Raw genomic sequence first — 144,179 nt, forward strand, 5'->3', positions numbered from 1 at the left:
TTGAAGTCAAAAACCAAGGCATTTATCATGATATTGAACTTGGCTCTTATTTTACATTTATGTTTTTGATGGGATATGTACTACAGCCAGCAGAGGGGGGGGGGGGGGGGGGGGGGGGCACTTAAGATTCAAAAAATTAGCTCATTTTTGAAGCTTCATATTTTGTAAACAAATCACTGAATCAAAAAAATGGCCAAGAGCGTGTCGGACACGCACATGAAAGGGTTCCGTAGTAGTAAAAACTCGACCAAGTTATGACGTGCAGGTTGTCCTAACTAAATGATAATGCAGATTTGTGCAATAATAGCACCTTTATTGTAATAGGAATATAATAAATAAAATGTCTCCTTAAATTAAAATTAAATTACATATTACAATGTTTACATTTTACAAAACTAGTTTTCTCTATTCAACAGTTGTACTTTTATGCAATATCGTTGGCGACGTAGAAGCGAGTACTCGAGCGAATTACTTACAACGTTCACTAAAACTGTTAACCAACAAGTTAACTAACTAAAGTAAACAAATATGTATATAAAATGAAATAACAACGAATAAAAAGAAGTAAAGTTATCTGTACAATAAAGTAAATATTTTCACATAAATATTTTGTTAACCTTACAATTTCATAATTGTTATTTACATAAAAAACCTTGAAATAGGGCCATATACATATAAAATATATCAGTGTACAAACATAAAGGGTATTTGTAAACTATTGACAGCTTGAGCTCTATGTATAACTATGTGTAGCACTATATACAAGAGGTGAGTACTTATGTACAATATGAACCGATTGACAAGTGGTAACGCCACTGTTGACTCACTCATTGCCTCTATGGTTCGTTGATTGGATCGAGTATTTAGACAAGTAGACTTGCAGGAGGTAGGCCATACGTCGTAGGTAGGTCCGTATCCACGGTCCGGCCTGGCCTCGATCACACAGTGGAGGTAGTTAGTTGAAGGTGGTCCAGGCGGCGGGGGTGGCGGCGGGCGCGGGGGGGTCGCTCAGGCCGAACTGTGTGAAGTCGAGTCCATACTCGTGGAGCAGCGCGCTGTCGGCGCCGCGCTGGCTGGCGGGGGCGGGGGGCGCCGCGGGGGCGGGGGGCGGGGCGGGCGCCGCGGGGGGCGGGTCGTCCAGCTGGATCAGGTCCCACTGCACTGACTGCAACACACACACAACTCTAAGGCAGGTATTTTAAGATTCGCACTTAGACGTCGCAGCTGAAGCTACTTGTAAGCTTAAGCCGAGTTTATGATGACGAGTACATGATGAAACTGGGGCTAAAGGTACAAAAGGACACCAAATAACTCCTACGTTTTATCTTTGTTGAATTTGAATCAAATCGCCGACGCTGGTGATATTTTATTTTAACTGCTACAATGAGTCCTATGAATTTCCTTGAACTTTCCTATTTAATTGACAAATAAATCCCATAGAAATTCATAGAAACCAAATTCGAACTTATAAACCGACTTGCACTTTCAAGGTGACCAACTAACGCTCTGTTGAAACTTTAAACTTATGTTAACTTTACCGTCAATTTAATACTCTGATAGTACTTATACCTAAATAAAGTGAGGAAACAGTTTCATTAGTGTAAAGTACCTAATTCCATGCTGTAACTTCGTGTGAGAATTAAAATTTACCGAAGGGTTATTCTTAAATACTACTCTTGTATATCTTGTTATGTTGTTTTAGCGTTGTTAGTGTATTTATACAGGATGATTGCTATGTCGATGTATTCTTTTAATGGATAGAGGAAGTTATTTGCAGTCAATTGAACCATGTGTGATTAGTAATCACCCTGTAAGTATATCTAATTTAATTCATAATATGTATATATATTTAATAATAAACGTGCAGCATGCGAACTCTACAGTAGCATTGTTTGACTACAACTATAAAAACTAATTTAAATTAAATAAACATATTACACTGCCGGGCAATGAAATAGTTCCACTGATATAACACCAAATTACTCCTAAACGGAAAATGCTAGCTTAATGATGCCTTCTGCAATATTGCAGAATATTTAATTGCGCATCAGAATATTCCCATGTAAAAACTTAAATATTGATATAAAAATTTAAATTAAATGTTTTTAAAAAATGGGGCATTTGGCAAATAAAACAAAATCTGTAATTATGCGTTTATTAGGTGTAAACGTAGTATTTTGATAACTCAGTACTTGGTGTTTCCTCCATGTGCTCTCAATACAGCTTCTACGCGATAGGGCATGCTGAATACCAGATTCTTCAGCATATGCTGAGGAATGTTCTCCCATTCTTTGATGAGCGCGTCTTTCAAGCCACGAAGTGTAATTGGAGGTGGAACTCAGTCTCTCACAGGTCTGTCAAGCTCGTCCCAAGCATGCTTAATGGGATTCAAATCGGGGCTCCTTGCTGGCCACTCCATTTTGTGGATTCCTACGTCATGAAGAAACTCATTTACAACTTAAGTAGTGTGCGTCCGTGCATTATCGTGCATGAACATGGCATTCTCGCCCATATTGACCAAAAACGGACCAGCATGTTCATTGAGGACCTCATTGATGTATCTCACAGCAGTTCGGTTCCCGTTCTCGATTGGAACTAACGCCGTTCGACCCTCTGCAGAGATACCCGCCCACACGTGAAAGCAGCCTCCACCGTGTGCCACTTTTTCTTCAAAACATACTTGTGAAAAATGTTCTCCTGGTACAGCATACATTGTGACTCATCTGAGAACATCACTCTGCCCCATTCGTCCTCACCCCATTCTGTATGATCACAGGCGTATCGCAATCGGACAACTTTATGATGCCGTTCCAGTTTTGGGCCAATTGCTGGCCTGTAAAGCTTTAATCTTCTTTCGGCAAGACGTCTCCTGACTGTCCACTCGCTTATTGGCTCCCTTAGAACTTGTAGAAGTTGTTGTTGAACGGGTACTCCCGTCTGATGTCGATTTCTTAACATGATTTCCGCAATGAATCGATCTTTTCGGACTGTTGTGCACCTTGGCTTGCCAGTACCTGGTCTTCTCAGGTTTAATCCAGTCTCCCTAAACTTTCTAAACCTTTAGACCACTCGTCGTTCAGTAGTATGAGTCACACCCACTGTTCTGGCCGCATTTCTTTGGCTGGTTCCCATTGCCACCATGGTGATGATTCTCGCACAATCCTAGCGTGATACAGGCAAGATTTATGGGTACGAGAGCCGTAAGACTTTACAATTTTATAATTCTTTCACAACGACAAAAAAAAGAATGAAATAAAAAGCAAAACTAAAAACGAAGCAAATGTTTTCCTAAATTTTCAAACCCGAAAATTTTTCGTCTTATCTTTTTTTATACATGGCTTCGAAAAAAAACACTATTAAAAAGAGTTTGCGTTTAAAAATGTTTGCATAATAAACTATATTTCATTAAACTTTTTAATTCATGAAGCTAGGTTCTATATCTTATTCCCCATTTACACTCTCGCACGAGTGGCGAGGCGAGCGACAAGGCGAGGGGCGAGGCGCGAGTGTGAACACACGCTCGTGGCTCGCCTCCTCGCTCGCCTCGCCACTCGCGGCGCTCGCGTCCGGAGCGGTTTTTGGGGCACGAGTCAAAGGAGCTCGCGTCGAGCTCGCGTCGCACGCGAGCGGGTGTTTACACTCTCGCGTCCGCTTCATTCTGGCTTCAACATCGTGCCGCGCAGGTTGTGTTCGTCGTCGTATAATTATAACGTAGTGTTTTTTCCTCAGTTGTATAATGGATTGGTCGCAAGACGAAACATTTAATTTCATATAAGTAAATATTTCAATATTCGTGCTTGTACCTCATTACCACAATGCTTCCAGACTTCGGCGGTGATATTATCAATACCCGGACATTTATTGTTCTTTAGCCTAGTGATGGCGCCTACTACTTCATCAATGCTTGGTGGTTGTACTTCTGCTTGGTTCTCACTATCTTCACCTATGCCAAGGCTTTGATCGTTCACCGGAGGACAATTCAGTAGCTCCTGGAAATATTTAAGCCACATGTCCTTGCGATTGTCCTCATCCGTTACCAAGTTCCCTTCCGAGTCTTCAAGGAACTGTGAGGTTGGTTGATAGCCTTTTTTCACAGACCTTAGCTCTTGATAGAACTTGCGTGTGGCATTGGCGTTCATGAGTGTTTCCATGTCTTTTACTAAGTTCTCTAGGTGTTCTTTCTTAGCCTTTCGTATGGTGTTTCTCGTTGCCTTTTTCACTTCTTCATACTTCGCCTTCCATTCTTCGTCTTGTTCTGCTAGTAATCTATAATGCCGCTTTTCTTCACTTGCTCTATCACATTCGTCCGTCCACCACTTCCTTCGCTTTCTCTTCTTCCTTTTGCCGAGAACTTTCAGAGCAGTATCTTTGATCGTGGCTTTGATTACAGCCCATTCACTGTCGATGTTTTCCTCTACCTGCAAGTGTTTAAACCTGTTGCCGAGTTCTATTTTAAAAGTTGTTCTCATGTTTAGATCCTTAAGAGCTTCTGTATCAAATGGTTCTTCAGTTGGTTTCCGATGCTTCTTTGCAAGTTTTATCTTCGCCCTCATTTTGACACCTAGCATATAGTGGTCACTACCACAGTCTGGTCCCCTATATGCTCTGACATCCTCTACCACACTCTTGTGCCTTAAGTCAACTAGGATATGATCAATTTGATTGACTGTTCTTCCATCTGGTGATTTCCACGTTCCTTTGTGTATTTCCTTGTGTGGGAACATTGTACTCTTCACTACCATGGATTTAGAAGACGCAAAATTGATCAATCTAATGCCATTGTCGTTTGACTGGTCATGTTTACTATGTTTGCCAATTGTGGGTACAAACGCCTCTTCTTTGCCAATCATCGCGTTCATATCGCCCAAAACAATTTTTGTGTCATATTCGGTGATCTGATCATAGACAGATTCCAGTTCGTCGTAGAAAATGTCTTTGGCCTCTTCGCTTGCTGATTCTGTCGGTGCGTACGCGTTTACAATTGTGATATTGCTAAATCTGCTCTTTACCCTTAGAACACATATTCTCTCAGATATTGCGTCGAATCTAATAATGAAGCTGATTCTGAAGATCTGGGAGACAGAAAGACAGCCGGACGAATGGAATGTTGGCGTTATCTGCCCCATCCACAAAAAGGGATCTAGGAAAAGATACTCAAACTACCGGGGTATTGCATTGCTGCCGACTGCTTATAAGATCCTCTCCTACATACTGCTACGTAGACTGGAACCGTATGCAGAAGAGACTCTGGGAGACTACCAATGTGGATTCCGACGCAATCGTAGCACCGTTGACCAGATTTTCCTGCTTAAACAGCTAATGGAGAAGAAGTGGGAATACGCGCAAGACATTCACGCACTTTTTGTGGACTTCACGAAGGCATACGACAGTGTAGACAGGGAAATACTGTTCAAAATACTGCTAGTATTTAAAATGCCGAGGAAACTAGTGTCCATGATAAAAGGTAAAGGTGGACGGTGACCTTACTGACGCTTTTTCCGTGGTAACCGGGCTCAAGCAAGGAGACGCCCTGTCACCCGCGCTGTTTAATCTGGTGTTGGAGTATGTCATCCAAAAAGTGTTAACACATGATGGCGGGGTACAACTGAATGGACAGCACAAGGTGATCGGGTACGCCGACGACTTAGCTCTGTTGGGGGAGAGTGAACGCGAGGTCCAAGAAGCTGCCAAAATACTAGAAGAGGAAGCTCACAGGGTCGGGCTCAGAATCAGCACAGAAAAGACCGAATACCTCCACATGACACGATACCGAGGCAACCATGAGGTACGAAAAAACCTGCAAGTGGGAGAGACAGCCTATAAGGGAGTGGCCAAATTTAAATACTTAGGTTGTACGATCACTGACACAAACACAAGGGAGCAGGAGATCGACATCCGAGTACAAAACGCCCTCCGATGCAGCGCTGCTCTTCATAAAGTGCTAGTGTCAAAGCTTCTCAGCAGGAAAACCAAGATCCGAATTTATAAAACCGTAATCCGGCCGATCTTGATGTATGGCTCTGAGGCTTGGACACTCACTCTCAAGGAAGAGAATAAACTTCTGGTTGCGGAAAGAAAGGTGATGAGGAAAATGCTCGGACCAACGAGGAGGGAAGATGGTAGCTGGAGAGTACGGAGGAACCAGGAAATCGAAGACCTGATTTCCGAGCCAAACATCCTTGGTCAAATTAAATCCCAGCGACTCCGTTGGCTTGGTCATCTGCAAAGGATGGGGGAGGATCGGGCTGCCAAGAGGGCCTACCTTGGAGTACCAAGCGGTCGTAGACCAGTTGGCCGTCCCAAATATCGCTGGAGCGATGAAGTCGGCAAGGACCTGCGCCAACTACAGGCAGGCGACTGGAGAGCGACTGCGCAGGATAGAGACCAGTGGCGACTTCTTGTGTCTGAGGCCAAGATCCACTTCGGGTCGCTGAGCCAGCGGAGTAAGTAAGTAAATATTTCAATAAAATAATAATAATAAAAAAACACTAAAACGTAAGAAATAAAAGCAGTACTTACCTGCTTAGATATATTAGTATAGCTGAACACAAAAGAGTAGAGATTAATGTTTTTGGAACTAAACAGATTTAAACCTAATGCTAATGTTGTTAAAACATCAGGTCTAGATACTTTTTTACTAACCCCCGACTCAAAAAGGGTATCGATAAGTTTTACAGCTGTAGGTGTCTATGTGTGTCGGTCTCTCCGTGTTAGAGTACCTACCTATTGTAAAAATATGTAAGAGTCGGTATAAATTCCCCAGATATAATAATTTGCAAGTCACTGCTTTTCTGACCAATTAAATAATTTGTTGCAGGAAAATCGGTAAACACAGTTTTAGAAGAATTGCCGGGGCACATTTGAACTTTTTCCTGAGCAAGAAAAAACTGTAATAAAATATCGATGTGTGATACTATCACTTTTCTCCTATAGTAATTACATAATGGGATAACCAACGCGTGTTTCAGTGCAAAAAAACATTATGAAATACACAATGAAATAAAAGTTACAACTTTGATTTGATTTAATGAAATTCATTCAAGACTGCCCCGCTCTCCCCTACTAATTTCTTCTCTTAACATAAACCTCCCCAAAAAGTGGCATTTTATAATTAGTAAATATTTGAAACATTTCTCGTTTTGATTTTTTCTGCTAAAGTATCGTGATAATAGTGTGGCCACTTTCTTAGATTGCCACGCCCTCAATTATTCTCTACTCTTTTATGTTCAGCTATACTGTCACATAGAATAGGTCTAAACCATGTCTAAACCTTAAATTATTTCTTACGTTTTAGTGGTTTTTTGAAGTCGTTTTTTTTATCATTATTTTATTTTATTACTTATTTATACTTAGTTTATTTGCAATAATTGACAATCAAAATTAAGAAGCAAATGATACCTATAAGTCCTACTAGTCAGTAGTAAACACGAAGTAGTTGCTATATACCTACCGTTGAGGAGTTCCCTTGACTACCTTCCGTTTCCATCATCAGATCAGCTCAAGGTCACCATCATATTTTTTTTAATGTTAAAAATATAGGTATGTACCTATGTACTTTCTAAATTTCATTAACTACAATCGGTTAATAGGTACCCAAAATGGAAATTCATAGCCTGTTTTTAACCCTTTACCCAGTTGGAATCAAAATTTGATAAAAATGGGACCACAATCCGAACTTTATTGTAGAACAACTTATAAATAAAATAAATATTTCTGTTAATGACAATACTAAATTGATAAATATACCTAAATCAAAGCGCACCCTAAAACCATGGATGTCTCCCGGTATCCTAAGATGTATAAAAAATAGAAATAGAATGCAAAAAAATTAAAAAAAAGATAAAAATAATGAAATTTTAGATATAACATATAAAAGATACCGCAACTTTTGTAACAACCTTATTAAGAAAATTAAACGTAAATATGATAGGGATAAACTAGCGGCATCAAGTAAGTGTTCCAAAGCTCTCTGGAAAAACATAAAAAATATAACACATCTAACAAAGGATAAAAACAATAATGAACATCTTCTAAAAATTAAACAAACCCCCATTGAATCTATAAACTACGTTAACGATTTTTTCTCTAGTATAGGTAAGAGCTTGGCAGAAGACATGAACATAGGTGCTCCGTGCTATGATAACCCTTCTGTATCTCCTAACTCTCTTTCTTCATTTGTCCTTCTTGATACCTCTGTTACTGAGGTCTATAATATACTCATGAACTTGAAAAATGACTGTGCCCCAGGCTGGGACAATGTTTCTACACAGTTTCTAAAGTTTTCTAAGGATGAGGTAATCCCGGTTATTTGTCATTTAATTAATGTTTGTCTTACAAAGGGAATTTTTCCAACTAACTTAAAACAATCTATAATAACACCTGTTTTCAAGGGAGGGGATAAAGCGGACGTAAATGATTACAGACCCATTTCAGTTTTACCTACAATATCAAAAATATTAGAAAAAATAATTAATAAAAGACTAATTAACTACTTGGATAAATTTAACATAATTTCAAAATCGCAATACGGATTCAGACAGGGGAAATCAACAGAGGATGCAGTTGCAGCGTTGAGTTCTTTGATAGTAAACAAACTTGACAACGGACTGAAGTGCCTCACGGTCTTTCTAGACTTAAAGAAAGCGTTCGACACCGTGTCTATACCCATCCTTTTAAAAAAACTGGAACAGATTGGCATTAGAGGAGTACCATTGAACCTATTAACAAGCTATCTTACAGATAGAAAACAATCCGTTAAGATAGGACAATATGTAAGCAATACTACTGATGTTGAATATGGCGTGCCGCAGGGTAGTGTGCTAGGCCCTATTTTGTTCCTAATCTATATAAACGAAATCTGTAACTTAATATTAAATAATGGACAGGTCTTTTCGTATGCTGATGATACAGCTTTAGTGTTTTATGCACATTCCTGGGAAGAAGTCAAGAGAGTGAGTGAGATCGGACTGGCTCTTGTCTCTGAAAAACTTAGATCTAACCTCCTTACACTAAATATTAAAAAAACGAATTACTTGTGCTTCTCAATATACAATAACTCGCAACCGGATAATAATTTTAACTTGAAAATACACAGATGCGGAAAAATCTGTTGTAACACTTGTGATTGCCTTTATATCAACAAGGTACACTCAGTAAAATATCTTGGTGTCGTTATAGACCAACGTTTATCCTGGTATTCTCAAATAGAGGCGGTAACTGTAAGATTACGGAAGATGATCTGGATTTTTAAGAAGTTAAGGCATGTTGCCACTCAAAAATTACTAACAGATGTTTACATCTCTCTGGCACAATCAGTTACAATGTATTGTATCTCAATATGGGGAGGTACATTTAAGACAAAATTTATTGAATTGGAGCGAGCCCAACGATCATTAATCAAGGTCATGTTTTTCAAACCCTACAGGTACTCAACTGAATTGTTATATTCCAACTTTTTCAATTCAATTCAATTCAATCATTTATTGGTAATAACTTAAATAATATTACAAGTCATTTACATAGGTATAGGTAATTGGTAATTATGCACTAGGTATAATTAAGTTACTTATACAATATAACATAGACTAGCTAAAGTAGGTAGTTATATAATTTTATTCATAAAGTAGAAGCACTGATAGTTAGGTATTTCTTTATACATATAAATAATTTAGTCATTAGGTAGTACATCAATAGTTTTTAGGTATTACTATTAAGTAACAACATTTCAGCATTATTTGCATATTTGCATTGTGTTTTAGTATGATAGTATCTTATTTGAAAGCTTTATACACACTGTTTTTCATCGTTATGAGAGTTACTGTTGGTAGTAGGTACCAATAGTGCATGGGTTGGCGAGGTAAGGTCAAAGAACTCATTTATAGTATAGCATGCCGAATTAAGCAACATATTTTTAAGTTTTTTTGTAAAGGTGGCCTCATTTGTTTCGTTTTTAATGTTCTCAGGGATTACGTTATATATTTTTGGTCCTATTATATGGATGAGTTTATTAGACTTAGTTAGCCTGCAGCCGGGACAGTACAGCTTATCTTCACGGCGAGGGCAGGTGTTTGGACGAACATCCTTGTTTGTTGGGAAAAGGCTAAGATTACGCCTTACGTATTTAGCTATTTCTAATATGTATAGACACGGCAGCGTTAATATTTTGAGTTTTATGAATAGTTGCTTTGCTGGGGTGTCCCAAGGTACACCCGCCATTATGCGCAGTGCACGTTTCTGAGATCTGAAAGCACGTCCTGCATCAGTTGAGTTGGCCCAGATATCGACACCATAACTTAGTATTGAGTGGAAATATCCAAAGTAGGCTTTTTTCATGTTATCTTCAGACAATGTAGGTTTTAATCTGCTAAGAGCATAAGAGGCTGATGATAGTTTAGAACAAATATTGTCAATTTGCGGTATCCACGTCAGGCCGGAATCAAAGGTGAATCCTAGGTATTTGACTGTGTCGACTTGAGGGACTAATAAGTTGTTACAAACGATGTTCAGTTCATGGCCTCTGGTTTTTCTCATTTGGAAGTTAATTATGTTTGTTTTTTCAACGTTTAACGCCATTCCGTTGGCAGCGAACCAGTTAGATAGGTCGCTGATAGTTTTATTTAGTTTAGATTTAAGTTGTTCGTAACTTTCGGCGTTAACAATTACACAACCGTCGTCGGCAAAAAGAACATAATCTACGTTTTCAGACGCTGTAGTTAGGTCATTGATTAAGATTAGAAACAGGTTATTGCCCATTACCGATCCTTGGGGGACAGCGCAGGGGCCTATGGTTTCTAAGTTTGATTGTGCATTATTAACGCGTGTGCTCTGTTTACGCTCGTGTAAAAAAGATGCAATGGTTTCCAGAAAATAACCATTAACACCGTACAGTTTGAGTTTGTTTAGGATTAGTGAATGATCGACAAGTTCGAAGGCGCGGGATAAGTCGCAGAATATGGCGGCGACTTGTCGGCCGGCGTCCAGGTGACTCATTAGTTTGGTTAAGACATCGCGAGCCGCGTGCACAGTGGATCGCCCGGCTTGGTATGCGTATTGCTGCTTGTTTAGGAGATTATTTGTGTTGAAGAATAACATGAGTTGTTGGCTGATTAGATTCTCAAATATCTTAGATATTATTGGGATTTGTGATATTGGTCTAAAGTTTTTAAGGATATGCATGTCGCCCTTCCCTTTATAGACAGGTTGAACCTTTATTATTTTCAGAGCTTCGGGGTAAATACCGCACTGTACACACTCGTTAAATAGATAACATAGTAGTGATATTAATACAGGGGGTAAATAGTCAAGTACCAGAGTAGACATGTCGTATATGTCTTTTGATTTTTTACGTTTGATGTTTTTGACTACTTTCAATATATCAAGTAAAGTAAAACATTTAAATGAAATTGTTGGTATTTGGTCTGGTAAGTAGGTATTTAAAAATGTGATTGCCTTATTTATTTCCGGCTTAGCAGAGTTATTATTTGCTTCTATGTAGAATCGGTTTAAGGCGGCGGCGGTGGCAGCCGCGGCGTCGCGCGCGCCTTCACTGTCTACAGTATCAACCGCGGTTTTGCTAACAAGTACGTTTAGTGCATTGTTGTTACCCGTGCGGCAGGTCTCGGATGAGATCACTTGCCATACTTTCTTACTCATGTTGCTGCCGTCATATTTTGTTATCGAGTTGTTCAGAAATTGTTTTCGGGAATTGTATAACTCGGAGTTATATTTAATTTCAAGATCAAGTAATTGAACGTTAGTTTGTATGTTACAATTCGGCTTTAATAATTCATGTTTTTTTGAAGATATTTGTTTACGTAAGGATCTGGCGCGGTCGCTCACCCATGCACTAGAGGAACTCTTTGACGGATAAATTCTAATTGGAAAATGTACATCATACATGTGTTTAGTTATATTAATTACAGAGTTGAGTTGTTCACCAGGACAAAGATATTTTTTCATCAATGAATCCCAGTCATACATGCATAAGGCATTTGTGAAAGCGTTTATCTTGCATTCTGAAAATAGACGCGTTTGGGACGTAGGGTTGTTTTTTTTACAGTTATTATATAAGTTTAAAATTAGTATTACACCTAAATGGTCAGAAATGTTCAAGTTTATACTTTCATTTAATAAAATATCAGACTTTAGTACGTTAGTGTAAGCGTGATCGATACATGTTTTAGAAGTTTCAGTGATTCTTGTTGGAAAGTTAATCACAGAGATAAAACCTGATGATTTTACAATATCAATTAAACACTTAGAATGAGTTGATTTTACTAGAAGATTAATGTTTATGTCACCCATAATTATGACTTTATAGTTTTGAATAGTGTTAAGTGAAAACAATTCGTTTAATTTAGAATAAAATAATGATAAGTCACCTTTAGGTTGGCGGTAGATGCATACCACTATCAGGTCCAAACCGACACATTCAGCCGCGCAGACTTCAAAATGCATTTCAACGGAGAGTTCAGCGACCTCCTTTCGCTCGATTGTAAGCAGTGAAGGCCTGGAGTAGATGCATGCTCCCCCTCCTTCCCTGGACGGTCGGCAGTACTGGGCGCATAGCTTCAAGTTAAGTATGTTCACTTGACGTAGTTGGTAGGTTTCAAGCCAGTGTTCAGTTAGGCACAGGATATCAGCACCATCCTGCAATAAGGGCTGGAGTTGAAGTTCACATTCAAGTTTGAAGGTCTTTCTACCTAGTCTGTTTACGTTTTGGTGGATTATTGTAACGGTCATTGACTTTGAAGTCGTTATTCTTTCACTTTTGTGAGTGTGTGTCGTCTTCCGTTGTTGTGCTGGTGGTGTCTTTTGGCCTGCTGAGAAAGGGCAGCCATTCAGAGATGCTAATGTTGACTGGCCATGCTTCGGCAGTTGTGAATTTGTCGAAGATTGAAGTAGGGATTCCAATCTTAAATGACGCATATGTGTCACGTTTAGAAGCAATTAATTCGGCTGTGTACTGACCTTCTGCGTGGATTCCACGGAGGTGTTCAATTACATCCTCTGGTTTCGTCGATTTCTTGAAGAAGCAACCGTGGAGATGTTTGTGAACATCAACTCCTTTGATGGTCGTATTTTGTGCCGAGCCCTGGATGGCAGCAATTGATGGCTTCCGTTTGCGTCGGCTGACCGTAGTCCATTTTTCGTTATTATTCGGTTTTTCATTTGGAACGTTGTCGAGGTTATTTGTAATGGCAGTTATTGGTGTTGAGGGCGTCGTTGGTGGAGTGGCGATCGGTGTTTGTCGGCCGTCTTCGGACAAAGTCGTTTTACGCGAAGTGAGCGCCGGGCTAGCGCTAGCATTGGCTGTTCGGTTTCCAACACGGACAGCGGCTGCAGCGCTAATCGTGGGTGTAGCTTTTTTGCGTGTTGGGCGCGTTGTTTGCTGCGGCGGCGCTGTAGCCGCTGCTGATTGCGTGGTGCTCGATGTTTTGGAGGTACTTTGCAAAACAAGTTGGTTAATTGCGAGTGACTGGGTTTTTATTAGGGCATTTTGGTCACAAATTAATGTTTCCAATGCACTAACTTTAGTCGTAAGTGATGCTACGGTACCTACTAATCCTTGCACAACACTTTCGAGGGCTTTGTATGCCATTTTTCCACGGGTTTTGATTTAATAAATCGGAGCGTGATGTTCGCGTGTGGGTACGAGACACAGACTGAACTCACATCTACTTACAGTCAGGAAGCTCTATGTTATCAACATCATTTTAAGATTTCACAAAACGCTTCACTTTAATCCTGAGTATCTAAATAAAAGAAGAAAAGATCTTATTATACCTGCAGTATTCAAAAATACTGTTTTTGCTAGTCGCCAATATGAGACGCAATCTGCTCATATTTATAAACAGTTACAAAAAATATTAAATATACAGGGTGTCCCAAAAGTCAACGTCATCCCTTAAAGGGCTGATAGGTCAGCTCATGAGAGGCCAGAATATCACAATATGACCTTAGTAAAAACTCGATAATTTTCGAGATATTGCCACTTTTATAAATTTCCTGAAAATCGACACCTTGGATCAGTTTTTTGCGTGCGGCCGGTACAAAAATCCATATTGTTAGAATTTCTTTGGTGTTGCATCACCCTGTATAGCCCTGCTATTGATCGCAGTCAAAAAAAATATCGAGTAATGCTGTATTTTAAAAAAAACACGGTTTTCAAAGTCATAAAAGGTAATCGTATTTTTTTATAAACAACTTTGACTCTACATACTGTAAAAAAAATATACCACGCAAACCTGGCATCTTATTCGAAAAGATTGCTCATTTAATGCAGTTTCCAAAATGGTATGAAACGTTGCTATTGTTTCAATTAACAAAAAAGTTATTGCTGTTTTAGTACAAAACGACCTCGATGTAAAATTGTTTGAAGGAAATTTATCTGACTGAATTTATTAAGGGTAAGTCATGTTGGAATGAGTAAAAGTAAAATAGGTGGTGTGGTCCCGGCCACACCACCTATTTTGTGGGAAAAGAGACAACGTTGTCACAGTTAATAAAAAAAACGCATTTTGAGTATCTTTCTCGAAAAAAGTGGACTATAGCAACTCCACATTCCCCATAAATGTAGCGCATGGTAACGTACATTCCTGAGTAGTGTTAATATGTGATATTGTACAAGTAAAACGCTTACACATGTACATTGTTCACTCACAGTATCCAAAAAAGGGACAGATCAGTTTGTCATTAACATTACCTCTAATTACTTGTTATTTATTTTAAAGTTATTGTTAAACAAAACCAAACTCTCAAAATTATGATTATGACCATTAATGAGTATTATTTTTTGCTGATTATGTACTTAATATAATAATGTGGTGTTATAATTTTGAGAAATAAAAATAAAAGTCAATAAATGTTTGTTTTTTTTAAAAAAGGTGTAAAAAACGCAAATTATGTTTTATAAGAGTTTGGTAAGTTTTTTCTTAGCTATTTTTGCGTCATCTATGTTGCCACGGCTGACCCCACCACCTATTTTACTTTTACTCATTCCAACATGACTTACCCTTAATAAATTCAGTCAGATAAATTTCCTTCAAACAATTTTACATCGAGGTCGTTTTGTACTAAAATAGCAATAACTTTTTTGTTAATTGAAACAATAGCAACGTTTTATACCATTTTTGAAACTGCATTAAATGAGCAATCTTTTCAAATAAGGTGCCAGGTTTGCGTGGTATATTTTTTTTACAGTATGTAGAGTCAAAGTTGTTTATAAAAAATACGATTACCTTTTATGACTTTGAAAACCGTGTTTTTTTAAAACATACAGCATTCCTCGATATTTTTTTTGACTGCGATCAATAGCAGGGCTATACAGGGTGATGCAACACCAAACAAATTCTACCAATATGGATTTTTGTACCGGCCGCACGCAAAAAACTGATCCAAGGTGTCGATTTTCAGCAAATTTATAAAAGTGTCAATATCTCGAAAATTATCAAGTTTTTACTAAGGTCATATTGTGATATTCTGGCCTCTCATGAGCTGACCTATCAGCCCTTAAAGGGATGACGTTGACTTTTGGGACACCCTGTATATCCTGTGTCCTTACGGGAATGTAAAAAAATTATGACGTCACACTTAGATAAACTTAATTACGATGAAACAGAAGATTTGCTGCAATACAAATGCTAAAAAAAAAAAAAAACTATAATAAAAATAATATATAGGTACTTCCAGGTTTGATGGCTTAATATCTACCGATCCCAAGAATTTATTCGTAGGGTCAAACAGGGCAATGTACTAACTACACCCCCTGTTTGATGGTTTGATATTTACCGATCCCAAGATTATTATTTCTTCTTATTTCGTAGGGTCAAACCTGACAAACTACTACGTATACACCCTGTTTGATGTTTGATGACATGCCTATCCTATATTTGATGATCCTAAGACTAATACTTACTACATACCTACCTATAAACGTAGGTTCAAAAAAACCGCGTTATACCTATACTTATACTAATCTTGCCCATATTATAGGTGATATACCTACTTTATATTATGTATTACCTACCTACTTATATGCACTTTTGTCTAAAATGCAACAATCTATTATAAGCACACACACACACACACACTCACACACACACACACACACACACACACACACACACACACACACACACACTCATGTGTCAGATTCACATAAGTGTTATATTGTTTATTTATTTTACATGGGATCTCAACCCACACATAAAAGAAAGAATTTTCAAAATCGGTCCATAAACGGCGAAGTAATCGGTGATCATACATAAATTCTTTATTGTTGCGGCTAAAACTTTGACGTCCTCCATCGTTGCTAGCTCAAAGACAACTGAACTCTGCACGAGAGTGTAAACACCCACTCGCGTCACACGCGAGTGGGTGTTTACATTCGCGCCTCCGCACCAGTGACGAGGCGAGCGAGGAGGCGAGGGCCGAGGCGAGAGTGTAAATGGGGTTTTAGGAGATATTAAGGTTTGTCGGCATTTGTAGGTGGAACTATTTCATTGCCCGGCAGTGTATTATAATATTTCTTTGAGTATACCTGATATACATAAGTAGCGTTCGAATCTGTATACAGGGTGTTGCAAAAAGGGTATACTAAGCCGAAACCTACATGTGCAGCATGGTATATATAAGCCTGAAACTGAAATCAGAATTTGAAAATTCGCGAAAAAAAATTTTCATTTTCCATAGAAACTTTGTTGGCACGTGACTTTTTACTATGGGAAAATAATTTTTTTTTTCGCGAATTTCCAATTTCTGATTTCAGATTCGGGCTTAGATATACCATGCTGCACATGTAGGTTTCGGCTTAGTATACCAATTTTGCAACACACTGTATAGTACAACAAAGGTGATACATTATAATTTATTACAAAGCTATATTTCTTACATTGGATAAGTTACCAACAAAGCCCCACATTCATACAACGTCATATTGTGTTTTTAAGCGCCGATTTACAAACCTCAACTTTGGTTAGTTTTATTTATACCTGCGGGAGTATAGAATAGTATAGACAGCTACTTAAGATATTCAGGCATTTAGTAGTACCATACTTACTTACATGTCCCTGGATAGATCGAGAGTCGAGACACAGCAACAGTATGTGAACACCCCGTACTCTGCTATATAATAATATGTAGCTAATGTTAGTATTATTATGGCCCATATCAAATAACCTCATAACTAACATGCAAATATGCCCGTTTTTGATTTGTTTGTGGCGTTGTTTCGGGCGCACTAGTGGTACTGTAGTGGCGGGTTACCTCGTTGTCGGGCGGGCGGGGCGCGGGCGGGCGGGGCGCGGGGGGCGCGGGCAGCGTGACGGTGAGGCGGCCCTCGCGCTGGAAGGCGAGGCGCGCGCGGGGGGGGCGCGGCGCGGGCGCGGGGTCGCGCAGCAGGCGCGCGGGGAGGCGCGGGCGCGGGGGGGGCGCGGGCGCCGCCAGCTCCACCAGTCGCCGCGTGGCCACGATGGCGTAGCGCCGCGCCGGCACCAGCTAGCCGCCACACAACGTGCCACGTTATACGCTGTCACCTCCACTGAACCACGGGCACGGCTCTCCAGTCCATCCACGAGCGTTGTACTCATTGTCAAGCGACATTATTATATGTATACCTTGTCTCAAATGCTAAGTCCCCAAAAATATATTTTACTGTACTATAGTACATATAAAATAAATCAATTGCGTATTGTTTGCGACTTCATCAATGAAATAAGGTATACAAGACTGAGAGATGGCAACCTGGCGCATTGTCAAGCTGTCAGACGTAAACCTGAGTGCCATTGCTAAACCTCTAGATAAATAGTAGCGCAACTTTATCACAGTACAGACATTTATTTCATTAGGTACGTAAAATTTTAAAATTCGGTGTAAAAGTCAATACTTACCATATAGTTATCGCTGTGCTACTCTTTATCTGTCGGTGTCATCTATCGGAACTGTCGCGATTTTATGTGTACCTAGGTATAGTTCTGTTCCAACTATTTCTAAGTAATCATAATTATCAATAAATAAAAGAAATACTATTTTTCATACTATAAGTATTTATAGCGCCACGGGGCAGCTTAGAAATCAATTGCTATACATGACAACAATAATTACCTACGAGTCTATAAACACCATAGCCAGTCGATGAGCAAGGGGAATGTCTAAACATGCACAGAACAAAACTAAGTACATCTCAACTATTCTCAACCAGTCGCAGATTTAGTTGAAAGCTGGTTACAATAAAGTTGTGGGAAGAAAATCATGGCAATTTCAAAGTCCTTCACTTACGCCAAGTTTGCAAAACTGTTTCCGTAATTGCGTTTCAATTAATTCTGCGACTACTCTACTCAAGAGTAAATAGACTGTTACTATATTATATACAATGAAACTATTTCATTACTACTTGATTTCCGGTGTCAAAAAAATATTTCCAGGCGAGAATTTAAATTATGAAAGATAAACCTACTACCTACTTATTATTTCATTGAGCATGCTGCCACAAAAGTTCGCTAGTTTTGTTTAGTGTATGTTTGTGTAAGCGTGTATACATGCGTGATGTGTATGTGAGTGCACACATCTAAACATTTTCGTATACATCTAACACATACGTAGAAATATAGTTTTAGTATTTGTGTCATCACGCATGAAGCGCACAGAAGCGCTAGTTTGCATGTCAGAATAAACTTGAAGTTTTCGCTGGCGTAATGTAATGTATGATTCGATATCATACATTGCACTTTGTTTTTATGAACACTAAGACGTATGTATATTTTAGATGTAGAAGGTGATGTTCGGTGGTGTGTCCGTGTGTGTTGGTGGCGTGGTACTGACCGGCGGGTCGGCGGCGGGCGGCGGGGCGAACAGGAACTCCATCTCCGTGAGCAGGTCCACGCAGGGCGGGGGCGAGGCGGGGGGCGAGGGCGGGGGCGAGGCGGGGGGCGAGGGCGGGGGGGACGACGCGGGCGTCGACACCGGCGTGGCCGACCCACACGACGCTCTGTCATCAATTCAATAAATGAGAAATGAGTGCTAGCTATAATGATAATAAGAGATTATTATACACTCACGGACAATGAAAAAGTACCACTCACAAAATACCGACACCAAATGACCCCATTGAATTTTTTCAAGCATTTCATTTAGAACAAAACATTACCGTTTTTACTCAATTATATCCTGATGCTCTGTTAAATGCACTTCAATGTTGCAGAAGGCGTCATTAAGCTAGCTTTTTTCCGTTTAGGAGTAATTTGATGCTTTTCTCAGTAAATAAATAAATAAATAAATAAAAAATATATGTGGGGACATCTCACACACGGCCATCCGACCCCAAGCTAGGCAGATCCTGTGTTATGGGTGTCGGACAGCTGATATATCTACACAAATACATAGATAGATAGATACTAAATATAAATATCAACACCCAAGACCCGAGTACAAATATCTGTCTTTAAACAAATATCTGCCCCAGCCGGGAATCGAACCCGGGATCTTCGGCATAGCAGTCAGGGCCACTACTACTACGAAATTCGACCGTCTAAACATTGCCGTAGCGTGGGAGTACATGCCTGCTGTGGTTGGCGTTGTCGCGGGAGCCCTGGGAGCGCGGGGCGTGCGGGCCCCAGCCGCGCACGCGCCGCGTCACGCGCCGCCCGCCCGCGCGCATCTACGAACACACGCTCACTCAACATACTACACCACTAGTATAGTAAACATCAAATAAAGCTTACAGACCTGGCCAACGAACGCCAACGGTTATCCCAACGATGGATATTTATCATACATAATACAGCGCAGATTGCAGCAACGAAGGTCAACGAAAACCGTTCGTTGGCGTTTGTTGGGCCGGTCTGTACGCGGCTTAAAGCAATAATTGTAAAATATACCATGAGCCCTCAACCCTCATCATGGTATATTTTACAGAGTATAACGGCGAGACTAACTACGACTGATATTTTATCATCATCATCATCATCATCATCGTAACATTGAGAATCAATGCATAAAGGCCAATCAGGAGGGTCTGAAGTATATTCTATTCCTCATACACGTCAGGCGCGCCTGCCTGGGCTGTTAGCAACTGACGCTTATCTTAGTGGACAATCCTTTCAGCGTTGTGACGAACCCTAGTAGAGCTCTAGTCATTGGCACCGATACGATATGGAGAACAAAGCTATGCCTTACAAATAATGATCTATCTTACAGGCGATTTAATCAGTGCCCGGGAAACGAGTCTCCGTCGTGCCCAGGACACTCATGACATGTCTGTGATGATGATGATAATGATGATCATAGACCAACCGTAGTTCAGTAAGTCTGAGGCATCGATCCGCCTTCATACAACTTAGGGTCTAGTGAATAATATAAGACTTCGTGTTTTTACATTATTACGTTCATTATAAAAATACCTTGAAAAGAATCACGCTATTTTAACATTATTCTCTAGATCCCTGATATAGTACATTTACAATAGAAAACATAAATAATTATAGTCGTGGACATAATAATATAGCACGCACGCGGACATAGCTTGTAGAGGACAGAAAGGTGTAAAAGTTGGAGTGTATAGTGCCATGTGCAGTAACTAGCATGGGATCATACTAAACATTTTAACAATAATAATTAATAGGGTTCACTCTTGCTTCACGAAAACGGTATTACAGCAGCCTTACTCCCAGCGATTAATAGTTGCTATCCAAAAAAGCCAATTAAAACTCAGTTGAAAAATTTAGGCCGATTCAGTTGGTACCACCACCTCGGTTTTGACTGAGCCGCGGACCAGGGACAACGTAGAAAATATATCAAGAGACGACTAGTGATTATTTTTGAAACGGTAGCCGAAGTAAGCCGATATCAGGCCGATGTTGCGATCGTATTTCAATAGAGGTGAAAGAAAGAGATGTCGCTCTATAAAATTGTATAAGATCTTGTGTTTTTTCTCGCTCTGACAAGGAAAAAATTGGTGTGCGTTCGAAGTACTAGCGAAGCTTGAAATAAGAAATCCGGTAATCATCAGTCCATATTATGTTTTTATTTTTTCAATGTTAGTAAAATATTAATTAAAATACTTATTAAACACTAGTTTAAAGTCATCACTCATGCCATTTTTTACTTATTATTCACAAAAACTTAACGTTGTAGACGTTAAAATATGAAATTAGGGGCTTTTGAACGCATTCAAACTAAAAATCAAAATACTCTGTGAACCTGTGAAAACACTCCCTCCACTTCATTCATACAACATACAATAACAATGATAAAACAAAATTACAAATGGAATTTCCTTATTTAAATAGATATTTGTGCACTAAATACATAATAATATGATGTAAGTATAGTATTCTGATGGAGTGGTTAAGTTGCAGACTCAGATCGACTCGATTTATAAAATAGACCGATAAAATATTACGATAATTTGTTACAAAGTTATAGATATTAAACTATCAATCATTGTTTACAGAAATAAGAAGAAGACGTTGCGTGTCACCGTATAGCCAAGGAAATATCTTGTGAAAGTTTTAACTCAAGGCGGAAATTTATTGAAAAAATACTCAACATAACCTACAATTACAGTGAAATACTGACAATATCGTACCGTGATAATATTTCTGAATAATAAGTGCAAACCCATACTCTAAGATCGTGCTTTCAACCACATACTTAATACAATTCCATAATCATATCGAAATCCAAAAGTTCGTAAGTCGTAAGTGATCATAGTTTAGGTATGTACTTATTAGACTCATGCATTGTAAACTCTATAAACGATTACTCGTAATGTATTAATCATATTAAAAGTTGAATGCGGCTGTTTTATTTTTTATTCTTTATGTTTAAAGCAGTTCTAAGAAAAAGCAGTAATAACTAGTAATAAGAGTTGTAACATTATGCATGGACCAAGTGTCTGCTTATGTTAAAAACACAATGTTATCATGTAAGTAAACCCTGCTTTAAACATAAAAAATGTATCTACCTAATCTTCATAAAGCAGATAATGCTAACACCCTGATTACACCACCAAGTAGAGCGGCCCGAGACAGTGTCCTCCGCTGAGCACTCTGTTAACCTCCTGACCCCGAGAGGTATAAATGCATACACTGATATTAAATTTTAAAAAAATAACTTCTGAACTGTTTTGTCACTTTGTCAAAGAACAAATTGTTTAAGGGATAGGTACTTTATAAAACTTTAAAGGAATAACAGGGATACTCCATAAAACTTATAGGTATTTTTAAACTATATATTATATTTTTTTTCAATGTCCTACTCATAGCACGCCAGGTGTCAGGAGGATAAATTGTGATCCACGGAATGGTTTAAGATCGGCCAAGAATACTGTCTTGCCACTCTACTCAGTAGGTGATTACAAGGGTATTACATTGCAACAGGTAAAAGTTTGTATACAGGGCCTCAAGTCTGCTAACGAATGAGGAGGATATGGTAGGTATCCATATATTAAAAGTACAACTTACAATGTTACTTATACAATTTCTTCCATGTTGCAATGTTATCATTGCCGGACTCTTAAGAAGGAATACTTCCTATCAAGCCTTTATAAAGCAATAGTATCATGAATGACCTCTTAATCAAGTGCAACATCAACAGGTAAATAATGAAATGAAACATGGTTTTTGCTGTATTTTGTGTTTATTAAGTATCATATATTAAATCACATCACAATTATTATCAGTGTTCTGAAATATCAAGCATAAGCTTCTCTTCTATTAGCTAAAAAACTGCTCTCTGATTATCTGAAATAAGATAGAAATATAGATTAATAGTAATTCTATAGGTTAGGATATAATAATAATATATTGTACAGTCAGCCAAAGAGATATGTATGCCACCCCAACGCAAGCCCTTAGATATTATGACAATTGATAGGTAATATTTATGTAACATGAAAAATAAGGATAACTAATATTAAGGTAAGTAATACTTAAGTTAGTAAGTATTGATAAAATATTATTATTCCACCCATGAGGATTAAATTTTTGTTGCTGTGGTGGCATAAATATCTATTGCTGACTGTACTATCAAGGTATTGATACAACTTTATTTAGTAGATTTTCTATTCTATTCTATTCTGAGAGGTGGCGAAGCTCCTGTACGTGGCTCTCTTGAGTGGAACCTTTGTACATATCTCCTTAATTTTAGCTCAGCCAGCCTAGCTCTCGAGTAAAATGGAGCAGCAAGCCTGGGTGTTCCAATAGCTGAGATAGGCGTTCTGTTGGTCCAAGAATAGATAGTCTTGTTTCTGTAGTAGGTGGAGATTGAGCCAGCATAGGTATATTTTTTTAACTACAAAAGATACCCACCGCAGCACTACAGTTTAATCCTAAGGTACTTAGAAAACAGATGAATCAAATAATATTTTATAGATATAGAATCTAGATAAGCAAGCCAAGTAAATTATTTTTCATACTGTCAATACTACCCTAGCACAAACACTTTAATTTTATGATGCACTGACAGTAATACTTGTCGAATCTCGTTGGTGATCCATTAGCGAACCAAACAGTCTACTTTCATCATTGGCAAAGTCGTGGCGTGCTTTTTGTAACATCGTTGGAGGTTTTTTAGACCGCGGACTTAGAGGTTATTGGAGGTTTTGCTCGCGAATGGATCACCGCCTTTAGTTGAAGAAACTTTTACATGTACCTCTATTATGTTCGTGGATACTCACCTTATTTCTTACGCTCAAATCAGCTAGTTTCATGAAGCTAAAGTCTTCCATCAAATTGTCCGTCAACTCCTTTAAATATGCTTTAAAATATCCAGGGAGACTGGTTTGCAATCCTCACGTATCCTCAGTAACTACTTTCACATCACTTTGTAGGTGTAATTACAGGCTCTTTTTCTTACAAAAATAGGAAAAATTAGCCATTGTAATGGCTTTGCGTTGCAAGAATAGGAACTTTTTTCAAAGAGGCGTTGAGTCGCAACTTTGACATATAATCTACTCTGTGTGATGAGCTCATGATGAGCTCGTGGTGCGAATTTCTAGCTTAGTAACGCTATAATTTTCACTGAACGGTTTGCGTGACGTCATAACACAATGAGCCGCAAAAATGTGCGGTGGGAGTACGATATTAGCGATTTTGTTGAAATCGATTCAGCCACTCATCGCTGGGAGTAAGGCTGCAGGTCGCTGATCCGCTAATCACGTTATTTGACGATGTGTATGTTTGAAGGTAACATCATGAATGAACGAAGCCGCGAGCACAGGATTCCATACTATTTTTTAATTCGAATCTACACAAACAAATGGAAAAGTCGTGAGCACAAGTTTCGATCCTCCGTTAACGTTGCGTATCGTCAACTGTCTCTGTCAAAATGTAAGGCATATTTTCGAATCCTGTGCCCGCGGCTCTGTCCGACGATCGACCGACAGAACTGACTGAGCTTGAGATATTGATTCTTGTGAACTCTAGAAGCCGACAACCGACATGACTCTTCAGTTACACACACGCAGGCAGAAGTTTGAATCCCTCATCTGCTTGTGGCACATCATTATGTTGCTATGAAACCGGTTATACCGATTTACCATGCTATGGTTCTATAACCAGTTAACCATTATCGCGATCTGGAAGCTCGTTATAGTGTAGGTGTAGCACATATAATGGATGGAGTCGCCCGCCACCGAAGAGGAAGGCGAGGGCAAGTGCCCGAGCGGGTAGGCGGGGAGACAGGAGGGTCGGAATGTGCAAGTGAACGGAGGCACTCACCGACTCGACCGCCGACTGAACCGCCGGGTGCGCCTGCAAACAGTCACAAGGTCAGCGGCGACGCCCCACGCGAGTCCGCGCCACAGACGCACACATCAAGCTGATCTGATACCATTATTCTAATTACATCCCACAGCTAGAAAACATCTGACAGTCGGGTTGCTCTCAGCACAAGCCTGCTTGTGTTGGGGTCCACCAACCCGCACTAGGCCAGCGAGGTGGACTACGCCTAAAGGTAAAGGGCATGGAATGCCCCAGCAGTGGGGACGTGATGGATCGTGATGATAATATCTATTATTAGAAAGAATGACGGTTCATGTAATTGTCATAAGATCAGCTTTATGTGGGCGTGTTGTGGCGAGACACGAGTGCGAGGCGACGCCGCTCAGTGTACCCTCCAGGCACAAGCCGAGACGTCTGATGTAGTTAGTGTTAGTACTGCAGCGTGCGACCGAAGCCCGGCGAGTGAGCCACTCCCTGGCCTGTTAGTGCGAGTGTATATTTATATTTGCGTTAGTAAAGCGTTAGAGCCAGCGGTAGCCGTTCGTTTATCCTTAATGTTACGTTACGTTTCGCGTTATGTAACTATTGTAAGCGAGAAGCTGACAACACTAACTTTTTATTTTCGTAAAGTGAAATATTTTTATAGCAGTGTGCAGCCATTTTTGGTATCCTATGTATGATATCATCAGACTGTACAGTTAATTGTAGTGTGCGAATATTCTTAGCAATCTATATGACCTATGTTCATCTTCCAGTGAGAACTTACGTGTAAGAAAACGCACAAATTTGATAAATCCTACGGTTCTACCTTTTTTGGCCTAAGATTTATTTGCCTAATCTCGTATTGCATAGTAACGTTTGGTCAAAATCTCGTTTCGCCGAAAATCGTATGGCATAAATCTCTTTTAGTAAAAAGTTATTTCGCATAATCTTGTTTAGCCTAATAATGGTATAGCCAAATCTTGAATGACCTAATAATGCTATGGCATAGGTTATATAAAGTAATCATATTCGTTTGGCTTTAACTTTGATGGAGCGTCTCTCTACATGGCGCAAACTGGTGCCTTGTATTGTGGCCGCTATGTGGGAAACGCTCCGCTCCGCTTTGCTTTTGACGATAATGTGCACCTAACACGCTCCTCCTCGCTTTGCTCGTCGTCGCACCTATCTTTAGGTTTCGATCCCATGGGGTTTACTGGCGTTTGTAATCATTATAATGGTCATTCACTTTCGATATTTTGATCATTTAATATCGTGTTTTTCGGGATGTAGGAGAAAAATACCATACACACCATGTACCACCATTTTAAATGTACATATACACCATGTACATTTAAAACATACTTATAGTATTTGTAAAGATAATATTAGGAGAAACAAGATTATACCAATACGAACAATTAGAGCAAACGAGACTTAGGTGTTTCAAGTTTGTGAGAAAAGAGTTTTAGACGAAACGAGTCTTATGCCACATAAGTCTTGACGAAGTGATGATTCTACCAAAAAAGTTTAGACCTTACGAGTTATGCGAAACGAGTTTAGGGCAATAAAGATTAGGCCAGATGAGGGGAACCCAAATCCTACTAATCCTATCCTACTAATATTATAATTGCGAAAGTTTGTGAGTGTGTATGTTTGTTACTTCTTCACGTCAAAACGGCTGAACCGATTTTAATGAAATTTAGTATGGAGTTAGCTGACACCCTGGATTAACACATAGGCTGTTTTTATCGCGGAATTCTCACGGGATAACTTTTTAAGGCGAAGCGAAGCTCGTGGGAGCAACTAGTAATTAATAACTAGATGGTTCTGCCTGCTTGACTTTACGCGTGTTTTGAAACTATACAAGGCCAGAACGCAGAGGTTGGGACTGCTCGCGTATACTTTCAAATTAAAATAGTGCCAGGAGTTACTTGAAAGTATACAAGGCCATTACGCACTAATCGCGTATATTTTCAAGTAAGTTGAGCCAAAATTATGGCTTGAAAATATACTGCAGCAGTTACCACTGCGTACTAATCGTGTATATTTTCAGGTGCCAAGCGCCAATGCGAGCACTTGAAACTATACGTGATTAGTTACCAGGTAGGCCTTTTGAATTGTTGCTCTCTCTTTCTTTCAAGCAAAATAGTATTGCTTTCAAAATATTGCATCATCATTCCGCACTTGGCATTGTTTTCGTAACGTGTTTTTTGTTTACATCGTACATTTAAAAAGTAAATTGATTGAAACTGTTGTAAATAGTAAAAATGATCTCGGACGAGGGTGTAGAACAATGAATAAAAACAATTACGGTGAATTCAAAACTTGATGAAAAATATTATGTCTGTAATAGGTCTATAGGGTAATACCTACTACACACACGAGCAGTGAATAAGTCCAAGTAGCAAAAAGTCGCTGTTAAATGTACTTTAATATTGCCGACGGCGTCATTAAGCTAGTCTTTTCCGTTCAGGAGCTATCGCCACTGTAACTTTTTCATTGCTCGTGTGTGTAGTAGGTATTAGTCTTAATTCATATAAATAATAAGATATTAATATTCTTACTTGCAAGTATGATTGCTATAAAGATCTATTTATCAATCAAATTAGAGCTTGTTCATCTTTATTTATTAACATTCTATAGGTATGACAGGCAGAACAAGTAAATTGTAGTTATGTATATTTACCGAAATAGTTAAGTAAATCAGAATCAGCATGTATGTATAAATTATATGCGACAAGTACGCCAACCAAGCAATGTGCGTAATAGCAATGTATATTTTCAAGAACGATTCAGTAAATTCCAACTTGAAAGTATACGCGATTAGTACGCACAAATCGTGTATATTTTCAAGTAAAATATTATTGTTTTGCACTTGAAACTATACAGTGCTAGTACACTATGGGTGCGTTCTGGCCTTGTATAGTTTCAAAACACGCTGACCTTACAGCAATTATTTCCTATCATCCAGACTATCCTTGCATGTTGCTTAAGGCTGCATGTATCTGCTGTATTATACATTGTTTCGTGAAAACTACTAGCTGGTCACACATTGTATTTATGTACCTACAGATTTAATAGTAATGTACATATTACGTACCGTGTGAAAATCAATCTTCATCTTTGATAAACCATAAACTAACAAGATAGAGTGTCGACGCAAAAGAAACATCGAAAAAATAACACCTCACTCTCCAAAGCGCTGTCTAAGACTAAGATTTTTTACATTTTATGACAAGTATGAAAAAATGCAATATACATAAAAGTCTACTTGACTAATTTTTTAAGTAGGTCTAATATGATTAATAATTGCTCTATTAGACAAAAAAAAACCTTTAAATTTTTTATGTTTTTTTAAATTAATAGATCAACTTTTCATAAACAGGCAAAAACGGTGTCAGCCATATTTGTTTAAAAATAATAATTTCTGTGACTTCACAGTAGGTAGAAAAAAATCATTTCACATTTAAATAATGAAAACAAAGCTACGTATTGTGCCACAAACTTATCTGTTCCGGTGACAGCTCACATAAATGTCTAATATTTCTTAATTATATAAGATTTTAAGTTTGCTCGTATTGTAAATTCGCTCTTGCGGTGTTAATAAACCCATCTAATCTTTTACAATATACAATTCATTATTAAGTAATGAGATATCTTATATAATTAAGATCAATTTAGTTCGCTCTCACCGGAACAGATAAGTTTGTCGCACTGTACGTGAATAGATAAAATATGTCAGAGTGACATTAGTTATTTTCAACCTAGAAAGGTTGAAAATGTCAGAAGGTGATATTAGAAGATATCACATTCTGTCATTTCAAAGAGCAAGTAACACTACGTTTTATCATGACCGTAATGGCGGATAGTGTTTTCAGCATTCATGTTTGTTTATGTATTTTTTTTGGTTTTGTAATTCAATTTATTTAACCATCTTAGACATTTATTTCGTGAAATCGATATATTTCGATTTTGTAAGGTTTAAATACCACAGCTAATACTCATTTATGGCGCAAAATTTGATATAATTGAAGTAGCCTATTACATATTCATGCTGTCGCAGTATTTAGCTTTGTTTTTCACTGTTGTTACTTCATCTAGTCCGTATTTATTATCAACGATTTCACCTTATTTTCAGTGTCAGTTCACGTATGTACGCGACGTACGGTCAGCTGCATGAGTAGCTATACACTTCTGTACCTTGTCAAACTGACAAACAGTCAATGTTTCAATCTTTTTCTTCTATAGTGTAAATGCACTAAGCTAACTTCCTCCAGTGTTTTGCTACTCTTATTGCGAGATCAGGTCTCCTTGGCTGCAATGTTTCAATGAATGGATAGGAGGTTTGTTAGATGGACAAGGTACAAAAGTGTACAGCTACTTATGCAGCTGACGTGTACGTACGTGGCAGCGCATACCTTGTCCTTGACCTGTCGCAGCAGCGCGCCGCCCTCGCTGGTGACGGCGCGCAGCCAGCGCTTGTACTGCGCCTTGACGCCGCGCCCCCCGCCCCCCGCGCCCCCGCCCCCCGCCCCCGCGTCCCCCGCCGCCAGCGAGCACTCCACCTCGAACTCGTCGCTGAACCCGCGCCCAGAGTTCAGCAGCTCAAGCCGCTCCTCGATGAACTGACCGCAGATACAATAACATTATAATCGTTCATCATCATGAATGATGAATGTCTGTAGCCCTTTCTAAGCTCCACAGGGGAGTAACAGGACTATAAGTAAGTAGTGTAATCATTCATCAAACATCATCATGAATACAGTACTATATAATAAACTTTACTGCAATACAAGAAAGGTTTTATAGTTTTAGTTAATTATGCCTACTTCAACTTTAATGGACAACATTTCAAAAAACTAAAGCTGCTATAAATCGAAAACCATTTCGAGATTTAGCGTCAATTCATGCAAAAAGCCGCTGCCACACTATTCACACGTAACCACAGCTTGAACACATTATATCGCTGCGACGTGGTGTGGTTGTGGTAAGCCTGAATTGACCCTTAGCTCTACACCAAACTCTCTCCACAAAAAAAATGATTGTATTTTTTGGATGTATCATTTTCGAGAAATTCATAAAATAGTCAAAAAGTGCTGATGACGTCATGTATCAGGTGCGATGCATTTTGATGGTCAATACCCACAAATGAAAAAAAAAGTAACTGTCACTTTCGTTTTTGATTGACGTTGACGTTTTATCGTGACATGTTGTTGTTTATTTGGGTCATTTTCATAAATTCTGTTCTGCCACTTTTTGACTTATCTTTTTAATTGTCATATAAAATGGTTAGTTCGCATTGAGATGACCAGCTATATAATACGTCCCAGAGCATGCCACTGCCTACAAAGCTAAAAAAGGGCATGTGACAGTAAATAAATACACTTATCACATCTTTTTTTCCATCGAGAAAAATATTAATTTTCTTGGAAAGAAGTCGATAAGTATTTTGTATCATCAGAAATATCCATGTCACACTTTTTTGTCATTTGTAAATGACCCATTTGTTGGTTGGCACGTAAACAAAGTTGATGTCACTTGTCATTGTCAGTGTCATTTATATTTTATCGTATATATCGAGACTAAGGCAAAGCACAAAAATCAAAATTGAGCCAAATAAGTGACGTCACTTCTTTTAAAATAATTTACTCTAAAGTAAAAAATAACATGCAAAAATAATTAAATGTAAAAAAACGGGTCCTCTAATTTTTAATTAACTTCCCGAATAGCTAATAAAAATATAGGGTACGAAAAATGAAATGTTGTCCATTAGTTAAATGATTTAATTTTCTAATTTCTCTTTCACCCAGTAGTAGGTTGGCTGGAATATTATTTGATTGTATGTGTACAATAAAGCGTTTATCCTAACTAATATTATAAATGCGAATGTAACTGTGTCTGTCTGTCTGTCTGTTACTCTTTCACGCCAAAACTACTGAACGGATTTGAATGAAATTTGGTATACATACGGTCTAGACTACTCTAGACCCTGGGAAAGAACATAGGCTACTTTTTATCCCGGAATTCCCACGGGAAAACTTTTTAAGGCGAAGCGAAGCTCGCGGGAACAGCTAGTAAAAAATAAATGACAAGAAATGCCACATATTTACGTAATAAGAGAGAGCTATCCACCGTAAAGACAGCAATTAACATAGTGTGTACCTTAACACAATCGCTATTGGCCGAATTTGCTGTGTTAGTCACACGCGGCATACAGCCACAAACAAAGATTGATTGATTGAGAGCTATGGGCAATGGGCAATGGGCAACGGGCAAGCTGACCTGCTGGAAGATCTGTGCGTGCAGCATGCGCTGCAGGAAGGCGCGGCGGGGGGGGGGCGCCGCCGCCAGCAGCCGCGCCGCCGAGAACGAGATCTGCTCCCCGCACGAGATCCTACCGACAACCACCCACATTACTATACACCCGTTTGCAATAGAATCCAACAATCATGTAAACAAATATGGCGGACTGACATTGACAGCGTATTGTTTTGTTGCAAATGTTTTAAAAAATTTAACTTATAAATACAAGTTAAATCGTGTTGGAGTAAAAAAAAAATGGTGCGTTGGGTGATGGGTAATCGTGACAATTTGTTTTGTTTACATGATTGTTGGATTTTATTTCAAACGGGTATATGTTGGGTTTTAGAAGAAAAACCAGTAGATTTTTCAAAGTTTTCACACGACACATGAAAATATTAGCGGAAGTACGAAGTGACTTTTCTATTGACAAAATTATTTACAATAGACTAATAGAAAACTAAGCCATTGGTTGAGTTTACAAACTCCTTCAACACTATACGCTAACCGCCCTATTCATAAAAAGTTATTCAACGTTTTACCTATTCAACAGTTTTGTTACTCTGACGAACAACAATTTGTTCTTTGACAGAGGCTTTCAATAACTTTTTTATGAATAAGGGGATTAGGTATTACGATTATTACACTGTTGCAACACCACAGCCTAGACTAGACAAAGATATGGTCAAACGGCTAAGCCCCAGTCTCACAATAGTATGTTAGATCATTAACACCCCTGTTAAATTGTAATGTAGTCAATAAAATTATACGTCATCACCGTATTAAATTCTTGATAGATGTGCCAAAACTTAACATCTAATCCCTTCTTTTGATGTAACAGAGTATGGTGAAACTGGATTTTAGCCCGTCTAATGTTATCCTGTTTTCAATAGTCGGCAACTTCACATAAGGTGATGTTGACGAAATTAACTGTAAGTACAGTAGTGGTATCATTTGAAGAACTAAGTTGGCATTCCACTTTTGAGCCAGATAAGGCACTTTCATGGTAATAAAGGTGTAATATGATAAGAATTATAATTATAAGTTTAACCATTTAGATCCACTTCATTTCAGTTATAGTATTAACAAAAAACAAATCATAGAGAATTTAAGAAATTAATTTTAGATAAGTATACCTAATTTAGTTTGTTTTTGTAAAAATTACTTGTATTTGCAACTTTGTTCATTTTTAAAGAATTAACCTAATGCCTTAGTTTAAGTTCTCTCTAATAGTGGAAACTTTACTGCTCTATGTATTAACTAAGAACTTTATAGTATTATGCTACTGTCTGTTTCCCTTAAAGCAATAAATACCTGATGGCGTCGCGGTAGCCGCCGATGAGGCTGACGAGCGCGCGCAGGAACGCGCGCGACACGCCGTCGCCCAGCGCGTTCTTGTCGCTCAGGGCCTTCTTCAGCGTGGACACCTGTCACCATCACACTAATCTATTAGCCACTTTGCCGGTGCTAATCAACAGATATCACACACACACACACACTCACGCCTACTAATGTACTCCCTTGCGGGGTAGGCAGAGGTGCATTGCTGCACCCACTTTTCGCCAGAGTATTCTGTTAGTCCCAATGTAATAGGGGGCGGGCCTATTGCCATTTTACGGGCACATTCAAGACCCGAGAACAAATATCTGTGTTTAAACAAATATATGCCCCAGCCGGGAATCGAACCCGGGACCTTCGGCTCAGTAGTCAGGGTCACTAACCACTACGCCATTCGGCCGTCAAGAGATATTGTCAATTGTAAAGGCTTTTTGGAAAAAAAAGAAACTGGGAAAACAAACATGTACTGTACGACCACAAAAAACTTAAAACACTGTTTCAAGCCCGTCTAGTACAGGTTTGATAGTTTATCGAAAACTATAGAAGTTTACGTTTTCTCGCATACAAAGTGGCGCCTCTAGCGGAAACTATAATTAAACTTTTGACAGATAATGTATACAGATGACAAACGGAAACCTAAACTTTTTTCGTTTTCAAAAATTGCAAAACCCGTACTAGACGGTCAGGTGTTTAAAACGAGTTATGACAGATTTAGTAGGCGTTTGACAGCGCTAAACATCTGTAAATACTGTCTATGTTTTTGTGGTAAGGCCTATGATTTCCAACTAGCACATTATCTGCAATAATAATTTGGCAGAGTCTGTTAGGTGATATACTGCCAGTTTCTATAACTCTACTATCTATAACTTGTACCTAGTTACTTTCATACGATTTTTGACATACTCAAAAGTAACCAGAGCGGTGGAACATAGCTCAGTCGGGTAAGCGCCCGCTTCTCACGCCAGAGATGCGGGTTCGAATCCCGGCGCTGACATGTACCAATGAGTTCTTTTCTGAATTTAAGTACAATGTATACCATCGCTCTTACGGTGAAGGAAAACATCGTGAGGAAACCTGCATATCTAGATTTAGCACATCTAGATATGTGAACCCACCAACCCGCAGTGGACCAGCGTGGTGGGAAATGGTCCAAGCTTAGGAAGGCAGTTTAGACCTTGGGGATATGCACAAAGGTTCCACTCGAGAGAGCCAGGTGCAGGTACTGACACCCCCACAGAGAATAGAATAGAATAGAATAGTCTGTCTGACTCGTACCGTGTCGGCGGGCAGCGCCTCGAGGTCGCGGTGCGGGGTCGCCAGCTCGCTGCTGTCCACGTCCAGCACCACCACGTCGCCCAGGTCCGACACGCGCACCGACTGCGAACACACCACGTGCCACCGTTACTACACTAATACATTTTATCTAGATAAAAGATAAAGATAAAATACTCTTTATTGCACACAAAAGAAACAGTATTACAAACATGAACAGAAAATAAATAGCAAAATCGGCGGCCTTTTCTTACTAAAAGTAATCTCTTCCAGGCAACCAAATGAAAGGAAATATAAATAATTAAAAGGGTAGCGTGTGAAAATAAGAGATATTTATAAACTACATTAATATAAAGTATAAACGATATGTAAATACCTACATAATACATAAAACCTACATAGTTAATCGTAAATATATACCTATAATATCCTATAATAAACATAAATATTATTAAGGGTCGGCAATAGGCAATCGAGGGTTGGCATTGTCATAGAATTATGTAGTAAATGATGCTCTACAGCCTTGAAAAAAATCACACAGGTAGCCGAAGAGTCTAGCTAGGTGCTGAATCTTTCGAATTTAAGTAAATGCTTATGGATAACTGTAAATTAATTACGAAAAACCAGTAAATCACACTCCCGTATTGTAACAACTGTGTCGTAATTATCAAGAATTTTCATATGATTCTTATCAAATTATAAAGATAAATGCTTGGACTAGGCGCTAAATACCTTGTTTTTTAATAAACACACACCTATTTTGTGTAAATTAATCCCAAACTTGAGCAATTTTTTTCCCTCAAATCTTCATACAAATATCTATGGCGGCTTTCTGTGTTATAAAATCATAAACACAAGCGACGTTTGACTCAGTCGGCCGGTGGCCTCCAAAGAAGGGTCACGTCGGTTTAGGCGGCACTGACAGCTCGCGATCTAATTGTGTACAGACACAAAATCACTGCACATTGGTTGTCATTGCACTTTTTCAACTTTTATGACACCAACATAATTTGATTTGAAATTGAGGAAGCATAATTCTTATACTATATTCAATAAATTAAATGATAATGTTTATTATTAGTTAAGTCCATGGTACTTCTTGATTAAATTATAATTATTAATGCCTAACTAAAACTCACTAATATAAAATTAAAATTAAACTAAAAAGAAGATGCTGGCCAGATCGCTGCCACTGTCGGGTAGGGTACCCGAGACGCAAGCGATGCTTAGCCTTTGTGATAGGTAAGTGCCAGCCCTAGGGTCCCTTGAGACTTCTATTAGTCTGCTGCTGATGTCTTTAAAAAGCTGACGTGCGTCCCCACGGCCCTGGGATGAGGAGCAGGAATATAGTGAATGGATCTAAGTGATGACAATACGTAGGAAGATTAGGTTAGGATTCAAAAACACAGTCTCATGGTGCTGGTTGAGGCATGGTCTCGTGAGGATCTGATGAGGGCAGTAACACGGAGGTGACTGAATTTTATTTCAAAGATTTAATAGCTAAAAGCATCGAGTTTGGGCGCGGTGGTAGCTCAGTCGGGTAAGCGCCCGCTTCTCACGCAAGAGATGCGGGTTCGAATCACGGCGCTGACATGTACCAATGAGTTCTTTTAACTTAAGTACAATGTATACCATCGCTCTAACGGTGAAGGAAAACATCGTGAGGAAACCTGCATATCTAGATTTAGCACATCTAGATATGTGAACCCACCAACCCGCAGTGGACCAGCGTGGTGGGAAATGGTTCAAGCTTAGGAAGGCAGTTTAGACCTTGGGGATATGCACAAAGGTTCCACTCGAGAGAGCCAGGTGCAGGTACTTACACCCCCACAGAGAATAGAATAGAATCGAGTTTGGGCTATTAAGTATGTTTTTCAAAGAGAGAGAGAAAGATATTTTAGGTTTCCTCTGGATTAGTTAGGTTTACTGGGTTTACTAAATTCATTCGTAACGTAAAATTGTCAATGACGGAATATCTTCTATAGACAGTAGCCACTAATAAAAACAACGATATATGGCGTGATTTGCAAAAGTACCTATCTAGTCAACCTGCCACGGGGTGACTTCGGTGGGTAACTCAGAATAATACTAATTATATGTTATTGCATCAATAATAAAAAAATCAAGAAAATATTCAAAGTTTCCATCCTCGCCTTTCACGCACACAAATCACAAACTCATGCCTTGTTCTAGGAGCAGGGTCTACCCTGGTGCATTTCCATGACCACTTTTCATTAGCGTCCCACCGGTTTCGATGCTCAGCGGAATAGCACCATTAACCATTATTATTCTGAGATATCATCACTTCTTATTCTGAGTTACCCAACATAAAATCACGCCATCTATTGAAATCATTTTTTAAATTAGGATTTGTCTATGGTGTAGTCCCCAAATTTAAGTGTAAAAGCCAAATAATTATATTTTAACCTTTTTTTATACCTATTATATTAAAAGACCTATTCAACGATACCCTACCTACACCATCAAAATAACCGGAAAAAATATCAGCCCCAATTTACTTGTATGGGAGAGGGAGTACCTACCCCAATTTTTTTTGGTTACTCCTCATATCTATGCGAAATATCAGCTTGATATCTTTACCCGTTTCTGAGAAAAAGGGCAGTGACAGACAGTCAGTCAGACAGACGGACAACAAAGAGATCTTATAACGGTTGCTTTTTTCCTTTTGAGGTACGAAACTCTAAAAATATGAAAAAATATTATTCTGCCACCAAAAAATATACTTACAAACATACATACAAACAATCAAAAAACATTACTCTCCTCCTTCGGCAGTCGGGTTAAAACAAGTGAGACTGATTCTGAACTTTTGTTCTACGAGTTTTAAAAATTAACCAAAAAAAACCTTTATCATAGAAACTTTGTTGACACGTGACTTTTTACCATGGAAAACGAATTTTTTTTTCGCGTTTTTGCAAAACTCGTAGAACTAAAGTTGTTCAGAATGACCCCTTGAGTCATACCCTTAGTATAACTTATTATCTACACTTTAATACCTGTAGTTACCTTTCTACAAGTAAATACCACATTTGTTTAGAAATCTAATCGGGTTCCGAGTATGGAGAAAAGTGGCACCCCTATTAATTTCTACTCTTTCCTGGTGCTTACCAGTGTAATTAAAAATTAAACTTACCCTCAAATCACTACTTGAAAATAATTGTCAATAAAGTTGGCGAGTAAAAGTTTATCGACCCACTGTGCAAACTTACATGTGTGCGTGTCACTGCGTGTGCTGTGTGAAGAGCATTGAAAACCCAAAATCGGCGCGGCACGTCACCCTGTACGGGCCCTTAAAAATTAATAAATAATTGCTGGTGCATTCTAATCAGGATAAGATTAATTTAAGTAGTGCTGTCTGAGCTTGTTTTTGAAGGATGGCAGAGAGGGTGCGAGTCTGATTTCAATGGGCATAGTGTACTTTAAAAATAAACACTAAGGCCTTGTTCCACAATGTCTGGTTAGTGGCTACCTGTGAGATAAAATACATGCTGTCACTGTCAAAAAAATAATAACAGAAAGTGACAGAATGTATTTTATCTCACAGGTAGCCACTAACCAAACATTGTGGAACAGGGGCTTAAGGTAATTTTAAAATTTGCTAATAATAATACTTCATCACGACCCATCACGTCCCCACTGCTGGGGCACGGGTCTCCTTCCAATGAAGGAAGGGTTTTAGGCCTAGTCCACCACGCTGGCCTAGTGCGGGTTGGTGGACCCCAACACAAACAAGCTTGTGCTGAGAGTTGTCGGGTAAGTGGGCAACCCGACTGCCAGATTTTTTCAAGCTGCTCGCAGGCCTCTGAATAGACTTAACACACTGCACAACAGACGGCTACCAAATCAGAGGAGCTTCAATTAGAAGACATCCACCGTACTCTCCAGACCTTGCTCCAACAGATTACCATTTTTTTCGCAATTTTGATAACTATTTGCAAGGAAAAAAATCAACTCCGATGGGGCAGTCCAAACCGCCTTCAAAGATTTTATTGATTCCCGCCCGAATGTTTTTTTTAGTAAGGGATCAATAAACTACCTATGAGATGGCAAAAGTGCATACATAGCAATGATACATACTTTGATTAATTAAATATATTTCATAAAAAAACGACTTTATTTTCTTCCCAAATTAAATTAAATTAAATTCATTTATTTCAGATAACTTGATCCATATTCAGTACATGTCATAAAATTCAATAAACAAAAAAAACAATACAAATAACAACGAGCACAAGAATTAACATAAGTAGGTACAATTTATCATAAATCAAATTAATACATAAATTCAGGATTAAATACAATATTTAAAAAAAAATAGAAAACACCAATTTGATATGTAAGGACCTAATATAAATCCTAATCCTAACTAATATTATAAATACGAAAGTAACTGTGTCTGTCTGTCTGTCTGTTACTCTTTCACGCCAAAACTACTGAACGGATTTGAATGAAATTTGGTATACATACGGTCTAGACCTTGGGAAAGAACATAGGCTACTTTTTATCCCGGGATTCCCACGGGAAAACTTTTTAAGGCGAAGCGCGCGGAACAGCTAGTATACTATATACTTACATCCAGCACAGCCCTTGGCACGCCGATCAAGAACGGCATCGGAGCCAGCAGATAGTCCACCAGATGCTTCGGCAGCAGCGGTATGTAGATGTGCTGCCAGGTCATCGGGTACAGCGTCTGGTTGGCGGCCATGGCGCAGGCGGCCACGCGGCCCGCGCGCCGCCCGGTCACCAGCACGCGCCGCTCCGCCAGCAGCGCCGCCCACACGCCCACCATGGCCCCCGGGTTGAGAGCCGCGTAGTACTCGCGCAGCAGCGACTGCGGACATACATACAATGCGAAAATATAAGACGGTCGAATGGCGTAGTGGTTAGTGGCCCTGACTGCTATGCCGAAGGTCCCGGGTTCGATTCCCGGCTGGTATTTGTTTAAAGACAAATATTTGTACTCGGGTCTTGGGTATTGATTTATATTTAGTATCTATTTATCTATGTGTTTGTGTAGATATATCAGCTGTCCGACACCGATAACACAGGTTCTGCCTAGCTTGGGGTCGGATGGCCGTGTGTGAAATGTCCCCACATATTTATTTATTTATATTTACATCATAGTTTTGCTTTAGTAACACAATACATACACAATTCGAGGTCGATTCGCACATGTACAGCGTGTCACAGGTCACAGGTGTGGCGCAGACTCAGACTTTCGAAACTTTCGCAGTTCATTGTCAGGGGAAATTATTCTTTCATTCATTCTGTATGAACGTAGGCACACTTGTTATACTCTGTCCATTATAAGTGGTCTGAAAAGTTTCCGACCTGACATAGATACAACAATAAAATGTACGTGCAAATTATACCAATAAGTCCTACTCGTCAATACGAATCATTCAAGCCCAAACACGAGGTAGTTGCTATACAATGTGTTGTTTTTAAAACCCGACAAACTTTAAGGGTGTATTCTAGTCGAGCGGTGGTAGCTCAGTCGGGTAAGCGCCCGCTTCTCACGCAAGAGATGCGGGTTCGAATCCCGGCGCTGGCATGTACCAATGAGTTCTTTTAACTTAAGTACAATGTATACCATCGCTCTTAAGATGAAGGAAAACATCGTGAGGAAACCTGAATATCTAGATTTAGCACATCTAGATATGTGAACCCACCAACCTGCAGTGGACCAGCGTGGTTGGAAATGGTCCAAGCTTAGGAAGGCAGTTTAGACCTTGGGGATAGGTTCAAAGGTTCCACTCGAGAGCAAGGTGCAGGTACTTACACCCCCACAGAGAATAGAATAGGATGTGTCGTCAAATGGAGTTCTATGGCCAACCCCACTGGATATGGTGAGGGACCCTTAAATTTGTATTAGTAACAGATAACATAATTTACTTACTTGATATGCATATACTTAGGGGCCGTCCATTAATCACGTGAGGTCTTTTTCTCATTTTTTGACCCCCCCCTCCCCCCTGGTGATATTCGGTGAGGTTTTCGACCACCCCCCCTCTCCCCTGTAGATCACGTGTATTTTTTTGGAAGTCTATGTAAAGGCAATTTTTGACTAGAAAAAATATAACGGAAATTGCGTTTTGAAATGAAAAACATTTATGTGTATTTGCAATAAAATGTATTATTTTAATCCTATAAATCCTATCCGAGTCTACAAGGTCATACTACAAATCGTTCAAATTTTTGCGCTGTTCAAAATTTCGGTTCAGGCTTATACTCGTACCTAGCGCTTTTTGACAAAAAATTAATACACGTGATGTCTAACAAGACCCCCTCCCCTCCCCCCTCGTGATGTTTCGTGAGGTTTTCACGTGATTCATGGACGGCCCCTTACCTATAGGTTATATTATATAATATATAACATAAGCTTGCCATTATTGGTAATGATAATGGTTATTGATGGGAAGTAGTATAGTGCCGCGTTCTAAAGCAGTGCAGCACTAACCATTCACATAGAATGGGCAATTGGCAAGGTAATAACGGCAAAGGTCAAAGTAATTGATACAAATCAGCAATTGATGAAAGCGCTTGTTGCAGAAACTAGGAAGTTTTCATAATTTAATTTAAAATTGCGTGTAACCGATTTGTTGAATGCACTTCAATCAATATCAATTTTAATCAGTGCAATTGTGTTATAATACTTCCAATTTGAAATAGGGTACTTTGGTTCACATAGAATGTAAGCTGAAGTGGCAAGAGGTCAGTCATTATATCTGTCGAAGAACCGATAAACATATCGTTGGACTTTTAGCCTATGGAGCCGACGACGTCCGTACAGTGCATTCAACTTATCGGTTGCGGTAAGAGCTAACGTAAATAATTTAAAAAATAAAAAACCGACTTCAAAAAACCACTAAAATGTAAGTAATAATTTAAGGTTTACACAAATTATATGTGACAGTACAAATATACCTAAGCAGGAACTGTTCTTTTTTGATGTTGGTGCAGTGACAAAGTAATCTGAAGAAATATGGCACCAACTTCAAAAAAGAACAGTTCCTGCTTAGGTATATTTGTACTGTCACATATAATTTGTGTAAACCTTAAATTATTACTTACATTTTAGTGGTTTTTTGAAGTCGGTTTTTTATTTTTTTTAATTATTATTTTATTTTATAGTTTTTAGTTTATTTGCAATAATTTTTAATCAAAAGTAAGATGCAAATGATACCAAAAAGTCCTACTAATCAATACGAATCATTCAAGCCTAAACACGAGGTAGTTGCTATATACCGTTGAGGAGTTCCCTTGACTGCCTTCCGTTTCCATCATCAGATCAGCTCAAGGTCACCATCATATTTTATTGTTATAAGAACTATATTTACGTTCTTAATTTCATTAGAATCGGTTAATATGTGTCCAAAATGGAAATTCATACCCTGTTTTTACCCCTTTACCCACCCTTAGGGGTGAGATAAAATTCTGAAAAAAAAATGGGACCACCTGGAAGCTCAACCCAATACAACAAAAAAAGATTTTTTTAAAATCGGTTCATAAACGGCGGAGTTATCGGTGAACATACATAAAAAAAAATATAAAAAAAAATAAAAAAATATCCCGACGAATTGAGAACCTCCTCCTTTTTTTGAAGTCGGTTAAAAACATTACCCTCCTCCTTCGGCAGTCGGGTAAAAATATCGAATATTTGTTAATTTTTTAGTCTATATTTGCCTATGGTAGTAATTAGTCCGTTTGCGCTTAATTTTATAAGCCTATCTCATCTATAACATAATTCATTAGTAACTAATGACTTTCGGATCAATTTAGTTTGCTTTCACCGGAACAGATAAGTTAGCTGCACTGTATTTAGGAAGCTGCGCAAAATGCTGTATAGTATAATAATAATAATATGTGGGGACATCTCACACACGGACATCCGATCCCAAACTAGGCAGAGCCTGTGATATGGGTATCGGGTATAATCAAGTATATCAAGCCGACTTTAGCATTTTAGCCTCAGTAATCCCCTTAAACAAATATCTGCCGCATACGGGAATCAAACGCGGGACCTTCGGCTTAGCAATTTTTACCACCAAGCACTACACCATTCGGCCGGCAGTATGGTAGTTATTATTTATTATTACTATTTATTACATTACAAAGTTTACAAAATATTTTTCGCTTAACTTAGTGATTCTGAAACTTGTTACAGTTTGTACGACCACTAGTCATTCCTCTGAATTACAATTAATAGAATTAAGAACTTATTATTAGGTAGGTATACAAGAACAATTCATATAAATAAGTAAGTACTTATATACTTACATTCTCCGGTATGGATGGCAGCGTGTCGGGCGGCGGCTGGCACACGAACACGCTGGCGCCGGCGTCGTAGGTGACGCGCAGCGAGTGGCCGGGCGGCGGCGGGCGCGTGCGGACCGCGGCCAGCAGCGCGCCCAGCTCGCCGGCGTTCGGCCCCGCCAGCAGCGACGCGATGCAGTTCAGCAGTCTGCAACCACGAGAATAGGGTTTTCTGTGAAAGTTTAATTCTATATATGGTTCGGAGCGGTGGCAGCTCAGTCGGGTAAGCGCCCGCTTCTTAGAGATGCGGGTTCGAATCCTGGCGTTGACATTTACCGGTGAGTTCTTTGAATTTAAGTACAATGTATACCATCGCTCTTACGGTGAAGGAAAACATCGTGAGGAAACCTGCACATCTAGATTTAGCACTTCTAGATATGTGAACCCACCAACCCGCAGTGGACCAACGTGGTGGTAAATGGTCCAAGCTTAGGAAGGCAGTTTAGACCTTGGGGATATGCACAAAGGTTCCACTAGAGAGAGCCAGGTGCAGGTACTTACACCCCTACAGAGAATAGAATAGAAAATGGTTCGGGACTCAACACGCATGTAGGACCACTCACGGCGTAGACGGAAACATGGACGTATGTTATGGCCGATAGTAGCATACATTTGAAACTTAACAACAGTGTTTTTCCTACAAATATTATTATAAAATTGCGATAGTAAATACAAGACTACCTGCCTGCTCTAAGGAGTAGTTCTTGTGTTCCTTGGTAGTCGCCATGCATTCTTCGATATATTATGTAGTAGTGACAAGTAAAATCTGGGATTATCCTAAAGTAGCTTTTCCCTGAACCCATGTGCACCCTGGGCAGTCACCAACTGACAACCACTTATATTTTCTTTCCGAATGCAAAGTAGTTTTTTAGTTGAATTTCGTCAAGAATGTATTGATTTTATAAAATCGGGCCACGAGCGTGTCGGACTCGCACATGAAAGGGTTCCGTCATAAGATGGGCCGACGGTATGGGAGGGGGCGTAAATAATAATAATTTTTCCACAATTTTGAAACCAATTTTATGATAATCAGTATACATCTCTCCGCCAATTTTTGTGGCAATCGGTGCAGAAACGGAGGAGTACGAGGCCAGCACAGACGGACAGACATGACGAAACTATAAGGGTTCCTAGTAAACTTACGGAACCCTAAAAACCATTAAATTAAGCAAATATAAATAACAACACAACAGATACACACAGCACACTTAGTTTAAACACCACGCTTTGCCATTACTATTAATTTATTCGCAGAACTCCAAATTCGCAAGTGGACAATCATTATAGTTTATAATAAGTGTATATAAACTAATTCAAAATTATTATTATTTATATTTTTATTAATAAAAATCGAACTAACAGATATTAGCACAGTAATAATGAATAAAAATTGCGCCCAGCAGCACAGTTAAGTTAAACATGACATAAATGTACAATGAAATGAATTCAGCATCAACATAAAAGACTCCAATATTTGTTGTACAATAAGTTACTACAGTACTTATTATGTGGTACAATATACAATCATTCCAAAAGAACTGAGACTGGCCTGAATTATTTATGTTTGGAGGTTTATAACATTAAGTATCAGTTTTTATATTATTGAAATTTTAGATTGCTAGAAATGTGTCAGTAAAATGGTTAAGTATTACTTGGTAAAAAGCATAGTGAGTGTATCAAAATGAATGTAATTATTTATGATGTTACTTCATATTCAAATTATATCACACAATTCTAAAACACCGCCAAGCTGAGACAGATAATAAGTACAAATACACAGAGCAACACAACATTCTTGTGAACACATTTCGCTACATGGAAAACCAATCATATTTGAACTCACAGAATCCGCTAGCAGCTATAGAACCAGATGACATTTAACATGGAAAGATTTATGGGAGCTGTACATTTATAGTATTGCAGGTTATCATAAAAGGAGACTCACTTGTAGAAGATGTCATGCCACGGCAGGTGTGAGAGCAGCACCAGCGAGGTGTTGGACTTGTTGTCATAGCGACAGAAACAGAAGGTGTACTTGGAGTCCACCGACGTCAGCACAAATGAATAGTGTTGCACAAATGAGCTGAAAATTACATAAATATAACATCAATATTACACTCAGCATTCTAGCCTGTGTTGTGGAAACTACTTCTCTGTATCACAAAAAGTAATCTTTAGAATGATGCTCACATTTTATGTAGTGACTTTATTCAGGTTTATATGTAATGAGAAGTTTAAATATAGGTACCTTATCTACTTATACTAAACTACCTATATACCTACATCACATTTTATTATTTATTTTAGCAATGTTATCATTCACTGCTATCAAGTAACTTTTTGCTAATGCTAATGGTGAAGAAGATTTTCTATGATAACTATTTCATTTGTTTAATTTTATTTAGCTAGTAATTTGTAATCTTTGGCTCTTTATAATAAGCAGTCACTCAATAATTCATGCAATTATTCATTGGTAATTTAGTGGATCTGGCAAGAGTGATTTATTAATAGGTAAGTATAGGTGCTAAATATTTTCACAGTTTAATAGTATCTATTAAAGTTTGTAGTGTAATTAACTAAATAGACTATGCATTCAACTTGCTGTGAATATTAAAGAGGTAATATGATAGCAAAATTTTCACAAAATATATAAGTACCTAATAATGCAATAGTACTCACTCTTCAAATGGGCAAGGGAATGTAAATTTAGGGAGATCTTTCAACTCTTGTTCGTTTTTGTAAACTTCTGGATATTTCCTTATCATATAGGGATCCTTTTCTTCAGACCCCGGAGCCACCTCGCAGAAGAACTCAAACAGGTACCGCACAGAATCTCTGCAAACAATAACCATTGTTATAAAACTAATGTAACAAAAAGTCAGAGCAAGCAAGCGTATAAAATCCTGACGGGAAACGGAATTGATGCTATTTATTGTGACTTTTGGTACAAGATACAGATAACAAGAGACTGAGCGAACCTGAGGCGGGACCCCATGGCGGCGTCTCACGCTTCCGCGGGCGTCGTGGGCATCTCCCACTCACTCGGCACTTGCTCTTCACTAAACACTTCAAATTACATTTTAGGCACAATAACACTATTATTACAGAAATTTGAGGGTGGCTTGGATGGACTCAAGTTTACCGCACGTGCCATCAGATCTATATTACTGTATTTATACAGTCTTGTTAAGACACCAGATGCCGTGATATATAATTTATAATTCAATCAAGCTAGGTAAATGTCGAATCAATTGTAACTTCAATGCGAACACCTTTTTTCAAGCCCAATAATAATTTTGTAGAACAATTTACTATTTCCGAAAGTCTGACGTCTGACTGATGATGACTGCTGATGTTATTTTTTTTTGGATCACAGAGTACCTAGTTGCCAAATGTCATATTTTTTTTGGGTGTTTCTCTTAGAATAATAACGGTTAAATGCGTTTTTCTAAATAACTAACCTAACCTGGTACTAACGTTAGGTAAACGATTTCTCGTTAGTGAAGTAGATAGATAGATAGATAAGTACTTATGTTCCTTGGTTATCGACAAACACGTAATCGACGTCTGTGGTCTTCCACAGACCACAGACGGAAAATAAGTATTGTTGAACCACGCTATTTCTGCACACTGAATAAAAATTGCCCTCCACGCTGCAGCTGGTAAATTGCGGGTTGGTAAATATGCTGGTTTTCTAAAGATGTTTCCTTTGTAATAGGGACTTTGTACAGGGTCAGGATTCAAACCCGCATCACTGTCGTGAAAAGACTTCGTATGACGTACGTAGGTAAATTAACGAGTTGGCGATCAGCATACGCCACCGCCCGCCGTAGGTAGGTAGTTAGTCTACTAGGAACAAGCCCTTAACTAAATAGGAACAGGATTTGTCTAATCAGAACGTTCTAATTTGAATTAATTATTAAGGCGTAAGTAATGTCCACCAACCCGCACTTGGCCAGCGTGGTCGACTAGGCCTAAACCCTTCCTTCATTGGAAGGAGACCCGTGCCCCAGCAGTGGGGACGTAATGGGTCGTGATTAGGGAATACAAGCCCGGGATCCCGCTCCCCGGGATCCCGGGATCCCGGTCATTTTCCAGTCCCGAAATTTTTGGGATTAAAATTTGCCAATCCCGGGATTTTCGGGATTGACAAAAAAGGGTAAATTAGTATGTAAGGGTATTCTCGTAGCTTTGTTGTCATTATTATCGTTTGTCATTATTGACGTCACAGATGTGATAATTTATAAACAAATATGGCTGACGCCGTTTTCGCCTGTTTATGAAAAATAGAACTTTTAAGTTAAAAGTTTTGCAATTGGCAAAGGTGGGTCTACGCTAGACGAACCGAGCACGAGCGGAGCACGAGCCAAACACAATTCTTATAGTGTGGACCGACCTACAAGCCTCGAACGAACTGCACTGCGAACATTTCGTTCGTTGCTCGGCTGCGTTCCGCCTGTTGTCGGTTTTTTGACGAACACAAAGGGTTTTACTTCGCGCTTGCAGTGTTCGAGGACAGTGATCGTTGTAGGTTCGTTGTACATAAGTCCACACCTGACACCGTGAACGACGAAACCTTGAATGGCTTCGCTCATGCTCGGTTCGTCTAGCGTAGGCCCACCTTAGGTCCAAAAAAATAATAGATTATTTTTTTTGGTCTAATAGAGAAATTATTAATCATATTAGACCTACTTTAAAAAAGAGTCAAGTAGCCTATTGTTTATCTTTTTTAAGAAGTATATATTTTTTTCAACTAAGTATGGTCTGACAAAGTTAAATTATAAATACTGTGTCTCCAATAAACCTAAAAACGTTGATTCGTTAGACGTGTTTTTGTTTGTGACCTTAATCCCGGGACTATCCCGGGATCCCGGGATTGTCTTCATCCAGTCCCGAAATCCCGGGATCCCAAATAAAGGCCGGGATTGTATTCCCTAGTCGTGATGTGAATTTGCAAGTTCAATATTTATTTTCACCAATAAAACTGCCACGTTAGCGGCCTCGTTATGCTAATTCCAAGTTTTAGTACTTACTTACCTCCTAATACCTAAGAGTGTAGAAGATAATAGGGAATATGCAAGTGATTCAAATAAACATCAAATATTATTTTTAATAAACTTTGTTATTTCAGAATTAGGCCTCCATCAATATTTTTGATTATAATTCATATTTCAGCAAGTAGGTACCTAATTAATTGTTGAAAAGTAGAAAAAAACTGCGGTAAGTTCAAACATTAGAAACGTCAGGAATTTTAAATGATACCAATAAGTCCAATACCTACGAATCATTCAAGCCGAAACACGAGGTAGTTGCTATATACCGTTGAGGAGTTCCCTTGACTGCCTTCCGTTTTCATCAGCTCAAGGTCACCATCATATTTTTTTTTATAAGAACTATATTTACGTTATAAATTTCATTAGAATCAGTTAATAGGTGTCCAAAATACCTACTATAGAATGTAAGTTGTTAGTTTTCCCAAATAAATAAAATAATATAAAAAAAAGGAAATTCATACAATGTTTTTACCCCTTTACCCACCCTTGGGGGTGGAATAAAACTCTGAAAAAAAATGGGACCACCCCTGAGCTCAACACAATAAGTAGGTACATCAATAAAATAATTTTAAAAATCGGTCCATAAATGGCGGAGTAATCGGTGAACATACATAAAAAAATTATATAGGGTAAATCGTGGTATAACTGGCATGTGTCAGTAACTGGCACTTTGACTATAAAACTAAATATATTAAGCTTTTGGATATAGTAAGACCATCTTTGATGTGTTTACAGCAATCTCCAATTCTTCATTGATATTATAGTTTAATTTTACGCCGCTAGGTGGGTATTTTCCGGCGCTGGAAATTATCTCAGTCAAAGCGGCGAAGATCGCCAAAAAAATGCACGTGCGTTAAGTTTTTTCTTAAGGAGACACCAAAATTTGTATGGCCTGTTTTCGCGAAAATAAATAAGTTTTTGATAGTGTGACAATAACAAGGAAGTAGGGGAAGATCTAAACAATATCATAATAGCCCGATTCACTGAGATTTTAGTTGCTTTTGAGTTATATTTGAGGGTGCTAGTTACTGAAATGTAATTTATATCTTCACTTAGTAACTGGCACCCCCCTGCCAGTTACTAATATTTTGGGTTTTGTGATTTTAAGCTATTTTATACCTTCTATCGACAGAAAATACGATTTAAAGTGCACTGTAAAAACCCCCAGTGTCTAGGCAGCTTTGTTTCAATAACTGGCATGGGGCTGCCAGTTACTAATCTGCATACATTTTTTTTACGCACCAATAACTGGCACTTACTGGTGCGGTAAACATTTCTTTCATGTTTCTTTTCAGAAAAATGACTAAAATCAAGGCAATCTGCAGTAGTCTGTAATTGTCCACTGCTGGACCTCTCACCAGCAGTGACACTGCACTCTGTTCTCAACCTTCCTCATCCAGCCACTACTGGTCAGCTTTATAAGGTCGTTGGTCCAGCTGGCCCGAAGGTATCCGCCGCTACCCTTGCCTGTTCGTGGTCTCCACTCTAGAGCGCGTTTGCCCCACTGGTCATCGGTTCTTCCGCAGCTATGGCCTGCCTAATACCACTTGAGCATACAGAATTTAAGAGCTATATCGGATACTTAAGTTTTCTCACGGATTACCTTATTTTTGATATGGTCCTTCAAAGAATCACCAATCTTTCCAATGCCCGCTGATCGATTTTGAATCGGTGGACCAGTCCAACCGTCAGTGTCCACGTCTATGATCCATACGTCATCACCAGTAAGACGCATTGACTGAAAACCTTTGCCTTCAGGCATTTATGTGAAAATTTGTCAAATCTTCCCTTATGCAGTCCAATCCAGTAATACATATTTTGTTTTATGCACCTTCCTTCTGCCTAGTCGAATAGACTGTCCAAGGTAGACATAATATACTGTTGCTGCATTAAGGCCGCTATGCATGTTACAACGAGGGAATTCCAGAACTGCCCAGGTCTAAATGGAATCAAAGGCTTTCTTATAGTCTTTGAAGAACTTGATAGAAACATGGTTCGTGATGACCTTATAAAACAGCTTGAAAACATGACTTATAAACAAAATTTGTTAAAGAGCTTCTGAAGCTGTTCGAGGATAGTAATAGCTTTCAGAAGAGCTGTACTAATTGAAGAGAATAGAATAGAATAGAAGTGAAGCTGAAAGCCGTAAAAACCTTCAATTTCCGCAAGAAATTTCAGCTTAGAGGCAACTATACTACCGTCAGCAGTCTTCAACTTAGCCAGGTCACTTCTCCCAAGCTGCTGAATGAATACATCAAGGTCCACAAGCATTTGCTTTCTCCATTTCCGTTTCCAAATCCAAGAGTTTCTCGATTTGTTGCATTCATATGGACCCACGATTCGTCGCATACTTGTACTGTCATTTTGTGGTAGAAGTCGACCATTACAACGGTGATTTTGAGTCTTACCGGTACAGAACCTAGACAGGTAATTGTACATTACCTAATATCAAATATATTATTGATTTTAGAGCACTTATTGACCTAATTCCATGATTTTTTAAAAGGTGCCAGTTACTGAAACATCATGTGACAGTTACTAATTTTTACTGCCAGTTACTAGGTTTTTTGGGGGTAGTGGATATAAACTTCATTAAAATCGAATATTAATCATATATCTTTACCATTTATGCCTATAATTGTTCGTCATCTTATTGCCAGTAATTCAAGCCTACCGGTGCTTAAATCAGGCCAATACTTTATTTTTAATATATTTTTTTGTGTTGCTAGTCGCTTAAACTGCCAGTTACTAGTACTTTTACCCTATATATACAGACGAATTGAGAACCTCCTCCTTTTTTCGAAGTCGTTTAATTAATATAAACGGCTAAGAGCGTGCCGGACACGCACATGAAAGGGTTCCGTAGCTATAAGATGGGCCGACCGCTTGACACAAAAAAATCCATAAGTATACATTACCATTTAGTTAGGGCAACTGAACGTCATAAGTTGGTCGAGTTGTATAAAAATAACTAACTATGTATGATATATAATGACTCACGGAACACGGAACCCTAAAAACGTCGTCTCTGGCGGAAACGTGGCATTTTTGGAAAAACGCACAGGTAAGTACAGTCTGAGCACCAACTCTCTTCGAGTCTTACGGCAAAATCAGGAACTAAAGTACCTGTATTGGCGCCACGCCACTACACGTCCGCGGATGCGTAGAGATGCATCCGGTGTTGACCTGCGCGGACGTGTAGAGGGGGTGATTTGGGCATCTGTCGAGGTATTTCACGTCCGCAGGTATTTCACGTTGTTGTCGGTTTTTCTGGCATAGATCAAGTGCGCAAGTATGCAGCCCTGGGACAAGGCTAGGTTACATGTTTGTGTCTTTCGGCGTAGAGACGCTGAGTCTGTGTGGGCCGGATGCAAAACGCATATACCTATACAAGGAAGTCAGTGTCGTAGATCACATTTTATTTGAATAACTGTTTTATTTAATATTAACTATATAAAAATAAAATGATGCTGCGGTTTATCTGCGTTGGAAACATGGGTCAATATAGAATAGGGAAGCCGGCCAGTTAGGTAGGTACATTCTATTGCAGACGGCTCGGTATGGGCGGGCGGCGTTGCTACGTGGGGCGGGCGGCGGCGGCGGGCAGCAGCCATGCAGCGGAAGAATTTGTCAATCAGTGATCAGAAATGTTTGTTCGCAAGCCGCAGATCAAACTCCGAATGTGGAAATGATTTTCCAAATTACTCGCTGATAGAAACAGCTATGCACATACTGCAGAGTTAAATTTTCCGCCCTAGATGAAAGCGAAGTTGAGAGAAAAATTATAAGTATGGCGTGGGATGACGTCCACAGATAACTAACTACATAAAAGTTATTCGAACCTTCCGTTAAATGAAAGTACTGGGTACCTACTTAGGTACTTAAGTAAATCTTATAATACAGGTTGTTGCATAAGTGGTCAGTAAGTATACTAAGCCGAAAGGGGATGACTCAGGGGGTTCTATTCTATTCTATTCTATTCTCTGTGGGGGTGTCAGTACCTGCACCTGGCTCTCTCGAATGGAACCTTTGTGCATATCCCCAAGGTCTAAACTGCCTTCCTAAGCTTGGACCATTTCCCACCACGCTGGTCCACTGCGGGTTGGTGGGTTCACATATCTAGATGTGCTAAATCTAGATATGCAGGTTTCCTCACGATGTTTTCCTTCACCGTAAGAGCGATGGTATACATTGTACTTAAATTCAGAAAAGAACTCATTGGTACATGTCAGCGCCGGGATTCGAACCCGCATCTCTGGCGTGAGAAGCGGGCGCTTACCCGACTGAGCTACCACCGCTCAGGGGGTTAACCTGCATAACTTTGTTCTACGAATTCAGGAAATTTGCAGTAGATATTAGGTATATTTGAGTCATATAAAAACGCGGTCTCAGGTATAATGATTACGATTCTGAAGGCACTATCGAGTCGCGTTGTTCTATGGGAGGCACTAATTCAAATTTTAGTTCTGTCAAAACCTAAAATTCATATTGTTCGTAAATTACGAATCGTATTAGGTGTCAAACTCAAACTCAAAAATTTTTATTCATCGTACAAATATAAAATTTTCTGATGAACGTCAATTTTTACAAATTACTCTCCGTTCGGATAAGGGGGGGCTCTTTCTGTCTAAGGAGAAGAACGGAGGCAAGAAACTCCTGAGCCATCTTTTCAAAAAAAGACTTAAAACTAGTTGGTATACAATACATATAAGCTTAATAATTATTATTATAATAATATGAGCAGAGCTAACTACTTATCACAGCCATGCATTAACGTCCTCTAAGTAATCATCAATTTTATAATAAGCTTTTTTACTGAGTTTCTCTTTAATGTAACACTTAAACTTATTCTCTGGCATTTGAGCAACTTCTGCTGGAAGCTTATTATAAAATCTAATACAGTACCCTAAAAACGATTTATTAACTTTCGCCAGACGCATCGCTGGAAAAGCCAGCTTATGCTTGTTCCTAGTATTAATGTCATGATTACTGCCAATGGTATCAAAAGTTGAAATATTCTTTCGTACATACATTAAATTGGAAAAAATGAACTGACATGGAACTGTAAGGATGTTAATTTCTTTAAATAGTTCTCTCAATGAATCCCTGGAACCAAGTTTGTATATAGAGCGGATGGCTCTTTTCTGTAATACAAATATAGTTTCAATATCAGCTGCTCTACCCCAAAGCAAAATGCCATACGATAATAAGCTGTGGAAATAACTAAAGTAAACTAATCTGGCGGTTTCAACGTCGGTCAGCTGTCTAATTTTCCGTACAGCAAAAGCTGCGGAGCTCAACCTTCCAGACAATTTTTCAATGTGAGGTCCCCACTGTAACTTTGAATCTATAGTCATCCCAAGAAAGACAGTATCATTAACTAGGTCCAATTTATTCCCATCTAGAATAATGTTAGTATCGCATTGTCTAACATTCGGCAGTGTAAATTTAATACATTTCGTTTTCTTAGAATTCAATAGAAGATTATTAACGGTAAACCAATCGTGTATGTCAGATAGAATTGAATTAATTTCATTAAAATTATTTTCTCTTCTTTTAACTTTAAAAAGCAAAGAAGTATCGTCAGCAAATAAAACTATATTAGTCAATTTTTCAACCATAAAAGGCAAGTCATTAATATAAATGAGGAATAAAAATGGTCCTAGAATAGATCCTTGAGGGACGCCTATTTTTACATGAGCCCCCTGTGATTTAGTATTGTTAATATCGACCCTTTGTTGTCTCTTGTCTAAATATGAAGATATCAAATCTAAAGCCTTTCCTCCTATTCCATAGTATCTAAGTTTCGAAATTAAAGTCTGATGGTCTACACAATCAAACGCCTTCGACAGATCACAGAAGACTCCAATAGCATCGTGATGGTCTTCCCAGGCGTCAAATATGTGCTTAATCAACGCAGTACCGGCATCGGCTGTTGATTTGCCTTTTGTAAAACCATACTGCTGGCTATGAAACAATCGAGCATCATTGAAATGCAAAAGCATCTGACTGAGTATGACCCTCTCAAATATTTTACTCAAAACTGGAAGAACCGAGACAGGCCTGAAATTTGCAGGGTCCTCCATATCCCCACTTTTGAACAGAGGTATAATTTTACTAAATTTCATAAGATCTGGGAACACACCTTCAGCGATACATTTATTAAAGATGTTAGCTAAAATTGGGGCGATTTTATTAATAATAGAAAGAACAAATTTAACTGACATTCCCCACAAGTCTTCAGTTTTCTTCATATTTAATGACTTAAATGTTTTTATAATAGTTAATGTATTAATATATCTGAATTTAAATTCCTTATCGGTTGAAGGTGCGTTCTCCTTCGTCAGGGTTTCAGCTGCTGCAGCCGAAGAATCCAGGTTACACGTAGTCTCTAAAGGAATGTTCGTAAAAAACTCTTCAAAGACCCTCGCCACCGCATCATTCGATGTTATAATGTCATTGCCTACCTTCAAAGATAAATTTGTCTCGCGTGTTCGATTCTTCCCCGTTTCGTTATTAATAATAGTCCAAACGGCCTTAGATTTGTTAGCAGAGTCTTTAATCTTGTTATTAATAAAAATTGTCTTCGCACAGTGACAGACACATTTATACATCTTGCTATATTTCTTCACATAAGATTGAAAGTCAGGTCGGAGTATGAATGTTTTCATCTCATACAGATCATATAATGTCGCCCTGCTTTTGCGAATACCCTCTGTAGCCCAGTCACAAAATTTAATTTTATTGTCAATCAAAACTTCCTTCGTTTCAAAATTACTCTCAAACTCATCAGCTATTATCTTAAACAAGTTACTATACATCTCATTAGAATTGCAATCTAATTTAACATTCGGAAGTTTTTCGTCTAGTTTCTTCAAGTAATTGTCAATTTTCTTTGTAGTAATCGGTCTGCATCTCACCTTAGTTTTATTTGTCTTGTCAGTGTTTACTAAGGTAATGGTCTGCCCACTGTGGTCTGACCTCAGACAATTAATCACACTACTGTCTTTAAACTCACAGTTACAGAATATGTTATCTAGACAAGTGGCTGACGTGGGTGTAATTCTAGTTGGTTCCAGAAAAACATTAAAAAGATTAAATGATTTAAAAAGTAACAACAATTTCGACCTATTAGGAGAGTCACCATTAGGTCAACATTAAAGTCACCACACACTATTACTTCCTTTTTACTATTGGAAGCTAACCTTAGAACATCCTCCATGACAGTCTCAAAGGTAATAAAATCACCAGTAGGTGGCCTGTAGGTACATACTATTATATACTTATTAAGCTCTGCACATGAAATTTCTATATGGTGTTTAACAGAAAGAGCAACTATATCCTTTCGTTCTTTACATTTACAATTTTCTTTAAGAAATATAAGTGACCCACCATGCTCGTTGATATTTCTGTTAAAACAGCTTATAAGTTTGTAATTTTTTAATTGGAACATCATTTTATTCTCGTCTAACCAATGTTCTGTGATACATAAACAATCAATGTTAAATTTTTCCGAAAATAGTTCTAATTCTAACAATTTAGAAGAAATACTCTGAATATTCTGATGTACCAATTTAAATTCATTCTTAAATGTCTTGTCCTTCGATAGTTTTGAGCCGAGAGAGCAGTGAACTGAATCAATCTTTATATCAACGCTATGATGCTCTCCCGTTGTCTGAAAATCTAATTTAAATCTACTGTACTATTTTCAGTATTACTACTGACGGTGTCAATAGGGACACAAGTTTTCTTCGTTATAATGCTTATAACTGAGTTAATAAGAGGAGCTACTTCTGTAGCTAAACGTCGTTTCTGATTTAAGGACAGAAATAAACTGTCCCAGGTCAACTTAAAATTATCTACATACAAATTAGTATCAAAGAAATTGATACAGTCAGATTTATAACACGCATTGTACATATTTTTATTTAGGCTACATGTCATATAATTGTATTTGTCAGGCAATGTGCAAGAATAAGGAAATGCACAAACAAATATATGTTTTGCAGGAATGCTTTCTAATATAGCAAAACTTCTATTTATATCAGAATTTGACACACCTAAACTATTTCCCACCATAATTAATATAGTAGTTTTTTCGGTGTACGACCTCTCTGAAATCAGTTGTACTATTTGTGCGAATGAAAGTTCTGGGTAACAATGATTAACAACATTTCCAGTTACATGATTACCCAACATGTGCCCGAAATCCTTGCCAAGCCTATCGGAGTATACAACTGTGCTGTAATCCTTGGCTGAACTGCTACTACTTGTATCAGTAGTAAGCCTTGTCAAGTAAGTGGGTGACATCTTAGGTAACTGCTTATTACCTACTATTCTACTAGCTGCCTGAGCATAGGTGGGTATCCTATGTAATTTATTATTGGAGGTCGGAAAAACATCTGCTGTAGCCGATTTACTCTGGATGACCCTTGAGGATGGCGTGGCCGTCGGGAGGCTGGTGGTGGCCCTCGGGAGGATGGTGGTGGCCCTCGGGAGGATGGTGGTGGTCCCCGAGAGTCTGGTGGTGATCCCCGAGAGTCCAGTGGTGGCCAACGGGATGCTGTTTGTGGCCTCCGAGGTGGTGGTGGCCCTCGGGAGGATGGTGGTGGTCCCCGAGAGTCCAGTGGTGGCCAGCGGGATGCTGTTTTTGGCCTCCGAGGTGGTGGTGGCCCTCGGGAGGATGGTGGTGGTCCCCGAGAGTCCAGTGGTGGCCAGCGGGATGCTGTTTGTGGCCTCCGAGGTGGTGGTGGTGGCCTCCGGAGATGCGGTGGTGGCTTCAGCAGGTGAAGACTTCTCCGGCAGCATCTCAACCCGAACTAAGCCCACACTACTCAGCACCAGCAGCTGGTTTTCGTATTCCAGAGTTCTCTGTTCTAGGGCAGACTTCAGTGTGGCCAGCCTAGACTGTAGCATGGCAATGTTGAACTCGCACTCCTGGTTGTTGTCTGCGAGCTTCTGGTTGTAGTCTGACATCTCTTGTTCATATTTATTCACCAGTAGTTGAAGTCTCACTCTATCCTTTGTCAATGGAAGGTGCGTCTTATGCTTTTTCAATGCTCGCTCAGACTTCCTGATATATTTCTTTATTTTAATATATTTTTTAAGCCTGTTTGCACCTGTGATATTGGTTGATTTTCTTGGAGTTGTGAGGTCTATTGTTGGCATAGGGGTGGGGTGTAGGGTGACTAATTCATCGTACAATGCCATTGTCTTATCTGTTTCCTCGCTTGCATGTGCTTCATTTATTTGCTGGATCTCTGCGTGTGCTTCAGCCAATTGCTGCTCTAGGCTATAGATCTTAGACAAGGCAGCTTCATGTAAATCCTGACACTCTTTGTATGATCTAAGTACAATCTGTAGCTCATCACATTTGCCTTGCAAGTCTTGGTATTGGATGTCCATTTCAGCTATGTCATTCTTTAAGTCCGAGTTCTTTTTTAAAAGGGAATCAAATTCCTTTTCATTGTCCTCCCGCTCTGCCATCAGTTGGCTTGAGAGGTCACGAGATGCCTTGAGATCCTCCAAAGCTGTCCTCAGCTGGATCTCCAGGTCACGGCTCTGCACCTTCCGGGTCGTCATCCTCGACATGTCTGAAACCACCCGGGGTTACCCGTTAGTATGTTGATAGGTAGAATTGAGAGGATGTTTATCCAAGATATATACAAAATAACCCTCTTTAGGTATAACTTGATCAAACCAATCAAAACTTGATATATTGTAAGTCTATGTAAAAATGATCAAAAGGTAACTTATTTGTTAGTTATCATATACAATGTAGTCATGAACACAAACTATGGGTGGGGAGGGAGTAATATGCATAATATGTTACTTAAATGAATAGGTACTCAGTGGTATTATTGACTTAGAATTATGTAAACTTTAAGCCAAAAAAACAATCACTTGATCATTATTCAATGAAGTACTAATAGCAATCAAGTAGGTGGAGACTATGGTATAGTAATAATAGGGAATAAGGGATACAAAAGCTAATAGAAAGTTTGAAAATTAGAAATGAAAACAACAGAGTTTGAAAATGACAAAGTCTAAAAGTGGGTTAAGGAAGTGTGAAAAACATTTCACGTATGCAGCAAACTAATGAATAATGATTAAATAATCTAGTGATTATGATTTTAAATGAGTAATACTAGTAAAAATATGTAATTTTAACAATACTCCCCTGATAGATATCCGTTGGCAAATTCGAACTTTGACAGGTGCCGCTGCTTCAAATATCCGAGTCCCGTAAGTGTTTTATTTCAGGGTTTGAAGGCTTGTCTTCATTTGCACAGCTGTATAACACTATATTCTTTAAGTTAACACTAGTTTTAAACGTAATTACCCATTAAATTTAGTAATATTAAAATAAATTAAATCAGCTGGTTTTTTTGACACCCGGTTCGTAGGGTTGCCAGCACGAGTGTAGGTAATAATTATTTTACACACACGTACTCACGCCTTGTACTAATATACTCCCTTGCGGGGTAGGCAGAGGTGCATTGCTGCACCCACTTTTCGCCAGAGTGTTATGTTAGTCCCAATGTAATAGGGGGCGGGCCTATTGCCATTTTACGGGCACATCCAAGACCCGAGAACAAATATCTGTGTTTAAACAAATATACCCGGGACCATCGGCTCAGTAGTCAGGGTCACTAACCACTACGCCATTCGGTCGTCATAAATAAATAAATGTAATAAAAGATTATATATATATATATAGATTTCCAAACAGGTTTATTCATAAGTCAATAAATAATTAAGTTGTACAGGTATTTAAACGCTTCAGAGCAACAGTTTAACAAAATAATCACAGAGAGGTAAAAGCGAATCAAAGCAATTTAATTACAACAAATTAGAGATAATTAATAACTACACAGTAGGCATATGATAATTCCTTGAAAAACTCAACCATTTCAACATTTTTGCTTTGAAAAACCACACAAAAAATTAAACCTCAAGCATATTTATAAGTAACAAAAATAATTTTCAGATAAATGTAGAGATACATAATAGGAAGGTAACTATGTACATAATAGATGAGCATACCTAATTCAAACTTACAACTTAACAACTAAAATGTACGAAACACAATCTACCTGCTATGTACGGTACGGCTACGGCGACGTCATGTAGAAAAAGAACTATGAACAGTTTCAGTTTTTCTGTAAGTATGTACTTACATGATTGTAAATAGATAAGTAAGTAATAAAACTATAATAACCAAATAACGTTTCTCAAATGCCTTCTACTTACCCATTGCAGTAGGTCCATATTTTATATATAAAATTCATTTTAATCTAGGTAAGTACTTAGTTACTATGATAAAGTTCTTATATTAGAGGTAGGTACCTACACAGAGACTAATTTAACGTAACGAGTAAAAATGTAGCTTAGTTAACATAGTTCATAACAAACGTTTTGATTACGCTCAAAACACACTTTTATAAAATAAGGAATTTAATAACTCGCCGGCGCAGCCTCGCTAGTAAAATATCGGAAATGCGAAACTGTGTTTTTGCACACGCACCTCCACCTACTCCTGTAAAATTTTGTAGATACAAATCACAGGTTCAGCTACATTCGACCCCTTCCTTCTTCAATCACAATTTAGAAAAAAACCTTTTTAATTTCTAAGTAAGTACCTACCATCTATCTTTTTAATTCCGTAGGTTTTAATTCAGTAATGTTTTTAAAATATAAAAGTCTTCAATAAACGGAAACTGATGTGAAACGTTTATAAAACAGACCTTCTTAGAAATCTGCATCAGATCAGTCTGACCGTCCGCCCACCCCACCCCCCTCAAAAGTATTTTAACATTTGTCACTAATAAATAATAATTTATGATAATAATACCTAGATTATACTCATAATTTAGCTTTTGCAATTAGGTAAGTAGGTAATAATAAGAACTCTTACTCATAAGTGTCGTGACAAAGCGGGGCAATAGCGTCTGTGGACGTTAGAACAATAAAAACTGATATAGGTATGTATAGGTAGTTTAAATTATAACTATTGCCCTGAATGTGTTTTAAGTATCATTTTAAAACACTAAATGCTTAAGTACTCTAAAATATTAAAATTTACTCACTGTCTTCCTGGTCTTATCATAAATAGGCTTATTAACTTATCATTAGGTATCTGCTAAACTTATAATAAGAATGCTTGAAGCATTATAATTTTATAATTTATAACAAAACAATCCTTTGGAATAGAAAAAAGTTCAGTCTTTCCGAACAAAATCCCTGAATATAATTAAAATAACAGATAACTAAACAGAATGAAATAACAGTTATGCGATAATTTCACGAGAACGACAACTTAATAAAATTATAAACAGAATTTGAGCACTAAACACGATTACGAGCATAGACTTGTATTGTATTAGCAAGCCTGGAAGAAACAATCTGAACATAAATATGATCAAGAGTTAAAGCAGTGTGGCTCAGGCGGGCGGCGCGCGGCGCGCGTGCGTGCGCATGTGTCGCGTGATCATGTCGCGGCGACACGCGGCGTACGGGCACGCGGGGCAGCGGTAGGGCTTCTCGCCGGTGTGCGTGCGCTGGTGCGTGGCCAGGTGGTCGGAGCGGGAGAACACCTGGCCGCAGGCGCCGCACGCGTAGGGCTTGACGCCGCTGTGCAGGCGCGCGTGCCGCGTCAGCATGTCGGAGCGCGCGAAGCGGCGCTGGCACACGTCGCAGACGTAGGCGCGCGCGGCGTCGGGCGTGCGGCCGCGGTGGCGCGACGCCACGTGCTTGGCCAGGCGGTCCTGCAGCGCGAAGGCCTGGCCGCAGTCGGGGCAGGCGTGGCGCGGCGGCGGCGGCGGCGGCGGCGCGGCGCGCACGGTGAGGTCGAGCGGCGCGTCGGGCGCGGGCGCGGGGGCGGGCGCGGGCGCGGGAGGCCGCAGCCACGCGGGCGGCGGGCACTGGCGCCGCAGCTGCACCGCCAGCTTGTCCAGCAGGCGCGACAGGCGGCGCCGCTTGCACTGGTGCCCGGGGCTGGGGCTGCGCGCGCGCTCCGCCGCCGCCGGCATGCTAGCGCGAGCCTCCACCCCCATCGCACTCCAACCTGTAGGCAAAAAAACAGACCTTCTTAGAAATCACTTATAAAAATGTATAAAACTGATGTTATTTTTAAAAAGTACTTAACTATTGAAAATAATAATCTGGGATTTAGTGACAATAATTCGCAGAATTCTTAGTTATAGAAGTAAAATCTACTTTTACTTTTACATAATATACATGAGGTATTTTAACAGCAGGTGGCCAATTTTTTATATCTACCTAACTATTTATAAAAAGATATGTTATGACACGAGCAAACACGTCAAAAAAACTTGCACCTTTGTAGCATCTGCCAACCCTACTTTAGGACAGTCATAATATCTTTGGCATCCTATTGGTAAGTTGGAGCATATTGGCAACCAATGAGCGAGGGTCTTAGCGACACAAAGAAGCAAATAGAGTAGGGATTTCAAAAGATTTTTTTGAGTATTAAATGTAAATATTCAGGTAGCGCAAGTGACGCCCGCCGAGCCCCTGTTGGGAACGCTCACACAATGCGTTTAAACAAACATATCATAAAAACTTAAAGGCGTCATACCATTGATTAGAACTCATTTAAATTAGGGTTCCGTTGCCAAAATGGCAAAAAACTAAACCTTGTAGATTCACCACGTCATCCGTCCGTAAAGTATCTCACAGCAAACTTGATAAGTAAAAGTAAGTAGGTTTTCTTCTAATTCTAATTAAAATTAGGTACGAGTACACAAAAATAGTTAATCAAAAAGGTTCCCACATTAAGAACTAAATAATAATATGAAACTGTTTAAATATGTTGTACCTTTAAACTACAACGATCTCAGTTCAATGGGTAAGTAAACCCGAAAATCACTCACTACCGAAAACTGACTGATGAGCTAATGCAAGTGACTGCTCCCGATACATTTTCCCTTTACACTGAAATGTAATTACGAGCCACCGCAACTAGCGGGGGCCGTGAAAATGCGCTGTAGCGTTCAATTATGAGGAAGGATGTATGGCTGTTACACAATACAATGCATTTTCAAAACAGGTAGCTTTTTGATGATTGCAAAAGTGCATAGGTACCTATTTGTAGCAGAGAAGCGTCCGTGACCGTGGCTCATGAAATGATGAAGCCAGGTTTCTTTCTTGACGTTGGATATCTACTCATTACGTAAACCGACTCAGTTGCTCTAAAATTGTTTTATTCACTTTGTTTCAGATCATTACTTATCTATAGACTGTTACATTCATGTGAACACTTATATATTCTAGAGCCGGAGTGTTAAACTGCAGAGCTTGGGCTTCTCTATGTAGGTACCTTCGTGGATTATGCGAGCATTGAGTGATTATTTCCATTAAAGGATTTGCAATATGTTGGTTTGTATTGTTAAATTGTTATTAGAATGGGGAATATTGTGCAGTCAGACTCGTAGAGATAGAATATCGTAGAATGTTGTGTTCAGACACATTAAATATTTCTGTACTTACTTACTTAAGCTTTTCAACACAGTTAAATTTTATATATTCTTGTTCCCGGGTAAACTTGTTCCCACTTCACTCGCTAACATAGATTTTAACTTTATTTGTACACCAAGAAAGAATTATCAATTTTACATAACAACTTAACTAGGGTACAAAAGGCGGTATTATCGCTTATAGATCGATCTCTTCCATACAACCTTTGGACTCGTCCTCTCAATCGAAAGGCCATGGATTCAAATCCTGGCATGTACCAATGAATTTTTTCCATTGTGTTTTCAATTAAGGAGTTTAAGTACAATAATTCCACGTCTCTTACGGTGATGGAAAACATCGTGAGGAAACCTGCACATCTAGACTCTAGATGTGTATCCTAAGTATATTGTGTTGTTGTTGCAGTCCTACGGCACCCCAGAGGTGCAGAGGGTCTCCACTAACGTCGGCCACTTCTGCCTATCTTAGGCTGTACTTTTGGCCTCGCTCCAGCTTAGACCAGCGGGTCGCAGCTCGTCTTCGACGCTTCGGCGCCATGTTTGGACAGGGCGTCCCCGGGAGCGCTTGCCACTTGGTGGCCTCCAGTCAAAAGCTATAGTTGCGGCATTCGTAGCTCCTCTTCGTAAAGTGTGCCCAATCCATCTCCAATTTCGTTTCGCAATTTCCTTGCCGATGGGAGATTGTCGGCACAGCTTCCATAGATCTTCGTTACGTATTGTCTTCGGCCAGAAAACGCGTAGGATCGACCTGAGGGACTTATTGACGAACACTTGCACTGTTCGTCAGCCCTTTCGTCACTCTCCTCGTTTCGCAACCAAAGAGCAATACGGACTTCACGATGGAGTCGAAGAGGGAGATTTTTATCCGCCTTGTGAGCACATTCGAGTCGCAAACAGGTTTGAGCTGGGTAAACGCAGCCTTGGCCTTCTTGATCCTGCTCTATATAATCTCTATATCCTCATCAGCTACTCCCTGACGGGTACCTCGGAAAGGTAAGTGAATGTATCCACCGAGTCCAAGCGTTGGTCATCGAGTATTAAGGCGTCCGAGGTTTTAGCCTTGATACGCATATCGACTGTTTTGCGTCGGTTTATTCGCAGACCCATTACTCTGGCTTCCTCCTGCAGGTGTACGAGTTTCTCTTGTAATAGGTCGAGAGTTGGCAAAATCAACACGATGTCGTCCGCGTAGTCTAGGTCTTCTAGGACACCTGAAGCCCAGCTTATGCCTCTCGGGATAGCAACCACGTTCCTCATCACATAGTCAAGGAGAATAACAAATAGGAGCGGTGACAGGAGACATCCCTGCTTGACACCAGCTGAAATGCGTATTGGGGCCCCAAGCTCTTTTTCATGTACGACCCTACATGTACTGCCCTCGTATAGTGAGCGTATTATTAAGTTCATTGTACTTATCCTAAAAACGGCGATATGGTGCGCAACCTATCACGTGAGTACAAAATGTGCTGCGAAAAGTTGGTGGCTCGGTTTGTGTCTGTACCTCTGACTACCCCTTCGGGGATTACAGTGGTGAGTGCATTTGTATGTATGTATATCCATCAGAGAAAGATAATTTGTAGGTCTCCAGCGCATGATGAATGATGAGTTGATGACTTATATTAAATTGTTGCACCAGTGCATCCACATCCTGCATCATAGCTACAACATCATTAAACCATTATTTTTCTTAGGGTGCCAACGAACAAACTACCTCTAACATACGACAATAGTCGCGTTATCAGAACTGCATTGCGCATCTAATACTGCACCGTCATATTTGTGATGAGTTTCTCCCTCGTACATGTTATGTATGGCTACGCCAGGCATGACAATACCTGGCGTTGGCCTTGAAATGGTTGAGGAAGGTTCCCGGTTACGGTCCAAGCCATTTAGTTGGTTTAGCCTTGCTGACTGTTTGTCTAAGTTACTTCTGCCTTATCAATAGAGAAATTAGGTCATAACTATTCCATCACAACTTTAATGGATGACTCGTCAAGTAAGTAGTTTGATATTAGGCATCGTGAGCTTACGACTTTCATCAAGATTGTGTTCATAAGTATAAAGTGCAAACGTCTCGTTTGGGAGAAGAATTTAGACAACTACTTATACAGTCTTCTGAGTTCTTTCATAGACGTGCCGGAGAGTCAGGATCACATAAAAAAAATAGAGTAATGTAAAGCTGCAGTTAATCGGGTGGTCGGACCAGGAAGACATTCCGCGAGCGCGCGGACTGCGCAGGACTTGCGACACCGGGGACTTGCTCATCTCCGGTTTGTTTGTATATACCTACTAGGTATATATTTAGGTAGGTAATATAAGGTACCTGCCTATGTATATACCTACTAGGTATATATTTAGGTAGGTAATATAAGGTACCTGCCTACGCTATAAGGCTATATTGTGGATACAATAGAAGAATCTGGAAACATCGTGTACGATTCAATTGTATTTTAAATAAAAAAACATTACCCTCCGCCTTCGGCAGTCGGGTAATTATGATTGAATCACAGAAGTATTGGACAGTGCAGGTTTTTCGATGTGTGCATAAAAGACCCGGCATTAGGATAACAGTCTTGATAGTTAACTATATCAGTGAAATACGGTTTATGGTTGAGATTTGAGATGTGAACGCACTGATCACTGGAAATTTGCACGGTGAACATTTCGTAAACAAATCCGACTGAGTCGATTGACAGGTGCCGATCGCCAACACATAATCCGACCGACCCCATTAGCACATACAGGTACCTACATAGGTACACAGGTAGGTTGCGCAGCGGCAGCGCATCGCAGTCATACGTACATGTTGAGGTCAGGCTCGAGGCGCGACGACGGTGGTGGCATCCGACAAACTCACTATCACTACACATTGTAAACGAGCCATTGTGCACAAAACAGTCTTCATTTTGACACAATCTATGAGATAAATGAACATAAAAATGGAGGAGCAGTTTGGGAGCGCTAGTCTGCGCACGCGCAAGTGAACGGCAAGTTGAGTGAGGTCGCCGGGGTCGCGCGACCGGTCCGCGCGTGAGCCGCCCGCGCCGCCCCCGCCGCGACTGAGCGGGGCAGCAACAGCGGCGCCGCGGGGGCGACAGGGACGGAGCACCACGCGAGCACCTGTCCACGGTTCCCGCCAAATACTTGCGCTCGCTCGACTTACACGCCCACGCATTGCACCGCGCACATTACTTGCATACTCAGCACTCAGCGCAAAAAGACCGTAAGAGCGCCGTCTGTGCTTATAAATAAAATTGCATCAGTCTGCGTATGCAATGCATATTGCATACAGATTCCAATACGGCTTGGTAGTTTAAATTCACATGCATATAGGACAGGTTTAGCACAATAGTTAATTAAGGCTTAGTCTGAATTAAAATATTACTTACACAAATATTTTGAGACCTGTCTACTATTAGGTACAAGTACAACATGCCTATGATATTTATTTTTATGTGACCGGCGGCGCGGCGGTGGCGGCTCCTGAGGAACCCGTTCCTCTTCTGTTCCCGCACTGCATGCTCATGTCCAAACGTGTAACGGTAATAGTCGTGACAAAAATACCGGTAATAAGTAGGTACGATTGAAAGATTTTCAGTTTTACAAAAACTATTCTAGTTAGCTAAATTGCTCGATCACATTCAAATTAACACCTTTTCTGGTTTAATTATTATGAATATCTACATCTATCTATTAAATAATGTAGGTAAGTAATTTATTGCTCAATGTAAAGTAGTAAATATTGGAATGCTCCACCGGGACACCTTTTGAGTTGCACCACGTCCACAGACGAGGCGTTGCGCGGGACCGCAAAAAACGTCTTCAAATATTTTTAGTAAACAAAAAAATATGCTTTAATTACTAGGTAGTAAGTACCTACTTAATCAAAAATGCAAGAATACGTAACCTACCAACTAATATCACGAAAACTTCGCTAAAATAACTAATTTGGCATATTTTGTTTTAAGGCAATTGCGTTAAATGTAAGAATATAGTTTGTGTGTTAACCGTTGGTACATTAGCTACCTAAGTACATCTAGTAGGTACCTACTTAAAAAATATCTTAGTTAACAAAACAACAGTCGTCAAACAATAAACAGATACAAGTGCTTAGCGCAAACGACGCGGTGAAGCTTCATGTAAACGCACAGAAGTAATCGCGAGTGCGCGTGGTGAGGAACAATGTGCTCATCAGTCGCTCGTGTAAACTGCGTGTAAGCTACAAAGGAAACCATTCGCACATCGCCGCAACAGGTAGGTAGTACTAGACTAGTGGACGCGCGCGGACGCAAGCAGACACAGATCTACCAGCCCAGTGGCTCCAACAGACACTTCAACAACTTCACTTACCTGATAAATCCAAGCTGCTGTACATTGTTTCCAGCTGATGCTTCCGCGAATTCATTAACGCGTTCATTTTAAAACTTAAAATCTAAACAAAACACACAAACTCAAAAACTTAACCCGTAAAAACTAACTGTGACCAACGGGACGTCACTAACAAGGACTTAAAGTGAAGGAAGGGAGATGAGGCGAGTCCGAGGCCACGACTGCGAATGAGTACCGTTACTCGAAGGAATCACGGCGAGGGTAAAAATAATAAGTACATGTTTATTGTTGAAGTAATGAAGAAAGGTTATAGGGCGTCCAGGCAGATGTGGGGTCGGCGCGTGGGAACGGGGGTGGCCGCGGCGGCGCAGCTGCTCGTGGGAGGCCGCGGAGCGCCGTCTCCAGGCGTCTCGGCCGTCTTGACCAGTTGACCACGCGGCGGCGGCGGAGGCGGCGGAGTCTTACCCGCGGTCGATAGCTGAATGTGCATGACGGATATACCATGGTACCTACGTCATGATGTTGACTCATTATTGTACTGATCAGTAGAACTGTCGGTAGTTTTATTCATTATTATAAGTAATATTTTTATACAGTCACGAGCACTGAAAAAGTTTCACCTGCCATTGACGTTCCATAATTTACGACACTGGAACTTTTTCATTGCTCGTGATCGTATCCTATGCTGTTACAATAAAACTGCTGTACGGTGCTCTTGTGTTGTGATAAAATAAAATACTGTCTCAATCTGAAGCTTAGGTTTTAATCAAGAAGACCAGCCAGCTTAAACCTACAGTCCACGAATCAAACACAGAGGGTTTTGTATTCATTATACGCCTCTAAAAATCTAAGTTGCCATCTAAATTACTAAGGGCTGATTTTTCAATGGTCAGATAAAAGTTATCTGAGAAATAATGCTCATGCTGTCGTGTCAGAATGTTTGTATTAGACAGTGACAGGAACAATTTTATTCCTCAGATATAATTTATCTGATCTCTATTGAAAAATCAGCCCTAAGTCAGCCACAATCAACGCGTGTCTAAATACTTAATACTATCTTGGCCACTAACATAATACAACCCAGGTCGGTGGTTAATTATTGGATATACTTTAGCATCTAACATTCATTAATGCTACTCTTACTGTTTTTTTAAATTAAGTAGGTAATTGTGGTAAGCCATTTTATGGTCTATAGGGAGGTCATTGTTATAATCGTTTATATTATTAATACAGAGTTAAAATAATTTTACAGAGACAGAAAAGTTGTTAAGTAAAATAATAAAATTATTGTTGAACTTTAGTGATGTTTTATTTGGTAGGTATATTTAGTATTCAATGCAAAAAATACGATTAAGTTTATTAGAAACGATATAATTATCGCGTTGCTTAGATATAAAGCATACTGACTTAATTGTAGAGCTAAAAAAACTTTGTGGATTGAATAATAACGTCTCAAAATAAACCCAAGTCCCCATAGTAAGAGCTACCCTCTTTCGGCTTACTAAATTTACAACAGACTGTATATCCTACTAATATTATAAATGCGAAAGAATTAATACATAGGCTACCTGAAAGAGTTTTAAGAAAGACAGATTGACTCAGGTGGTACTTACTAATTAAATTACCTACATGAAAAAATATACAGATAAGTTGTACCAATTATTGTACTTATTGTACCTCCACGATAAATGCTATAACTGAGCATCTTTTACTGTAAAGATTTTATTCCGTAGGTATACAAATGTACGCATAAAATATTTGATTAAGTAGTTGTAAAGACATAAGATAACGAGGTGTAAACTTTCACGGTTCATATTTTAGTAATATTTTAGTTTAGTTTCTACAAAATTTGTAAAATAAATTAGATTTCTTAAAAAAATAATAAATAAGAACACTATAGTAAAATTGTGTTTACGGCTCTTCGATCTATTGAGCTTGATCATGAAAAACGCGGTTCTACGTTTTTTGGCATAAGATTTTTTTGCCTAATCTCGTATTGCATAGTAACGTTTGGTCAAAGTCTCGTTACGCCGAAAATCGTATGGCATAAATCTCGTTTAGTAAAAAGTTATTTCGCATAACATTGTTTAGCCTAATAATGGTATGGCCAAATCTTGAATAGCCTAATAATGCTATGGCATAGGTTTATACAAAGTAATAATATTCGTTTGGCTTTAACTTTGACTGAGCGTCTCCCTACATAGCGCAAACTGGTGCCTTGTATTGTTTCCGCTGTTTGGAAAACGCTCCGCTCCGCTTCGCTGCGCTCCGCTTTGGTTTTGATGAACATGTGCACCTAACACGCTCCTCCTCGCTTTGCTCGTCGTCGCACCTATTTTTAGGTTTCGATCTCATGGGGTTTGTAATAATAATTATATTGGTCGTTAACTTTCGATTTTTTGATCATACAATATCGTGATTTTCGGGATGTAGGAGAAAAATACCACAATTTGTACATTTACTACATACTTAATATATTATTTATTAAGATAACATTACGAGAAACAAGATTATACATAGGTATAGGCGAACATAAATTTGAGCAAACGAAACTTAGGTATTTAAAGATTGTGCCTAAAGAGTTTTAGACGAAACGAGCCTTATGCCACATAAGTCTTGGCAAAGTGATGGTTCGGCCAAAAAAGTTTAGACCATACGAGTTATGCGAAATGAGTTTTGGTCAATAAAGATTATGCGAGATGAGCGGAACCCTGAAAAACGCATAGATCGATTAACTTGAAATCGATTTCCAAAATATTGTGACATAAGCCACACAAGACTCGCCAAAGTTTTTCCAAATTACGCTAATTGATACTGCTCCAAGAAAAGCTGTGTGACTTACCAGCATCTTGGTTGTTGGTAGCGGGCGCCCCGGCCGGCGGTCGACGGGGGGTAGTGCGGGGGGGGCGGCCCGGGCTCACGCGCCCCCGGGTGCAGGGGCAGGGGGGGGACACTCCGTACGGAGGGGGGCATGGATTAGCGTACTTAGAGTATTGAGCCCAAAGATAAGAGCTGTGAAGCTGTGAGACATAGCCGGAACTATTGAGTTCGGAGAGGTAGGCAGGGTAGCAGTGGTAGTAGTAGGTGGGATATTGGTGGTAGGAGGGCGGGCGGAGCTGCGAGCGGTCGTAGAAGCCGTCGGTGTAGGGGTACCGGCTGTAGGGGTGCGGGGGGTGCGGGGGGCGCGGGGGGCGCGGGTCGGGGGCCTCCGCCAACAGCTCACTCTGCAATATAACAAAAAAAGTAATAAGTATTTGCTTTATATTTATAGCTGATGTTTCGGAGCATATTTTACATATTATGTCTACGATAGGAATACTTAAGTATACCTAAAATGTCTATTCCTCCCAGCAAATATTAAAATTAAGTTCATCCTTCACACATTAACTGTATGCTTGTGAAATGTCATGATTTCAACTCCAATTTCTCCATAGTCGGTTAAATCGTAACCAGGGATCATCTTGGCCACTGCATCTTGACAGATGATTGTTACAGCGGCTGTGGTTATTGAGAGCCACATTTTCTCATGTGGCTGAACAGGCCTATACGGGCCTTACACTGCTTGCCACATCGGTCACAGGCATAATTCGGGTTTGGCGATGCTTCCAGATGTTGATTAAGCCTCTTAGTTTTTAACTTTTCCAACCATTTCCCATCGTGTTTTGATTTGCCCTGATGCAGCAGTTGTCTCCATACTGGTCTATCCAGTGCCAGGGACTCCCAGTTATCTTTATCGATCTCGAAATCGTCCATATCGAGCTTGCATGAGTCCTTAAATCTCAGTAACGGCCGCCCGACTGGTCTGGTAGCATTGGCCAGTTGTCCCAACATCACTCTACGGGGCAGTCTTTCTGTGTCCTGTCTTTGGACATGCCCCAGCCATTGCAGGCGTCTCTGCTTCAGGATGGCAGTAATGCTGGTCGTGCGTGTGGTGTTGAGGACGCATTCGTTCGTAACCTTGTCCCTCCACGAGACTCCGATAATTATCCGCAGGCAGCGCATGTGAAATGCGTTAATACGGCGCTCCTGTTTTCTGTAGGTTGTCCAAGTTTCAGAACCATACAGTAAGGTACTGAGAACGCATGAATTGTACACAAGGACTTTGATTCGGGTGGTGAGCTTAGAATTTCTCCACACCCTTGTGTACAGCTTCCCAAATGCCGTTGAAGCTCTGCCAATGAGGGAGTCAATTTCTTTGTCATTGGACAAGTTAGACGTGGTTGTTGAGCCTAGGTAACAGAAGTGGTCAACCACTTGCAGCGTGGACTCGTTGAGTGTAATCGTAGGCGGAATAGTTGTGCCTTGTGCCATAACGACTGTTTTCCTGGTATTTACACTCATTGAGAACATGTCGCATGCCCGACCAAATCGCGTGACCAGGTGCTGAAGTTCTTCTTCGGTGTTGGTCACAATTGCGGCATCGTCGGCGAAGAGCAGTTCTCTGACGATTAGGTCAAGACGGTTCCTTTTGGCCTTCAAAAGGTTTATATTGAAGAGCTTTCCGTCGTGTCTCGTATGCAGGTGCACTCCTTCCTCGGATCCATCGAAGGCAGCAGATAGAAGCGCCGAAAAGAATATGCCGAAGAGAGTGGAGCCAGAACGCAGCCTTGTCTTACTCCACGGTTGACGTCGAATGCTGCTGATACATCCGCATCGAAAACAACGCACCCGCGCTTGTTATCATGAAAATACTTGATTAGGGCGAGCATCTTCGGCGGGCAACCGACTTTAGGGATAGGTTGATGAATTCTAGGTATTTACGTCATCTCCATATTAAATTCTTGACAGATGTGTCAAAAGTCAAGCAATAATCCCTGATTATGCTCTAACCCATTATAAAAAAATTGGCACTTAAGCTTATTATAGATGCTATGATACTTTAAAATCTCAGTATTGACCGTTTCATTAAACGGGTTCGATTCCCGGATCAGTAACACTAAGTATAGTGTGATTTTTTTCAAAAGCAGTTTGCATTGTTAAATAAGTTATTTAAAAAAACTATAATTTCTGTGCTTTGTTCTACGAGTATCTTCGGTGTCTAGGGAAGTATTAGGTGGTTCTGTATTATGAAATGCCATCGATCGTCGTAAGACATCCTGTATATCTACCGCGTGAGAAAGTACCTATGTATATGAGTACCTGCCTAAAGGCAAGATTTTATATTATTATATTTTGCACTACAACCTAAACTGAGCCCAAATAGGTACCATGTCTTTATCCAATACCTATCTGGTTTAAACCGATTTAACATTTGTTCGAAACTAAGATTCGCCTCGCTGAGAGTGCATTGCACAATAATACAAGCCCAATCCAAGTTGAAAAGCAAAAGTTATTCGCGTAAGTCCATTGTGGGGCGTCTCAAAGGGCTGTGTTTAGCACCCCAACAGTTATAAGTGATTATGTTAGTGTTCCCACGGTGCGGTGTCGGCGCTACACCTGGCGGCGGCGGCGGCGGCGGCGTGCGGGGGTCCCCGCGGCTCCTGGCACTAATAATAACAGACCCGCGAGCGCACCTCCCCCTATAATAAAAGCTTAGGCCTGAGAATGCGCCCTCCTTAACAATTCCAAGTTGAAGAGTGTGCGTTATCAATTCGGCGCGGGTTATCGGTCGGTTCCCACCGACTGTCTCTTATCGGAAACTCTGCATGTTTCAGCACGACCGAGGGATAAAGATAGGTATTATATTATTTGCGCGAAAACCTAGGGTGAGCGCTGAACGGCGCGGCGGCGCTTTCGTTACTAAAAGCTTTGGACGAAAGTATGAAAGCTTTTTTTTTATCTTGACTGATATCGATGAAGAAGTAAAAACCCTCCAATAAATATTAAATTAGTTAATAATAAGTATTTTTTTGAAGGTTGTCCCGACTATGCGTCACGCTGTTAGGTAGAGAACAATGATTCCATGACTCTCATTATAACGTCGGTCCAGTGGCATCGAAGTGGCTGTGTCCGCGAGACGCCAGCCAAGAACAAAACAACATCAACTAATAAACTAACGACTTAATTCTTCTTTATTTATCACGAACGCCATTGAACCCCATGGGGTAAAATTAAACTAAACCTAAATATAGAGAGGAGAGAATATAGATATAGGTTAGCTATTAGAAAAGCGAGGAGGATAAGGTGAACATGTTCGTCAAAAGTAAAGCAGAGAGTCTCCCCAAGTACCTACCGATCTAGTAATATAGTATTGTATTGTTCCCGCTGGTTGTATACACGATTACAACTATGGATTTATCATTTCGGTGAAAAGTAGTTTATTCACGATATTTTTAAATTCGTTAACACATTTTGTTGTTTTAGGTTACTCTTGTTGTTGTTGTTCCTGCCATGGAACCTAAAAGTGTATTTTGTGCAGTGGACGTGGTACCTAGACTACCTAGTATACCTCTGCTCTAGTTTGCAGTCTAATATTGATTGATTTTCAATATGACTTTCGTTCACATTTTGAGTTATAATTGTAATTTAAGTTCATCTGGAACATTTTATCCGTTTCGCAATACATACCTAAAACGCCCACGTTATCCAAAAGATAGATAATATACCTAAGTACTTACTAATAATTGATGTTACTTTTCCAAAATGACGTGACAAAGTAGCCACTATTGTGAGTATTGTGACCATCAGGGTGCCAATCCAGCGAGATGTGCAATGTGCATGCGTCTAAGATCCAGAATCTTATTTGAATAAAAAATAATGATAATGATTCTTAATTCTCGTGTAAGTATTATTTTATTTTGATTAAACCATAAAATTAATTGGAAACTTAATAAAACATAATTATACATGTTCATCATTGATATAATAAAATTTTACCTAATAATGTATTTATTACTGATGGTATGTTTCCTAATAAATTTAATTTACATCGAATTCAACTAATAGGCTTTCAGGAACTGTCCGTAAATGAAAATGATTATCGGTTCAGCCTCCCGCGTAGAATCCTTCAATCATAGTAGAGCGCGCACCCGACTGAACTATATTTAATTGGATTGTAACAAACGCAGTGCTAGTCGAAACTCACAAAATTGTTGCCAAATTAATACTCGCCGTAATGAGAAGTGAGCCCCTGCACAGTTCAATTTATTTTTATTGAAGTACCGTGCATTAGCTTTTTAATAATTATGTAGTTACATCTTGATTATGCTAAAGCGTTGCTCGTATAAAGCGATAAAAGTATCAAAGTAACCCTATTCCTTAGGTTAAATCAACTTACATGAGCTCCGTTAGGTGTGTTTTGAACTTTCAATAATTTTCGACTGCCTCGACGTAGTGATACGGTTTTGGTATCATTGTTTAGCTTATTTCAAATACTTTTAAATAAATTCATTCATAAAAATACCATCAAAGGGGGGCAATTTTCAAAGTAATTCAAGTAAATGTAAAACAAAACTGTTTTTTTTTTTGTCAAAACTGTTAGATTAGGTGCTTGTAACTTATTTTATGTAACTTTTTAGCAGTTTTGCATATTTTTATTAGATAGAGATGACTTTTTGCGGATAAAAGCCTTTTATTTCATGTCCGTAAGACGTATAAATCTCGAGATATGATTTTCTATGTAGAAGAAGAAAAATTTTAGTAATTAAACTTTAAAATGGCCGCCATTTCTAGAATATTGAGATTTGACCCCACATATGGGGGTCGATTTTTGTCGATTAAATTACTCGTAGAATCCCCCCTTAAAGTTTGTCGGGTTCGAAAAACAACATGTTGTATAGTCACCGACACGCTAAGAAATAATTATATACAAACAAAAAACCCGACTGCACGCTAAAAAGATGAAAACAAGCCCCAATGTTAATGGAAAGTATCGCATTCGGGGACCAACATGACCGCAACACAAGGTATTTAAGTAAAACCTATCTAAGTAACATTCAGCTAAATGGTGAACCCTCTGCTGGTCCCCGCCTGCGATACTTTCCATTAACATTGGGGCTTGTTTTCATCTTTTTAGCGTGCAGTCGGGTTTTTGTTTGTTTATAATTATATTTTTTTATTTGTAACTTTTTAGTTGTTTTATTTTATGAAATTTTATGTCAGTAGTCGGGTTTTAGTTTATGATTATTTTTTATTTCAATAATGTTGGTGTTAGGATTTAAATACCAACAATATGCATATTTTTGTAATGTGCTAATCAAATCCTTTCATTTGATACCCCACACAGCATAGTTGGAAAAATATGATTTTTTCTATCATCACTTTATGTCCTTTAGAGGGCGCTATATACATTTTAATGTAACGTCACATAGCCTATAACCATCGCGCAATCAATACGCTCCTAACGATACCTCATACATCAAAATGTATCAAGCCGTTTAGGCTACAGGAGGGAACAAAGAAACAGACAAACATACATACATACATTTACATACATACATACAAACATACAATCGAAAAACATTACCCTCCTCCTTCGGCAGTCGGGTAAAAATACCTACATGTTTAATTTTACCTAGACACCTAGGACGTCTATAAGCACACTATGATTAGTTGTTTGTGATGACTTGGCATTGCCATTATGAAACGTTTATGTAGGTATTTTGTGTCACCGTTGCGTCGTTATAAATGCAAACAGAATTCATCATAATTATCATTGAAGATTGTCAGTAAATTCTTTTACACACGGAAAGAGAGCTTTTATTAGCGCTTAGTTAGGTACTTACTTCCAAACTAATCACAAACTATATTTTAAACAACAATATAATCCCTTTTACGTGAAGTACTTAGTTAGTTTTGAACCAAACTGTAATATTTCAGTATTTAAGTCGCATTCAATGCCGGGTCAAGTGCACTGAAATTCTCGCGCGGTAATTTTCCTCCTGGTATTTTAGTTGAAGTACACAATCTTTTATAATATTTTATTTATATTATTCTTACATAAATACAAATTATTCGGGAATTCCTGCTATAAAGTATAATAGGTAATTTACTCTCAACAAAAAAATAACACCATAAGTGAGTCATAAGTGTATAACATAATTTCTGGTCACTTATACTAATAGACGGTGAAGTAATATCTCGTGAGGAAACCTGCATAAAATATCTAGATTTAGCACATCCAGATAATTATGTGAACCCACCAACCCGCAGTCGACCAGCGTGGTGGGAAATGGTCCAAGCCTTTGATTATATTCGAAGGTCCAAGCTTAGGAAGGCAGATTAGACGTAGGGGATATAGGTACTTACACATAGGTTTCATTCGAGTGAACCAGGTGCAGGTACTTACATCCCCACAGAGAATAGAATAAATAGAATACTAATAGACGTCAACGATCAACTTAAAACTCTGTTTTGTTACTATATTAAATGGCATAATTTCCCTTTCAAAGGGAAAAACAATTTGATCTGTCGTAATCGCTGTAAATGAAGACCTACATGCTACTACGCCGCTACGTAGCCGCCGCCGCCGCCGCCGCCACCTGTTGCTACGCCGAGCGCTACGCCGCTACGAGGCTACGAAGCTTTGCTACAATACAATAACAACTTCTGAACTTTCATAATTTTTATCTTAGTAAGTAGATTGTTTATTAACTACCTAAATGGTTGGCACCCAAAACCTCTAGCTAGCCGAAACAATATGACAAATCAATTCATTCCTATTTCACTATCAGACACACTTCCTGAACATGTTAATCATTGTTTTTCGTAGCACGTGGAGTAGGTGTAAACATACAGGATATTTATGTAGGTGAATTTTTGTTTTGCCTACTTACTTAGGTATCCTTTCCTTTGTTTACGTAAAGGAAACACTAAATATATTTACAACAAATCAAATTTGATTGATTCTCAGTCAATGCTGTTGATTACTGTGTTAATGTGTTTCAGTCCATTTTGTACTAGTTCATATTGTTAATAAAAAACTATGTGTTTGCGAATAGTAAGAAAGACAGTTAAAAGCAATGAAAACTGATATTTTTCAATCAAAAACAAGAAACAGCATGTTTAAATCTTGAATTACATCGAAGAAATTCATTCCATTAGGCTACTTACCCAGCTATGAGGCATTTTATTAGCACAAGCGAAAGTGCGAAAGTTTGAGTGGTGAGTATGTCCGGCCGGGCGTGGGGGCGGCGCTGCGCCACGCGAGTGCATGCGGCGACTGCCGCACGCCGCCGCCGCCGCCACGCCGTCGCCGCGCCGGGCCCGGCGACCTTGCTGCTGTTGTTACCCATTCTATTCTATTCTATTATATTCTCTGTGGGGGTGTAAGTACCTGCACCTGGCTCTCTCGAGTGGAACCTTTGTGCATAGCCCCAAGGTCTAAACTGCCTTCCTAAGCTTGGACCATTTCCCACCACGCTGGTCCACTGCGGGTTGGTGGGTTCACATATCTAGATATGCAGGTTTCCTCACGATGTTTTCCTTCACCGTAAGAGCGATGGTATACATTGTACTTAAGTTAAAAGAACTCATTGGTACATGTCGGCGCCGGGATTCGAACCCGCATCTCTTGCGTGAGAAGCGGGCGCTTACCCGACTGAGCTACCACCGCTCCGCCACCTTTTGTGAGATATACTGTACGGGCAGGCGTAGTGAAATTACACTACGGTACAATCTGATAAGTAATAATACACTCAAAGGCAATGAAAATATTCCACTGAGAAAAGCACCAAGTTACGCCTAAACGGAAAAGGATCTTAATGACGCCTTCTGTACTGAAACATTGAAGTACATTTAACAGAGCATCAGGATATTACCAACTAAAAAAAGTAATATTTAATTCGAATTATAATTAAATGTTAGAAAAAACATTACCCTCCTCCTTCGGCAGTCGGGTAAAAATTGGGGTCGTTTGGTGTTGGCATTTTATGAGTGGAACTTTTGCATTGCCCGTGACTCGTGATTGTATTAGTAATAAGGTAAATATTACAAAATTATAATATGATGAGCATTTGAAATATAAATCATGATCATGAAATACTTACAAAAAAATTGGGTAGGAAGCTAGCTATGGTTTTGCAAATATAATCAGAGTGGACCTCAGCGGCCCACGCAACACACTCCGCCCACGCAACATCCGCGCCGCCGCCGCCGCCGCCGCCGCACATTGGTTAAAACCTCAAAGCACCACCAGTATATTGGATATCAGTGGGTTCTGACTCTTCTGACCACGCCGGCGAAAAGGTCAACTCTTGATAATTGGGACTGCAGTAGAATGTGGTCAGTTTTTACCCGACTGCCGAAGGATGAGGGTGATGTTTTTTGATTGTATGTATGTAGGTATGTATGTATGTATGTTTGTCTATTTCTTGTTCTCTCCTTTAGCCTAAATGACCCTCTCTTGGTCCCCACCTGCGATACTTTCCGACGACCGAATGGCGTAGTGGTTAGTGACCCTGACTACTGAGCCGAAGGTCCCGGGTTCGATTCCCGGCTGGGGCAGATAACTAGATATTAGTTCTCGGATCTTGGATGTGGACATTAGTACAAGGTGTGAGTGTTTGTATTATTATATTTATATATTTTTTTGTAAAATATTGAAATAATATGTAAAGTTTTTTCTTTTATCTATTTATAGCAGACCTATTCAACGATTACCCCATAACATCGAACCAACGGGGAAAAAAACATCACACTATACGGAAAGCCCCGTCATTGGCCTCATTTAAAAGGATGTTAAAAGACCATTTAAAAGACCATTTCCTCGGCTTCTGAATGAAGATCATAATCCTCTTTAATATGCTTATCCTAACTAATATTATAAATGCGAAAGTAACTGTGTCTGCCTGTCTGTCTGTCTGTCTGTTACCCTTTCAAACCAAAACTACTGAACGGATTTGAATGAAATTTGGTATACATATATGGTATCCTAACTAATATTATAAATGCGAAAGTAAATGTGTCTGTCTGTCTGTTACCCTTTCCCTTTCCCTTTGGTATACATATGGTATAGACCCTGGGAAAGAACATAGGCTACTTTTTATCCCGGAATTCCCACGGGAAAACTTTTTAAGGCGAAGCGAAGTGCGCGGGAACAACTAATATTATAAATGCGAAAGTAACTGGGTGTAGGGTGTAGGGCAGTGTAGGGCAGTGTAGGGCAGTGTAGGGTAGTGTAGGGTAGTGTAGTTTAGTTTAGGGTAGTGTAGGGTAGTGTAGGGCAGTGTAGGGCAGTGTAGGGCAGTGTAGGGCAGTGTAGGGTAGTGTAGGGTAGTGTAGTTTAGTTTAGGGTAGTGTAGGGTAGTGTAGGGCAGTGTTGGGCAGTGTAGGGCAGTGTAGGGCAGTGTAGGGCAGTGTAGGGCAGTGTAGGGCAGTGTAGGGCAGTGTAGGGCAGTGTAGGGCAGTGTAGGGCAGTGTAGGGCAGTGTAGGGCAGTGTAGGGTAGTGTAGGGTAGTGTAGTGTAAGGTATAAGGCGGTATGAAGTTCGCCCAGTCAGCTAGTATATTAATTTATATCTTAATATTTGTATATATTATATGATGCTAGGTATATAATGTATGAATGTAAATATATTGTATTGTATATTCTTTATTCCAGTACACTTAACCCTTTACATTTTAATATCCTTCCACCCAAAGGTTGTCTGGACAAAATCGCTTTAAGCGATAAGACCGCCATTTGTACATATGTGTTAGATTATGTTTTGTATTGTTGTCGATATTTTTTTTGAGATGACCGAATGGCGTAGTGGTTAGTGACCTCACTACTGAGCCGACGACGGTCCCGGGTTCGATTCCCGGCTGGGGCAGATATTTGTTTAAACACAGATATTTGTTCTCGGGTCTTCGATGTGCCCGTAAAATGGCAATAGGCCCGCCCCCTATTACATTGGGAATTGGGACTAACATAACATTCTGGCGAAAAGTTGGTGCAGCAATGCACCTCTGCCTACCCCGCAAGGGAGTACATTAGTACAAGGCGTGAGTGCGTGTTTTTTTTTGTGTACAAATAAATAATATCTTATCCTATCTTATCTTATCGCCACTTTATTACGTGCATGGAGGCCACACCAAAAAAATTGTGAAATAAAATAAAAAATATATAATTATATATAATATACAAAATTATCAAAAAAACAATGCACCTCTGCCTACCCCGCTAGGGAGTACATTAATTAGTACAAGGCATTCTGACTGGATAGTGATCCTACATCCACCACGGCCTAAAACCCTAGGTCAAGCTAGTGTTTCGTTTTTGTCACCGAAAATGCTAAGAAGATAATAATTAAAAAAATTAAAAAACCGACTTCAAAAAACCACTAAAATGTAAGAAATAATTTAAGGTTTACACAAATTCTACTCGTATGAGACAGTACAAATATACCTAAGCAGGAACTGTTCTTTTTTGATGTTGGTGCGGTGACAAAGTACATTAGTACAAGGCGTGAGTGCGTGTTTTTTTTTTTGTGTACAAATAAATAATATCTTATCCTATCTTATCTTATCGCCACTTTATTACGTGCATGGAGGCCACACCAAAAAAATTGTGAAATAAAATAAAAAATATATAATTATATATAATATACAAAATTATCAAAAAAACAATGCACCTCTGCCTACCCCGCTAGGGAGTACATTAATTAGTACAAGGCATTCTGACTGGATAGTGATCCTACATCCACCACGGCCTAAAACCCTAGGTCAAGCTAGTGTTTCGTTTTTGTCACCGAAAATGCTAAGAAGATAATAATTAAAAAAATTAAAAAACCGACTTCAAAAAACCACTAAAATGTAAGAAATAATTTAAGGTTTACACAAATTCTACTCGTATGAGACAGTACAAATATACCTAAGCAGGAACTGTTCTTTTTTGATGTTGGTGCGGTGACAAAGTAATCTGAAGAAATATGGCACCAACTTCAAAAAAGAACAGTTCCTGCTTAGGTATATTTGTACTGTCTCATACGAGTAGAATTTGTGTAAACCTTAAATTATTTCTTACATTTTAGTGGTTTTTTGAAGTCGGTTTTTTAATTTTTTTAATTATTATTTTATTTAATAGTTTTTAGTTTATTTGTAATAATTTTCAATCAAAAGTAAGGTGCAAATGATACCAAAATGTCCTACTAATCAATACGAATCATTCAAGCCTAAACACGAAGTAGTTGCTATATACCGTTGAGGAGTTCCCCTGACTGCCTTCCGTTTCCATCATCAGATCAGCTCAAGGTCACCATCATATTTTTTTGTTATAAGAACTATATTTACGTTCTTAATTTCATTAGAATCGGTTAATATGTGCCCAAAATTGAAATTCATACCCTGTTTTTACCCCTTTACCCACCCTTGGGGGTGAGATAAAATTCTGAAAAAAAAATGGGACCACCTGGAAGCTCAACCCAATACAACAGAAAAAGAATTTTCAAAATCGGTTCATAAACGGCGGAGTAATCGGTGAACATACATAAAAAAAAATATATAAAAAAAAAAAAAAAGATCCCGACGAATTGAGAACCTCCTCCTTTTTTTGAAGTCGGTTAATAATAACTTACTCAGTAGGTACTCGTATTGAATAGGAAAATATAAAGTCGTAAAGTGTTGAAAGAGAAAATGTTTCTTGTGCGTTTTTCAGTAAGTACCTATTTAAAATCTGAAAAGACTTTATAAGTTTTCTCTCAGAGACCTTGTAACAACGTAATGTCGGTCTGTGAAAGATCAGTAGCCACGGCACAGCTGCCGCCTCACAACAGTACCTAAACTAAAATAAATCCTAAACACTACACTTTACTACTTACCTGCATTATTTTATTTTGCGATTATTCTAGGTACCTTTATGACTGTGTAGATAAGCGGAGTTGGTATTGGCAGGGTATTATTAGTTTCCTAAGTTAGTTTCTCGTTTTTAGGGTTTTGTAAGTCTACTAGGTACCTTTATAGCTTCGTCGTGTCTGTCCGTCTGTCTATCTGTCCGTCCGTCCGTCCTGGCTCGTTCTCCGCCGTTTCTGCCGATTGCCACGAACATTGGTGGAGAGATTTTATGTGAGTAAGTATACTGATAATCCAAAAAATGTTTTGAAAATTTACATATTTTTAAATTATCTAATTATTCTTATTCTTGACAACCGGATGGCGTAGTGGTTAGTGACTCTGACTACTGAGCTGAAGGTCCCGGGTTCGATTCCCGGCCGGGGCAGATATTTGATTAAACACAGATATTTGTTCTCGGGTCAAGACCCTAATTATTCTTATTCTTGACAACCGGATGGCGTAGTGGTTAGTGACTCTGACTACTGAGCTGAAGGTCCCGGGTTCGATTCCCGGCCGGGGCAGATATTTGATTAAACACAGATATTTGTTCTCGGGTCTGACCCGAGAACAAATATCTGTGTTTAATCAAATATCTGCCCCGGCCGGATGCATCGTCATCCTTGCTGCATCCAAGGATGTGCCCGTAAAATGGCAATAGGCCCGCCCCCTATTACATTGGGACCAACATAAACACTGGCGATAAGTGCGTGCAGCAATTCACCTCTGCCTACCCCGCAAGGGAGTACATTAGTACAAGGTGTGAGTGTGTGTGTGTGTGTTTATTATTATTCTTGATAGTTTTGTTTATTATAAATTATAGTGACTAAGAAATGAGCACAAATTAAAGCTGCTAGCTGCCTGGAATTATGTGCAAATGTTACTGACGAGACCTGTGATCAGATTATTTGTTATAGCATTTCCCGCGAGCTTCGCCTGTCCTTGAAATATTTTCCCGTGGGAATTAGCTGCGAAAAAAATTAGCCTCTGTGCGTTCTGATGATTTTACGCTTTAAGTTTTATCAAAACCCGTTTAGTTTTGACTTAAAGTGGTATAATAAACCTACTAACAAACTATCACGGAATATTTATTGTTATTTTTCACAGAAATGTTTTTCCCCGCTTACTCCCATTCCCGTGGGAATTTTGCAATACCCTGTTTTATATAATTTTTAGGTTTACTAAGGTACCTGGAAAAATATATTTTCCCGCTAATTCCCGTTCCCGTGGGAATTTCGGGAAAACCTTTTTTAGTACGGTACCTTAGCTACCATCCAAATTTCAAAACCCTACTTTTGAAACCATAGAAGATTCATACAAACTGTGACACACCTTTTTACCGCCTTAGGGATTGATTTTCGTAAAATCCCGTCTTAGTGAGCACCTAAGTCCTAAAACGAACCCCCATGCAAAATTACAGACTCCGAGCACTTTTAGTTTTTGAGATTTGTGTGATGACTCTGTGTATACGTGACCTTTCGCTTTTCTAAATATAGATGTATGAATCATACATGTATATTCACCGTAAATCTTTGCCCACGTCGAAGATATAGGGGGGGGCGAAACAGCCGCGAATCGCTTCGAGAAAAGATGCTATACGGCCGTGCCGTGTTCATCACCACGAGTACCACGACCCATCGTCCCCACTGCTGGGGCACGGGTCTCCTCCAATGAAGGAAGGGTTTAGGCCTAGTCCACCACGCTGGCCAAGTGCGGGTTGGTGGACCCCAACACAAGCAAGCTTGTGCTGAGAGAGTTGTCGGGTAAGTGGGCATCCCGACTGTCAGATGTTTTCAAGCTGCCCGAAGGTCTCTGACTAGGCTTAACGACTGCTGCCGAAGCTGCAACCGCGACCCACGGCTTAACGTGCCGTCTGAAGCACGGTGTGAGAAGTTGCGCGCAGGAACGTATTAAAATATCGATTAATGTTGGTTGTAAAAGAAGTCTTTTATTAAATATGTGCGATGCTTATATACCTATATTAATGCTAGCGCAGCACTACATTCTTATGTTGCAGTTCATTCTAACAACTAGCCAATTTGCAGATACTACCATACTACACCTCCCCTTTAACTTCCTTCACCCTCGGGGTAGCGAAAGAAAAATAATTTAATTTAAGAAATTATTTTTCAAACCTATAAGTTATGATAGTACTTGCAATTACAATATTGTGATATTCTACTCTACCTAAATGCATTGTTATTAATAAAAGTGCAAGGCAGAGCTATTGTAAAATGCTGACAAGTTTCCTAGTGTTAGATTGCTGTATGCTATTAACAAATTCTTGAACAAAATAATGACCTGGATAATTGCTATTTACCTGTCTTTAAATTTAATTTTGAATGAAAGAGTTACAATTACAAGTTACACACACACATATTTTATAACTAAAAATTAACATGTAATATAGAAACTGAACATGAAAATTTCTTTAAAATAAAATGTCTTTTATAAGTACATGAAATTTTTGAAAAGACCTATAATTCGATGAAAAATAATAGTAAATTAAGTATTTTACATTTCTGAAACAAATAACGCATCTAAATATGTGTAACCAAAATACCTTTTACTTTTATACCTTTTAACTTATTTATTTATCTCCATCTATACCATTTATAATCTAAAATAAACTCTTATCATAATAATAACACAGCACAACATATTATAATGTATGTAAGTACCTATATGACCATTAGTTACATATTAATATGACATGACATGTACAGAGTGATTCATTTCCTAGGCTTGTTATAACTGTTCTATAGTCATCCTTTCACATTTAATTTTACTCATTAATTTATTTACTTGAAAATAGTTCTTATCTAACTAGTGTCACGTTAATTTTAAAAAATATCTAAATACAAAATCAAACCTACTACAATTTCAACGCAATTTACTTGAACATTCCTATCGTGGTATCGGTATCGAACATTTTCCCCGTTCATACACATTTACACTTTTGGTTTTTAACCCATAATGAGCATCCTGTAGCTCTCAGTCATCACTCTGATTACTGACATTCTGAACTCTGGGAAGTGAGAACTATCGTAACATTTGGGTGATGAAACCAATGAGGCGTTTGTTAAAAAAAAAAAGTTCCTTTTTGGAGAAATAGATGGGGTTGTACCAACTTTCAAACCCTCAGAACACACTCAGATCACAATATGTTATTCTGTGAGGCTAACGAAATGTGAAAGTGACGTAGGTAGGTAGTTAAGTTAGAGCGTCGCGGAAGGCCGTTTTTAAAAACACAGAATTTTTGATTAATTACGTTTAATCTCGACGGAGTCTCTACAGGAACTGAACTACTTGCTAAGCTTAAATCTAAGAATCGCCTGCGGTGACGCCGTTGCCACCGTGGCTAGTCATAACATCCTCTTGGCTTGTCAGCACTCTTGAATACTATATGACTACATTGTAGCATGGGAATGGAATGTGCTACTTATGTTTGGATGGATACTAAGCCATGAGAATGTATAACTCCTCCCTCCTTAAGTTCGAAATCCTCATTTGGGGATTTTTCCGAATGATGATTTCGAATATCCTTCTTATATCTGTAAAGGTAAAGTAATACAATAATAATGATTAAAATTAAGATTACATAAATGATTACTGTTCCGACACTGATGCTTTTCACATTGATAACACTTTCATTGACTTTGCATATCACTTCACTTTCACTTTTCTTCAATAGGTATGACATAAGACGGATATCTGAAAGATCGATTTCCTCCAGGTTCATGGGGTAGCTTTCCTTTTCAGGTTGTAGGGGTAGAATTTCTGGTAAGCTGAGTAAGGGTAAGTCAGAATACTTAATTTTTTCAAATTGTAGAGTTCGCTTTTTCAGTTTGTACTTTTCTATTTCAATTATACAATTTTCATTCATAGTGAGTATGTATGTTCCTTGAATGTTATGGTGTGTAACCTCGTCCTTACAGACTTGGGTAAGTACAGAGTTGTCCTTGGAATAGAGTATCCAGCGATTAAGTTGTATGGGGGTTAATTTAATATTTTCCAGCTTTACATAAGTTGGTCGGCATGACGTGGCGTTAGGGGTGCGTTTCATCAAGTCTATGACACATGTATCCTCAATGAATGCAGACATCTCGTTTTCATTGCATAGATAGTATTGTTCGTCGATCTTCTTGCAGGGCTGGGAGAGTGACTGAGTTTTCAACCCTTTCATAAGAAGGTAGGGGAATTTAGGAATTATAAGGGTAGTTTGGTTGGACTCGTTGGTGGTAGGAATGGGGAGTATTTTATAATATGTATATATATCTTTTTTAATTAATAGAATTTCTAAAATGAAGGTTATCTGATTTTCCTTAAAATAGGATTTTAATTCTATTGTTTGTTCTATCTTTACTAAATTTGCTTCGTTTACAGGGTATACTAACTTATTATTTTCCTCTATCTTTTTCAGTATTTGTAACAGTTCATCTGAATCTAATATTGACTGATGTAGAGTCCTTAATTTACTAAAAGCTATGGTTGTTTCCAACTCATCCAATCTGATAAAAAGTGTTTGAAAGTTATGAAAGAAAAGATTATACACTGATATGATTTGTTCACGTATTTGTACAGATTTAGTTATATTAATTTGTTTACGAAGTTCCCAAATTGCTTTATCTAATTGGATGAAATTGTTCTGTGTACTATTTGCAATATTAACAAAGGACTGCACCATTTCGGTAACCAATGATAGTTTTTTCGCAACGTTTTCCGTGCGTAATTTTGCTTCGCTGATTAAATTATCATACCTAATGGCGTCATCGTTATCTAGATTTCCTGTAAATATCTTAATGAGTGAACCAAGAGGGTTCAAAATACCTCTTTTTATTCTTTTAGATGGGGAAATTTGTCTTAATTTTCCGATGGTTGTATCCTTTATGTAATCTGTTTGCGTTTTTATATTCGCAATTCCTACGTCTAATTTTCCTTTAAAATAACTAAGAACATGATTATTCAAGTTCGCGTATCTATTTACGTTAAATTCTAAATCTCTACATAATAAGCTTATATTTAATACCTTAAAAACTATCCACTTATCGGAACTAATAACTGCTTCTCCTTTTCGGACGGGCAGAATTCCAGCGCCATTATTGACTCGCTGAAGTCGAAGGGCCTGGGTCGTGAGGACCACGGCCAGTAGCAGGTGGAGAAACCTGCGGAGGGCGTTTGACATCTTTAATAGGTACCTTGCTAAAGCGGTCCCTTTTCGCGATAACAGGTACGATGTTTCTAGAGATGTCTCCAGCCACTCGTACTTTCTCAAAACGGGGTTTATCCTTACTACGTCGGTTATTTATCCCTTTAACAAAGACTGTGTCACCGCAATCTATATTAAAGTCGGTCTCACCGCTGCGTTTCTGAATAATCTTCTCCTTTTTATTGATCATATGATCTGTTAGGTATTTATATAGGTATTTAGTCCTTTTCGCGTGATCGCTTATTAGTTTTTGGTGATACTGTTGTTCGAATTTCACGTTAAATGTACTATTAGCGTCTGTGTGTCCAAAAACAACCTCGAATGGTGTAAGACCTGTAGTTGAGTGTATGGTTTGGTTGTATGACATCACTGCATACGTCATTACTGTTGCTGCGTCAGTGATTTTGTGTTCGTATTTGGCTAGGCGATATATTTCTAAGATGGTTGAATGAAATCGCTCTATTAAACCCATAGAGGTCGGATTATGAGGTGTCCCTATGTGTAAACGGATTTTGTAAAAGTCTAAGGTCTCACGCATAAGTACATTGTTGAACTCTGATCCAGGATCAGAACTAATTTTTCCGGGTACTCCATATATAGAGAAGTATTTAATAAGCGCTCTTACTACTTCAGGTGTGGATTTGTTAGGTATTTCAAATGCTTGACCAAGTTTGCTGAAGGCGTCTATTATAGTAAGAAATGATTTTCCTTCTATGGAAAACAGGTCGATAAAGATTTCCTCAAAAGGTCGGTTTTGAGTTTGGGTGAGTTGTAATTCGGGTTTAAACGGTTTTCGGTCGTATTTTAATTTTTTACAAGCTTCGCATGCATTAATGATGCTTGCTACCGTTTCATTCATGTTATTCCAGAAATACGTACGACGGAGATGGGTTATGGTTTCTTTAATCCCCCGATGGCAAGTTTTCCCTTGATGGTATTTGAGAACTATTTCGCGTTGTTCATTTTCGTCTTCGACGTAAATTACTCTTTCCGTGCATTCGAATAATTTTACCGTATCTTTTTGGAATAATGATATTGTTGCTTGGGTGAATTGGATGCGATGTTGTTTTTCGTCGAAATAAAGGAAATATTTCTTTTTTGGTTTAATATGTGTTTTCAGGAATTCTTTGATGAGGTTTGGTGCATCTAACGGTAAGTGTACTTCCAAAATCGATTGTTTTTTATTAGATAGGTTTTTCACTGAAATTTCGTTTCTATTCCAGGAATAGACAAGGTTTTGGTTTTGTTTTGTATCTACGGCTTCTTTCAGAATGGGAATACCTACGGTGTCTATGTCATCTGCTGAATGGGCTGTAACGGATGCAATTGTCTCTTTACCTTCGCTACCTGTAATTGTGCTGGAAGTGGGTGATGGAATGGAAAATGGAGATCTAGGCCTATTTGTTGGTATGCTTAATGTTTTTTCCGAGTCCGATGATAATTCGATTATAGGTATACTATTTTCCTGATCTAAATTAACATCCATTGAAATGTTGTCTTTATCCAGTACATTTAATTTAATTCTCGATAGCGCGTCAGCGTTTGTGTTTTGACGTCCCTTTTTGTATATTACTTCAAAATTGAATTCAGATAGTCGCAACTTCCAACGCGTTAGCTTACTATTGGGTTCTTTAAATGAGTTGAGCCAGGCAAGTGGTCTATGATCTGTGTATATAATGAATTTTCTGCCGTATAAATACGGGCGGAAATGCTTCGTAGCCCAGACAATAGCCAGTAGCTCCTTTTCTATTGTGCTGTAACGCTTTTCGGCTTCGTTAAGTGTCCTACTTGCGTAAGCAATGGGTCTATCGGATCCTACGGGTCCCTGAGAAAGCACAGCACCAACAGCATAGTTTGATGCATCGGTAGTAAGTATGAAAGGCTTGGAAAAGTCGGGAAATTGAAGGAGTGGAGCATTTACTAGAAGCTCTTTACATTTTTCGAAGGCATTTATATATTGCGGCGTTATTTCTACCTTGTTTCTTTTCTTGAGGCATGAAGTTAACGGTTGAGTTATTTTGGAAAAGTCTTTTATGAATTTCCTGTAATAGCCGACTAAGCCTAAGAAGCTTTTTATTTCTGTGGGTGTTTTAGGTATCGGAAAATCTAAAACTGCTTTTATTTTGTCGTCATTTGGCTTAAGGCCATCCTTTGTGATCACGTGTCCTAAATAGAGTACTTCCTTCCTAAGAAATTCGCACTTATCTAAGGTCACTTTAAGATTTGTTTCCCGGAGCCTATCGAAAATTTTCCGGAGTTTTTCCAGGTGATCCTGTAAACTATTTGAGTAGCAAATAATATCGTCCAAATAGACCATACAATGTATGCCACTTAGTCCCCTAAGTACATTATCCATAGTCCTTTGGAATGTTGCCGGCGCGGTTTTCAAGCCGAAGGGCATGCGCGTGAATTCATAATGACCGGACTGGGTAGTGAATGCCGTTTTGTGTCTGTCAGCCTTTTCCATCTCAATTTGGTGGTAGCCACTAGCTAAATCAATGGTGGAAAAGTATGTTGATTTTCCTAACTTATCAAAAAGTTCCGTAATGTTCGGAAGTGGGTACCGATCGTCGGTAGTTATCTCGTTCAACCGCCGATAATCGATAACCATTCTGAATTTTCTTTCACCTGTTGCGTCCATTTTCTTGGGCACAAGATGTACGGGTGCACTCCACGGAGAGTGTGACTCAGTTATTACGTTGTCCTTTAACAACTTATCGACTTGTCTTTGAATTTCCTCGTTTTGTACGGGTGGATGCCTATAAGGTCTAATATAGATTGGATCTTCATTTTTGGTTCTAATTTGGTGTTTAACCTGATTTGTGAATGAGAGTGGTATATTTTCACAATAAAATATATCTCTATATTCATAACAGAGTTGCTGTATGCAATGACGTTCTTCATTATTAGTGTGTTCCAAACGTAGTTTACATAAGTTCTGTTTTAGCATGTCATCTATTTCTCTGGGAGCTACTTCGTCAATCTCCATCGGTGTGCAGTTGACTAGGCACTCCTCGTTATCAAATTTTGTGACTTTAATGGGTTCGGAAAACTTTAAATGGACAATTTTATCTGTTGTGTTTTGGATTACAGTATGGGCAAACGAATCAACACATGTAACTAAAGCTGTAGGCATACGAACGCCTTCACCGAAACAAAGGAAGTCTACGATGGCTGTACCGTTCTGTAAGTTGGTAGGTATTTTAACGCGTGTCTCTGTTCGCGGTTCCAGACATATCTCATGAGGTGGTGTATATATAATAGGTATACACGTATCGCGCGTCTGTAGCACTTGGTGATCCATGTTAATGGTAGCGCCTAACTGTTTTAACAAATCTGAACCTATGAGGCCGTCATATCTCTTGTCTACATCATAGATAAAGAATTTGTGTCGTAGGGTGCTCCTGAAAGTTTTCAGTAGAGGGATGTATATAGCCTCACTGTGAGTACTACGGGCATGCGTACTGATGACTTCAAAGGGTTCTTCAAATTTATAGTCGGTAAAGTATTTTTCTACAAGCTTTGGACTTATGAAAGACCTAGTACTGCCGGTATCTATCATAAATCTAGCCCCTATTTCAGGTAGTACTATGTGTGGTAATTTTAAAATGCTATCGCAGTTTAAATGTATTATTTCCGAGGCTTCTATCTGAAAATCCTGGTTTTCATCATTTTGTTCGTAAATTACGTCATCTGATTGTGTAAAATCCGAGTAATAGCCGTACTGTTCATCGTTTTCCGGTGAATAGTAATTTTCCGAGGAAAGGTGATTTTCCTGCGCGTCTAATTCGTTGGAATAAAAGACGTTATTTTCTTGTAACATGTTTTGTCGAAGGGGTGCAGCTGTGCGCATGGAGACGTCAGTGGTTATTGGTTTATTGTTTTGGTTGTTAGGTGGAATACCGAATTTAAATTTATTTTGGTTTCCGTGTTGCGCGTTAAGTTGCTGTTGCATCGGTGGACGCCACTGCTGGTTCGGTATGCCGAACTTGAAGTTATTTTGTTGGTTTGGAATTCCAAAACGGAAGTTTTTCTGTGGGTTATTGGGTCTGAAATTGTTATTTATCTGTTGGTTAGGTATACCAAATTTGAAATTTTGTTGTGGTCTAAATCCTGCATTTTGGTTTAGGCCACCACGGAATTGTTGGTTATTATTATTATTATTAATTCCAAACTTAAATCCAGGGTTTTGCTGTGGAATAACAACATTAGGTGTATTTGAGTGGGGTGAAGTTAATTTGGTGGATTTATTATTTTTCGAGTTGTATTGAAATTGGAAATTAATTTCCTCAGTGACGACGCTTAAAGCCGCCTCTAGGGTGGTACATCCCTTTAAACGAACTATTCGTATCATGTCCTCTGGTAGATTGTAGAGGAAGACATTTAATGCCGAATTATTATAAATGATCATCTTTGCAGCTTTTACACCTTCGTCTACAATTAAATTAACCTTGGACAGTAATGCGCTCTTCGTTAATTGAATTCTACTACAAAAATCTATATACGATTCGCCAGGTTTGATTTTTAACGATTCTAACGTAATCGCGATGCATTCTTCGGATCTAGGGTCACCGAAATGTTGTAGTAGCAATGCACACAGTTGTTCCCAAGTTGTTATATCTTCTCGTTCGCTGAGCAAAGACGCAGCTTTGCCCTCGAGCCTGCTTGTAATGGCATGAAAAACATACAGGTTTTGAGCTGCATTTCCCTGAATGGAAAAGCTCCTCAAAATGTACTGAGACTTTCTTATATATAGGTTTAGGTGTCCCGGTTCACCATTGAACTTAGGTATCAAACACAAAAGATCTCTCGGGATAATTCTTATTTGCTCTTCTGTATGGTTTTCTTGGGCAGTTGCCATTTTATTATATTTAATCTAATTATCTTAACTAAATTAATCCTAATTTGTGCGATTTTTGTCACAATTTCTAATCTAATTTTGTGCTATGTTTGTCACAATTACTAGCCTACTTTTTGTGCGATTTTTGTCACAATAACTAAACTAATTTTCATAAAACTATAAACTTAATTACATAAAGAGTCGATTTTTGTACTCTAAATGATATTAGATAACTACCGTGCTATTTTTGTCACAATAATTAATCTAATTCACCTAAAACTATAAACTTAACTACATAAAGAGTCGATTTTTGTACTCTAAATGATATCAGATAACTACCAGTTACATAGAGAGTCTATTTTTGTACTCAATAAATGAAAATCAGATAACTATCAGATTAGGTTTACCAGCAAAAAGGAATAGATGGGACAAGACAGGATAGTGAAAAGGTTTACTCACACACCGCTCGCCATATCCTCCAGTTGTCAGCTGATGATGTGTCTCAAAAACGTACCCAACGCACTTAACAAATTTATTTGTTTTCTGGTTCTTCTTCACACTCGCGAAAACGTCGCTATTTTCCCCGCGGAAAGACAAAATATAGTCCTCTATACGCGAGAAAAGCGCATGAAAATATCCGGAAGGCTGCGCCAGTTAAGTTAGAGCGTCGCGGAAGGCCGTTTTTAAAAACACAGAATTTTTGATTAATTACGTTTAATCTCGACGGAGTCTCTACAGGAACTGAACTACTTGCTAAGCTTAAATCTAAGAATCGCCTGCGGTGACGCCGTTGCCACCGTGGCTAGTCATAACATCCTCTTGGCTTGTCAGCACTCTTGAATACTATATGACTACATTGTAGCATGGGAATGGAATGTGCTACTTATGTTTGGATGGATACTAAGCCATGAGAATGTATAACTAGGTAGAATTGCAGTATTATTTTCTCTATGATGTCGATGTCACTGTTGCTTCAGCTATAAGTACCTATAGTGCCACAAACTTATCTGTTCCGGTGAGAGCGAACTAAATTGGTCCATATAATCTATGTCAATATGAAATTCATTCAGTTAGTAATGAGGTATGGACCAATTTAGTTCGCTCTCACCGGAACAGATAAGTTTGTGGCACTATACATGCAGCTCAAATCCTTTTTAATGAATTTAATCCCTGACTTGGTGGGTCATGTTGGGCAACTCTACCTACCTGTTTGAGTGCTTATGTTAGATAGGTAGGTACCTACATAATATATCATGTTATGTAACAATGGTTAATTTACATTACCGCGAATGATTTAACTTACTTACGTGAATGAAAATCACTTGGTATGAAATGATCCGAACACAACCATGAATGTTTTCGCAGTTTCCAATCAATTTTTCGCACATTTATCCGAGTCGCTTAATCCATTGTTGCGCCTGGCTTTCATCATTTGGAAAGGAGAATGGCCATTTTTCTATGGCGCCATGACCCAGAGCGGCCATTGATGAAACATACACTGATGTGTAGTCCGTGACTACAGCATATACTGGTATTAATTTTATTATTATGAGACATGGGAGAACGAAGATATAGGTGCTGAAAGATCAAGTCTTTCTACTGTACTAGATGTTACCCTCGAGCTAAAAATTGATTTTAAAAGTGGTTTCCGTGGGAATTCCTGGCTAAAAAGTATTTTATGTTACTTCGGGATAACGGGAACTGGAATAGAATGAAATAATTTTTGAAATTGGTCTCTTTATAAAAATAGGTTTCTGAGTGTGAAATGTGCAAAAATAATTATGATATTATTTGCATAAATAAAATCATGTAATACATTTTGTGATGCGCTATGAATTGGGAATCCCATGATTTAGATTATAAAACTTATTTGTGCGTGTACCATTCAGCAAAATCTTATTTAACGAAAAAAATATATTTTATTAATTTACTTTTGAACCCTAATATCTCAAGAACCCCATGGTTTAGATTTTTTTAAATATTTTTCCCTGATAATAGACATTTTTATCAATAACTTAAAATAGGTTTGGTGAGTGGCTGCTAACTTATGCAAAGCGGGTCAGGTTTCGCCATTCTTCTTTATGATGTCCTTTATTTTTACAAGTTGCGACGGCACACATTCTCATCTTGTCTTGTAAGTATTTCTTTGGGATCTTATTTAGGATCATACAATAAATAAAAATAGAAAATCAGTTCTCGCACGCAGCACCCGTTCAAACGGCGCGCATAGAGAAAAGAACACTACGTGACGGCGCGGGTAGAACTATTCACAGAATACTTAGCACTATCCCAAGCCACATGCAGTCTGAGCCTCGGAAGGATGGCTCGCGCTACCACCCGACATTTAATCACAACTAGTGAGTTTTATTCTGAGTTTAGTACTCTTTGCTCTCTATGTAATTTTTGACAGTTGGTACACTGCGTTTTCACGCCATCTATCGGCTTACCCAAAAGCTCAACTGACAGCTGTCAAGGAAAACGGCTCATTGCTATAGATTGGCAAGTTGCTTGGCGACCCTCCTTGCGGGGTGAAAGACGCGGAGGGGACGAGGTACCCAAGACGACAGCGGGTAGCGGGAGGGTAGCGGGGAAGGGCAACGCGTGCACTGCATGTCATTGTTACGGCAGTCTCGGCCGCGCAGCCGAGGCGGCCACATGTCTTATATAGTCTGTCATAATTTGAGTGCGACCCACATGAGATCATTGATCCTGAGACCATTAGTCTTAGGAAGAGTGTTGAGGCCTTTTTAATATTATCATTATATTATTATTAGGTATCTATAATTCGTCAACAAAATAACGTTAAAAACAACAAATCGTATAATGTCTCAATATAGGGGCTTCGGGTTCCGCTCATCTGGCATAATCTTTATTGACCAAAACTCATTTCGCATAACTCGTATGGTCTAAACTTTTTTGGCCGAACCATCACTTTGCCAAGACTTATGTGGCATAAGGCTCGTTTCGTCTAAAACTCTTTAGGCACAATCTTTAAACACTTAAGTTTCGTTTGCTCAAATTTATGTTCGTCTATACCTATGTATAATCTTCTTTCTCCTAATGTTATCTTACATATTAAGTATGTAGTAAATGTACAAATTGTGGTATTTTTCTCCTACATCCCGAAAATCACGATATTGTATGATCAAAAAATCGAAAGTTAACGACCAATATAATTATTACAAACCCCATGAGATCGAAACCTATAAATAGGTGCGACGACGAGCAAAGCGAGGAGGAGCGTGTTAGGTGCACATGTTCATCAAAACCAAAGCGGAGCGTAGCGAAGCGGAGCGGAGCGTTTTCCAAACAGCGGAAACAATACAAGGCACCAGTTTGCGCTATGTAGGGAGACGCTCCGTCAAAGTTAAAGCCAAACTAATATTATTACTTTGTACCTATGCCATAGCAATATTAGGCTATTCAAGATTTGGCCATACCATTATTAGGCTAAACAATGTTATGCGAAATAACTTTTTACTAAACGAGATTTATGCCATACGATTTTCGGCGTAACGAGACTTTGACCAAACGTTACTATGCAATACGAGATTAGGCAAAAAATTCTTATGCCAAAAAAGGTAGAACCAGGGGCTTCTTGTAGAACAGCGTACCGGATCAGTCATGCTACGCGGCTAAAGGTTGGTACTGCGCAGTCAGATACGAAAAAGTAAACAACAAAGACGAAGAGTCCATATGACAGTGCGTCAGTTGTCAGTTCTTGTAATTAGGAAAGCAACCAAAATTTATGTGATTTAATGAAAGTAATTAATGAGTAAAACACAGAGAAAAATTACAAAATTGATGAAATTTTGAAAGAAAATGGTCATATCGTGCTTCGCCTACCCTCATACCACCCGGAATTAAATCCTATTGAACTTGTGTGGCGGTACGTGAAAGGCGAGCTCGCAAGAACGTCGATTGACTCTAACTTAGATAAAGAGATAAAAGACTTAGAGTTGCTTTTCTCTAATTATTCGCCTAAAAAGTGGAGAAATTGTGACGACATAAAAAATTAAGACGAATATTATAAATCTGATAGAGTATTTGACGATGTATTGGACAGGTATGTTATTGTTTATTTATAATTTATTGTAAATTAAACATAAATTGGTTTTTGTCTTAGATTTATAATTGAAGTTAATGAAAACGATGATGAAGATGAGGATGACGACGACGAAGAACAAGTTCAAACAGAGAGTGAACATGAAAGTGACATGGAAATTGAGTTATAAAATAAAACACTTTTACATAAATAAATTCAAATTGGTAGATATTCTGAAGGAACATCCAAATTTTAATGCTGTCAAACTATACATTTTAATCTAAATATGACATTTACGGGAACAGTCAAAGAATAAAATTTTACTTACGTCAGAAATAGTTACGAGCCATCGCGAGATTAATCCGGGCACACTTTTCTACGTGTGTAGCATGTCGTGCTACCTCGCCCCCGCCACTTCTTTCACCCCGCAAGGAGGGTCGCCAAGTAACTTGCCGCATTATAGTCAAAACTCCTTAACCTTTGTGTCCTCAATCATTCATTCTAATCTTGTATACTATTCACATTAATGCCTTACTACTAATTCATATTATTATGTCTTTCACTGAGGGCACGATAGTCCAAACACTATGATCAAGAACATAATTCTCCTAGGACTGTATCTCTACACCCTTAATCTACTTTGTGGGCATGGTCACCCTACTTATTGGCATATCAGGCCACCTATTTTGTGCACCTGTATAATATAAAATAGAGCCGCTACAATTTAAAGCAATGGCCTCCAATCTGAGCTCCTTAACTCCTTATTATATATTTTACCAATGTACCGATCCATAAAACTTTCTAATTCACAACAAAAAAATATCATTTACTTATTAATTCATTTACTGAAAATCTCTATTCAATTGTCATTAGGTAGTCGGTTTTACTAACTTGACCTAGAAACTTTCTGCAGTCATTCAACTCTGAATGCATTACTTACATATATTATTTATTAGCGATACCTAACTTGTATGCTATTTTTAGAATACCTATTCAAATATTTCAAATGGTTATGTTCTAGAAGAAAAATTTACTCGTGATTTGTGACACTAGATATTACAATTACTTAAATGCCAGATTAAACCCTTGTTAAAAAATATTTTATCAAAATCAAAATCTATAATTCTAATCCTTCCTGAATTAATTAATTTGACTCACAGTAACAATATAATGATGACGGCTGGGCGGACGTGACGCACGATGACACTGATGATTGCACGAAGACGCACGTGGTTGGTCATCTTCTTGAGTTGGCCGGGATAACCCTGGTCCGCTTCGATGGCCGGGATAGCCCTGACCTGTTCGAGCCGGGATAGCCCTGACTCCTCGTCCGGTCGCAGTATTTCTTCGTATTTTCTGGTCTCACTTGTACATGTTTTCTTCATGTCATTCACCGAGGTTGGTTGCCTTGGTGCCGCTGGTGTTTATTCTTGACACTGGTACTGCAGGTGTTGGTGTTGGTGTGCTGGTTCTGGTCTGTCGGCCGAGGTTGATGATCTTCGTGGGCCGACCGGCGCCGCTACCAGCAGCGCCGGCCTGGCAGGATCGCCATGTGAGAAGTTGCGCGCAGGAACGTATTAAAATATCGATTAATGTTGGTTGTAAAAGAAGTCTTTTATTAAATATGTGCGATGCTTATATACCTATATTAATGCTAGCGCAGCACTACATTCTTATGTTGCAGTTCATTCTAACAACTAGCCAATTTGCAGATACTACCATACTACAACGGAAGCGTACAGAAAAGCACCACTTGAAATTGGTCACCCATCCAATGGCTGACCATGCCAGTTGTTGCTTAACCTCAGTGATCAGTTACGATGACTGAGGCCGCTCGACTACGGACGCTTCTATATAACTGTTACTGTTTTGATATTGTTTTTAAATTGTGTGAAATGAATAATGTACTAATAATATTTTGAAGGGCTGTAGAGACACTAGAGACTCGTCTGTAGTGTGTGAGTGGGCGCGTGGAGCAGCGGGCACACAGACGCGGCTTGTTGCCGCGGCCGCGTGGGCTGCTGTTTCAACACTCAGACACCATCATATTATACGATTTTCATAATTTATAATTTTATTTCAATCATTTTACATATATGCCTATATAAGCAGTACTACTTATACTTAGGTACCTATAAAATAATAAAATAATACTTGTAAAAATATATACGTTTGAGCGTGACATGGGGGTAAAATCCATATTTTTCGAGGTGTGTGCCCCAGCTGAAAATCGAAGCCGGAACGTCATAGGTTGACCAACAGTAAACCACTGCGTTATTCCTAAGACATCACACCACATCTGTGTCTAATTGGATTGTAATATTCTAACTAGTTAGGTATTGTCAGGTAGTTCGTGGTCAGTATCGTGTCTGTTCGATTCCTTGCGCGCCGAAGCCCCGTACGGCCGCGGACGCAGCTGGTGTAAATTCGGCCCGCAGTGGACCCGGCTTGTTTGCACATACCAGTTACATATTTTCCTCCTGTAATCTGCAGAGGTCCAACTACAGTGCCACAAACTTTTCTGTTCCGGTGACAGCTTACATAAATGTGTAAAATTTCTTAATTCTATAAGGTTTTATGTTTGCACGTGTTGTTAATTCGCTCTTGCGGTGTTAATGAACCCATCTAATCTTTTACAATATACAATTCATTAGTAAGTAATCATTTTCACCGGAACAGATACGTTTGTCGCACTATACTTGCCAACTAGCAGGCTGAGCCGCGAGCACAGGATTCGATACTATTTTCGAATCTACACAAATATATGGAAAAAACAAATACAACTTTGGAACTAACAAATTTGCCTTACATTTTGACAGTGACATTTGACGATACGCAACCTAAAAGGTTTCAAATCCGGCTAGGTATTGTTATTTCTAGTTAGAATCAGCTAAGTATGCGGCTGCATTTTAAAAGGAGGAGGTTCTCAATTCGTCTACACCTGTATGTATGTTTTTTTTTAAATGTTGGTTCATTGATTACTCCGCCATTTATCGACAGATTTTTTGATGGTATTGGGTAGACATCAGGGGTGGTCCCATTTTTCAAAATTCAATTCCAATCCAAACTATGATGGGAAAAGGTGTAAAAATAGGGTATTATTTTCCGTTTTGGCCACCTATTAACCGATTCTCGTGAAATTTTGAACGTAAATATAATTCTTATAATAAAAAAATATGACGGTGACCTTGAGCTGATCTGATGATGGAAACGGAAGGTAGCTAAGGGAACTCCTCAACGGTATATAGCAACTACCTCGTGTTTAGGCTTAAATTATTCATATTGACTAGTAGGACTTATTGGTTTCATTGGCACCTTTACATTTTGATTGTCAATTAATGCAAATAAACTAAAAAGAATATAATAAAATAATCATTAAAAAAAATAGAAAACTGACTTCAAAAAAACACTAAAAAGTATACTAAATATATGACGGTGACCTTGAGCTGATCTGATGATGGAAACGGAAGGTAGCTAAGGGAACTCCTCAACGGTATATAGCAACTACCTCGTGTTAAGGCTTAAATTATTCATATTGACTAGTAGGACTTATTGGTTTCATTCCCAACTAACATCGTAGCGTTAAAAAAAACTCTCATATAACTTGTATAATGGTTCCATTCGAAAATTAAAGTGTTAAGACATAGCTGTATAAGAGTGTAGGAGAGTGCTCTAACTCACTTATAACCACGAAAGAGGCCCACGATTTTGAGAGTAAAGGCTTTAGAAAGTCTGTAAAACGGTGTCATTGAAGTGTTTAAGTTATAGAAAACCTGTAGTACGGTGTCATTGAAGTGCTAAAGTTACTATTGAAGAGCGTTTAATCACTCTCAGCTAGAACTTTTACCGGTATAGTTGTGGTTGTAGAATGGTTATTTGACTCCCTGACTCTTATTTGTTAGTTAAAAAAGGGTTAAGTGAGTATGTTACCGTTTTTCGAATACACTTTTACCATACAAGATGTATGTCTTTGAAAATAATAGTGTCAACAGCAATTATACGCGACAGTATTAGAGTGACAGTATTGATTAATACTAAATAACAGTAAATATAATATATTAACTTGACTTAACATGTTTTGTGAATTGAAAATAATATGCCATTGTAATTTTACTGTAATGTATACCATATTTTCCACCTCAATTTTAATGCGCTCCGAATTTATTAAGGATTTCAAATGAAACATAAGTAAATATAAAATAGACGACTCAATTTTGTATTTTTTTGTATCCTTACTGTATGTCCATTAGTTTCATAAATTGATTGGCATGACTGGAATGACAAAATACACATAAATAAATAAGTATTTTAAAGCAAAATATTGTTTATCCCAGCAATTTATAGGTAAGGTCGCCAATGCAAATGGCGAACTTACATTTAAGACATATAGACTCACCTAAGTCATCTATTACACTTTTTGTAATAGAACACCCTTAGCCAAGGGTATTATGCAGTCTTAGTCGATCCGCACAGTCTTGCTTAACACCGTTACTTTTACAGTCTACTTGCCAAACGCAATAAGCGTAAGTTAAGTTAACCTTAAAGATTAAAACTGCATTGTTGAGTTTTCCAACACTGTAAGAATCTTGTCTTACTGCACTCTTGACAAAATCTCTTTTATAACCAATTCCTGCAGCCTAAAGTCAATATGACACCTAAAGATTTATATGAGTATTAAAGGAAACCACTTAACAACCATAAGTGTTAACAAGTGTCAGTGAGCACTCTTGTATAGCTTTAGGTTCTAGAAACAGTTTAAACCTATAACATCTTAATTATAATTGCTTTGACTAATACCATTTTAACACTTAAACCTGCTGTTAACACTAATTTCATTTTTTAACTCATCTTTATCGCTTTATGTTAGAACTGAGATAATTATAACACAGTTATACAGGTTAAAGTTATAAAAATAGCTGTAACTGAGGGTAAAATGTTTGTTGGGTTAGCACCTTACCTTTTAAAAGAATAAAATAAAATAATCATTTAAAAAAAAAAAAAACCGACTTCAAAAAACCACTAAAAAGTAAGAAATAATTAAATGTTTCGACCAATGCAATGTGACAGTACAAATATACCTAAGTACTGGTTTGTTTATTGAATAATGTTATGAACGGATATATACTTTTTACGAATTAACTTTATAAAATAGATTATCTGCTTATACTAAACTATTTATATATTTTAAAAATAAAAATAAAATACCTAATAATATAAAATACTTTTAGGGCCTGGAAATATTCTACCCTTAATAAACAGGAGTTTATCAAAGGTAGAATATTTCTTTTAGTTCGCTGCCGTCGCCTGGGATGGTTCCGAGGAGGCTGGCAGCGTTCCCTCTCTGTATAGCCAGGCTGATGCGCTGGCTGAGATAGCTGCCAGCCCTCTGGTCCCTTGATACCTCGACCAGGCGCGACGAAAGTTCTTTTACTAATCGTCGCGCTTCGGGTCCCCACGGCCCCAGGGTCTCAACCCCAAACGGCACAAATATGTAGCTGTCAGACAGACCGTTGTATTTGCGCCGTTTGAGGTTTTCTGCAGCAGCCGCCACCGTGCCCGCCGCCGCGGCACTACCCTGGATGAGGGAGGGGGCCACTGTGTCGGTGCAGGTGGCGTCCCAGACTAGGCATTTCCCGTACTTCCAGGGCATTACGGTCATACCGTCGGGCCTCTTCCCGTCGTCTCTCGCCAGGCCGGTTGGCTCCAGAATGGCGGGGATTCCGGCGCTCGCAAAGGCCCGACGTATGACGTCGTTAAGGGCCGCGTGGCGGGGTAATCGGCCGGCACTCCGCTGACAGAAGAGGCCGTGGTGGCCTAGCTGGTCGACGGGGTCCCCGCAACGGCAGCGATGTGGCTCGTTGGTCTTACAGCCTAGTCTCAAACAGACGGAAAGGTTAAAGGTGTTGCGGTCCAGCAGTGTGCCCACACTCGCAGATGGAAGGGCCCTCAACCAATGTCCCGACTCCGGTTCGGCAGAAGCCATAAGGCGGGCGCGGTCTGCAGGGCTGGTGGCAGTTTCTAAGAGATTTTCCTGAACCTGCCTGCAGATCGGCTCGTCCCACAGCCTCTGGGATTCTGGTAGTCGAGGGACATCTTGTTGTGGGCCAGCGATATCTGACCAGGCGCTCCTGGCCTCGGCCAAGTAGGTGACCTCTGCATCGCCAAGCGATGGGTAAATTATCTTTCCGTAGAGGCCAGCCGTACTGTGTGCCGAGGACAGGAACGCCGGGAGGGCCACACTGGACGCCGAGCGGATGCCCAGGCCACCGAACCGTATCGGCAGCGATGCCTGGGCCCAGCTGCGGTTATCAAGTTGGCAATTTAGAATTTCGGTTAATATATTTCTGATCATCGCATCCAAATTATTAAGTAAATTTTGGTGTCTCCAAATAGGTGAACATCGCAGTACATAGGTAAATTTTGGAACGAAAAGACAGTATCTGATGATTACCAGGGCGATTTGCGGATTAATTTGTACCAGCCGATGCGATGATTCATGGAATTTTGTGATTTCATCGTCAATATATTTGGGAATTGATTCGTCAAGAACTGGGGATCCGAGGAGACGAAGCGAGCTTTTATTTAAGATTTTGATACCGGGTGCCAGAGAGTTAAATTTACTATGGATGTCTGTTTGTTTGTCTGTCGGTAGGTTGGGGTTGATAAAAAGTTCACATTTAGAGAAATTTAATTCTTGTCCGATGTTTTGGAATTCTTTGATCATGGAGTCAAGGTCTTGAAGAGCAGTGCTTGCTTCATCTCCTATGGATCCATCATCGAGATACCACACGTTAAATTTAGATTTAATTTTGGTTATCACCGGATGAATAGCCAGACTGAATATCGCTGGACCGAGTGGGTCTCCCTGCTGACACCCAGGCGCAGAGTAAAGGAGGTGGTTCCTGTATACTGATTTTGTTTTTTCCCCGTAACATTGCCACATGTAGTGGTATATTTCAGGAACCACCTCCTTGATCTGAGTCAGCAGAGCTTCCCTCTCAACCGAGTTGAAGGCGTGCCTTACATCCACTTTCAGCAGCACCTCGCCCGCGCCGCTTGTGAGGAACGCGCGCGCCGCGTGGACCGCCGCCTCGCACCCTCCTTTACTGCCGAAACCTAACTGGGTGGGCTGGAACTTATCCGACAGTATTGGCGCGATGTGTTTGCAACATATTTTGGATACCACGCGGCGGATTGCGTTTCCCACAGCGATAGGTCTTATCCCACCGTCCTTTTTTTTTAGAGCACATAGGTTTGCACCGTATAAAACATCAGTTATCTCAGTGCAAACCTTTCCCGACAGCATGAGGTTCACTAGCTGTGTCACGCTCTCCAGCACGACTCGGCCAATGTCTCCCGTTGTGCCAAAGATAAGATCTTTATAATGTTGGGGCGAGAGTCCGTCGAGGCCACCGGCCGAGCCGCCCCGGAAGGACGCGACTGCAGCCTGCACGTCTTCAACCGTGGCTGTCGGGGTGCGCTCGGTGGGGTCGGGCGGTGGTGGAAGCTGCGAGGATGGTGATGAAAGCGGGTGTTTCGACTCCAGGGCGGATAGAGTCTCTGCTGTGTCGGGTGCAGCCGCGTCGGACGAAAAAAGAAGTTGGGCGGCTCCCTTGATGTCCCCCGCATTTATCTTGCGTTCTACGAGTACTGGTACTGCAGATATAGGTACTTACTATTATTTTATGAAGTTGGTGCCATACTTCTTCAGATTACTTTGTCACCGCACCAACATAAAAAAACAGTTCCTGCTTAGCGCTGCTTATTTGTACTGTGTACTGTCACATAGAATTCTCATAAAAAATAACAGGCCGCATGCCATCTATTGCTCGATTTTGGTACTTTTAAACATCAAAAGAAAATCTCCCATTGGTCGAAACATTAAATTATTTCTTACTTTTTAGTGGTTTTTTGAAGAATTTTTTATGATTATTTTATCACATCGACCGAGTCCAAGGAACATACCTAATAAGTACTTATCTCGAGAAGCACGAGTCGCACCATGACTCAGAATAATGAAAAAGCGCGATGTATTTTGTTCACAGAGTAAATTATTTCTGTATTTCATTGACATTGACAACATGCAACATAGCATGGCAATGGCACTGACGGCACTGTCACTTTTGACTTTGACACCGACCAAATTTTTATTTATTGTTTTAGTTTCTACAATTTTATTATGTTAATTTTATTTTCTAGTTGTTTGTTTAGTTGAGCCGGTATTATTACAATAGCTTTATTACAGTCGTAATTCACCTGATTACCTACTTTTGTAGATATATTTTATCTTTGTGTCTTCATCGCTTATGTAGCTGCCGATTTGTAGGTATGTACCATTTTATCGGATTAATTGATTAAAGTGATAAGTAATACAGGTTTCAGTATAAAAAAATGCTGACTGGTATCATTGTAAGTGATTTCACAACCATGTGAACTTTGTAGTAGCTTCCATATTTTTTTAAATGTTTTTAATGTATATGCCAGTAAACCTAGTTTTAGTGAAAGTGATAATGATAATTTACATGATCTAAGTAGGTATGTATACTGTCTACATACCTAAAATTCCACAGTAATATTTCAAACTATGTCGGCAAACCATGCATCTTGTAAATAATCTAGAGTTTCAATCTTTAGCCCTTACTACAGGTTTTAAAAAACCTATTTAGGACACCAATGATCCAACACATTTAAATAATTTATGTACTTACGATAGTGCCTAGTTAAAATGATTGTACACAACTTTTCTGAAATAAATAATTTTTAATTTAATTTAATTTAGTTATATGTTTAAAAGTTTTCTTTCATTGCACTGAAACTGGTACAAATATGATGTATATATTAATACAAGATATGGAAAACATCATGAGGAAACCTGCACATCTAGGTTCTACATGTTTATCCTAAGTGCATTGTACTTATTCCAAAATGGCGACATGTGATATGGTTTGCAACCTATCACATGAGTACAAATGTGCTGCGAAAATTGGGTGGCTCGCTTGTGAGCCACCTGTGACTACCCTTTTGGGGATTACAGTTGTGAGTGCATATGTATATGTATGTATATAGATATAGGTATGTGAATTCCATAAGGCGGATTGATAATTTGCTCACTACAGTGGTGTGGGATCAATTATGCAATTTCACAATTGTGACGAACCATCAATCTACCTGCCTTCGTTTGTGAGAGGGAACCAAAAAAAACTTTTATGTATCATTGATTATTTATCTATTTTAATGCATGTTAAATTGAGACTTAAAGTAGGTTATAAAATTTTGGGTAAAGTTTTTATTTCTGCTTTCAGGGTATGTTACCATCTTTAAATATGAAAGTAAATAAAAAACATCTGGCCATCAAAGGCCATTATTTTTTATTTAATGCTGGTGAGTAAATATTTGAATACAATATACAATTTAATATTTGAATATTATTATTTTACTCATCAAAGTCATAAATACCTTCACATAATTTTATAATCCAGTAAATATGTCCATTGTTGCAGGAATAGCCCCGCTGGTCCCGTTTCTGTCCACATATGCCCGACACCTTGGGCTCTCCGCAGCCACTGTGGGAGCCATGTTCATGATACTGCCAATAATGAGCCTTATTTCCAAACCACTGTTTGGATATATTGCTGACAGGTATAAGTTTATTCTATACTATTCTTTGCAGAGGTGTAAGTACCATGCTGGTCGACTGCGGGTTGGCGGGGTTCACACATCTAGATGTGCTAGATCTAGATGTGCATGTGTAAATTCATTAGGCAAACACATTTAAATTACTTAAGTATTTTCAGTAAGTAACTTTTTTACCATGGTTATAGTCTGTGTACTTATTCTTATTTGCACTTACACACTAATAATGATATTTTTCTTTTTATTTCCAGATATAAGCTACAGAAGGCGGTGTTCCTAATCTGCCAAGTGTTGCTGCTGGTGTGTTTCTCGGCCGTGTACCTGGTGCCGGTGCGCACGGCGGGGTCGGTGGAGCTGGACTGTGGCGACGGCGCGTCGGTGCTGCGGGCGTGCCCCGCGCCCGGCCCCTCCGCCCCCGCCGCCGCCGCCGCCGCCGCCGCTGCGCTGGCTCGGGACGACGCCACCGCGCTGTGCCGGGTATGGAGGCTAAAGCCTCGTATTCACTAGGCGACAAATTGTCGCAGAACCTGTCTAGGCACATGTCGTCTACGTGTCGCACGTGACTATACAGCGAACATCTACGTCTACAGAACTTCCTGCGACATCTGTCTAGCGACCGCTGTTGCAGAGTGTGAACGCGTGCGCGACTTGTAGAATCAACATGATGCTAGAAGTCGCGCACGTAGAGTGGGGAAAACAATAGCTCTAAAACTTATTGACTTCCTCGGGCGACATGTTAACAAAATGTTTTGAAAACACGCACCGTAGATGTTCTGTAACAGTCTCAGAACTTGTGCCTTTAAGGCGAGGCTTTAAGCCTCGAATTCACTAGGGCACAAGTTCTGAGACTGTTACAGAACATCTACGGTGCGTGTTTTCAAAACATTTTGTTAACATGTCGTGATACATTTTGCTTGTCCACACCAGCAGTCTCCGCCGACATGTCGCCCGAGGTTGTAATGGCAGTTAGTGCTGCGTGCTAGAAGTCGCGCACGCGTCCACACTCTGCAACAGCGGTCGCTAGACTGATGTCGCAGGAAGTTCTGTAGACGTAGATGTTCGCTGTATAGTCGCGTGCGACACGTAGACGACATGTGCCTAGACAGGTTCTGCGACGATTTGTCCCCTAGTGAATACGAGGCTTTATAGAAACAGCTATTACTGTGCCATGTCTTGTCATCGTCATTCAACATTCATCATTATACGTTCATCATTGTTGTTAAAGTTTAAAATAAATCAGGTGTATAATGCAAGTTTTACAGTGCACATAATTATTAAATCTTTCAAAAAAATAAATAACAAAGCTTTTCTAAAAAAAATAATGTTTTACTTTTCAGATGGAGTGTGACATGGACTCGCCGAGTATGTGGCAGACGGTGTGCGAGCACTGGCACATCCCCGAGTACTGTTACAGCGCTACAGACAGCATTCAGTTTGACGCGCACATCAGCAACGTTACCGTAGAAGATGACCACTGTGCCTACTTGAAGACGACTAACGTCACTCTTGACGGTAAGTACTGTACCAACGGCGAAATGCTGGCGTCATTTGAAAACAGTATACCGAGTGTTATGTGTGGGTGTGTGTCAAAAACCATCATCTAAAATAGAATTATGAATAATGGAAGATATACAGATAAGCTTGTGATGCTAATGCTAAGCCGAACTGTGCTGTACCTACCTTGTTCATTATAAAGGCAGGCAGTCTTATTTTTGTAGCATGGAAAGTGCCAGTTTTATTACGTCCGAGTAGTGGCGAGTAAATGCAGGAGAGTCGCCACCTAGCGGTACACTCGCTGCACTAGCTCCGTGCCATCGTCGATTTTCACTGGTCGATCGATTAAGAAGTTTCTTAACTTAACACCGTTATCACTTATTGTATGCCTGTTATGTGTAATATTAAGTACCTACCTATAAGTTTAGTCATATAAGATCTTTGGTTTAATTGTTGTTTGCTGTGTGTATTTCCTTGTGTGTATTTTTGGTGTGTGGTGCTGGTCACCGAATAAATAATTTTTATCTTTATCTTTTATCTGACGGTCGAATGGCGTAGTGGTTAGTGGCCCTGACTGCTATGCCGAAGGTCCCGGGTTCGATTCCCGGCGGGGGCAGATATTTGTTTAAAGACAGATATTTGTACTCGGGTCTTGGGTGTTGATATTTATATTTAGTATCTATCTATCTATGTATTTGTGTAGATATATCAGCTGTCCGACACCCATAACACTGGTTCTGCCTAGCTTGGGGTCGGATGGCCGTGTGTGAGATGTCCCAACATATTTATTTATTTTATCTTCACTCGGCCCTAGATGTGCCGTTGGTGGCGCGGTGCCACGCGGGCTCGGGCGTGGGCTACGTGGACGTGGCCGCGCCGTGCCGGCTGGCGTGTCCGGCCGCCGCCGCCGCCGCCGCGACGCTCACTTGCCGCGACAACTGGACCGCCTTCCGACAGTGCGGCGACGCGAGTGACGCAGCCGGGACTGCTAATACCACTTGCCAGGTTAATAATGAAATATATTGGATTTACATACATCCTAATCCTAATCCTTACTAATATTATAAATGCGAAAGTAACTGTGTCTGTCTGTTACTCTTTCACGCCAAAACTACTGAACCGATTTGAATGAAATTTGGTATACATACGGTCTAGACCCTGGGAAAGAACATAGGCTACTTTTTATCCCGGAATTCCCACGGGAAAACTCTTTAAGGCGAAGCGAAGCGCGCGGGAACAACTAGTTCATAATAATTATTATGCTCACGACTGTAATGTGTAATCAGAGCTTCTTTTTTTTGCTGTAAATTGTATTCTCGTGTTAGTCCACGAGCCGTATCCTCGTATTCATATGAGTACAACATTGGATTTGTGAATGACAGTAAACAGATTCGTTTTTTAAATCGTTGCTGAGCGCTCTTTATATACATATACTTACTATTATTATTATTCATAATGAATGTCACATGCCGCGTAACATTTCTTTAGGCGAAATAAATAACGCTCGCATACAGAGCTTGGAAAAACCTTTACCACTAATGTTGCGTGCGTATCATATGAAAACAAAACTTTAAAAACATCGGAAATAAGCGAATTTATTTTTTGTGCAGTGTCCAATTCTTATTGCGAAATATGAAATTTTCTGTGTTTGTATATGCGAAATAATTATCTACCGCTATGCTAGCGTGCTCTACTTTAATTTCTCTAACCCCTTTACCATGACAACCTTACAACATTTGCTTCCTTCATTCTTCCTAGATAAATACATACATAGTACCGTCCAATAACTTGACAAATACTTGACTAAATATTATTTTGAAGACTTCATACGGTCTCAACTGTTCCAGTTACAGTTAACAGGCGCCTAGCTTGTAAAATATTTTTTTGTTCTGTTTTGTAGACACTGACCGTGTTATACTTTGTAAAATTTAGCATGAGCCCTATGACAGCTGACAAATCTATGATCAAACTTATGTTTTGTTAGTTTTCAAGGGCTAAACTAAGGCTACAGAGCTTCACCGACCGCCAGTGCGTACCATCGGCCCTGTCGATACGCATTGACCGACCGTCAGTTTGTATCATTGTGCTCTGCGTACCGGCTCTGCGATGCGTATTGAATCCATGCGGTCGGTCACGCGGTCGCTCCGTCATTGAAGCACTGTGCAGCGAGCACATGATTCGATACTATTTTCGAATCTACACGAAGGGTCACTTTTACCAAACGCTAAACGTATTTAAATCAAATTTTAAATACATTTTGTACTAACTGACAGACGTATGACAGGCTACTAAATACGTTTAGCGTTTGGTGAAATTCTACCTAACATATGGAAAAAACAAATGTCACTTTTGGAACTAACTTTGCCTTATATTTTGACAGTGACAGTTGACGATACGCAACGTTAACGGAGGATCGAAACTTGTGCTCGCGACTCTGAACCTACAAGATCATAGTTCGTCAGTCGACCGACGGTCCTCGTGCGCAGTGCGTAGCAAAATACATGTGCGTATGGTCGGTCTAGCACTGTACTGTTTATGAATTTCCATACATATGACAAGCGCGACTGACGTACGCGCTGACGGTCGGTGAAGCTCTGTATTCGGCCTAACTTTATTCACCACGTCGGGTATAAGCATCTGTCAATCAACGACCTATATTTTACAAAGTATAATCATGGTCGCTATAAGCATAGCGAAATAATTGTCCATTTTATATTTGCCTCTGTCGCACGCGCACAGTAACAGTGCCTCACGCTCTTCTTCTTCGCGTCAAACGATTTTAAAGTTTATTATGGAGATAGCTGACACCCTGGATTCTTTGTATCGCGGTATTCGTACCGGAAAACTTTTTAAGGTGAAGTGAAGCTCGCGGGAACAGTTAGTTGTGTTAATTCATATTATTATTATAATAATTATTATTAAGCTTATAAGTATTGTATACTAACTAGTTTTAAGTCTTTTTTTGACAAGATGGCTCAGGAGTTTCTTGCCTCCGTTCTTCTCCTTAGACAGAAAGAGCCCCCCTTATCCGAACGGAGAGTAGTTTGTAAAAATTGACGTTCATCAGAAAAATTTATATTTTTACGATGAATAAAATTTCTTCACTTTGACTTTATTTTATGTTACAAAGAACTTTCATAAAGTAACCTTCCTCCTACCAGGCTTCATGTTGACTTAGATTTTTTTTTATGTTACAAAGAACTCTCAAAAAGCAATCCTGCCCCCAGGCTTCATGCACACTAGACCCCGGCGCGCCGTGGCGTCTCATGGAGCTGTGCGAGGGGTGGCGGGGGGACGCGGCCGCCGCCTGCCGCCCCCGCACCCCTCTGCGCCGCCCCTTCCCCCGCCGCCTGCCCTTCACGGCCGCCGCGCCGCTTAATCTCACCATGGCTGAGCATGACTGTGTCTATCTGAGGGTGCATCACATACGGATGGATGATGGTGAGGCTGCAGTTTATTTATTTAGTTTTTATTGAAAATTGACGGCCGAATGGCGTAGTGGTTAGTGACCCTGACTACTGAGCCGATGGTCCGGGTTCGATTCCCGGCTGGGGCAGATATTTGTTTAAACACAGATATTTGTTCTCGGGTCTTGGATGTGCTCGTAAAATGGCAATAGGCCCGCCCCCTATTACATTGGGACTAACACAACACTCTGGCGAAAAGTGGGTGCAGCAATGCACCTCTGCCTACCCCGCAAGGGAGTACATTAGTACAAGGCGTGAGTGTGTGTGTTTGTGTGTGTAGTTTTTATTGAAAATTCAACTGCGTTACATTGTAAAAATTAATGCTAAGTATAAACAAAAACAGTAAGGCTAATAATAGGATTCACTGTAAGATTAGGTACTATAGTAAATTCTATATCGAGATCGGTACAGATCTCAAAAAAGGCTTAAAAAACTTAGGTATATATAAGTAGTAGTATAACAATTCAAAGATAGGTTGGGAGGAGATTTGTCGGTCAACTCGCCAAAAAAGGTTAATTTTCTTGAGAGTTAAGATTTTTCACACGAAAGTAAACAAACACTTCAAGTGCATTGTACTTCAAAAATTCAAATTCAAATTCAAATCATTTATTTATAAAATAATATTTATACGTCACAACTCACAAGTCATAATTACAATCACAAATCATAATCACAAGTTATACTTATTACATTTTATAGATAGGTACATTAGCTAATTAAGTATGTAATATTATTTAGGTAATTACAATTTAATTTTAATGTTAATTTATAATGTAGTTAAAAATACAGTAATTTTACAGATAGTTTGTACAGGTTGTTGTTGCAATTTAGTTGGTAGGCAAGGTTGGGGTCACAGAGGACAACGAGGCAGGGAAGTCAGTGAATTTATAAATAGGCATATTAACCAATATATTTTTAAGTTTTGCGATGAAAACGGTTTCAGATTTTGTTTCTTTTACGTTATCAGGCAGTGCATTGTATACTCTGGGAACGAGAGTGTTAATACATTTATCAGACTTGGCGAGCCTAGTCGCGGGCGCGATCAGCTGGTTACGCCGCCGGGTGTTGACCCGGTGGAAGTCTGCTTTAGTATTAAATTTGTCGAGGTTGCGCCTTGCGTATTTTGCAACTTCTAGCGCGTATAGGCACGGTAGTGTTAGGATGTTACAGTTTTTAAATAATTGTTGAGCGGGACAGTCCCATGGTTTGTGAGCAATTATTCGTACGGCACGTTTTTGGAGTCTTAGTATCCTTTCGGAGCACGCCGCATTACCCCAGAGGTCAACACCGTAGGATAGAATCGAGTGAAAATATCCGTAGTATGCTTTTTTCATATTTTCATTAGACAAGCTACGAGCCAGACGGGACAGCGCGAAGCACGCGGAGGCGAGGCGGGCGCACGTGACGTCAATGTGAGGCGCCCAGGTGAGGCCGGCGTCGATCACGAAGCCGAGGTACTTCACCTGGTCCACTTGCGGCACCGCCACTCCGTTGCACACCACATTTAGGTCATGTCCCCTAGTCCTTCTCAGTTGGAAATGAACAATGTTCGTTTTTTCTATATTTAGCAGCATTCCATTTGCGCTGAACCAGTCATGTATGCAGGCAGTGACTAGGTTTAATTTGTGTTTGAGCAGAATATAGTTCTCAGCAGATACAATCAGGCAACCGTCGTCTGCAAACAAGACATATTCGGCGTGCTCGGATGCCGCTGTTAGGTCATTGACCAAGATTAGGAATAGGTAGTTTCCCATAGTAGAACCCTGCGGCACCGCGCAGTCACCTATGAATTCAAGGTCGGACTTCGAGTTCCGGACGTACGTGCATTGCTTCCGGTCACGCAAAAACACTGCAATTGTGTTGTAGAAGTCATCAGTAATACCATACAATTTAAGTTTCTTTAAAAGAAGTTCGTGGTTAACTAGCTCGAATGCGCGCGACAGGTCACAGAACACGGCGGCGACCTGCCGGCCCGCCTCGTGATGACTCATCACTCGGCACACGACATCACGCGCCGCGTCAACAGTCGACCTGTTTTGCTGATAAGCGTATTGTTGATGATTGAGAAGTTTATTTTTTATGAAATGTTTTATAAGTCTGTCACTTATAAGACGCTCAAATACTTTTGATATTATAGGTATGAGGGATATCGGTCTAAAATACCTAAGCATGTTCATTTCACCCTTTCCCTTGTATATAGGTTGTACTTTTATTTGTTTTAGAAGGCTAGGATAATCACCCTCATTTACGCATTGGTTGAATAGCATACAAACTAAAGATATAACAACAGGAGGTAGATAGTCTAATACAGCCGTTGACATGTCGTTTATATCAGTGGATTGTTTACGCTTTATTTTATTTATAACATTTATCATTTGGTTCAATGATATAGGTGTGTTTATGAATTTAGGTACTTCGTGGGATTCTAAGTATTTGTTGAGGTAAACAATTGCGGAATCACAGCAAGGCCGGCAGTTCGGGTTGTTGTTAGCTTCGATATAGTACCGGTTGAGGGCGACGGCAGCGTGGCGCGCGCGCTCGCAGTCGCTGGCCCCCGCCGAGGCGCTGACCAGCACGTCGAGGGCGGCGCCGCCGCCGGGCGCGCCCGCCCGCCCCGTCTCCGACGCGATGACCCTCCACACAGTGCGGCACATGTCCTTTCCGGCACTAACTATTTGTTTATTTATATATTCTTTACGCGTTAGGTTTAGGATAGATATGTGTTTCTTTTCTAGATTAATCAATTTGTCAATTAAGATTTGATCATTAGGATTTTGAGTTAGTGATTGTTTGACTTCTCGTATTTTTCTACGGCTGGACCGGACGTCCTCGGTGACCCACACCTTCGCGTTGTTTCTTACAGGATACTTCTTCAGAGGGAAGTGTATGTTAAAGTAATGGTTGATTACATTAATTGTTGCATCAATTTTTAAACTAGAGCACTGATATTTAGATAACAATTTTTCCCAATCATATAAATCTAGGCTTTGTTTAAAGTTGCTAATGTTAAATTCCGAGAAAAGGCGCTTATATCTTTCTAGGTTAAGCTGTAACATTTTGTTTATTTGTATAGACAGAAATATACCTGAGTGATCTGAGACTTGTAATTGTAAGGGCGGATTCGGCCAACGTCGAGTAACTATTTACTCACGAGTAAAGTACCAGTTACTCGCGAGTAAGCAGATTTTGCATTCTACCAAACCTGAAAACAAGATAACTAGCTTATCCCAAGAATAAAATGTTATACCGCCAAAATTGACCGTGTAACGAGCTTATCCGAGAGTAATTTTGTAATGGCGGCAGCACATCAGCTGATTAGAAAACCGTCATAATGACATATAAACACATCTGTCAAAACATAAACAAAAGTACGTTAAAAGGCAAAGTCTCAGAATAACAACAGCGAATAAAATTTTAAAACATAAACAATTTCATACTTTTATAATCCATTCAAACTAAGTTGGCATGTCATTTCTATTGCATGCTTTGAAACGCAGCTATTTTTATTTTAGTTGCATTACAGTTTCGTTCCTCGTTCATTCAATTTAATCATGGTATAACTTGGTAGAATGCAAATGTACTTATCCTAGATATTTACTCGCGTATAATTTTAATCCCGGTATAGTTATTCTCGTGTAACGTGATGTTTGGACGAATTCACTCTAAAGGAGATACTTCATTTATATTAACATTTGGCATATTAGTATAGATGTGATCCAAACATGTACTTGATTTGTCTGTTATTCTTGTAGGAAAATTAACTAATGATTTAAATCCAAACTGTCTTAAAGTCTCTGATAATAATTTTGAATTTGGACATTTTACTAACATATCAATATTCATGTCACCCATTATAATGATGTTATAGTTATTTACAAAGTGTATAGAAAGCAGGTCATTTAATTTTGAGAAAAAAGTAGGGAAGTCCCCTCTGTCTTTACCTCGAGGTGGTCTATAGATACAGACCACCACGGTGTCCGCACCGACGCACTCCACGGCGCAGGCCTCGAAGTGCATCTCCACCGACAGCTGCGCCACCTCCGGGCGCTCGATGGCGAGGACCTGGTCCCGCGCGTAGATGCAGGCGCCGCCGCCCTCGCGCCCGCGCCGGCAGTAGTGCGCCGCCAGCTTGTAGTTCTCGAGGTGCACGCTGGGCAGCTCGTCAGGATGCAGGAACAGCTCGGTCAGGCAGAGGACATCTATGTTTCCGTGGACTTGTAGTTCACATTCCAGTTTGTTGGTCTTGTTTTCTAGTCTGTTGATATTTTGATGGAAGATTGTTAGATTTCTTGATTCAGTGCTGGTTGTTTGGTGTGTCTTTTCCGGTGGACTCGTCAGGTGGTCTGTTGGGCCTTGGTAAGAGAAAGGGCCGCCATTTTGATATATTCGTATTCAGAGGCCACACGTCTGTTGCCATGAATTTTTCTATTGATGCAGCTGGTATCCCGATTTTGAAGGATGTGTAGGTGTCATGTTTGGATGGGATCTTTTCCACGATGTACTGGAGTCCACCATCTACTTTCTTCAGGTGATCGATTAGGGAGTCCGTGGTCGTTTCAGTTTTGAAATAGCACCCGTGTAGGTACGTGTACCTCTCAATACCTTGGATGCCAGTGTTGGTTGCAGATCCACGTATTGCAGATGACTTTCTGGGCTGGCGTTTGGTGACGGTGATCCATTGTTCTCCATTTTCAGTTGCAACATCGGTCGTCGGGGTCGTTGGGATGCTCGTAGGTGTTACAGTAGTGGTATTTTTCTCAATTGCAGTCGTTTGATTGGAGTTAGAGGTCAGTGGGGTCGCGTCCGTTGTGATTATTTTGTCAGTTATTATTTTTTTCTTGTCCGTGGGGTTATGTTGGCTCGAGAGTTCTGTCTTGGCTGGTTGGCCGCGTCGTTGTAGGCTGGTTGGTCGTGTAGGTCGGTTCGCTTGCGTTGATATCTTCTCTTTCGCACGTATTGCAGTAGTGCGCTTCTCGCGTTGTGCCGCTGCCGTTAGAGAGGGACGGCTAGCTGGTGTGGATTTCGTGCTAGAGGCCGGTGTTGTCACCGCTTCACTATAGCTGCCCGGTTTTGTTGATCCATCACTATTTGAATTCGATACAACGGATTTTAACTCGCGTATTTCGTCACTTATTTGGCTTATTCTGGAGCAAATGTCGTTAATTTTTTCGTCAAGTGGTTTCAAGGCACTAGTTATTAAGTTTTTTAACAAATCTAGATCGATTTTTTGCGACATTTCAACCGCATAAATTTGATGTTTATTAGCGCGATAGTTTCGTATGCTTACGCGCGGGAGCGCGACCAACGACTGATCTCATGATGATGATGATCATGATCTGACTCATACAAAAATGGCGATACGGCTCGCTACCTATCACGTCAGTACAATGTACAGTGAAAAGCGGGTGACTTACTTGCGAATCACCTCTGACTACCCCTTCGGGGATTACAGTCGTGAGCATATGTATGTGGTATTGAAAAGACTGGCTTTAAGATTTTATTGGCTCTTATTTAGTTTTTTGTAAAATAAATCCAAATAAGTACACGTCTTTCGTCGTCTTTCAATCTTCTTCTTCTCACTCACTGTCATTCCTCACCATAGACACTTCCTTCCTCTTGCGTTCCAAACCCCACATGTATGTAAACGCTGATTTTATGCGTTTTCAGTTATTTTCTCAGTAAAATTAGTCCCATGATGTTAGTAAATTCTTAGTAAATTAATTGATTTGCCTTTAAAAAACAGAAACTAAAAATACTTCTAAGCTTCTTTACTGTTTATTTTTTATACGTGGAAACCTGTAATTGGCTTTGTTATGTAACCCCTACTATAATGCACAAATGTACCTAGATATAAGCTGTTGGTTTTCCCATCAATAAATAAATAAATAAATAAATAAATAAATACTTCATACCCATCTTCATCATCATCATCACGACCCATCACTGCTGGGGCACAGGTCTCCTCCCAGTGAAGGAAGGGTTTAGGCCTAGTCCACTACGCTAGCCTAGTGTGGGTTTGTGGACACGGTGTGGTGTGGTGCGGGTGGTCCATCCATACCATATCAAGATTGATAAATTATGTAGTGTAGGGGGATGACTCGTGGATATGAAGGAAACCGTGTGTTAGTGATACTGGATACTAGTTTATTGTTGCTTGTACAGCGAGGTCCCGTGGAAAGAGACCGAGTCTCCGCCTGAAGCGGCTTATATTGTATGCTACCACCACCCCCGACACTGCGCCATCTAGCAGGATTTATAGGAACTTAATAATCGATCTATGGAGCAAGTAGCCTGCGAGATAACGCTGTTTTTACATAGGAAACTAAGTAGTTAAACCTTCTAATTTATAGAGGGCGCTAATATACTGTTAACACAGTTAACAGTAGCGTTTGTAATGACTGTCGACATCGTCTCATCCACAGCCCAATGTCGTGATAATGATATAATGTAACTGTGCGTACATGTCCGTTCCAGGCTCGGTGCACTTCCCCACATGCGCCGCGCCGGCGGGCGGGTCGCTGTTTCGCGCGCGCTGCCAGATCCTCTGCGACCATCCACTGGTATGGAGTACACTACATAATTCCGAATTACTTTTTAACGAATATGAAAATAACGATTTTTAAAATTACGAATTTCAAAGTTACGAATAATTCACAATCCCGAATTTCAAGTTTCCGAATAATGAAAATCACTAATATTTGATAAAACTAAATTTCAAACGACAGATTTATTAAAATCACGAAAGTCAAATTTCCGAAAATTATAATTTCGATGTTCAAATGTTCAAATGTACGATTTTGTATTATATCGAATTGTTAAAATTACGAATCCCGAAGTTTTTATATTCCGAAAATACAAATCCCCGAATGTAATTTAGTTGACAAGAAATAAGTAGTTATCTAATATACATGTATTTTTAAGCTATATTATGTGAAACGCTCCGCTTCGTCTTTCAATATCTATGTGCACCTAACACGCTCCTCCTCGCTTTGCTCATCGTCGCACCTATCTTTTGGTTTTGGTTCTAAGGTTTAAAAACGTTTATGTTCTTTTGACAAAATCACGAATTATCATATTTCCGATCGGGATTTGAATTTTTCGTGATTATAATAAATCTTTAGGTATGTTGAGGTGCGACGTATTAAATAAAAAGTCCGAACTCCAAAATAATATGTACAGTTTATTAACGTCTCACTAACACACACAGAAAATATCGAAAGATAGAATAGAAGGAGTGAAAGAAGAAAGAACACGAACAGTTTTTACATAAGTTACACGATACACAAACAGTCAATAGTCCTTATCACAAAGGTACACGGTTGATATTCGCGTAACAGGCGAGAGCGCAAACAAATAATGTAATAGCCGCGGAGGTGTAGTTCACGACTGGTGACTGATGCGCGCTTGCTCGCGCGCACAGAATTCGCGGGTAAGCGCATAATAAAAACGGCAAAGTGTGTATCACATTTTTAACCACTGACAACAAAAATAAGGTGTTATAATTTTGTCGCGTATTTGTGTGTAGGTAATTATGATATAAATAGATAATGTTTTGTATAATATAATAATATAGGTGTAGGTATATAAATAGATATTTTTAGATTATAATTTTATTTCTAATTTTGTATAGTGTAAGTGTAAATATTTGTAATAGGTAAATAATTAAATGTAATGATAAATATATTAGTGTGTGGTGAGTACGCCACATCACCCCCCTCCAGAGACCGGGTTACGGGCGATAAAAATCGGGAAACCGGACTCTCCGCCCAGAACGAGTGGTTTTAATGGGAGTTTGAGGTGGAGGTGCACGTGTGACGTCCGGTACTGGTGCAGGTGTGACGTCAGGTGCAGGCGTGACGTCAGGTGCAGGTGCAGATGTGACGTCAGGTTGCTGGTCAAGGTTGTCCGAGTCCGTCAGTATGTAGGCTGGTTTGAGGCGGTCTACAGATACTGTAACGGCTTTGCCCTTGACATTTAATTTAAAAACCTTAGCACTGATGCGCTCCAAGACTTCGTGCGGGCCCGTGTATGCGGGTTGGAGTGAGCCTCGCAGCGCGTCTTCTCGGAGGAATACGTGGCTGCAAGTGGCGAGATCCTTATAAACGAAGGTCTTGTGATTGACGTGGTGCGAAGTTGGAGTTGGCCGCAATTTGTTGGCGAATGACTTGAGACGGGTGGAAAACTCAGTCACGTCGGTTGTATGACCGATGGCTGTGGAGTTGAAAAACTCACCCGGCAGGCGTAATGGTTCGCCATACAGCAGCTCGGCGGAGGAACTCTGGAGGTCTTCCTTGAAGGCACTCCTGATGCCGAGTAAAACGAGCGGGAGCGACTCGGTCCAGGTGGTGTCAGCGTGGCACATGATTGCAGCCTTGAGCTGCCGGTGAAAACGCTCCACCAACCCGTTGCACTGCGGATGATAAGCGGTGGTCCTTCGGTGCTGGAAACCGACAAATTTGGACAGGTGCTGGAAGAGAGCAGACTCAAACTGCCGGCCTCTGTCGGTAACGACGGAGGTTGGGCAGCCGTACCTGGATATCCAGCATGCTAGAAGCGCTTTAGCCACTGATTCCGCTGTGATATCGGTAATTGGGACAGCTTCCGGCCATCGCGTGAAGCGATCGACGGCTGTCAAGCAGTACCGATATCCATTGGAAGGAGGAAGAGGGCCGATGAGGTCTATATGGACATGTCTAAATCGCGTTGCAGGTACGTCAAGTGTGCCCAAAGGCGCGGACACATGTCGGGTAACCTTGCAACGCTGACAGTCTAGACATGCCTTAGCCCATTCGCGGCAGTCTTTCCTCATCAGTGGCCAAACGTAGCGCTGTGCTACAAGTTTGGCACTAGCATTGGCTCCAGGGTGACTCATCGAGTGTAGGCAGTCGAAAATGACCTTGCGCAAAGGCTTAGGTACGAATGGCCTGGGGGTCGGTGTGCTGATATCACAGTACAATTCAGTAGGACACCCAGGAATTGGTACCTTTGCTAGCCGAAGTGATGATTCACCCTGCAGCAACTGGATAAGCTCCATGTCTGAAGCTTGGGATTCGGCTAATACTTCACCGTTGACTGGACTTTGCAGCTCCTCAACGCGAGAGAGTGTGTCAGCCACCACGTTATCCTTGCCAGCGATGTGCTGGATATCGGTGGTGAACTGGGATATAAAGTCCAGGTGTCTATACTGACGTGGTGAACAGTTACGCTTGCGTTCGTGGAAAGCGTAACACAGCGGCTTGTGGTCAGTATAGATGGTGAAGTGCCTGGCCTCTAGCATGTGCCGAAAGTACCTGATGCTCTCGTAGATCGCAAGGAGCTCCCGGTCGTAGGGTGAGTATTTCACCTGCGTAGGGCTCAATTTGCGGGAGAAAAATGCTAGAGGCTGCCAAATCCCATCCTTGTACTGCTGCAAAACACCGCCCATCGCCGAATCAGACGCATCCGTGACTAGACTCAGTTTGGCCTGCGTATCCGGATGAGCCAGTAGCGCTGCGCTACAGAGGCTGTCCTTGATGTCGCTAAAGGCCTTCAGCGAGTTTCCGCTCACGTCGACGGGCTGTGATGCCTTTATGGAACCGGTCAGCAAAGCGTTAAGGGGAGCCTGAGTTAGGGCAGCATTGGGCAAAAATCGGCGGTAGAAATTAACCATGCCGAGGAAACGCCTGAGCTGCCTCGCCGTGGTTGGTACAGGAAACTCCCTTATTGCCTGCACTTTGCTTTCCAGAGGTTTGGTGCCGTCTTTGTTGATCGTGTAGCCTAGAAATGTTACCTCAGGAGCGCCGAAAACACACTTCGCTGTATTCAGGAGCATGCCGTATTCCTGCAGCCTGGAAAATATTTGGCGTAAGTGGTTCTCGTGCTCTTCCTGGGTCCTGGAAAAGATCAAAAAATCGTCCAGGAATGGGTAACAAAAATCTAGGCCACGAGTCAGTTCGTCAACAAATCTCTGGAAAGTTTGACCTGCATTCCGTAAGCCAAACGTCATGAACGGAAACTCGAAGAGTCCGAAGGGTGTAGTGATCGCGGTTTTCGCGATATCCCCTGGGAAAACTGGGATCTGATTATAGGCCTTAACCAGGTCCAGGGTGGAGAAGATCGTACACCCCGACAGACTGTGAGAAAAGTCATGGATGTGCCTGATTGGGTATTTGTCCGGCACCGTTCTGGCGTTCAACGCCCGATAATCACCGCAAGGACGCCATCCGTTGTCCTTCTTCGGCGCCAGGTGAAGAGGAGACGCCCAAGGACTCTCGGAGGGACGCGCCGTGCCATTCGCCAACATTGCCTCGAACTCCGACTTCGCAATTTTAATGACACTGGAGGACCTGGGGTGGTGCGGATGTGGTGTTGTGTGTTGTGTTTAGGTGTGCGTGGTGAGCCGGCTGGCCGTGTAATGTCAGGGAACTCAGCAAGAATAACATGATACCTGGAGTCGCCAGTCGAGACCTTCACACTGTAAACACAAGAAAATTCATCATCGTCAGCAGGTACAGCTATACTAGAAAGACTAGTGGTGTTGTCACATAGGCGTTGGTTTCTTATGTCTACCACAAGGTTGTAGAATGATAAGAAATCAACACCTATGATGGGTTTAGTAACATCAGCTACAGTAAATGTCCAATTGAAATCTCGGCGTAAACCTAAAAGAGGATGGGCAAAAATATAAGGGAGCTGGGACCACCCTCCAATAGCAATAAAACTAACATCGTTAGATTGGTCTTGTCAATAGGAATAACTTTTGCTTTGACAGCTTTGTTGTCACAGTTGTCCGTTCAGAGATATATGACTTATAAGTTCCGATACTCGTCAGTTCATCTTACTGCTATTGGAGGATGGACCACCCTCCAATAGCAGTAAGAGTAACGTCGTTGGATAGGTCTTGTCAATAGGAAAAACTTTTGCTTTGACAGCTTTGTTGTCACAGTTGTCCGTTCAGAGATATTTGACTTATAAGTTCCGATACTCGTCAGTTCATCTTACTGCTATTGGAGGCTGGACCACCCTCCAATAGCAGTAAGATTAATGTCGTTGGATAGGTCTTGTTAATAAGAATAACTTTTGCTTTGACAGCTTTGTTGTCACAGTTGTCCGTTCAGAGATATTTGACTTATAAGTTCCGATAGTCGTCAGTTCATCTTACTGCTATTGGAGGCTGGACCACCCTCCAATAGCAGTAAGATTAATGTCGTTGGATAGGTCTTGTTAATAAGAATAACTTTTGCTTTGACAGCTTTGTTGTCACAGTTGTCCGTTCAGAGATATTTGACTTATAAGTTCCGATAGTCGTCAGTTCATCTTACTGCTATTGGAGGATGGACCACCCTCCAATAGCAGTAAGACTAACGTCGTTAGATAGGTCTTGTCAATAGGAATAACTTTTGCTTTGACAGCTTTGTTGTCACAGTTGTCCATTCAGAGATTTATGACATATAAGTTCCGATAGGATAAAATGTAGTTTTAAAATGAATGGTGGAGGAGTGTTGTGTTTGTGGTCATCGTATATGGTGACCTCTTTGTGAAGTGACAGTTCACCTGTCACGCTTATTAAGAAAATGGCAGCTAACAAGCAATTGTATTATTAATACCGCCAACCCGCAATGTAGTTTTGCGACTATCGGAACTTATACGTCAAATATCTCTGAACGGACAACTGTGACAACAAAGCTGTCAAAGCAAAAGTTATTCCTATTGACAAGACCCATCCAACGATGTTAGTCTTAATGCTATTGGAGGGTGGTCCAGCCTCCAATAGCAGTAAGATGAACTGACGAGTATCGGAACTTATAAGTCAAATATCTCTGAACGGACAACTGTGACAACAAAGCTGTCAAAGCAAAAGTTATTCCTATTGACAAGACCTATCCAACGACATTAGTCTTACTGCTAATTGGAGGGTGGTCCAGCCTCCAATAGCAGTAAGATGAACTGACGAGTATCGGAACTTATAAGCCAAATATCTCTGAACGGACAACTGTGACAACAAAGCTGTCAAAGCAAAAGTTATTCCTATTGACAAGACCTATCCAACGATGTTAGTCTTAATGCTATTGGAGGGTGGTCCAGCCTCCAATAGCAGTAAGATGAACTGACGAGTATCGGAACTTATAAGTCAAATATCTCTGAACGGACAACTGTGACAACAAAGCTGTCAAAGCAAAAGTTATTCCTATTGACAAGACCTATCCAACGACATTAGTCTTACTGCTATTGGAGGGTGGTCCCAATCTGCCCATTGTCATTTAGAGTGAGGTGCACTGAGCCGTAGGTATATATGGTAGAACCATTGGCGGCACACAGTTCGTATGTAGTCTTAGCGCGTCGCTCACGAAGTGCCGATCTGGGGAAGACGCACAAGTCACTTCCGGTATCGACCAGATATTGGAGTCCAGATCGACGGTCCGTCACGAAGAGGCGACTTGTGGCGGTGGCGTTGGAGGGTACGGTCGTCGCTACTTCCGGCCCTCTTGGCCGTTTCCCGCCGTGAAGTCGCAGGGCTGGATGCATCGCTTCGCCTGGTCCCGGAACCTGCAGTGGTGCCAGCAGATCGGATGCCTCCTGTAGCTGGACTGGGAACGGGTCGAAGGTGATCGGCGGTCACGTCGCTGCGGTGGTCGTCGGTCGCGGGATCGGGATCGGTCGCCGTGGACGTGGGCAGTGAGTGCGCTGACCTGCTTCGTCAACGCTGCGATCTGCTTCGCCATCTCCTCCATTGCCGACGTTGGCCTTGAGCTGGCCACTGCTGAGACGTGGTGTCCCGGCACGATGTCGTTGATGCGATCCGCTAGCTCAGCCAGCGCATCGAGGCTGGAGGTCGCCTGGGATGCCACGATGGTCTGCATGCTGCTGGGGAGACGGCTGGTCCAGATGGTCTTGAGGAAGTCCTCTGGAACGTCAGGACCACCGAGGTGACGCAGGTGACGCAGGAACTGTGTGGGCTTGCGGTCGCCCAGCTCCTCGTGCATCAACAGCTGCTTCACCTTGTTCTCCCTGGAGACGCACAGCCGCTTGATGAGTTCCGACTTCAGCTTCTCGTATTTGTCGGTGTCGGGAGGCGAAGTAATTATGTCTTCGACCTCTGCCGCATACTGGTGCTCGAGCTGCCCGATGACGTGGTAGAATTTAGTGTTGTCGTCCGTTATTCGTGAAATAACGAATTGGCCCTCGAGTTGCGCGAACCAAATCGCCGGTTTCTCGGGCCAAAACGGGGGTACCTTTACGCCCACTCGGTACACGTCGGGCTGGTCTACCGCGGTAACCGGGGCGCGCTTCCTCGCGCGCGGCGTCGGTGGCTGTGACTCTGCAGTATCTGCTTCACTGTCCGTCATCTTCTTTTTATTCACGGTCCAACAAAGGGGTCACCAATTTAGGTATGTTGAGGTGCGACGTATTAAATAAAAAGTCCGAACTCCAAAATAATATGTACAGTTTATTAACGTCTCACTAACACACACAGAAAATATCGAAAGATAGAATAGAAGGAGTGAAAGAAGAAAGAACACGAACAGTTTTTACATAAGTTACACGATACACAAACAGTCAATAGTCCTTATCACAAAGGTACACGGTTGATATTCGCGTAACAGGCGAGAGCGCAAACAAATAATGTAATAGCCGCGGAGGTGTAGTTCACGACTGGTGACTGATGCGCGCTTGCTCGCGCGCACAGAATTCGCGGGTAAGCGCATAATAAAAACGGCAAAGTGTGTATCACATTTTTAACCACTGACAACAAAAATAAGGTGTTATAATTTTGTCGCGTATTTGTGTGTAGGTAATTATGATATAAATAGATAATGTTTTGTATAATATAATAATATAGGTGTAGGTATATAAATAGATATTTTTAGATTATAATTTTATTTCTAATTTTGTATAGTGTAAGTGTAAATATTTGTAATAGGTAAATAATTAAATGTAATGATAAATATATTAGTGTGTGGTGAGTACGCCACAAATCGGTATTTTAATTAATGAATAATAGTGATGTTGTCGGCAGGCCAACGAGTTGTTTGCTTGGTCCGCGGGCGGCGCGGGGGCGGGCGCGTGGCCGCTGGGCGCCGCCGCCGCGCTGGGCTGGCTGGCGATGGGCGGCGTGGTCGCCGTGGCCGACGCGGTGTGCAACACGCATCTCGGTAATCAAGTGTTTTACTCTCCCCCCCTCCCTTCTGCCCCGCCATTGTCCCTAGTGTGGATCCAAACACGAGTGCTCCGGATGGAGTACGGGAAGTGAGCGTGCCATCAACAGCTCCGGCACCTGTCAGGACATCAGGGAGGGGTCTCACCACCCCGAGGCGACTCTCCTAGTGAGTAATGTGGCTATACGCTGCAGCGGCTAGATCCACTGCTCCATGGATCCCTGATGTCAGACTGCCGTCTGACTGAAGGTATAGTGCCTGTAGTTTATGACCAAGTCGTCGGGAATTACAGGCACTATAAAACAATACGTAGTTTAGAAAACGGGCATCGTGTCTCCCTCCCTCGGGAGTATTTTACTGTGGGGAGTGTTTTACTCTCGGGGGTGTTTTACTCTCGGGGGTGTTTTACTCTCGGGGGTGCTTTACTCTCCAATCCTGGACGGAATAAGAATGGTGTTATAAGTAATTAAAGTTGTCAGTGTATCTGTGAATGCGTGTATCTGCCTGTGGTAGCGTAGCTCCTAAATGGTTGAACCAATTTTCGTTTTTAGGTTCATAAGTAATGTTACCCCAAGTTTTCTTAGCCGTGTTTTATCAAAATCGGCTTAGCCGTTCAAAGTTATGCGAATTTTAGTGTTCAATGTCGGGGGGTTTTACGGGAGTTAGGTTATAATAATATTATAATACTCTATTTTTGTAATGTCATGGAGAATGTGATCCATCACATCACTAATACTATGTGGTTGTCTAGAAGAGATTACTTTTAGTAATAAGGCCGCCGATTGTACTATTTCTTTTCTTTTCAATGTTTGTGAAACTGTTTCTGTTTGTGTGCATTAAAGAGAATAGATATCCTTTATTTGTACACCAAAACCTGGACAAAAATTACAAAAAACTTAATTTAACACATATGTACAAATGGCGGCCTTATCGCCTACAGCGATTTCTTCCAGGCAACCTTTGGGTGGAAGGATATTTCTATTTATAGCATTTTATCGGAATATTTGACGGTCGAATGGCGTAGTGGTTAATGGCCCTGACTACTGAGCCGAAGGTCCCGGGTACGATTCCCGGCTGGGGCAGATATTTGTTCAAAGACAGAAATTTGTACTCGGGTCTTGGGTGTTGATATTTATATTTAGTATCTATCTATCTATGTATTTGTGTAGATATATCAGCTGTCCGACACCCATAACACAGGTTCTGCCTAGCTTGGGGTCGGATGGCCGTGTGTGAGATGTCCCCACATATTTATTTATTATTTATTTATTTATCTTTATGTTAATACAAGTTACACGGTATACTTCCAGTGGAGGCGGGCGGGGCGCCGGCGGGGCGGGCGTGGGGCGCGACGGGGGCGGCGTTGCTGGCCGCGGCGGCGGGCGCGCTGGGCGACACGGGCAGCGGCGGCGGCTACACGGCTTCCCTCGCGCTTCTGCTGCTGTTCCTCACCGCGGCTGTGCTCTGCTCGCTGCCCATTAGGGTATGTAACAGTTGTGTTTTTTTTTCATCGTAGGTATCGCGTATACGTGACACACACACACACGCGCTCGAGTTTGAGCCGTAGTGTCCTACTCACTTCGCTCCGCATAGCGACCGGCCACCGTAACCTGACCCGCCGTGCCACTCCGTAGCCCGTGCTGCGTCGAGAACCGGCGGTGTCACGCGAAAGTGGTCCGATACCGCTCAGTGTTTGTGTCGTAGTTGTTTTGTGCAGTGTTAGTGCGCACAGTGCACAAATAGACTATAGTGCAACCCAGGGTTTTTATTGAAAAACTCTTGGGTTCACGACCTCAGGAGCTACCTAATCTCGTTGCTGCCGACTCTGTGAGCCTCCGCTCGCGGGCGCCTGTCCTGGGCTTCTCACCAGCGAGATCAACCAGCTAGTCACGATGGCCCCCCCGTGACCCCTGCCCCGCTGCCCCCCCCGCCCATCACTACTGAGGATGCTGATGCATCAGCCGGTGGTGATGTTGGGGCGCCGCAGCCGGAGCAGCGCCGTGCCGGCACCCGCCCGCGCTCACCCGACTCGTTCGAGGTGGAAAGTGAGGACAAGCGCCCGAAGGTCGTTTCCTCGTCCTCGTCTCCCTCGGACGAGTCCAACTACGAGGACAGCGTGTCGGCGTCGAGCAGTGCAGAGTACGCTGCGTGCGCTGCTCCGGCGAGCACCGTGCCGGCGAGTGCCCCCGCCCCCGCGACCAGCCCGCTACCTGCGCCAACTGCGCGAAGCCGCACACCGCCAACGACCGGCGGTGTCCGGTCTTCAAGCGCGAGACCAGGAAGCGCAACATCAAGCTGCCCCCACCCGCCCCCACCGGACAGAACCCAGCAGGCCCCTCCAAGAGGAGGCGAGGACGGCTGAGGAACCAGTCCAGTCGGCCAAACCCGTGCTGGCTGTGACGGTCTCGGCCCCCACCGCTTCTTCCACGCCCCCTGCACCGACCCCCGACCCCAGGAAGGCGCCCACCCTCGCGCCGCCGGCCAACAAGCCGACGGAGAGGGGCCAGCCCCTCCCCAAGAAGAAGAGGAAGAGGTGCCGCGGCAAGGCAACCCAGCCGGCCGCGCCCCCCGCGAGGCTGGTCGTCCCCGCAGCAGCTGCCGCCCCCAGGCAGCCCGCCGAGGCCTCCGCACGTCCAGTGGGAGATGTGCCGACTGAGCCACTTGATGCTCGATTGCTCGATGCGATCGTTGAGCTGGTCAAGCAGCTCACGGTCGCGATCTTCACCGGGCAGGACCTCGCGCCTGTCCTCACCGCAGGACTGACCAGCCTCCAGCGTTTCAGTCATGCCTCACGCCCTTAGAGTCATGTACTGGAACTCGGGGGGCATCTCCGGCTACGCATCCCAACTTCGCACTCTCGTCCAGTTGCAGGACATCCATCCTGCCTACCGCTCAGCCATGGACGCGTTCTCCTTCGACGGGCAACTCACGACGCCCGCCGAAGTCGAGTCGGCGGCCTCTGTGATCACCACAGCCATCAAGACCACGCAGGAAGCGGCCACGACTATCCGGGAGCAGAAGTCTCACCTGAGTGCGGACCTGCGACGGAAGAGGGAGCTGCAGAAACTCTGGGCCCGCACTCGTTGTCCACGGGTGAAGCGGAGCCTGTCTGCCGCTGTGAAGGAGCTCCGCGGCGCCGCCTGAGACCACGTGATGACAGCTCTCGCAAGCGCCGGCGCCCGTGTACCCGCTGCTGGACAGTGCGGGCCGATGCCAGTATGCAGCCAGCGACCGCGCAGAGATTCTGGCGGAACACCTCGAGGGGCAGTTCACGCCGAATCCCGCCGCCGCCGACGTCTCTGACCATCTTGAGCACGTCGAGCGGGCGGTGGAAGATCTGCTGCGGTCGCCCCCTCCTCCGCTCCGGGGTGATGAGTATGTCTCTCCCTCGGAGCTCGCCAGGATAGTCAAGCACCTGCCCAAGAAGAAGGCGCCTGGTCCGGATCGAGTGCCCACTACAGCACTGCAGCAGCTGCCCCGCAGGCCGCTGGTGGACCTGTGCAGGCTGTTCAATGGCATTCTGCGGACCCGCCACATCCCCCCGGACTGGAAGCTGGGGAAGGTCATCGTCCTCCCGAAACCCGGAAAGGACCGCGGATACCCAGGGAGCTACCGCCCCACCACGCTACTGTCGCACATCGCCAAGCTCTTCGAGCGCGTGCTCCTGCGGAGACTGAGGCCGCACGTCCCCTACCGTGCGCAGTGACCACTCCACCACGCTGCAGCTTGTGCGCGTCCTGCATCTCATGGCCTTTGAACGCAACAAAGGCCGACTCACCGTCGGTGTCTTCCTCGACATCGAGAAGGCGTTCGATCGTGTGTGGCATGCGGGACTGCTGTACAAGCTGTCTCTGACGCCCACGCCGCTTGCGATTGTGCAGACAGTGGCGTCATTCCTGGATGAACGGCGGTTCTACGTTTCGGTCGAGGACGCCGACTCCACCCCGCGCAAGTTCTGCGCCGGAGTTCCTCAGGGGAGCTGTCTCTCGCCCTGCCTCTACGCGGCCTACACCGACGACATCCCGACACTGGCCGGTACACTGACCGACGGTGAGCAAGACGTTGAGTTGGCACTCTTTGCCGACGACAGCGCGTACTTTGCCTCATCTCGGAAGGTGGACCTGGCCGTGTCCAAGATGCAGCGGCTGCTGGACCGGCTGCCGGAATGGCTGGACAAGTGGCGCATGGCGGTCAATGTGGGCAAGACCGCCGCGATGCTGTACGACCGCGCCGACAACGGGCCGCACGAACACCTCCACGACCTCGCCCCGACCTACGACCGGCCAGAAGACGGCAAGCCCTATCCTCGGGAGCTCCTTCTGTTGCCACCAGCCGACGAAGTGAGTCGATACCACACCTGACGTGACACCTGATCCTCGGGAGCCCTAGCTGTTGGCACTTAGCTGACAAGAGGGGCTCCCTTGAGTCGATTCACCGGACCAGACATTCCCTCGTGAGCTGCTGCCGTCAACAACCAGTCGATGCGGTGGCTCACTGAGACGTTGAACACCAACCAGACGCCGCCTGACTGAACAGGCGGCCCCACGGACCCAGGAGCTAGTAGGCCCTGGAGCAGAAGCCCGGGTAAAGAGGGACTCCTCAAGACCCGAAGCCTGCGCCCTCGCGGGCGCAGAAGAGATCCAACGACTAGTTGTCTGCCAACAACCGTGTGTGTATTTCACGCCAAAACTATTAAACAATTTATTATGAAATTTGGTATACAGTTGGTCTAGACCCTGGGAAAGAACATTAGCTTCTTTTCATCGCGGAATTCCCACGGGAAAACTTTTTAAAGCGAAGCGAAGCTCGCTTACCAATACCGCTAGTACTTAAACATGCAACCTTTCAATTTCAGGTGAAGCCGGCCCGAATATCCGTAGACACGACCCCACACTCAGGCCCGTTGCTGACCCTGCCTTCCATTGTGTACTGGAGCTGGGCGCTGGCCGCGGGGGCGTCCCACGGGCTGGCCTGGTGCTTCCTGTTCTGGCGGGTGCAGGACATGGGGGGCTGGGAGGGGAGGGGAGGGGCTACTCTGGGGCTACTCAGTGCGGTGCAGACGCTGGCCGGCGGCGTGCCCTTTGTGATGCTGTCAGGTTAGTTGTGTATAACATTATGTAGGTAATCGGTATAGTTTAAACCCCAAATTCATAGTACGGTTGCGTGTGAGCCCACGATTAGGGCTCTTGCATGATGTTGCCCTGGTACATTATTCCAAGCCTGTAAGGTTTGGTTCTGTGCCCAGTTCTTGATATCACGGCGACTGGTGCATTTTGGTAGCCCGATGATGGGCTCGGGGCCCAACGGTAGGCATTTTGCTCCCAGACGTGCGAGCTCATCTGCTTCATCATTGCCATTGATGTTACAATTCCCGGGCACCCATCGCAGGGTCACTCTATCTTCTTCTTCTTGTAGTGCCTCTCCATCATTGGAGGTTGGTAGTCGGCTCTTTGCAGCGCTCTCTATTCTTGGCTATAGTTTAAATATTTCTTCCACGGGTTTTACGCCACTCTTTGATGTTCTACAGCGTCAATTTTGTTTAGGATGAGTATTCACTCTATATATTTACACACTCAATCCTAACAAATATTATAAATGCGAAAGTAACTGTGTCTGTCTGTCTGTCTGTCTGTCTGTTACTCTTTCACGCCAAACCTACTGAACGGATTTGAATGAAATTTGGTATACATACGGTCTAGACCCTGGGAAAGACCATAGGCTACTTTTTATCCCGGAATTCCCACGGGAAAACTTTTTAAGGCGAAGCGAAGCGCGCGGGAACAGCTAGTTATTTAATAAAATACAAAATTTATCAAACATTTAACATACAATCCACCCTCTCTTCGTCAAAAATAAAATACAATAGAAATAAAACAAACAAACAAAACACAACTTACTTAGCTAAATAAACCACCCCAGGACGCACCCGACCCAACAGTCCCCATAACGCTAGCTGCGTTGCAGCGCGGCTACGCAGCTAGCGTTATGGGGCACGGCGAGGGAAATCCTGTGTGCCAGAGCGGTAGTCAAAACCGCGGCTCCTCAAGCTTCGCCCAATCTCCCTGACGAACTGCCTCCCCTGTTCCCCCCAAACCCCAGTGGTCTCAATGGCAAGAGGCACAAAAATATGGCCGCAACTGGACGTATTTGACGCACTTCTGTCGTGCAGCCGCCTCGGCAGCCGCACCCACCGTGCCAGCAGTGGACCCCACGTGGGACGGGGCAAATGTGCAGACGCATGTGGCGTCCCAGAGCAGGCACCGACCTTTCTCCCACGGTATCAAGGTGAGACCGTCCGGACGCCTCCCATCACTGCGACTCAACCCCGGCGGCTCAAGAACAGCCGGAATGTCAGCAGAAATGAGAGCCCTCCGAACGATATCATTTATTGAGTGATGCCGTGAGATTCTGCCTGCACTTCGGACACAATGAAGCCCATGGCGCCCCTGCACGTCAACGTTTGCACCACAAACACAGCGATGCGGCTGACAGACGTCACAGCCAAGACGAAGTGCCACCGTCACACGCAAGGAATTGTCATCTAGCAAAGTCTCCAAGTGCGGCGATGGCAAAGCGTGAAGCCACAGCCCGGACTCAGGGCGGGATACAGCCAGCAGACGCGCACGCTCAGCCCCCGAGCTATGCCCTAGGAGGCCATCAAGGGATACTCGGCAGATCTCCTCATCCCAAGCGCGCTGTCGCTCGGGAAAGTCGGGATCATCACAGCCAGGACAACGAGCACGCCAGAGACTCAAGGCCTCTTCAGCGAACGGAATGCTGAAGTCATCACCATTACCACCACTTGTAAGATACGAGTGACTAACTCCAACACCCCGCTCGCCGAGGCCAGAAAAGCCGGCAGCTCGATGTCCTGAAGGCGACGAATGCCCAAACCCCATGCCTGATGGGTAGTGCCGCCTGAGACCACTGGAGGTCTGACATCCCCACGTTGAGAACACTCTCAAGCAACTCTCTGAGCATGTTGTCATACCTCAAGGACTCCTCTCCGCACAGCCAGACCGGCGCAGTACGAAGAGTATATGTCAGCCTTGGGATGGACAAACAGCTGCGCAAAATGGTTAGAGCCACATGCGCAGAAAGCTGTTTGAGGTGGGGCTTAGTGTCTGTCAAATTCCTGAGTTTGGAAAGGATGACCCCAGGAACACCCTCAGCAAAGATGGGAGCACCCAGAAGAGTGAAGTCCGATCTGTCCAACAAATTCACCCCCGGGACCGCGGCTTCCACTCGCATGCGGGTATCGCTAGGCAGCTGCCCCGAACATGGAAACAGCTCGCATTTCTGTGTGTTCAAGCACAGTCCCAAGTTACTGAGACCCAGTTTCAGCGTCTCCATGTCGGCCAAAACTACCTCTGGGCTGCCCCCCAAGGTGCCATCATCTAGATACCACACGTTGAGAGGAGAGCGCAAGTGAGCCACAACATCTTGGGTGACCAGGTTAAAGATCAAAGGACCTAATGGATCGCCCTGTTGAACACCCACCCTTGACTCCACCAGGCTATCACCATAGAATAAATTACTTGGTTTCGAATAGCATTGATGGAGAAAAGGGTACAGCACTGGGGTATGATCTCTAACCCGCGCTGGGGTATGATCTCTAACTTCACTCTATTATAAATTTGGAGTTAACTTCTGCAGAAGTCAATGCTTTAAGAGCAGCTTGGCTGTCTGACAGAATAAATATATTCCTCCGAGTGAAGGCTCTGTCCAGGTTTGCTCTCCATTGGCCTGTGTTGAGAGCGTGGAATGGCATTGGAGACGGACTTGACACACTGTGGACTGAGTTGGGCGCTAGCGTATAACAAGTCTGGATTGTAGCCGCGCTTCCACCTACAGCTGTTGAATGAAGCTGGTAATTTCGCGTCATGTATAAGCTGTAAATTGAGAGCATCCGCCCATTCTTCGACCGACTTCCCGTTATCGTCCGTTTCACCGTACCCCCAGTTGATGCTGTGGCTGTTGAAGTCACCAACGATGATGTGGTTGGAGTGATCTTTGAAGTTTCCTGGTTTGGCAAACTGAAAGGGCTGACGTGGGGGTTTGTAAACAGCTGTTACACTGCAGTTGCCAAGATCGACTGTGATTACTTCGGTGTTATGTTCGTGAGTGCTTGATACAGAGTGAATAAAGATGTCAGGTCGAGCGAAGACTGCACTGCCGTATTTTGCGTGGGGGATCTCCGCGATAAGTGTCATTCCAGATATATTTGGCCTTATTTGGCCAGTGTCACGGTGACTCCCCTGGATGCAAAGGAGGTCGCATTTTACCCTGTGGCACAGTTCCGACAGTAAGTCAGACTTCTCATTAGAGAAGCCTTCAATGTTCATTGAAATTATCGTCAAGGCTGGCTCTGAAAAGTGCCGTTTCGGGGTATTTTGGTTCGCTGAATTTGTATTTGTTGTTGCCATCGTGGTGAAAGGATTCGTCAGTTAGTTGGGTCTTGGTCTAACTGTCCAGGGTGCGCCGGGCGTATTTACAAGTGCATTCGATACGTCACTCGGGGAGGCTCCTTTCATGCACCCCATAGCTCCAGTGGCCATCAGACACGCTAACCTATGAAGACTACTTAATAGATCTTGACAGTTTTTTGTTGGATTTTCCTGTGCCACACTACGCATCCGTATGTTACCATAGGTCTCACTACGACTTCTTATAGTTAAAGAGTTAACTTAGGCTTTAGGTCCCATTTTTTCCCGATTCGAGCACCATTCCATAGCGCATTTAGCTTTCTGGGCTATGTACTGCAGATGTGTATTCCTAGTCAGCTTCTGATCCAGGATTATACCAACATATTTAGCTTATTTTGAGAAGTTTCCCCAAAGAGATCAGGTGGTCTCAGACCATCTATGTTCCTTCTTTGGGTAAACGGTATAATAGGGAATATGCATAAAAAAAATTTATACTTTTATTGGATAGTTTTACATCACTTTATTATAGAAAAAAAAATCAACGCCAAAATAAGTAATTTAAGGTATTTTAAAGAAAGTTAAAAAATTACAACCATCACGACCACTTTGAAATTCCCGTCAGGATGGCGGGCTGGTGTGACGTCATAATCTTTTAACTTCACTGCTCAGAATAATGAGTCCCGTCAGTTGGCATAGATTTTTTACCTAATCAAGTAATCACAGAGTACTTTTGTATTTTCAACAAACCAATGTTGTCATGGTAACAAACGAAAAAGGAAGTGTATAAAGTGTGATCAGTGGCTGTTTTGTAATGGTAATAAAGTGTGACCAGAGGCTGTTTTGTAATGGGAGCTCGTAAATAGCTACTAGTAGCTCTTTTGAAATGGGAGCGCGCAAACCAGAGGACCTTTGTACACAATATTACGCTATTATAAAGTAATATTTGTATTGTAATATTATAAAGTAATATTTGTATTGTATGTAAGACGACCGAATGGCGTAGTGGTTAGTGACCCTGACTACTGAGCCGATGGTCCCGGGTTCGATTCCCGGCTGGGGCAGATATTTGTTTAAACACAGATATTTGTTCTCGGGTCTTGGATGTGCCCGTAAAATGGCAATAGGCCCGCCCCCTATTACATTGGGACTAACATAACACTCTGGCGAAAAGTGGGTGCAGCAATGCACCTCTGCCTACCCCGCAAGGGAGTACATTAGTACAAGGCGTGAGTGCGGGTTTTTTTTTTTTTTTTGTGTAAGTACTTACTGTAACTTTGGTTCTCAGTAAGAGAGACTAGGGTTAGTGAGTCATTCTATTCTATTATCTGTGGGGGTGTAAAAACCTGCACCTGGCTCTCTTGAATGGAACCATTGTGCACATCTCAAAGGTCTAAACCCCCTTCCTAAGCTTGGACCATTTCCCACCACGCTGGTCCACTGCGGATTGGTGGGTTCACATATCTAAATGTGCTTAATCTAAATATTGAGGTTTCCTCACGATGTTTTCTTTCACATGCTACATGATTATCCCCGAATTTAATTGTACAAAAATAACAACGTATAACATACATATTATCTTTTATTTATAATAAAAACTACTATTACTAATCAGTGTAATCATATATAATAAGAGTATAAAAAAAATATATGCATATTTCCCAATATTTGGGCACACGGCTCTCGACTTTTCAATAGTCTTTGCTGTCCTTTTCCGCAGCTGGCCACAGTTTACTCGTTCATACTTCGTAATAAATTTAATATGTCCAGTTCTTCTGATTACGAGAATTCTTCCATAACTTAATTTAGAAAAAAATAACAACTTGTGAAATATACTTTAACGACTGCCATTATAACATTATAAATATGGCCTTAAGATAAATGCGTCAAAAACAGAAAGCATGAAAGTTAGCTCCAGCAGTACAGAACATGTCACCTTGGGCAACTCGCAACTGAAGCTAGTAGACACCTTCTGCTACCTTGGATGTATCCTGACGAACAAAGGCGGTGCTGATATGGACATCGATAACCGGATCAAGAAAGCAAAAGCGGCTTTCGCCCAGCTTGCCCCAGTCTAGAAGTCGCACATAATGCCCCATCGTCTAAAGCTTTCTATATTCGAAAGCAATGTAAAGTCGGTCCTTCTCTATGGCTGTGAAACTTGGAGGACTACAAAGCTGCTACATCACAAGCTCCAAGTTACCGTCAACAGGTGCCTCCGTTCGATTCTCCGCATATACTGGCCGCACACGATTTCAAATGTGGACCTATGGAAAAAATGCAACCAAACCACATTGAGGAAAGAAATCGCAATGAGGCGCTGGAGATGGATCGGCCATACAATGAGAAGACACGACTGTAACCATGCTCAAGTTGCTTTCGAGTGGCAGCCTAGTGGAAGACGGAGACCAGGTAGACCCGTACAGAGCTGGAGAAGGTCCGTGGAGGCGGAAATGAAGAGGGCAGGTCTATCGTGGGCCCAAGTGAAGGAGGCGGCTCAAGATAGGGAAGCGTGGCGAAGAATGTCTGTAGCCCTAAGCTCCACAGGGGAGTAACAGGACTATAAGAAGAAGAAGATTATAACCTAAAAGTAGAAAGAGCAACTTGTGTCATGTTCATGTCATAATACTTACAATACAAATTTTATTTTATTGTGTTGCAATATGGAGCATATCTGAGTGGCTCGTTGACTAGCGAATGGCTGTTTACGCCTCATTACAATAGAACAACTAGTGGCAACCCATACACTACCAACAAAAAATATAAAAAGTCCTAAACTTTGCAAATAAACAAGCATATCAAACAAGAAGTGGAGAGGTTATAGGAGGCTAGGATCTATTGGAAGAATTTTTATGTGATCCATCGTATCTGATCACAACGAGCATCACAAACACTCGGTGACATTAACATTTCTTTGTTTACACTTGATATTTATTTAACTTCCGCCGTAAACGCAAAGAAGTTATTATTCTGAGATTGATATATAAAGAATTTTGACGTCACATCCGCCCTAAGAAAATGGGTGACGTTTCTCTGAAGTTAGAATTTACCGAAGTTTTTTTGTACTTTTCAACTTCATTTACTTGCTCAAAAATAAATTATAATCAAAAATATTGATGGAGTCATAGTTATGAAATAACAAAGTTTATTATAAATAATATTTGACCTTTATTTGAACGACTTGCATATTCCCTATTATGGTTTTGCTAGCATTTACATACAGTTGATATTCCCTGCACCGAGCGTTGGTACTATCCTAAGGGCTCTTATATCAGATCTGAAATCGTTCTGGCGCTTTTGCCTACGATGGTTATGACGAGATCATCAGCGTAGCCCTGAGTGTCGAAGCGAGCTTCATTGAGCTCACAGAGCAGGGTGTCGACAACAATGGACCACTCCAGGGGCGATAGTACGCCGCCTTGGGGGCATCCTCTTGTTGACTTATGGGTCTATAGGACTTAGGTAGGGATTTGTCTCTAATTCCGCAATTCTATGTTTTCAGAGATGTTGCATAGAGCCCCAGGCATAAGAAGCTATCAAGATTTTTACCACAATTGGAAGGATAATATTACATGCTATCGGTTTTCAGGGCTTAAAGCTAAAGATAATATCATATACTATCGGTTTTCAGGGCATAAAGCTTTTGATTGCCCATCTAACGCGGTTAGGAGTAAGGACCTGTGAGGCTTTTCTCCAGTCCTCATTACTTAGCCTGATTTTGGTAGGCTTCTGCCTTGTATGTTCATCACTGTGCCCATCCACCGATTCAGGAAAGTGGGTATGTGCAAGCATATTTGACGACCGAATGGCGTAGTGGTTAGTGACCCTGACTACTGAGCCGAAGGTCCCGGGTTCGATTCCCGGCTGGGGCAGATATTTGTTTAAAGACAGATATTTGCACTCGGGTCTTGGGTGTTGATATTTATATTTCGTATCTATCTATCTATGTATTTGTGTAGATATATCAGCTGTCCGACACCCATAACACAGGTTCTGCCTAGCTTGGGGTCGGATGGCCATGTGTGAGATGTCCCCACATATTTATTTATTATTTATTTATTAAGCAGCTTAAGAGGGAGCCTTTGAGGATTCAGTAAAGATCCCATCTGGTATTTTAAGCAGTTTGCGGAAGGCGATTTGCACAAAATCTTTATGATTTTTGAAACGTGAGGAAGCGAAAACGCCTGGAAGAGCTACTGGTCTATGAAGCAGCTGATGAAGGGCAACCTTCCACTGTCACTCAAGCGCAAACTCGATGACATGTGTATCTTGCCCGTCCTAACCTACAGCGCACAGACATGGTCACTGACCGAACATCAGAAGTCCAGACTGAAGGTTTGTCAAAGAGCGATGGAGCGTAGTCTTCTAGGTGTCAAATTGACAGACCGTGTCAGGAACACCATACTACGCTCCCAAACTCGAAAAAGGGGAGGCCTTTGCCCAGTAGTGGGAAACTAAATAGGCTTTAAAAAAAAGGTTTTCCGAAACTTGGTGTCGGTAAACGTCCCAGTGCGGCCTTAGGATTTCTGAAGGTCTCCACTTGGCTCTTCTCTATGAACGCAATGTCGAATCGTATGTGTCTGTGATCAGACATGGATGCCTCTTTCGAACATGCCAGTTGCAAGCACGTCTTTCTACTAGATCTTGGCGTAAGTTGGTGTGTTGCCAACATAACGTGTTAGTAAGTTGTTAGTCAGGAAGAAGTCGAACAAGATCGCACTTCCCTTGTTGGTATCCGTATTTCCCCAGGCTGTGTGATGGGAATTGCAATCGGCCCCTATCACAAACTGGGCATTTTGGTCCTCACAGTGCTCCACTAGTGGAGCGAGAGCCGTCGACGGACCTGAGTGCTCCCCGGGCAGGTAGGCCGAGCTAACAATGAGCTTCATGCCTTCACAACCGGGCAGCATTACATGTGCCTCTACTAGGTCATCAGTGCAGAATCCTGGAATCGGCATAAAAATAATATTATTTTTAAAGACTATGCAAGCTCTGGGTCTATTGTAACAAGTATATTGTATAAAACGTTACCTGCGGCGATCAGTTCCAGTTCACACCGTGTTTTCATGGATCCACGGTTCTTGTAACAAAGCCATGTCCAGTTCATCCTCTTGGAGGACCATGCACATGACGGCCTTCGCGTGTTGGAGGTTGGCTTGTAAGATTTTCAACATGGTGGTAGGAAGGGAGGGGATAGGAATTAAGATTTGGAGATTGAGAAGGGAAGGTTGAGGGAATTAAGTTTTGGGATTTGGTGGGTAAAGGTGGGTTGTTGATGGAGTTACTGGAGGCATTCTTGCTGGAGTGCTCCTCTGCCAGAGGGCAGCCGCGTGGGCCGCCTGGCTCCAGAAAAATAAAGGAATAATAAAAAGTAAAATAAAAATAAAGGCCCATTAAGCCTGGCTTCACAGTGAGCCGTCGAGGGAGTGATTTGCGCGGTGGGTTGCTCCACGGTGGCTGTGTCCTTCGGAATTCTTGCCCTGAAAATAGCCCCAGCTATTCCACAGTTGGGACGGAAATTCACGGCCTTGAGTACTTCGTAGGAGGTCTTGGAGAGACAGAGAAGGTCAAGTGTTGACCATTCTTCTCGAGCCTCCTACCAAGCACTCGCCATGTGCTGTAGTTGAGACCGGCGTTCTGCTTTCGCATCAGATTGACTGGCAGTCTCTATCACGGGCTGGGTAGGGCTTGCCCTTCAACTGTCTTCAGGGCTGCCTCCACCCAGGGCCGAAGTCTGCCACTGCAATCACAGAGCCACTCCCGACTGACCAGGTTGATGCATGTGACGATAATAAGACCGTCTGCTCCCCCGAAAACAGATGCTGTCTATGGCGCAAAATCGGTCGAGTAGAGCTCTCTCTCGATGGCAGCGTTAAAGAGCGCTACGTTCCCACTATTGAGGGCCCTTCGCTCATCGCGCACTCCCACCTTGAGAGAGCTGGCGGCGGCACTATAGGTGGGTTAGTCCATCGTAGTCCCATCACACCAAGGTTGCTTCCGTGGATTTGGCGGCATTTGCTTCTCCGGCCTAGTTCTTTTACTGACCTGGGTGGGAGTAGCTTCAGCCCCCAACTCACTTTCAGTCACCGCAAGTGGGCTTAGGTAGATGGCATTAGCTTCTTAAATGTTTTTGCCCTTTGCCAGCCACATGCGGAGCCTTATCCTGGCGGCACCTGAGCGAGCCGGTCTTCGGGTAGACACCTGCTCTCTCTGGTTGCTACCAGCCCCTTCAGGGGCGATTTGGTCAGCGGCATCTCCCGGTACCCCAGTGACCAAAGAAGGGGCGTTTGAATCGTCCCCTGCAGTGGCTAACTTAGCTACGTCCGAAATAAGTTCTTCCATCGACATGAAGATCGCACAAGTAGCTAAGGAAATAAAGGTCCACCCATACAGAGCCCTGCATGCACAGGTAAGGCGTGAGACGACAGCATCCGGGTTCCGTCTGGTGCCCGTTTCGCCTTTTTTGCGACTAAGCTCCCCCTTAGCCACTCAACTATCGGCACAAATCACCTTGAATTGGTGATTTTTGGGGTCAAGGTTTACTCCTCTAGGATAGCAAGGGATGAAGGAATGTGATAGAGTAGAATTTGGAGGGGGCTGAAGGAAAATGCCGCTCATACCGGTCAGATATATATAATTTATAATAACATAATTTCTCCTGTACTTCCTGTGGGTTGACTGGTATAAAATGCTTTTAGCATTAAGTCCACCCTTTGTACACTTATTTATATATTTGTGCAATAAAGGATTAAATAATAATAATAATATAAGTGACATCTTCCTTTGTCCGGGGTGCGCTGTGCCAGAGTGAGACCAACAGTGACACAGCGAACAACTGGCTATCCGCAACCTGCCAACCCGCCCGGTGGCATGGGAACAGTGCAGCTGCCGCAGGCTTAACCACAGGACTCCTCAGGAACTGAATGACTTTTGGCGGACACTTAGTCACACAATCAACAGATGGCGCTTAGAAAGCTACACACAGACCATGTATGGAAACGAAGCAAATCTCTATGAAATCCTACATCACGTTATCAAAGTTTCTCAGCTACCCTGCAATAAATACAAAGCCTTTACGCTAGCCGTTGAAGAGCCGCCCGCCAGGCCACACCACCCGGCCAGGTCGAAGGATCCGCCCTTTGCATGGAGATGCGCCACCACCATCAACATAAATATTATGTATATAGTATATTATGTATATTTTATGTATATCTATTAAGTTAATTATCAAGTGATTTTATTTTGTTTTCCTTTTTCAATTTAGTAACTAATTTTTTTTTGTTGCTCCTTTCTACTAGTTTTTCTGTACCTCCTGTAGGTTGGCTGGTAGAATGCTTTTAGCATTAAGTCCACCTTTTGTTCATTTATATTTCAAATTTGTGCAATTATAAAGTATCAAATAAATAAATAAATCAAAGCAAATCTTCATAGACTAAATCAAAGCTTGTTTCTTCCGCAGGCTACATACTAAAGCGCTATGACCGCTCGTGGCTGCTGTCTCTCATCCTCGTAGCCGGCGGCTTGCGGCTGGCGGCGGCGGCGCTGCTGGCGGACGCGCGCTGGCTGCTGCCGCTGGAGCTGCTGCTGGCGCCGGCTGCTGGCGCGCTGCACTGGCGTGGCAGGGGGGCGGTGGTGTTGGGGGATGATAGTCTGCAGGTGAGTGGGGTGCCACCGGACATAGGATGCAGGAGTTCTTCTTCTTCTAGTGCCTCTCCACTACTGGAGGTTGGCGGTCAGCTCTGCATACTCCTCTCTATTCCTCGCCAAGCGCATCAGCTGTTCTGATCGTGATCGCTGATCGTGTCTGAGCACATTTCCAAGATAGATGCAGGAGTATAAGGACTGAATTGTAATGTTAGGTCACAGAAAATAACTTGGAAATTATGCGGCATGGTAGAATATTTGCAGTACTTTTTATTGAAAATGACAATAAAATAAAACCACTGGACCCTGAGCTCAACCCAATACATCAAAAAAAGAATTTTCAAAATCGGTCCATAAATGGCGGAGTAATCGGTGAACATACATAAAACATACATACAGACGAATTGAGAACCTCCTCCTTTTTTCGAAGTCGGTTAATTAGGCTTTCTCGTATACCGTTTGTAAAGTAACCTGTGTGACACCTCGGTTTCGAGCCTAGAAGCGCAACGGACAACCCATTGATGAGAAGCCTAGTTTTTTAGAAATCTCATTAATTTATCATGGATTCCCTTCAGTGTGAACATTAATGGCAGATTATCTTTTGACGTTTAAAATTTCCAAAATCGACCAATAGATGGCATCCGGCCTGTCGATTTTTATGAGCTGCATTCTTCTGAGGGGACGGAAGATGTCATAAATGGTACAAAACTGTCTTAAACTAGTAAACAGTTAATATTATGCATAATATAACAACTAGTTAGTGCATATGGTTGAATTCACATCCATTGGGGTTTTGTATTGGCTAAAAGGACTGGAATCCATGCCGGCTAAAAAAATGCAGTGCTGTTGAGTAGTTAGCTTAGTTTTACTAGCGCCATCTATAATCAGTTTTTGTCTATGGTGGTTGTCTATGGTTGAAAATCTCCCATTCCAAAGAACTCATTCATTCTACGTCTATAAAATTGTATATCAACAAACTAGGTACCTACGTATATTGATAGACATTTCAAAATAATAACACAACATAACATTACAGGGTACAATCGCGACAGCTCTCGAAGCCATCGGCTCATCACTAGGCATGCTAGTGGGGGGGGCGCTGTACGCGAGGGCGGGGGCGGGGGCGGTGTTGGGGGGCGGGGGCGCCGCCGCGGGGGCGCTGGGCGTGCTGCTGGCCGCCGCCGGCCCGCTGCTGGCCCGCGGGCGGCCCGGTGCACCGCATCAGGGTAAGGACTTAGACCCCCCGCAGACTGCAGACTTTTAGTCGGCCGATAGTTTGGTCGGGCTCCTACTGCCAGTTTCTATAACTCTATCCATCCATAACTGGTAGTTACTTTCATACGATTTTGTCAAAATCAAAAGTAAGATTCTGTCAAAATCGTATGAAAGTAACTACCAGTTATAGATAGATAGAGTATAGAAACTGGCAGTTAAACAGTATGGAGTATCGGCTGATACATAATCGTTGAATGTGCGCACTACCATACATCTCCACACTGATTAAGAGCCCGACCAAACTACCGGCCGACTAGTCTGCAGTCTGCGGGGGGTCTTATACTTGTGGTACTGATAAATGTTATACAGGGTCTTGCAAAAAGGGTATACTAAGCCGAAACCTACATGTGCATCATGTTATATTAATAGATATACGGGTTTTGAAATTTTGATTTCATTTTCGGGCTTATATATAACATGCTGCACATATAGTTTCGGCTTAGTATACCTATATTGCAGCACCCCGTATAAATATGATTTTAGCATTAAGTGAATTAAGTCCTACTGTATCGTTATTTTGTAATACTTGTGCAATAAAGAATAAAATGAATTAATAAACATACTTACATTGGTGTTTGGTTATATTATTGGCTATACAGCAAACTGCTGCTGACTTCGCTTTGCTGACTGTACAGCAAGAGATAGATGTGCCACTCCAGCACAAACAGTTTGATGCTGAGACTAGTTGAATGGTGATTTGCTGATGTGCCACTGATAGTATTGTTGGGTTGCAAGTGGGTGACTATGGGGTTGTGGTAAATGACGAATGCAGGATTTCTTGAGGCCAAACTATTTACTGAATTTCCAAATTACATTTTACAAGTATGTTAGTTACATGACGGGCGCGAGACGACTAGCGTCTGCGCATTGTTCGCTACTGGAAGTTACTAGAAAGCTTACATTGCAAAACGTGACTATAACATGTGTCGCTACAGTATTCTAGCCAGAAAATTGTGTGGCTTATGGAAGTGTGTTGTTGCAGGGTACGCGTCGGTGATCAAGTACGAGCAGACCGACACACTGCACATAGTGGACAACATCGACGCACTGGACACACTGGACACTCTAGACAACTCGGAGCCGGGCGCACACACCATCAGCCACTCGTGATATTAACATTACTACAATTATATACAAATTTACGCTTATTTTTAAGAACAAAGACAATATTTTTATAATGTTTTGTATATGTATATAAATGTTGTTTTGAGGTAAGGAAATAAACAGGGAAATTTTAATAAAATGTTTATAAATATAATAGGTGTTTTTGAGGTTTTGATTGTTAGTTAGCAATGATACACCACTGAGATAGAAGCCGCATAAAATATGCCTTTTATATTTTAGTTCCCATCGCCGTAACACTTCTGGTTTGGCGTTTGTAATTTGTTATTAGCTAGGATATAACAGTAACCTATATTTGCCTGTAACTGAGAGTTGAGAACCTATAGGTATTTGAGAGTTGGTACACTGAATAAGTGGGACAAATTTGTAGGTCCCTTGAAGTCCAACTTTTCCACGTTTCACAGTAAATAGGTGAATAGCGAGTCGGCTGAGCTGCGAAGCATTCGATGCATGTGATGTTCCATTGAGTATTCAAAGGAAGCGACAACTCTCTGCTAAACATTTTCAATGTGTGAAACGCTTAGTTTGTTGTTTACCTACTTGTCTTTAGGGTTCCGGAGCTCAAAATATAAAACGGAACCCTTATAGGATAACTTTTTGTCCGTCTATCTGTCAAGAGCATAGTTAGAGAAAGTATTAACTACAGATACAGAGTCAAGCCCCTTTATCTCGTTAAAGCTTGACGATATCGAGATTAACGAGTCTATGGTCCATTGGTGTTGTGAAAATATCGACTTTCTTCACACGTGGAAAACTTATAATTAGGTAATTTGCAGAAATTGCCTATTTTTCAATGTTATGAGGTAAGTTGAAATTCCCGTTTAAGTAGGTACCTTGAACAATGCTTGGTCATTAGTCAGTAGTACTGACAAAAACTGCATATTGTTGTTGTATTCAAATGGGTGTTATGGGAAATAGATAGTCAGTCCCATAATGAGAGATCATTTCACATGCCCCAACTACCGCGGTCTCGTTAGAGTCGGAAAACCATTTGGCGGCAGGAGAAGTGTCATCTCCGAATTTATTGCAACTCCTTTAGTAGCTTACCGAAAGGTGGGTTACTGGTCACGGAGTGACTTCATTAAATTTTACTGAAGGATGTACCTAAGTACCGATTTACCGTAAAGAACTGGCTCTACGTTATGAGCATCTCGGTTTTTTTTCCAGGCAAGTAGGTACAGGTCATAGAACATACTCGTAAGTAGACTGAGTCATCCAATAGGTATCAGATTTGCCCTCAGTACCTGACTGCCGACTCTGGTATTTAGACTTGTTAACTATCTAAAATAATCGAAATAAGTAGGTAATTTCTCATCAGTAATTACCGTGTATGCCCGAAAATGGAAAGCAAAACCTTATTAGGTATTAATTCGTTCGGTTAAATGAATGAAGTGCGCTCGCAAAACACAGCAAAGCAAGAACTAACTAATGGACAATAGATTTGTGCGGCGGTGCGGTACCGAGTATTGTTTGTCGGGCAATTTGCCAATCGCGGCCGCGGTGCCATTTTTAGTTTATTCAATTAAAAAAAAAATAAAAAAATATTTAAACACCATAGAATTTAGAAAATTCTATTGCCATTTCTTTCTCTTCAACATGCTTTTGATTTTTATGTAAGTACCTACCTACGAAACAATAGAAAGATGTGAAGTTCTATCGAATAATTCACGATTACTTATTTCAAATGAAATATACCTACTTACTACCTAAATAAATGTTCCTTCAATGGTGTGAAAATTCCTCTTCAAAAACTGAGTAACCCTCTAAGTTCTAAGTAGTAGTAAGCAGTCTGAAGTTTTCCTTCACCGCAAGAGCGATGAGTATATCGGCATATAGGTAGTTAATGTATTACACAAACAAATCCTAATGAAACTCATCGCTAAGATATTCCCAAAAGAAACTCAATATCCCGGAAAGTTAACCCTTAGGGAAATTCTATTATACTTACTTATCTTTATAATAATAAAAGAACTATTGTGTGATAGGAATGTGTTTTTTTTTCTACTAAAGTACTTATCTTCGTCTCTTGCAAACACTGCCTAAGCTAACTCGATAGTTTTATGACCATTCACACTATCTCACGACACTTTTCAATACTTAGTCTTACAGTATTCTCCCGTGCATACTTGCATAGCGTAGCCGACGAATACCTATAGGCTATCCTAGGCCATCCTACGTCGATAAGTGTTCATAACATAGTGAAGTTTAAATGACATCTGTTGTGGCGCGGCGGCGGCAGCGGCGGCGGCGGCGGCGGCGTGCCTCGAGAGTGCGATGAACCGCTGCATGTGCGAACTTCGCTAACGAGCTCCACAACTTCCAATGTAAAAACTTCAATAAACTTGCGCTGTTTTGAATGAAAAATTGTTAAACAACTTTAAT

At 41.0% G+C, this 144,179-nt stretch overlaps 5 protein-coding genes across 11 annotated transcripts; 1 reads left to right on the forward strand and 4 right to left on the reverse strand.

The window, feature by feature from the left end:
• Positions 1 to 292: 292 nt before the first annotated feature.
• LOC119694793 (DENN domain-containing protein 1B) lies at positions 293 to 45,297 on the reverse strand. Of its 5 annotated transcripts, XM_038121991.2 has the most exons (14): positions 44,927 to 45,297; positions 44,628 to 44,783; positions 43,894 to 44,031; positions 41,913 to 42,096; positions 38,206 to 38,463; positions 33,615 to 33,716; positions 32,316 to 32,428; positions 30,984 to 31,095; positions 29,120 to 29,326; positions 24,717 to 24,749; positions 19,557 to 19,654; positions 18,820 to 18,985; positions 17,266 to 17,496; positions 293 to 1,165 (listed from the first exon to the last, which is right to left on the reverse strand). In XM_038121991.2, exons 1-14 carry the CDS (start codon positions 44,941 to 44,943, stop codon positions 956 to 958), a joined length of 2,025 nt encoding a protein of 674 aa, XP_037977919.1. In that variant the 5' UTR covers positions 44,944 to 45,297; the 3' UTR covers positions 293 to 955. The 5 variants fall into 5 exon arrangements, with proteins under 5 accessions (XP_037977919.1, XP_037977920.1, XP_037977921.1 ...); XM_038121992.2 differs by lacking the exon at positions 24,717 to 24,749; XM_038121993.2 differs by lacking the exon at positions 19,557 to 19,654.
• On the reverse strand, positions 9,680 to 13,204 carry LOC119694301. Its single transcript, XM_038120347.2, has 2 exons — positions 12,970 to 13,204; positions 9,680 to 12,648 (listed from the first exon to the last, which is right to left on the reverse strand). Exon 2 carries the CDS (start codon positions 12,454 to 12,456, stop codon positions 9,784 to 9,786), a length of 2,673 nt encoding a protein of 890 aa, XP_037976275.2. The 5' UTR covers positions 12,457 to 12,648; positions 12,970 to 13,204; the 3' UTR covers positions 9,680 to 9,783.
• Positions 45,298 to 51,403: 6,106 nt separating the features above from the next.
• On the reverse strand, positions 51,404 to 56,593 carry LOC125491261. Its single transcript, XM_048632793.1, has 2 exons — positions 55,739 to 56,593; positions 51,404 to 51,478 (listed from the first exon to the last, which is right to left on the reverse strand). The coding sequence occupies exons 1-2, from the start codon at positions 56,591 to 56,593 to the stop codon at positions 51,404 to 51,406; spliced, it is 930 nt and encodes a 309-aa protein (XP_048488750.1).
• A 1,132-nt stretch (positions 56,594 to 57,725) lies between these two features.
• Positions 57,726 to 64,576, reverse strand: LOC119694883 (zinc finger protein 787). Its single transcript, XM_048632654.1, has 2 exons — positions 64,301 to 64,576; positions 57,726 to 60,068 (listed from the first exon to the last, which is right to left on the reverse strand). The coding sequence occupies exons 1-2, from the start codon at positions 64,365 to 64,367 to the stop codon at positions 59,446 to 59,448; spliced, it is 690 nt and encodes a 229-aa protein (XP_048488611.1). The 5' UTR covers positions 64,368 to 64,576; the 3' UTR covers positions 57,726 to 59,445.
• A 38,134-nt stretch (positions 64,577 to 102,710) lies between these two features.
• Positions 102,711 to 141,933, forward strand: LOC105390359. Of its 3 annotated transcripts, none has more exons than XM_048632523.1 (14): positions 102,711 to 102,931; positions 103,912 to 103,985; positions 104,105 to 104,243; positions 104,489 to 104,714; positions 105,575 to 105,749; positions 106,546 to 106,736; positions 108,959 to 109,172; positions 115,673 to 115,758; positions 123,195 to 123,330; positions 124,644 to 124,816; positions 128,189 to 128,429; positions 139,216 to 139,412; positions 140,437 to 140,626; positions 141,658 to 141,933. In XM_048632523.1, the coding sequence occupies exons 2-14, from the start codon at positions 103,928 to 103,930 to the stop codon at positions 141,783 to 141,785; spliced, it is 2,154 nt and encodes a 717-aa protein (XP_048488480.1). In that variant the 5' UTR covers positions 102,711 to 102,931; positions 103,912 to 103,927; the 3' UTR covers positions 141,786 to 141,933. The 3 variants fall into 3 exon arrangements, with proteins under 3 accessions (XP_048488480.1, XP_048488478.1, XP_048488479.1); XM_048632521.1 differs by having other exon boundaries at positions 102,712 to 102,930; positions 103,907 to 103,985; XM_048632522.1 differs by lacking the exon at positions 102,711 to 102,931 and adding an exon at positions 102,996 to 103,139 and having other exon boundaries at positions 103,907 to 103,985.
• Positions 141,934 to 144,179: the final 2,246 nt, after the last annotated feature.

This window comes from Plutella xylostella, chromosome Z, assembly GCF_932276165.1.
Source record: "Plutella xylostella chromosome Z, ilPluXylo3.1, whole genome shotgun sequence".
NCBI classification, from domain to species: domain Eukaryota; kingdom Metazoa; phylum Arthropoda; class Insecta; order Lepidoptera; family Plutellidae; genus Plutella; species Plutella xylostella.

Bases quoted from the DNA above. Each gene is read 5' to 3' on its own strand.
- LOC119694793 (XM_038121991.2), bottom strand. The intron at 33,717-38,205 runs GTAAGTATATAG...GTGTGTTCGCAG, and splicing joins TGCCAAGGGCTGTGCTGGAT to TCGGTGCGCGTGTCGGACCT. The intron at 19,655-24,716 runs GTGAGTGCCTCC...GTGTGTTCGTAG, and splicing joins TTCAGTCGGCGGTCGAGTCG to ATGCGCGCGGGCGGGCGGCG.
- LOC105390359 (XM_048632521.1), top strand. From the start codon at position 103,910: ATGTTACCATCTTTAAATATGAAAGTAAATAAAAAACATCTGGCCATC. The intron at 103,986-104,104 runs GTGAGTAAATAT...CCATTGTTGCAG, and splicing joins TTATTTTTTATTTAATGCTG to GAATAGCCCCGCTGGTCCCG. The intron at 140,627-141,657 runs GTAAGGACTTAG...GTGTTGTTGCAG, and splicing joins GCCCGGTGCACCGCATCAGG to GGTACGCGTCGGTGATCAAG.
- LOC119694883 (XM_048632654.1), bottom strand. From the start codon at position 64,367: ATGTGTAGTGATAGTGAGTTTGTCGGATGCCACCACCGTCGTCGCGCC. The intron at 60,069-64,300 runs GTACGTATGACT...TTTTGCCTACAG, and splicing joins CTCGAGCCTGACCTCAACAT to GTTGGAGTGCGATGGGGGTG.
- LOC119694301 (XM_038120347.2), bottom strand. From the start codon at position 12,456: ATGCATTTTGAAGTCTGCGCGGCTGAATGTGTCGGTTTGGACCTGATA.
- LOC125491261 (XM_048632793.1), bottom strand. From the start codon at position 56,593: ATGTCGAGGATGACGACCCGGAAGGTGCAGAGCCGTGACCTGGAGATC. The intron at 51,479-55,738 runs GCCACAAACAGC...TATGAATTTTAG, and splicing joins CCACCACCACCACCTCGGAG to GTTTTGACAGAACTAAAATT.